General features: G+C 37.5%; 7 protein-coding genes and 5 long non-coding RNA genes across 12 annotated transcripts; 8 read left to right on the top strand and 4 right to left on the bottom strand.

The window, feature by feature from the left end:
- Positions 1 to 1,391: 1,391 nt before the first annotated feature.
- On the top strand, positions 1,392 to 6,758 carry LOC149596292 (uncharacterized). The gene has a single exon (XM_089861428.1). The coding sequence runs from the start codon at positions 1,392 to 1,394 to the stop codon at positions 6,756 to 6,758; it is 5,367 nt and encodes a 1,788-aa protein (XP_089717554.1).
- Positions 6,759 to 10,943: 4,185 nt separating this feature from the next.
- LOC149596291 (uncharacterized) lies at positions 10,944 to 12,312 on the top strand. The gene is made up of 2 exons (XR_016379328.1): positions 10,944 to 11,073; positions 12,162 to 12,312. It is a non-coding gene; the product is annotated as an uncharacterized LOC149596291 (long non-coding RNA).
- Positions 12,313 to 17,197: 4,885 nt separating this feature from the next.
- LOC149596290 (adenosine kinase-like) lies at positions 17,198 to 21,139 on the bottom strand. The gene is made up of 7 exons (XM_089861337.1): positions 20,997 to 21,139; positions 20,807 to 20,881; positions 20,321 to 20,735; positions 18,018 to 18,188; positions 17,866 to 17,901; positions 17,628 to 17,742; positions 17,198 to 17,499 (listed from the first exon to the last, which is right to left on the bottom strand). Exons 1-7 carry the CDS (start codon positions 21,011 to 21,013, stop codon positions 17,285 to 17,287), a joined length of 1,044 nt encoding a protein of 347 aa, XP_089717463.1. The 5' UTR covers positions 21,014 to 21,139; the 3' UTR covers positions 17,198 to 17,284.
- A 3,145-nt stretch (positions 21,140 to 24,284) lies between these two features.
- LOC149596289 (uncharacterized) lies at positions 24,285 to 26,040 on the bottom strand. The gene is made up of 2 exons (XM_089861388.1): positions 24,884 to 26,040; positions 24,285 to 24,665 (listed from the first exon to the last, which is right to left on the bottom strand). Exon 1 carries the CDS (start codon positions 25,933 to 25,935, stop codon positions 25,405 to 25,407), a length of 531 nt encoding a protein of 176 aa, XP_089717514.1. The 5' UTR covers positions 25,936 to 26,040; the 3' UTR covers positions 24,285 to 24,665; positions 24,884 to 25,404.
- Positions 26,041 to 42,745: 16,705 nt separating this feature from the next.
- LOC149596288 (uncharacterized) lies at positions 42,746 to 47,726 on the top strand. Its single transcript, XM_089861427.1, has 4 exons — positions 42,746 to 44,381; positions 44,457 to 44,523; positions 45,942 to 46,103; positions 47,550 to 47,726. The coding sequence occupies exons 1-4, from the start codon at positions 44,329 to 44,331 to the stop codon at positions 47,724 to 47,726; spliced, it is 459 nt and encodes a 152-aa protein (XP_089717553.1). The 5' UTR covers positions 42,746 to 44,328.
- Positions 47,727 to 50,098: 2,372 nt separating this feature from the next.
- On the top strand, positions 50,099 to 51,010 carry LOC149596287 (uncharacterized). The gene is made up of 2 exons (XR_016379361.1): positions 50,099 to 50,371; positions 50,446 to 51,010. It is a non-coding gene; the product is annotated as an uncharacterized LOC149596287 (long non-coding RNA).
- A 7,438-nt stretch (positions 51,011 to 58,448) lies between these two features.
- LOC149596286 (uncharacterized) lies at positions 58,449 to 60,559 on the top strand. Its single transcript, XM_089861486.1, has 4 exons — positions 58,449 to 58,578; positions 59,053 to 59,230; positions 60,211 to 60,349; positions 60,413 to 60,559. Exons 1-4 carry the CDS (start codon positions 58,453 to 58,455, stop codon positions 60,426 to 60,428), a joined length of 459 nt encoding a protein of 152 aa, XP_089717612.1. The 5' UTR covers positions 58,449 to 58,452; the 3' UTR covers positions 60,429 to 60,559.
- Positions 60,560 to 62,098: 1,539 nt separating this feature from the next.
- LOC149596285 (uncharacterized) lies at positions 62,099 to 62,982 on the top strand. Its single transcript, XR_016379336.1, has 2 exons — positions 62,099 to 62,331; positions 62,491 to 62,982. It is a non-coding gene; the product is annotated as an uncharacterized LOC149596285 (long non-coding RNA).
- Positions 62,983 to 73,671: 10,689 nt separating this feature from the next.
- Positions 73,672 to 112,812, bottom strand: LOC149596283 (ATP-binding cassette sub-family C member 1-like). The gene is made up of 21 exons (XM_089861426.1): positions 112,700 to 112,812; positions 112,429 to 112,605; positions 111,207 to 111,320; positions 111,008 to 111,145; positions 109,971 to 110,108; positions 109,138 to 109,196; positions 108,210 to 108,488; positions 99,115 to 99,289; positions 98,798 to 99,052; positions 97,206 to 97,409; positions 93,368 to 93,514; positions 92,694 to 92,784; positions 83,971 to 84,341; positions 82,520 to 82,687; positions 81,541 to 81,713; positions 80,929 to 81,034; positions 80,296 to 80,820; positions 78,126 to 78,325; positions 76,265 to 76,391; positions 74,295 to 75,064; positions 73,672 to 74,225 (listed from the first exon to the last, which is right to left on the bottom strand). The coding sequence occupies exons 1-21, from the start codon at positions 112,742 to 112,744 to the stop codon at positions 74,114 to 74,116; spliced, it is 4,374 nt and encodes a 1,457-aa protein (XP_089717552.1). The 5' UTR covers positions 112,745 to 112,812; the 3' UTR covers positions 73,672 to 74,113.
- LOC149596284 (uncharacterized) lies at positions 100,231 to 103,359 on the top strand. Its single transcript, XM_089861275.1, has 2 exons — positions 100,231 to 100,996; positions 101,032 to 103,359. The coding sequence occupies exon 2, from the start codon at positions 101,383 to 101,385 to the stop codon at positions 103,357 to 103,359; it is 1,977 nt and encodes a 658-aa protein (XP_089717401.1). The 5' UTR covers positions 100,231 to 100,996; positions 101,032 to 101,382.
- Positions 112,813 to 124,885: 12,073 nt separating the features above from the next.
- Positions 124,886 to 126,611, top strand: LOC149596282 (uncharacterized). Its single transcript, XR_016379370.1, has 2 exons — positions 124,886 to 125,368; positions 125,867 to 126,611. It is a non-coding gene; the product is annotated as an uncharacterized LOC149596282 (long non-coding RNA).
- Positions 126,041 to 127,066, bottom strand: LOC149596281 (uncharacterized). Its single transcript, XR_016379369.1, has 3 exons — positions 126,675 to 127,066; positions 126,526 to 126,610; positions 126,041 to 126,409 (listed from the first exon to the last, which is right to left on the bottom strand). It is a non-coding gene; the product is annotated as an uncharacterized LOC149596281 (long non-coding RNA).
- Between the last annotated feature and the right edge of the window lie 17,113 nt (positions 127,067 to 144,179).

Raw genomic sequence — 144,179 nt, 5'->3', positions numbered from 1 at the left:
GATTTTTCTTAAATAATTTAATAAATATAATTAATATAAAACATTTTCTTCGTTAGTTGTTCGCCTTATTGATCGTTACATCGTGTTGATAAAGAACAATTAAACATTCTTGAGAGACTTGACTAATATTGGCGTTTGAAATGAAGCATACGCCGGTTGCTTCGCCTCACTCAAATAGGTAGTATATAAGGGTGTCGAACTCCAGCTAAAAGCAAGAACAACCGCAATTGCGAAAACCTTTGGTGGTGATCCCACCTTAGGGAGGCTAGACGTTTCTCGTAACCCTAGCTGATCGCCGCGAAAGTCTTAAACCCAACGATGACGATGGAGTAGAAGCCAGGTGTGCAGACTGGTGTCCATGTGGAATGGACAAAAACAAAGACCAGAAGATGGTGGTGTTAGAAATCAGGTGTACAGACTGGTGTCCATGTGGGATGGACAAAAACAGAGACCAGAAGATGGTGGTGTTAGAAGCCAGGTGTACAGACTGGTGTCCATGTGGGATGGACAATAACAGAGACCAGAAGGTGGTGGTGTTAGAAGCCAGTAAGTACAGACTGGTGTCCATGTGGGATGGACAAAAACAGAGACCAGAAGATGGTGGTGTTAGAAGCCAGTAAGTACAGACTGGTGCCTATGTGGGATAGACAAAAACAACGCCCAAAAGATGGTGGTGTTAGAAGCCAATGAATACAGATTGGTGTTCATGTGGAATGGACAATTGACTAGTCAGATGAAGTAATAGTGGTCAGTTGAATTGTGGATAGCCTCAAGTTTTGAATTTTCCGGGAACTGTGAATGCGGTCCGGAAATAGCGAACACATTTGCTTCGATTCGGAAACTGCGAACGCGGTCCCCTGGGGTGTAAGTCAATAACAACAGCCAGACAGACAGACACACACGTCGAAATTAGAACCTCTCCGTGACACACGTCACTCGGAGAGGTAAAAATCCTTTATGTGAGACCCAAAGCGCGGGAACAAGTTAACAACAAAAGTTAGTTTTTTTGAAAGGCAAAGTGCGCCACTAAGAAATCTTTAAAACTTTATAGAAAAGAAACTCAATGTGCGAGTCAAATTTAGCAGTAATTTTTTAAGTGAAAATAAAGTAATTTTTTAAGTGAAAATAAAGTAATTTTTTTGGAGATTTTAATTAACAAAAAAAACCGCCTTTTCTTATTTGCGAGTAAAAAACGTGCCAACGCGTGAGTAATCTAAATTTCCATCATTAAATCGCCTTAGTGTTTTCAGTCCGCTAACGCGATCGACTACTCAAATAAACTCAGCTCTCCCAAAAGCTATTTTCGCGTCCGTATGCCACATTATTTTGGTGCACTCGAAACCCGGGAATTAACTCGCGATAAGACAATTAGATAAGAATTAAATGGAACAATGGCGGTAGATTTAAAATTATTAGAAAAACAGAGAACGGCTCTGCGCGCCGGTGTTACACGGGCATGTAACATTATTAAAGACGAATTAGAAAAAGCCGCGGTAACTTCAGAAGAAACTTTAAGTGACTGTATCAACCAGCTTGATGCAAAGGAACCAAAGCTAGAGACGATAAGTAATAAGGTCCTGGTTCTTCTAAAAGACGATGAGCAGGACAAAGAACTGGAAGAGATCGAGAAATACAACGAGCGCCTAGTACACTGGAGAGGACGCGCAAAAAGATGGCTATCGGGAAAAAATTCGCCGACATCGAGCGTCGGACACGGCCGCAACGAGGACGTGGATAACATAGAAGTAGCATCCAACCGATCATCCGCCATGGGACGAGAAACTACGGCAACAGTAAGCCTACCGAAGTTAGAAATCCGGAAGTACGACGGGAACCCGGACAAGTGGCAAGCCTTCTGGACCCAGTTTAAAGGAGCCATTCACGAAAACCCTAATCTGAGCAGCGCAGATAAGTTCAATTATTTAAAATCATATTTGGAGGGTGACGCTTGGACGTCCGTAGATGGTTTAACTTTTACTCAGGAAAATTATGAGAGCGCCATAGCAGATTTAATAAATAGATTTGGAAATAAAGGGATGCAAGTGAGCACTAGGCTTGGAAATTTTTTGCAAATGAGTCCCGTACTTAAATCCACAGACATTGCGGGTCTAAGAAAATTGCATGATTCTTGTGTAATTGAAGTTAGGAATTTAGCAGCGTTAGGACACCTAACAGATAGCTATGGGGAACTGTTGGCTCATATTGTTGGCGGACTTATACCGTTAGAATTGCTAGAACAGTACACTCGGGGTAGAGATGAAGAAACTCTCTGGAAAATTAAGGACTTATTGGGTTTCTTAAATGACGAAATACAGTGCAGAGAAAGGGCATTAGCCGTGCATAAATCCAGACAGCAGCAATTAAAAGCCAACAGCAACCATACTCAAAAACCAGTTGTAAAAAATTATCAAAACAATAAGAGTGAACCCCCCTTTAAGCCGTTTTCAGCGGCAGCTTTAAATACGGGTATAACCAATAACTATGTTAGTGATTTAAGAAAGTGTATTTTTTGTGAAAGTACGGAACACCCATATTATAACTGTTGTAAGGAAATTTCAATCCCTGAGCGCAGAGCTATAGTTAGCCAGAAAAAATTATGTTTCTTATGTTTTAAACCTGGGCACCCAGCTCATAAGTGTAGAGGTAGAATTCAAAATTGTAGAATTTGTCACCGTAAACATCACCAAATTATTTGTGAAAATACGATTAGTAAACCACCAGTACAAAGTGAACGGAGCAATGCGCGCTCTGAAGGTCAAAACTCAGTCACTCTAAACACAGGGTCAGATGAATCCAGCGTGATTCTATTACAAACCGCTAGGGCCGATATAAGAGATAGTTTTGGGCGAAATTTAAGAGTTAGGTGCGTACTAGATGGAGCTAGTCACAGGAGCTTTATAAAGGAAGACGTTTCCCGAAAGCTAAATCTGGAAGTTGTAGGCAATGAAGTTATGAGCCTTTTCCCTTTTGAGAGTCAAGTTCCCATCAGGTCAAATCGCAGGAAAGTCAAAGTTGGGTTAAGAAATATAAATACAGGGGAGGAAGTCACGATTATTGCGTTAGAAACACCCTCTATTAATGGGGCAGTATTTGCAGTTCCGGGGAAAAGTGTTAGAGAACAAATGAGGGAAAAGAATTTACAATTGTCAGATTTATTTGGGCAGGAAAACGAGGAAAATAGCTCCCCAATAGAGGTCCTAATTGGCGCTGATTATTTTTGGAGAGTGGCCAATGGGCAATTTGAACGTCTCTCTCCAGATTTAATGGCCATTAACACGGTATTGGGCTGGACAGTACAGGGTAGAACGGAAGGGGAAGAGTCTAATACTGAGGTGAAAACAATAGCGGTCAACCACGTGGCGATCGAAAGAGAGGAGACCTTAGTGTCAGACCAATTGCGCGCTTTTTGGAATTTAGAATCGTTGGGAATCCAAGATAAGGTAGAGGAAAGGTCAAACGAAAGAGAAACCATGTTAAGCAATTTTGAAGAGAATATAAGCTTTAAAGAAGGACGCTATCAGGTAGCGCTCCCTTGGAAACCCAACAAAGAGCTAATGGGGGATAATTTAGAAGTAGCCAAGAGAAGAACAATTAATTTAGTTAGTAAATTGGAATCAAAACCCGAAGAAATGAAAAAGTACAATGAGATAATAGAAGAGCAGCTAAAATCGGGAATAGTAGAAAGGGTTGATGACAGTAATGACAACCACGAGGTGAACACGTGCTACTATATCCCTCACCGTGGTGTTGTCAGAGAAAGTAGGGAAACTACAAAATTAAGAATAGTGTATGACGCGTCCTCCCATGCGAAAAATTCTCCCTCACTCAATGAGTGCGTTGAGGCAGGACCCAATTTGGTCCCAGAACTTTTCAAGATATTAATTGGATTTCGTAAACATAGAGTAGCCTTTACAGGAGACATCGAAAAAGCATTTCACCAAATCAGTATAGTTGAAAGAGATAGAGATGCTTTAAGGTTCTTTTGGGTTAAGGGTTTGGTGGGCGCTGCAAGGAGAGAACTAGTAACTTATAGAATAACTAGAGTTCCTTTTGGTTGTACGGCTAGCCCGTTTTTGTTAGCGGCTACCATAAAGTATCACGCAAAAAAGTACATGGAATCCCACCCTAGGGCTAGCGAAGTTTTGTCTAAGGACCTATATGTAGACGATTTGGTTTCAGGGGAAGGTAGTACTAGAAAAGCCAATCAAACCATCAAACAAGCATCCGAGATATTGGGAAAAGCGGGAATGAATTTAAGAAAATTCCATAGTAATTCTAGAGAAATTAGGAAAAAATGGGGTGACGTCACTCAAGTTGAAAGGGAAAGTGATATTAGTGCGGGAGAAACAGAAAAGGTGACGCAAGTTTTGGGAATGACATGGAATGAATTCAAGGATACTTTCCATTATGACGTTAGCGAGCGCCTAAAGTTTTTATTGACAAGGGAAAATACCAAACGTTGGGTTTTAAGGGCGGTAGCTAGAGTTTTTGACCCCCTAGGGTTGTTGTCCCCTTTCACAATACGTGCCAAACTGATTTTCCAAGAAATGTGGAAGAAAGGGCTAGATTGGGATACCCCATTGACAGGAGAAATAGCGGAAGAGTTTGACGCATGGTGCGCGGAACTCTCCCATTTAGTAACAATATCAATCCCACGGTACTATTTCTCGAATGAGCCGGGAAATGAAGAACCGGAAATAGAAATGCATGGTTTCGTTGACGCTAGCCAAAAAGCCTACGCGGCTGTTGTCTATCTTAGGGGTGTTTATGCTAATGGTGAAGTGCATACCTCTATGGTGGCAGCAAAAGCGAGAGTGGCACCCATACAAGCTTTATCATTACCTCGTTTAGAATTAATGGGTGGACTCTTAGGTGCAAGGTTAATGAAAAGTTTAGTTCAAACGTTAGGATATTCACCACGGTTAATTAGAATGTGGACTGATTCCACGATAGTATTGCACTGGATTAGGGATAATGCAGCTAGATGGAAACCCTTTGTTTCTAATCGGGTTAAGGAAATTCAAGGAATGATAGATCCCTCTTGTTGGAATCATGTAGCGGGAAGGGAAAACCCAGCTGACTTGCCCTCACGTGGTGGAAACATGGAAGAATTCGTTAAGTCGGATCTTTGGCTTCACGGCCCAACTTGGCTATCAAAAGACGAGCAAATGACAGATTTGGTAGAGGTTGACGAAGAAAGCCCAGCAATTAAAGTAGAAAAAAGGGGGAAAGGACAAGTAGTTTTAGCAATTCCAGTAAACACGTTACAACCAATAATTAAGCTAGAAAAGTATAGTTCAGCAATGAAAGTGTTTAGGGTGACTGCTTGGGTTTTGCGTTTTGTGGAGAATTTGAAAAGAAAACAAAGAAAAAGTACAGAAATTAGTGGTCCTTTATTAACAGATGAGATAAATAATGCTGAGAAATACTGGGTAAAATTAGCGCAAGAAGAACATTTCGCTGAGGAGATAAATAGCTTGAAAACAGGCGTTGGAATTTCCAAAAATTCAAAAATATTGTCATTGTCCCCTACTCTTGATAAGGATGGTTTGTTAAGGTTAGGCGGTCGTCTAGAAGCCGCAAACATTAGTTACGAAGAAAGACATCCTTGGATATTATCACACAAAAACTTGTTAACTGAATTGATTATTGTTGATTGTCATGTGAAACTTAAACACGCTGGTGTAGATGATATTTTAGTAGAAATTAGAGAAAAATTTTGGGTTAATAAGCTCAGACGTGCAATTAAGAGCAAAGTGCAAGGGTGCCCAAGGTGCAAAAGATTTCGGGCAAGAGCAACTATAACTGAAACGGCTCCCCTGCCAGAAGCGAGAATAAACCCATCACCTCCTTTTTCGGTTTGTGGTATCGACTTTGCCGGTCCACTTTTTACAAAGGATGGACAAAAGTGCTATATCGCGTTATACACCTGTGCGGTAACGCGTGCGGTTCATTTAGAAGTCGTTTCGGACCTGACTACCGAGAAGTTTTTATTATCGTTCCGAAGATTTATTGCGCGCCGCGGAATTACGAGAATCATATACAGTGATAATGCCAAAACATTTAAAAGAGCAGAAATCGACTTGAACGAGCTAATCCAGAATTTAAGACACCCCGAAGTCGCTAATTACTTTGGATCATTAAGAATACAATGGAGGTACATAGCGGACAGAGCGGCTTGGTGGGGAGGGTTTTGGGAGCGGATGGTCCGTTCGGTAAAATCCTCTCTCCGAAAAACCCTTGGAAAGGCCAGATTGACCTACGAAGAGCTAGAAACAATTCTAATTGAAATAGAGGCCACCGTAAATTCGCGCCCTATAAGTTACGTGTACGAAGGGGCAGGAGAACCGGCTCCTTTGATCCCCGCGCATTTTTTGACGGGAAAACGGTTGACGTCACTTCCTTCACGGGTATTCGCGAACGACGAAGTCATGAACGCAACGCGAGAAGCCTTGACGAAAAGGTTAAAATATCAACAGACTCTTTTGGACTCTTTCTGGAAAAGATGGAAAACTAATTACTTATTAGACCTGCGGTCCGCGCATCATAAACCCAGTTGCACCCCAAGTGAACCTCTAAAAGTGAATGACGTTGTATTGATAGAAGAAAACAAGACCCCGCGTTTGATGTGGAGAATAGCGGTTATAGAGGAAACAATGATGGGCAGGGATGGAGTCGTTAGGTCGTGCATGGTTCGCTTACCGAACGGTAACAGGTTAAGAAGACCTGTACAGTTGCTCTATCCCCTTGAAATTTAATTTTGAACACTGTTCAAGGTGGGGAGGGTATTAAAAATCAAATTTTTAAGTGTTAATTTTCAAGTGTTAATATTTAGTTTAATTCATAATCAATTAATTAATTAATCGAGTAATATTTTTTGTAAAATGTTCAATCTAAATATGTAAAACTGTTTTGTTAAATTTATTGCATATAGAACTTTAGGTAAACCCCCTTATTTTTTGAGTTCGACACCCTTTTTTTGTAAAGATATTTGTTTCGGTCAGTGACGCACTAGGTTTTTTTCCATTTACGTTGTTGACGAACTCCTCGCTTGGGTATTTTTTTGAATCTAACAAACAAGAAAGTGAGAGTATTTTTTGAAAGTAAAAGCGAACAAGAATGATCATTGGCTAAAAAGGTAGAAAGGTCATTGGACAGAATTTGAGCGTTTGAAGCACGCTATTTTCTATAAAAACCGGGGTTGACCAGGTCACAAAAAAGACTCCCTTCAGAACTTTTGAACGAGAAGGTCTATCAGTGCACATAGAGACCACCAGCGGGAGAAAAATACTCAAGGTGCGAGTTTAAACGAAAAAATCCTTTATGTGAGACCCAAAGCGCGGGAACAAGTTAACAACAAAAGTTAGTTTTTTTGAAAGGCAAAGTGCGCCACTAAGAAATCTTTAAAACTTTATAGAAAAGAAACTCAATGTGCGAGTCAAATTTAGCAGTAATTTTTTAAGTGAAAATAAAGTAATTTTTTTGGAGATTTTAATTAACAAAAAAAACCGCCTTTTCTTATTTGCGAGTAAAAAACGTGCCAACGCGTGAGTAATCTAAATTTCCATCATTAAATCGCCTTAGTGTTTTCAGTCCGCTAACGCGATCGACTACTCAAATAAACTCAGCTCTCCCAAAAGCTATTTTCGCGTCCGTATGCCACAGGAACTCCGTAATCTCTTGATTCACGTACTCTCCACCTCTGTCCGATCGGAAACATTTCGGCTTTCTTTGGTATTTAGTTTCACATAGCTTAACGAAATTTCTTATCTGTTCAGCGACTTCGTTTTTGTTTTTCAACAGCTTAACTGTCGTGTACCGACTGTAGTCGTCGATAAGCGTGAGGACATATTTTCTTCCTCCTGGCGTCACCGTCTGCATAGGCCCACAGAGATCGGTATGAATTAGATCCAACATTTTGCTTGATCTAGTTTCTGAAGTAGGAAATGGTTAACGTGCCATTTTTCCCTTCACACAGGTCTCACAAACCGTCTCTTTGCAGTTGCAGTTTGACATCTTGATTCCTGTTCCTAACTCTTTATTGACTAGCGTCTGAAGAGCTTTTGGGTCTCTATGTCCTAATCTACGGTACCAGACGTGAATACAGTCTTTCGCTACTCCATGGTTCGCCAACATAGCCGTTTCTGGTTGATCTAGTTGATATAGATCTCCAATGCAATTCGCAATTGCTGTAATCTGGTTATTCTCAGAAATCGTGCAACGTGTGCTTTCAAAATTCACACGTAAGCCATTCTCGGTCAGTTTTCGAACTGATATTAGACTTCCATTGAGATGTGGTACATACAAGACATCTGTAACTTTTATCTCAATGCTCTGCATGGTTGTTCATTTTACGGCACTGTAAAATACCAAAACCCTTTCCGGCTACTTCTAACGTTGAATCATCAGCCGTGTAAACTACGTCTTTAAAGGTTTCGTCCAGATGGGTGAAAAATCTTCTATCATTCGTCATATGGCATGTGGCCCCTGAATCTATGTACCAACCGTTTCTTGAGGGTTTCTTTGTGATTTTAAAAATAGCATAACTATTTTTGGGTGGATCCTGTGTGGCTAAGCTCGCGTGTTCTCTCGTGTTTCTTTGATTTTCATTCACGCGTCTTGCTTTATACAGTGTGCAATCCCGTTGGAAGTGGTTTGCCTTCCCGCACTCATAACAACCCGTTTTTCTTCTCGGCTGAGAGCCTTTAGCTCCACCGCCTTTTTTCTTGCCCGAACCAGCGTAAGCTTGTAGCGCTGTTTGCCGTTCGCCATTATGAGTCTGCTTCTCCATAGAGCCTTCCCGTCTTTTAAATTCTTCAATCAATTTCCCTTTGACTAGCTCTAACGTTAGATCGCTTGCTGGCCTGGTCTCTAATGCCATCACTAGCGTGTCGTAGCTTTCAGGTAAGCTACACAGCAGGAATGCCATCACTAGATTTTCTTGGATGTTTTGCCCTAATCCCCTTAATCTGTCTACGAGATCCAGTAGAGCATAAAATGTGCCTCCATATTTCCAGATTCGCTAAGCTGACTTCTACAAAGCCTCTTTAATAGAAATACCTTGGATGATAAGGTACTTTTCTGGTGGTAGTCCTTTAGAGCTGTCCAAACGGTTTTTGCTGTCGTTTTGTTTCGGATATGCTGCAGTTGATTGTCTTCGACGAGTAAACTAATTGATGCACTCGCCTTTCCATCTGCCTTTGTCCAAGCATCCGTAGCGGGCTCCGGTGCTGCGTCAGATACGACATGCCATAACTCGTCTTTAATAAGGCACATTTCCATTTTAAATTTCCACGTCTTATAATTGTTATTATTCAGTTTTGCGAACTGAACCTTCATTATCTCCGACGCCATTCTTTGTTCTTACTAACGACCCCGCCCTATTATACTGGGAACAGCTAACCTGATAATCCTTTGATTACTTAGTTTCTGTTTAATTCGTTCAGTACCTTTTACTTTCTTCCGCGTACGAGGCCCATAACCTATTGGAATTACTTCTAATACTTAGGTAATTCCTATTCTAGAAAGCAAAAATACTGGCACAACATGTTAGTGTACAAAAAAGACAAAGAATAAGTTTATTTCCGAAGGTTACAACATGTACTGAAATAGCAAGAGTAAACAAGATGGCCCCGGCCAGATTACACTTTTGCGCGCCCTCTAGTGACTAGAATTAGTATTACTATATTCATTGACCCCGACAAATTTATAATTTTCAGGTTTTTTTCCATTGTTTATAAAATAGCATTCCGATTATGAATAAAACCAATCTAGTAAGAATTTGGTTTACAGTTTAATTAAATAAGTAATTAACTGTAGTGTTCAAGTCTTGGTGGATTAATTAGGCTAGATATACTAATCAATATCCAAGATTTATTCTACCATATGATTATGGTCATTCGTTACATTGGGTGGCAAGGATGCCGCTTGAGTGCGGATAAAGAAGCGAGGAGTGTTCTCTCCTATACGCGATGTACGAGGTTACCTCCCATTTTTAAAATGTGAGTAGTTTTTGGTAATCGCCATCTAATGAGCGAATTCTGTACTTTGATTTTATTCCGTATTTTAAAAATGGCCGCGGACAACAACAATCTTTATGACACAGAGTTAACCCTTTGTCAGGTCCCGAATGAAGTTTGCAAACCCATGATCTCCACTCCCTTAAATCCCTATCACTACTTTTACAGCCAAGAACGGAACATGTTCTACCCCAGCTTGCCATTTTTACTTTTCAAAACTTACTAATTACCAATGAGAATTAAAAAATATGTTCAAATCATCGGATTCACCGAGCCAAAGGATTTCAGACGAAGGTTTTGAACTTCCTGCTTTTGAACGCTAGATGGCTTTAAACACCGACGTTTAAAGAGACAAAAATACCGAATTTTACGCTTTACTTCGACGCTAGATGGCGGTATCAAAAACTACTAAGACGCAATGGCAGCCCCCCCTTGAATTTGCCTGGTAAACAGACAATTAGAAAATGGGGGTTACAATCAATCGATATCTGAGGATGGGGCGCCATCTAGGTTGTGTTTGGAATAGGCGGGAATTACGAATATAGCAATACTCTCCCGTGAGATTAAAACCCAGTGACTGTATGAGTCTTAAGATAATGTGAGGGTTTAACAATAAAATTCGAAGATCATTGGCAACTTGTAATATTGCGCTATGCATTTGTAACAGTTTGGTTGAGCTTAATGAGGTAGATTGTAATTCAGATTTAACTTTGTTTAAGTCACTATTTTATACTGTCCTTTATGAGGTTATTGTTATTGTGGTGAAAAGTTTGTTTAAAGTCATTATTTATACTGTCCTTTATGAGGTTATTGTTATTATGGTGAAAAGTTTGTTTAAACTCATTATTTATACTGTCCTTCATGAGGTTATTGTTATTATGGTGAAAACTTGGTTTAGCTGCTGTCTCATAGGTTGAGCCTTTCAGGCGCTCGTCTGTTTCGGAGTGGGTTGCGGCGAATTGGTGTTGCGGATGTGGTGGTGGTCCTTGGGACCAGTGACCCTCGCATTAATTATTATTTTACCGGTCCCACTATAAATTAAATTTCTAAAATGGTGAGAATAAAAAGCACGTAAAGACACAAAAGTAAAGAAGCTGGAAATTCTAATTGAATTTGAATTTTTTACTGTAGGAAAAAGTAGCATATAACAATCCATAACAGTTAACTTTTATTTCTTATCACAATTTTTCAACTAGTTGCCACTAAATATCAATCAACATGTCTAATGATATTTGAAGTTCTTAATCCTTTTCTGAACTAGCCTTATTCCTTATTGCATTTTCCATAAATTCAGCGGCAATATCTTCTCTCGCTATCAGTAAGCCAGATCAAAATCTTGTAATGTGACCATGCACTACTGAGAAATACGATTACTGACAACTAGTACTGGCTATGGTCTAGACTGTCGACTACAAGAGACTCATTCTAGAGTATAGACGCTAGACAAGATCAATAGTCAATAGAATACAAAACTTTTGTAGGGAAGTTGTAGCCAAGGAGTACTAACTACCTAGGAGTAGAATTGGTAGAAAATGAGTTGAGATAGAAAAATTCTAAAAAGGAACCCCGAATTTATAAACTGGTCCCACCGTCTATTTTTTCCAAAAACCCTAATTAATAAAGTGCTCCCTGATACCACTGACCCCAACTTTTGGAATAAATAAACTGGTCCGAGCAATTAATAAACTGGTTTGGGACTTGTAAACCTGTCTTATTTCCTACCCTGTAGTGACGAGCCCATGATGTAAACAATAAAGATGGCCGCGAGCTACGAGGTTTAAGCCTCGGTCTTTAGTGTATCGGGACGGGGGGACGGGGAGTCGGGGACTCGGGGTCCGAGATATTGTCCATGCCCATGCCTTTTAATAATTATCTTAATGTTCTTTTTATTGATGATTGTTTATGCCTATTAATATTTATCTTAATGTTCTTTTTATTGATGATTGTTTATGCCTATTAATAATTATCTTAATGTTCTTTTTATTGATGAGCTTAAGTTGTAAATTTTTAATTTGATACTTTCAAAGTAACGTTAATTAAACCTTCAATACCTTGATTTAAATTTTCATTTATAATCCTTATTTAATTTAAGGATGATGTCAGTTTGTAAGTCTCGTTAATTTAATTCCCCCTTTCCCACAGAGAGGGTCTGAAAATTTAAATCACTTGGCAGAGACTGGAGATCTTCAACATTCAGTGACAGACTCTGAATCTCAATGGGCATTTAAAAAACTGTATAAATTTAAATTGAAATTCCAAATTATAATTAAATACTTTTTGTTTGATATGTTGATATTAACGTAATCAATCCTTGAATACTCTATTGGTACTATCAACACCATCGTTAAATTTATTACTTAAATAATATAATTTTTTTTAAATATAATAATCAAATTAGCGACTTATAATTAGTTAACTTTAAATGAGTATGTTTCACTGATTAAAATTACATTTCTAAAAATTTTTAGGTTGATAGCACTTTCATGTTTCATGTAGAAATTTCATATTTCCGTGGATGGAGAGATGAACACGTTGATTCCGTTTGTCGTTGATTGAAATTAGATTCATTTTGATCATAAATTTCATTTTATATTTTGAGTTGTTGATTTTATGAGATTGTTGATTTTATTTTTATAATTATCACTTACGTAACTGTTATTAGTAGATGAACCCAGCGAGAGCGGAAACTGCCAAAATGATTAGTTAATTTTGCAAAGAATCTGCAATTTAATTCTGCAAAAATCTACCTATTATTTTATGTCAGTTCCGTTAAGTGATCATTTAATTTTAAACTTGCCAAACAAATAGTGAGCAATGGTACCTCCGTCCCAAACTAGTTATAGTTTTAAAACGCTGACTCGAGTTTCATTTTGTTAATACATTTAATTTTATTAGTAAATCAACCTGCCTAACTTTTAAGCAGACGAGTCTTAAAAAACGATATCATTGGTGAAATTAGAAAACTCTCTCTGCTTAGCGCGCCTTCTGTTGGGGAGAACCTTAATTTCTTTTTTGATTAATATGATAATATTAATTGTAATGTTTAAGTTCCCAAGTAGAAATCTAATCTTGCCTAGGATTAAAAAGATATATAATAATTATAAATTGCAAAAAAAAAATTGCAAGCAACTGTCTCTCCTCCTCTAGCGCGATACAATATATATTCGACAGCATCCAGTGGCGGGCGTCGGGGAGGTGGGGGGTCCATACAGTTGCACAGTTCTCTCTCTCTCGTCTCCCGCTAAACCCACGCAGTAAGTGCGGGCGTCGGGGAGGTGGGGGGGGGGTCCATATCCTAACTCTCTCTTTCTTCTCTTCAGTATAATTTATCTCGCTTTATATTACAAGCAAGCGTGGCTTCGTGGTAGAGCGCGCGGCCGGGCGTCTTCACTGACGTCTCGTATGGATTGGGATATCGCGGGTTCGAGGCCCGGCGCCGACGGGAAAATAATTTCAATTGAAATTAAATACGTTACGCCACCTATGAGGTGTAACGTGAACTACGGATGAATTTCGAGTCGAAAATTCGCGGGAAATTTGAAATTCAAAAAGTTTATTTATGAAGAATCTTATTATGCGGTTACACCAAATCCAGCCAGCCGACCAGCCGTCCAGCCAACAGAGGTCGGAACAATACTTTCGAGCTCTAAAGAGCGCAAAAGTAAAAATCAATAACAAATATGGGATAAACTGGCGCCATCTATAACGGCTTGTTTGGGCGCGAACTTTAACTTTGTTTCTACACCAGCCCCATTGATGTCAAGTAAATTAAACTTAACTTGTTTGAGCGAGTTGCCGCCTCTGTTTCTATCAAGGTAATGTGCTGAAAAATATTTTTGTCTGCGATAAATGAGATGAACTTAAATTGGCATCATTTAATAATAGAGCTATTTCAATTCGGGGGTAAGGAGGGTTTTTGAGGCGGGGTTTCGTCAGTCCCCGCCCAGGTGCCTTATTGTGCGCGAAATTTAGCAAAGAGTTTTACAGTGGCCCACACGGAGGGAGGGTGACTATGACGATGAAACCGTATACATTGATTATCAGACTGATTCGGATGATGAACCAGATGACGTTTAAAATGTAACATTTTTGTATCTTTATTTGCATTAAATAATAATTTAACGTTAGAAGGTTTCATTGAATGAGTTTGAAATAAAATGTGCCTGCATAGAGCTATATCAGTTGAAGGGAGAAACGTCACAGTTGGGCCTGCCAATAAACGGAGTCGGTTTTCACCCTCCCTCCGTGCGGGCGACTGTAGAACTCTAAGCCAAATTTCGCGGACAATAAGGCACCTAGGCGGAGACTGGCGAAACCCCGCCTCAAAAACTCTCCTTACCCCCGAATTGAAAAAGCTCTATTATTAAATGATGCCAATTTAAGTTCATCTCATTTATCACAGTCAAAAATATTTCACCACATTACCTCGATAGAAACAGAGGCGGCAACTCGCTCAAACAAGTTAAGTTTAATGTACTTGACATCAGTGGGGCTGGTTTTACAATATCACCTGCTACATTTAAGATAGACTCGCACTCGACGGAAATCACGACAGAGACCCGGCAGAAAGGGGTTCGACCGAAAAATCTTTAGGCCTAGCCCGATGGAATTTCCGCTCGGCCGGGCGCAAGTTGTGTTCTGTTTTTCGGTGGTGTTCGGCGTTACGCTGGTGTCTCAGACAATGAAATTATCCCGCTGACTACGTCATAAATTTCCAGAGTGCACGCATACGCTAGATAGATTGATAGTCGCCATGTATTTTTTTTTGGTCGGAATCATGCCACGAAGAAAGAAAAATGTATCTAATGGAAGTATATAGAGGTAAGATGTTAATAAGGAAGTCTTTTTTGAGGAGGTTACAAAATACACTTTCTTGTACGATCTAAGCGGCAATGGGACAGAGATTTCATTTCAGATTACGTAATAAATGTTATGGAAACCACTCTAATCTGTCACGTGACCCAAAAATATTTACCGCCAAACTCAAAATTCAGTCGTAGTGTTAACAGTCTACAGCCGGACGACGGCATAAGGTAAAATTTCTACTGTATGCTGCGTGATTTGCGCCGGTTTTTTTCGGTCGAGTGGGAATTTAGCTTTATGAGGCACGAAGTTGTCATAGTCTGACGCAAGAATCAAATGAAAGTTTCTCCTCATGCTCTCTCAACACAGAAAACTCTAGATTAATCCTTAAAAATGTCTAGAATTGTTTTTGTAAAGTAAATGCTCTCTTAGACTGTTATTTATAGTTAAAATGTTTCTTATTTGTTTTGGTGCAACAAATACATGGGACAACTTAATGTAGAGAGTTTATTTAATTATAAGCACTTAAAACGTGCTGTAAACATTCACACTTTCGGCCTAAAAGGTCAGGGAAAACCTGGAAAAGTCAGGGAATTTGGTTCTGAAAATTCTGTGGCACCCCTGAAGGAGCTACCATTACGTAGGGCCTAAATTCATGCACCTAGATTAAAGTTTACGCAGATGTGATAAGTGATAATACGATAATAGGATAATATAGTTAAAACAATACCCGAGTCAAAATGTTCAATAATTTGTTGAGAAGTCCTATTTATTTCGATACCTCGCATACCAGCTGTCTCGTTTTCTCGCTTTCCCGCCCAATAAGTAGTGGTAGCTACCGCCCTCTTACCGCTAAATTGATAAACTTACTAATGGCGCGACATTTGAGTCTTTTTTGGTTCAATGATGTATTTTAAAGTTAATATTATCCGAACGTAGATTCCTTACACCACTTTTACTTTTTATTTTATAGTAAAATAGCTTAAAAAGGATTCTAATTAACCTTGAAACATTTGCAATTTTTACTTGGTTTTTTCCAACTCTATTTATAAAATCGAATTCCGAATCGAAACCACAGATATTAATATCAATTTTCTAGCGAAAAACGTGATCTATCTAACGATTAAAGGTTTGTTATCGTGGGATTATTGTAACTTTTGCCAAAGCTTATTCCCCGATGGTATTGTATAAAGCAACACCTAAAATTGGCATCAACTTAAGTTGATTAGTCCGAGTTGGTGTGTATATAAGTTCGTATCTTTCATCCACGTATTCCTACAATGTTCATACCATTTTTATCCTAATCCTCAATATTCAATCTACAAATAGAGCCCTTTTAAAAGGAATTTAAGCCGCCCAAAAATTAGCTACAAAATGTTAAAGAAAATATAGAATCGTTCACATTTACCAGTACCGACCCTAGTTTAATAAATATTATTCTGTAATTTAATTAAGATAAAGTTCAGTAGGTTAAGTTTAAAATGAACCTAATGAGTAAGTTACTGTAGTTTATTACTAGATTTATTTTATTCATAATAGGAATGCTATTTTATAAAAAATAAAAAAAAACCCGAAATTCTAAATTAGCTGGGGTCATCTTATAATGTATATAGTAATACTAATTCTTGTCACTAGAAGGCGGTAAAAAGAAATATGACTGAGTCATCTTGTTAACTCTGTTGCTATGACCCTTCCGCCTCTTCTTTCATACCCCCCACCACCCGTCCCGTTAAAAGGTTGATTCCGGGACTTTGACGTGCGCCCAGCCACAACACTCTGTTCTCCATTCCTACTTCTAAAATTAAATCTATTAATAATTCTTTATCGGAAGATCGAAGGGAGATTTTTTGAACGCGATATAAATTTTCACGAATAAAATGTTTAAATTCGCTATAATTCATAAAATTTGGAATTGCATATATTGAAAAAGGCAGTCTAGACCAGCTACGTTTCATTTCTTTGGGGGGGGGGGAGAGTAGCACGACCTGAATCTTAAGAAAGCATTTTAATGGGGGATGCAGTCACAAATCATCCTTAGAAAGGGAGGGGGTATTCAAAGAGGCAAAGATGAAACACAAATGACTCAGTTTTCGTAGAAGCTGTAAAAATGAACCCTACACCGACGCACACACCAACTACCAGTACCAAAACGAAATGCTAAGCCTTGGGAATTTTTTTCTTTTCTTACATAAAGATGAAATAAATCAAAGCTCCTTATTTATTTAGTAACTTGTAAAAAAAATTCAAAAAGTTCAAATTTAATTCTTATTCAAATTAAATCTATATAGGAACCCGTTGTTTGTTTTCAATGTTTTGCAATTTTCTGTCTATCAATTGCAGAGTTGATCGAGTTTTAAATTAAGACTTCATTAAAATAATTTGCGATTTTATTTTTTATTTTAATTGTTTTTAGGCCTAAATTTCAATAATTTTGTTATTATTTTTAAATTCTTTGTTTTTGGTTAAACTTTGAAGGAATATGAGCTAGGAAACGTCACCCCAGATCTTTGAATGACTTCAGTCGCAGCGAAAATTCCGCATTTTACGCAAATTTCTACGGGTTGATTTTGGGACAGTTGCGCTAAGAAACCTCCGACGAACGCGTCCCCGGCTCCGTTTGTATCAAAAACCAAGTTACTGTCTAGTTGAACCGCTTCGTACTCTGTTATTTCATTGTCTAAAATTAAAAGATTTAAAAGACACACGCTTCTATTTAATTATTTTATCAAAAAACAACTAATTTTTTTTTAATCTAGAAATTTAATTTTGAAATATTGCCAATTAAAAGAATGCGTAATTAAATACCTTTGGCTACAATTACCGGATCTTTTCCCTGAGTAATTATGGTAATCCTTGATCGTTTATCATTAATTTTTGGCATTTTACATATTTTCAGAGCAATCTCTTTCCTACACGTTACCTAAGATAAAAAGCTAATGAATACACTTTTGTTTTTAAAGGGAGGGTGATAAGCAAAATCGCTCGCTTGATTTTCCCTTTCAACCTTCCTTTAAAAACAAGAGTATTTTGAAATACGCTTTACCCCCAAATTTTGTTCTTTAGCGAAAGTATCGGCTTCCTAAATGTACCATACATAAAAAACAAAGCTGGAGTTAGAACTATTTGTTTATCAAAATTGCCAAGATAAATTATCTCTAAATTGAAGTTAATTAAGGAAAAGAAGATAAAATAAACCGTTTCATTGCCAAATAAGATATCAACGTAAGGTAACGCATTCATCAATGGCTCTTTATAAAAGGCACTGATGAAAGGGGCACTCAGGTTCATGCAAAATAAACGATTATGCGATGAAGCGTATTCTGCCACTAACATTTGCGATTCTGGACTGACCGTCAGAAAGAAACCCTTCGAAAGGAATTAAACGCATCAATTACCCAACTTGAATCTAAAATTCCTCAACTAAAGAGTCTCGAAAACAGCAAGTCACGAAAGTCAAGATTTTCCTATTAGCAAGGTGTGGTATGGATTGGGGGTAGGGAGGGATTGTTACGCTAACTGTGGAACGACTCAGGTCGGGTGGGACGCTAGAAATGGGGGAGGAATACTCGGAAAGATGGCGGGCGGTCTTCCTGATTCGTCTAACGTTACTAAAGTGGACCGCCAGCCATTTTTATCGAGTATTCCTCTCCATTTTCTAGCTTCCCACCGGACTTGTACCGTTCCACAGTTAACGGCCGATTTCTCATCCCCCCCAACATCCTCGCTATCGTAATATCAAGTACACGTGTTTTCTAACAAGCGAATGGTAATACAGATTGTGCGCGTGCGCTTAGGGGGGCTTAGAGAAACTAACCCCACCCCTCCCCGTTTCTTAACTTTAACCGCGTGTTGCCAGTAGTAATTCGTGTCTCTATCAGCATCTCTTCGGGTTTGAAACCGAATTGAAAATACTGAATTGAACAGAATACTACCAGCTTTTTCAGTATCTGTTGTAATAGATAGAGGTAGAATTGCACAAGTCACGTATGACTGGCAACACTTGTTTTACGCACTACCTATATATCCAAACTATACAGCTATTTCAATTCGGGGGGAGGAGAGATTTTGAGGCGGGGTTTCGCTAGTCCCCGCCTTGGCGCCATATTGTGCGGGGAATTTGGCATAGAGTTCTTCAGCGGCCCGCATAGAGGGAGGGTGAAAACCGGCTTCGTTTATTGGAAGGCCCAACTGTGACGTTTCCCCCCTTCAACTGATATAGCTCTATATACAAGTATAACTACACGCTCTATCAAAATTATTCATAAAATCTGTAAACCAATAAACCCAACCAACAAATCTTTTGAATTTTTATAACCGCTCAGATCTTGTTCTCGGGCTTAGAGGCGAGAAAAGGATTACCTGATTGGCTTGATTTTGCCACGCGCAGAACCTGTTTTACCCCAAGAGTCAGACTTTAGTCCAATCAGAAAAATAAGAGACATATTTTCGTCGCTCAACGACAGATGGTGGTACTACCGTCAACTTTGTTAGTCACGTGATCCTATCCCTCAGATGGAGACAAGACAAAGCCATATTTTTTATTTATTGGTTGGGTCTATAGGCCTATTTCAGATTCCCATAGAACCTAAGCGGTACCAAAATGGCAGCCCGCAGCCAAAACTAAGCCCTGATAGACACTGACGTCAGGCAGGAGAGACTTGAGAGGGAGTGTTGATTTAATGTAAAGGGGGAAAAAGTGAGGGTAGGAATTTCTATCTCCGTTCCACGATTTTAGCTAACGCGCAGGCACGACTGACGTCGTTTACTACCGCCAACAACCCTTCTTATAGTTCACCAGTCACCATGACGGATATTCAAAAACAACCTTCCCCTTCCAGTTCAAAGCCGGTTTTAAATTTGACGCGACGAGTGGCAGAGCCAGCGCCAGAGAAAAACTAGTTTAGCCACGAAGCGAACGAACCCACCTATTCACTTTATTACTCCCTCTCAAGTCTCTCCTCCCTGCTGACGTCACAACTGAGATAGTTCTATTGAAGTTACAAATGGCGTGTTGTAAAACTACTTTTCCCATTTTTATTCCCTTTTGGTTATAGAGCAAACAAACACTCCCCATCCTCGTGGGAATACAGAAATTTAAGTGGAACCAATTACCCCCTTTCACTTGACAGCGATTTTGTACAAGATAAAAGATAAAAATCAACCCCCTTTTACCATAAGCTTCTTGAAGTCTCTTACTCTATTTGAGCTGCCACTGGAGGAGATACCATTTGAAAAATTAAGGGATAATATAAAAAGGAGAGTGAACACAGAAATAATTCCAATTTCTCGCTTTCCCCATGCAAATTGGGGGCTCATTGTGGACCTCTTTTATTAACCATTGTGTACCCATACTTTACATGGCGTCCATAAACACACACACTCACGTACAAAAAACAGTATCACAAAAGATGTGCATATTACAAACACACACCTTGCTAAAAACCATAACTCATAGAAATGTTTCTACAAGACTCTTTTGTGTCTAAAACGATACATACTGAAACGTAGAAGATTTCAGCACTTTCAATCAACTTATAATTATCCGGTTTTTCCAAATGATCTTTGGTAAAATGATTAGCGGCTCCCAAATTAGCACATAACGATCTATTTGTTCCCTGTTTAGTTAAGACTACCGCGCAAGTGCCTGTGGGTTCAGACTGGTGAATTTGGTAACGAACGTTAACACCGGCTTCCATAGCCTTCTCCCCAAGTACTTTGCCATAATTATCATTCCCAACTGATCCCATAAATACGCAGGTATTGGGTTTGTTAAGAATCCATTGAACAGCTCTCATTGTGTTTTGTACAGCACCACCGGCGGTATATTCAACATTGTATTTTGATACCATTTCGTCGTACATAGGTTTATGCTTTTCCTCAGCCAAAATCGCGTCGTTTGGCTTCATACCATATCTATCGCGTTTTTTCAATCATTTACGCAATTAATTAAAAACAACACGTCACACCCTTAAAAACTCAAATACTTTTGTAAAAACTCGTCATCCGTGTTGGCAGTAATATCCAGTAAAGGATTTCCCATTCCAAATATTAAATTATCTCTGAAAAGTTAATTTTATTCTGTTTCAATCCTAAGCCTTGGCCATTGAGGCAGCGGGCCGCGTGGCTTCATTCAATGGACTGTTTTAAATAATCAGTGTTCAAACAAACACTCACCTTAATTTTGATGCCATTTTTATAACTATTTAAAGCGACAATTAACGTTAAATTTAGAGTCAAAATTAAATGCAACTTCTTAGAATTAAAAAAAAAAAGCTGGGCTAAACTAAACTTGTAGATACGACGGCGCCAGACAGACTGAGACATAGCATAGCCCACTCCATCACGCGCGTCACGACGCAAGCTGCTCGCCCCTTCAAAAGGCCAAAAAGTGCAACTTTTGGATTCTTGGCGGGAAATTCCAAGTCTGTGAAAATTAACATTACGTTCTATGGGAGGAGGTCGGTTTTTTGGCCAGATCCTCTGTCCTATTGATCGAAATGACCAGAAATTTTAATGAGACGTGTGTTTCGACGTGTTTTATTATTCTAAATAGGATTCAAGGTTCTAGAGTGGATAGTTTTTTTTTTATAAAAATTATTTTCAAAACCAAAATGATGGGCTCAGTGCTAAAACTGACTATATCTTCGGATCTACTGGTCCAAATGTCCTGAAATTTTAATGAGAGGTGTGTTACAATCTATTATATTATATTAAAAAGGATTCAAGCTTCTATATTTGTTAATTATTTTATTAAAACTTAATTTCCAATTTCATAATTGTAAATTAAGTACTTAATGCACAATATCTTTGTATCTAATGGCCCAAATGTCCAGAATATTTAATTAGAGGTGTGTTACAATCGATTTTATCTAAAACTGGTTAAAAATTCATAAGTAATTAGCTTTATAAAAAAAAAATACTTTCACTCCCTTTCCTAGATTAAACGTGTTTCTTAACATTACTCAAAAAATCTTATAATTAAACAAAATTATAGGCCCTAAAGCCTAAAACACACCTATTTTGGGAAAGTTCAGAAGAACCCTTGTGTTTCTGCCAAAAGAACTTTATTATGTAAACGCAATTTTAGTTCAAATGTATTGAAAATATCACACATTTTACAAAAACAAAGAATTAAACATAGAAAAATCATGATTAAGAAACTAACTGAAAAAGGTCGGGGAAAAGTATCATAATACCAGTTGCAGTTGGTAAAAAGAAATATTTAGTGGAGAGATAGTTTTAAATTATAATAGTCAAGGAGGCCCAATAAGCAAAAAGCTTCCTCACAGCGATCCTCTGCTTGTTCAATGACATTTTGAAGCTTCTTGCGTGGTGCTTGATCTTAGTTTTGAAGCTTTGTTTTAGGATTTGTCAACTTTTCTTGAAGATCCTATCATTTCTTATTTTGACGATAAACTTTATATTTTAATTGATTGATTTTTTAAATACCTCGCCCAACAAGTAAGTATAACTTTCAAAAATGTTTGTGTCAGCTAGGCATCACCACAAGGGTTTTCGTGACATCTGCCCCTCTGCACGTTTACAAATCTCAGAAAATTGGTGCAAGAGGTCTAGGTTTTATAAACTATTACTCCCTAAAGGCAAGTTTTGGATAAATATAATGGGGTTGGTTTTTTAATGTGGAAAACAATTGTAAGTACCAGAACGGAATGATTATACAGTATACTTCTGTAAGTACTGTAAGTACTGAATTTACAATTGTGACATGGGAAATTAATTTTAATTAAAAAATCTATCAACTTCAAAAGCTTGAACCCTTTTTAATATAATATAATCGATTGTAACACACCTCTAATTAAATTTTCTGGACATTTGGGCCATTAGATACAAAGATATTGTGCAATAAGTACTTAATTTACAATTATGACATTGGAAATCAAGTTTTATTAAAATAGTTATCCACTCTAGAAGCTTGAATCCTTATTAATATAATAGAATAGATTGTAACTAGGGATGAACCGGTACCGATACCATATCGGTATCGGCACCGATACTCAGGGTTTCCCGAGAGTATCGGATCGGTTGGTTCGATACCGATACTAAACCGATACTCTTTTAAAATGCGTTATATGGCGCTACATGACAATTTTAGGTCTTTTAGTAACGTAATGATGGTGATATTATCTCATTTCTATGAATTACAATCGTGACGAGTTCTCATTTATATAAAAAGTACCTGAATTCAGTTTATCTAACAACTAATAAGCGAAAATCTTTCTTAGTATGCGCCTGTACGGATGAACCGATACCATATCGTTATCGATCGGTATCGGTTCATGTTTGTACCGGTATCGATCGGTATCGGGTTAAGCCTGGTATCGGCCATCTCTAATTGTAACACACCTCTCATTAAAATTTCATGACATTTGGACCAGTAGATTAGTCAGGAAGCAGTTGTATTCTACTTCAGAGAATTTGCCAAGATTGATTTTTCAACTGAAACAGGTTTATCACATCTCAAACAAAATATTTAGCCTTGTCTTAAAAAAATCTTCCACAATTTCAATTAATTTTAGTTTATTTAAATAATGACGAATGTTTAAATAAATGTTGTCGAATTGGTGTTTATCTTACATTCGATAGCCTAGGCTTAAATACTCTTTAACAAAATGAATTAGCAATACACCACTTCAACAACTTATATATTCTTTATCCTTTATATTTTTTTTATTAATTTAAATCTACGGAATTTAAATACAATAACCGAAATAAAGAGCAACATCATTTTAATTTACAACACTTGCGAACTTAAAATCTTAAATCAAAAGCGCATAGATAACCAGAAAGTGAAGAACGAGAAGCCTAAACCGCAACGTGAAAAATGAGTTCCCCCATAGTCGATTCAAGATTTCCGTCCCCCTTACAGAGCGACGGGAAGAGTTGGTCTTATGCCGCGGCGGAGAGTTACTTTCGCGTAGTTTTACACAAGGTACATGCGTAAGTTGGCTTCAAAATATAGTTCACTTATTTCTTTATTTTCATGTCGTCTGCTATAGTTTAATTCCAAGGCTTAATATAATCTAGTCATTTAGGTAGTCGGGAATCGGCACATTTGTCAAAATGTCAGATTTGAATTTAGCAAACATTTTTGAAAGCTACGAAAAGGATGACTTTTTCCTGATTGAAAAAGACGGAAAACTTAAAGGTGCAATAGAATGCATGAAAAACAATATCAAAATTCAGCTTAACGAAACTTGGAAATTCCACGTCGATTGAACTGAAAGAGCGCTAAAGAACAACCGTTAAGCCTAGTTAGCAGCCGATTTCTCAATAGTATTCCCCACTATCCCCAGGAGCCGCTACCATCACGAACTACTTTCCGCTTGTCACGTGACATTAACGATGAGCTAAAATATCTCTGATCCCATTGGTAGTTGAAAACAAGGATCACCAACCACCCATTTGTGTCCCCCCCTTGCTTCTCATTTTACACGAATTTATTTATTTATTTATTTATTTATTGAATGTGTGTTGTTCACAAAGTCAACAGTGTGACGTATGTGTGAACATAGTAAATCGATACAATAGGCATGGTACGGAAAGACACTAAAAGAGTACAGTAGTATGAGAACAAAAAAAACGGATAATGATGTAATATTAGAAAAAAAAATAATAATTTTAACAATAAGTAATAATAATTAAACAAGTAAATACTAATAATTATAACAATTAAAAACAGTGTCAGATAATTTAGAATTCACTGCACAATAATGTAATGTTTAGATAATAATTAGGAGGTGGGTTGAAGAAGTAGAGTGCTTACAATTAGGACGTATGTGTGAACATAGTAAATCAATACAATAGGCATGTTACGGAAAGACACTAAAAGAGGACAGTAGTATGAGAACACAAAAAAAAGGATAATGATGTAATATTAGAAAAAAAAATAATAATTTTAACAATAAGTAATAATAATTAAACAAGTAAATACTAATAATTATAACAATTAAAAACAGTGTCAGATAATTTAGAATTCACGGCACAATAATGTAATGTTTAGATACTAATTAGGAGGTGGGTTGAAGAAGTAGAATGCTTACAATTAGTACGAAAAATGTCTAATAATTTACGACTATAATGTCAAAAACTAAACAAAGGTTATTAATTTTATGTCGGAGAGTGATTGAGACAATATTTAATAAGGAGAGACGTTGGGGAGGCGGAAGCTTATTAATTTTTGTGAGGGAGTTTCGAATACGCGTTTTGAGCCTTTTGCAAAGCCTGGAGAACAGTTAATAAATGGGGGGACCAAATTGGCGAACAGTAATCAATTATTGGGAGGACCGACGAGTTGTACAAGTACTAGGGGTATAGAATTAAAATTTAAACTGTGGTGAGTGGTGACTAGAGTAGTAAGTTCTTCCAGTTTATAACGATTATTAAGGCTAACGGACGTTGGTCAATAATGCGAGAGAATCACTAGAAGATAGTAGCGAGACACGGTTGGAGGCCGTCAAAGACTACGGGTTGAGGTTAAGATGAGGCGTAGCATTGTAGAAAAGTTTGCATGGATAGGCGAAAAACGGCGGCTTTAGAATTTAAGGTAGGTGATATAGGTACATTACGCGGAACGAAGGGCCGGCGGATGGTGGGGATGGTTAAATGGTGGCGGACAGGGGTAGAAGTTAAATGGCTGAGGACGAGTGCGATTAAGTAACGATGGAGGATACGAGTAGGGAGGCCACGAAATGGTATTAGGGGGCGAAGGAAGACCGACCGCACTAGGAGAAGATGGTGCACCAATAGGAAGAGAATTAGGGAAAGATAGTGGTGGACCAGGCGCGACCGGGGCTGAAGGTAGGTTTTGAGGCGCATTGAAGACACGTTTAGGCACGGTGTTTGAAGACGTAGAAGTAAGACCGCCCGGCTTAGCAACACTAGGAGAATGTCCGGTGTGAGAGACGCGACGCGGCTTTTTAACAACTTTACAGTTACGAATAGCAAGATCACTTTCACCGTTAGCAAGGCGTCGTGAAAGTTCATTTCTTGCGGCAGCTAGTTTTGAGCGTTGGGACGGAGTATAGTCAGGTCGTGCTTCAAGCGAAAAATTGGGATCTTCGGATTTACGCAAACGAAAGTAGTGATAAATCATGCCTTTATGTCCAGGCGAAAGAAGAACCACTTTAACAGGCCTAGGGCGTTCACCAGGGGAGGGGAGCACACGGCCAAGGCGAAAAAAACGCACAAAGGAGTTAATTTTGCAATTTGACATAAGGGATCGAATTTTATCCGAGTCTTCACTAAGTCCCACTTCAGGGAGTCCAAACCAAAGGATATTGCATTGGCGGTCAAACATAGAAGCAGTCTCTTCTTGAACTTGATTGACAATGTCAGAGAGTGGGGTTTGTGAACTCGTATTAGTCAAATCGGTGAGTCGATCGTCGAATTTAGTTGATAAGTCAGAAATAGCTTCTTTGTGGGAATTGAGATCAGAATGAATGGCATTAATAACAGGATGAGTAACTAAATCAGATTGCTTAACAACAGTACATGTGAGATTAGACAGCGAGGCGTCAACCGTCTTTAAGTCACCCGAGAGAGTCAATAAATCAATGCCATTTGAAGCGGTATTATCAGTAATTTGGGCCACAGTATCTTGAAGTAAGCGTACATCGGATTTGAGAGATTCCAGCGCTTGAACCACAACACAGTGAGGACAAACCAATGCGTTCGAGGTTAGAGGTAAAAGATAACTATTTTTGCAAGTAGAACAAGTTGATAAGCTGAAACGAGGCGGGCTAGGAGATGGAGATGACTGCACTGAGGCAGAAGAGGTACCAATAAGGGTTGTTGGAGTAGATGTAGGCTGGTGAGTAGACATCTTAGGTGGTATACGTAGTAAATTCGGCATTGCAATAGTAACAGGGCGACGGTAACACGTAACAGTAACTTATTGGCCTTGGCACTTGTTGCTTAAAAACAGACAATCCCGAGGCCCGTGAACAATCACAACGAAACCGAGGCTTAACGCGAAATGCAAACAATGAACTTAATTAATCGAGGAGACATAAGAACAAATTAAAACAAGAAACGGAATACACCAACTTGATATGTTTATTTCTCTTTGCAACATCTAAAGCGTGAAGGATTATTTGTTGGTCCGCTTCTTCTAAGTAATGCCGGCCATGTTGCATTTCTTCCGTTTTGAAGGCTTCATTAAATTCGCCGATAGAATATTTTGATATGAAATTATTAAAGTTTTCGTGCTCTCTTTAAAGTGACTCATTAGTTTTTTAGATAGATAAGTAGTTAGCTCTGATTTAGTTTTAGGATGCAAGAGAAACTTTTTTACGTTGACTATCTTGGTGTTATCGTTCACATGGTAATGTACGGCAATGTTTTTTCCGACTCTCTTAGTACGTGTTGCGGCTTTGAAAGACCCTTCTGTTGAAATTGGAGCTTTTTTGAAATATTTTTCTATCCTGGTATGAGTATTTTAAATGTTTCAGCGGGTGTTTAAAATTTCATAGCTATATTTCCGTCGCGAGTCCTTATTACTACGTTTACCCCCCGAGTAGTTTTTCAAGGTTGAGTGCAGAACGCGTTTAGGCGCGCAGTGGTCTTTATGACGGTAATTACACGCTATTTTGAAATTTTCAAAATAGTTTTGCGGCGGGTTTACAATTTTTTTCGAACTCTCCGTGGTGTAATTAGTCAGAAACCAGTGTTGGTTGGGTTAGTTAGATAAAGTAAAATCCTACCATTTTGGGTCTAGTATAATTTATCTTAGGTTTTATGTTTAAAATCATTCGTAAAATTGTGGTAGAAACTTAAAATATTTGTCTGCCAATGAAACAGGAGGTTTGTGGCTAGTAGTAGCGCTGACACTACTTTATACTTCATATATATAAACTTTTTGATGAATCATTGTAAATACTGTTTGTATAACTTCCAATTATTTCTTTGCAAATCCAGAGTCACGTGTTGCTTGTATGGTATTTGTTTCGAGACGTTTGATATATAAACAATAGCCTACCTCATGGATAATAAAAATGTAATGAACGTCATGTTGCTATACGTAAGTAAAGGATTTATTCAAGTTATTTAGTTCGTCTTTCCAGCATCATACTTAAAAGTTAGATTAGAATTTGTTAACAACTTAATAATAATTAAAGGCTTTTTTATTCGGGAGCTAACACATTCAGATAAATCTGATTTACAAAGCGGTCCCTATTTGTAATTAATAAATTAAACTAGTAAAATTATGTATTATGTTGAATAAGTTGTCAGAAATTTAAAATTTAAATCTCAGAACTTAGTTAAAATAATTATGACTAAAAGTGTTGTTACAATCTATCGACTTTCAAAAGTTCTTTTTTAAAAAGCGTACTAGATTCCAAGCGTTTGATATCTTTATTTAGTGAGTTCCATAGTGTAATGCCACAATGCTAAACACTATTTTTTGTAAGTGAGTTCTGAAGATTGTTTACCCAGAAATTCAAATGGTATAAATAAGTTTATTATCTAGCTTAATGAAGTGGTCCAGTAGGTACTCAGGGCAGTTTTCTTTTTTTTAGATTTAGCCAACCCAATTCTTTAAGAGTGTCAGTGGCCGAGGTGCGTTTTTTTTTTCGAGGTGAAACGGGCCACGTGATTATGGGCTACTTGAAGCTTGCTTAAGCAGGAACTATTAGCTAAGTTATAAAATAGGTCACCAAAATTAAGCATTGGTTGTATTAAAGCTTTGGAGAGGTGATTTTATATTTTTGGAGTTTAATGATTTATAGAGGGCTCGAAGAATTGCCATCATACATGTGCTTTTCTTCAAAACATAGTCAATGTGATCCTTCCAAGATAGGGAGTCATCGATTATTAACCCTAGATATTTTTAGGATGACACCCGTTTAGTTAAGCGAGCCAAGTCAGTGGGCAGCGATTTACTATTCGGCCATAATATCATATATTCAGTCTTAAATTCGTTCAAGATAAGATTTCGTGTTTCTAGTGCCTATTTCAAAATGGCCACTTCCGAGCTCATTTCTTTCATTAACTTTCCAAAGCACTCAGATGATTTTATAAGCGCGCTGTCGTCCGCGTATTTGTTGGAGATTCTCGATTTCAGTCGAAGTAAAACTTTGTGTGTACCTTGACGTTAACACAATCTATGCCAAAGTCATTAAGATGGTTTTCTAAGCCTGCTGTTGATTGAGTTTTGTGACATTTCGAGACCACGAACCTCGAGTTAGGCATGTAAGATAAGACCAAGGCCATTGGGTGTGCATTGAGTCGCCAGATTTTTACCGGGTGTTTTGATCCAAATTTAGAGCCGGTAACTCCAGCCGGCCAGAGGTTTGCTTCACATATAATTGGTGTCTCATTCGTGTACCTGACTATGAAGGATCTCCAGTCGGTGTTGTAACTGCGTGTCCTTCTGATAGGAAGCGGCGTTTTCTCGTGTTTCATGATAAATTTAGAGATGTTTTCCTCCTTGGCTTTGATTCAGAAATTCGAAATAATATACTCGAACCTTAATTCGTAGAAATTAGCCATTTCCTGTGGCATTTGGCCCATAATTTTCTCTTTCCCCTTCTTTGGTGGAACGAGTTCAGCTGGTTGCGGGGTAAATTCTGCTCGTAGTGCCTGGGAGAAGAGTCTTTTGGGGTTTGTGGTTGTAGTTGATATATTATCCTGGTTCCACTTCCACGATAGTATTACTACTTCTTTTTTGTCCATCTGTATCCTTCCCAGGACAACAGGGAGCCGTGGTCGGGATAAAATAGATATTCCAGCATCGATTGGGTTGTGGTTTTGTTGGGCCTCAAGGGTTGATATTCTGGCAGATAAACCCTGAAACCATGATGACGCTGGAGCGTCCGAGGTTTTACCATTTTTGTCGGTGTCGGATACTATCTTTTGGAAACTGGCAAAACTTAAGGAGATTTTTCTCAAATTGGGCTTCCATAACATTAATTCGGTCTCCGCATTGACATTTATTTTTGGCAAAACTTACATGTTCTGTTCTGAGTTTTTGTATTTCAATTTTAAGTGTTAATATCTGATCCGTTGTTTATTCCAATTCCTTGGTGGTTTTGAAAGCTTCTTTCATTCGGTTTCTACATATCGGGCAGCAGTAGAAGCGTTTTGCTTCAGATGCCTTGATACAAACACAAGCTATGTGCAAAAGCGCATAGATCAGAAAGTGAAGAACATTAAACCTTTCCAGCCTTTAGCAACGGTATTCGTGTAAAATGAGACGCAAGGGGGGACACAAATGGGTGGTTGGTGAGCCTCGTTTTCAACTACCAATCGAATCAGAGATATATTAGGTCATCGTTAATGTCACGTGACAAGAGGAAAGTTGTTCGCGATGGTAGCGGCTCCTGGGGATAGTGGGGAATACTATTGAGAAATCGGCTGCTTAACTAGGCTTAACTAGGCTTAACGGTTGTTATTTAGCGCTCTTTCGGTTCAATCGTCGTGGAATTTTCAATTTTCGTTAAGTTGAATTTTGATATTGTTTTTCATGCATTCTATTCTTTATCAATCAGGAAAAAGTCATCCTTTTCGTAGCTTTCTAAAATGTTTGCTAAATTCAAATCTGACATTTTGACAAATGTGCCGATTCCCGACTACCTAAATGACTAGATTATATTAAGCCTTGGAATTAAACTATAGCAGGCGACATGAAAATAAAGAAATAAGTGAACTATATTTTCGAGCCAACTTACACATGTACCTTGTGTAAAACTACGCGAAAGTAACTCTCCGCCGCGGCATAAGACCAACTCTTCCCGTCTCTCTGTAAGGGGGACGGAAATCTTGAATCGACTATGGGTGAACTCATTTTTCACGTTGCGGTTTAGGCTTCTCGTTCTTCACTTTCTGGTTATCTATGCGCTTTTGCTATGTGGTAGCACCCAAGGAATATATCGCCCATTTTCATCTTTCTGGGCAAAAATACAGTTTTTGAGGCAGTAATTGTCCATTTGAGTAGAATATTCAACCAATATTCAGTCAGTACAAGGTCTAATTTGGACTATGTTATAATTACTTCACTCTTATTGTAACTTTAGTGCTAACCCTAGGATTACGTGAGGTTTTCAGGAGCAAAAAACTTACGTGCGCACACTCGAAGGAGCCTTAGAAGATAATTGTTTGTACATAAATAAATAGTTATTTTTCTAATTTTGAGCTAGATATAGTAGTGCTCAATTAGGCGAGGTGATTTAAAGTAGTGATGCCACGAATATTCGGTTACTATTCGGTATTCGGCCTATTCGGCCATTTTTTTCGTATTCGGCCGAATATTTCGTAATATTCGGCCGAATACCGAATCTCCAATCATGAAGGGAAAAAACGGCAAAATGACTCAAAAACTATTTATTTCAATAACAATTTTTACTTTAATATTTATAATCTTATATTTATAATCACAATATTTCCAAACAGGTAATTTTTTGTTTGCAGATGACATTTTGTAAAGCATATAGTGACACGATCTACTCGCAAATGAACCAAAAACCTAAAGACGCTATAGACGGGTCCTATAGAGTAATGTCAGTTCTACTATGCAAACGTCATACCATAGAGTAGTGTCGGTAGAGGGGGGAGTAGACTGTGTATCCCTCCCTCTAGGCGCGCTTTTGTAAGAGGGGATACTGTAGGGCCTGGTAGGGGGGATGACACTTAGTTAAGAGATAGAAGGGTATGACGTTTGCATACGTAGAACTGACATCTAGCTCTAGCTCAATGTCATCCCCCTACCAGGCGCGTAAAGTATCCCCTCTTACAAAAGCGCGCCTAGAGGGAGGGATAAACAGTCTACTCCCCTCTCTACCGACACTATTCTATAGTGTTAAAGGGAGCGCGTTGAAAAATCGTAACTTCCCCCTTTTCATTCCCTCCTTCCCGAGTTTATCACCAACGTTGAAAGCTTCCGCGCAGGCGCGCTGTAGCAGAGGCGGTAGAGAGTGGATCTAAATCTAAACAGTGTATCCCTCTCTCTGCTTGCGCTCAAATATTGCGCAGAGCAGTAATCGCGTTACAGCTAGTGCCGAGAGGAGAGGAGAGTTTTCCCACGTGACCCTACATTTCGCGTAGCCGTCTGCCTATTCACCTCACCAATCCATACCCTTCTTCTTCCATGATGAGACCTGTCCCATTGCGGTCCGTGCGGGGGATGTGCGTATTTCGCGGAACGGGTTACAGCTCATAACCGGTTTCGCGCGAGTTGCACATATCTCACGCCCGAATATTCGGTGCTTCGGCCGAGAGCATGGCCGAATATTCGGTATTCGGTATTCGGCAAAATCAATATTCGCGGCATCACTAATTTAAAGGTTCAAGTTAAAGTTGGTCATTACTTCTGAGTGCATGTCTTCAATGGGTGTAAAACATAATGAATTACCGTATTTACGACTCCCAAGGGCGTGCAAACCTTTCTACAGGAGCGTGTGCAAAATCCCACACTGGTTGAGAAAGTTGTGTAAAATATTTTGCACTAGTGTATACAACTTCAAACTACCTTAACCTCCTTCCAAAATCATACTAGATCAAAAATCATTTTGAAGTACATACACCAATGTGCTAAGGTTGTTCAGTACCCAACAATAATCTAAGGCTGTACAGGGTCTCGCATACACTATAAAAATACGAAGAGGGCCGCATAAACTTGAGAGTTGATGCCTGATCAATTCAATACTCGTGGGATACAGTAGCCATGATATTATAAGGTGTCATTTCTAGTTTAGCATATATTTTTTCTCTTTTCGTAAATCGTAGGAAATAGTAAATATGTCTTTAGCCTACCTCTTCTTTCTCAAAGTTGATAGCTACAATAGTTTTAAGCGCTAGCAGCAACACCCTTTCTCTCAATCAACTTTATGATTAGCCACGGTTATATGTGAAAGAAATGCAACACTGTATACTGTACAGAAAACCGTGGTTGCCATAGCATTGTCTATAGATGTATATTGAAAGGAAAACTGGTGGAAGTCAGGGACGATATATTCACATACACGACTATCACACAATGAGAAATTCTTCATTTCCAGGACGAGTTTAAAAATGATTCTACACTCCCTTAACATGCGTTTCATAATTCGTTTTAGAACCTGAGCTTCACTTCAAAACCGTCCTCGCGCGACGATTTTTGAACCTTCAAAGGTGTCACTATTAAGAGTCCCCTTCACGATTGCAATATCTATGGAATCGCACTGCCTATTCGCGAGCATACCACTAAATAACTAGGCATCAGAACATAACTCCATTGGTTATTACATAACTACGTAGAGTAAAAATTGAAAAATACAAACATGTCAATGATTGAGACCGGTAATTTCTTAATCACTTCCAAAAACGGACTTTCTCTCACTTATACAACACACACTTATACTGGGTAATGAAAAATTTCTCTTTCAATGAAATATTGTACTAATTTGACTCGCCCTCGCTGCCCCCGTGGTTGGCATGCCCCTGTGGCGGCGACTCCGATATTTCACGGATAAAAACGTAGTGTTCTAAATGGGAAAGCGACAGAAAACCTATATAGTCCGTTCAACGAAAGATAGGAGTCAAACGACCTAAGAAATACTCCTAAATGCGTGTCGCCCACGTCAACCCTATAGTAATTTCTTACCTTGTTTTCTTACAATATACTTAATCACAAGAAATAAGCTATATTTCACAATATACTTAATCACAAGAAATAAGCTATATTTTACAAAATTCTATAATGCGTCTGTTTCCTTAGCACCAGTACAACTATATTACGAGAACGTACGAATTGAATCATTATCATCCAGGGAGCAAACTAATCATTGAGTTCCTCGTGTTTGCGGCAGGGAGGTAAGTTTTTCCAGCGTTTGCGTTAATAATTTTAACCAGAGGACATTTACTTTATTTCAGGGTAAATGTTACGTTCATTCCTGTGATGAATAAAAACTACCCGCAGGTATTTTTTTTCTTCATCACACACTAGCGGAACATTATATTAATTTTATGTTTCATTTAGTTCTTCGATCTTCAAATTGGCTATCATAGACTTGATGACACTAATTGCTTTGAAAAACATAAAGAAACATGCACGCACCCATTTTGGTACACAGAGAACAACATGCTGTCGTATTTCTGCGAAGCCGAATACCAAATATCATTGACCGGAGTCCTTCAAGTCTTTGATCCTAAGGCATGTTTGTTCTCCAATTTAATATTACTCTTCATCAGGTGGATGAAAATTACTAGAACTCTGTGTTCCAAAATTTCACATTTCATAGAAAAACAGTCGAAACATTTCACATTTCATTATTTCTTTACTTTTTAGGTGTGGGTTTTTATCAATCTTTTCCTCATCTTGTTTAACTTCTAACTTTGGAATGTCGTATTTGCGTACGGCAGTCGATTCGTGCCTGGTCTAAGACTGCTTTCTCTTATTTTGGCTAACAAATGCGAAACTACCAAGAAGTTTGTATTTGCGATCTATTTCGTCAGTTGTTTTTTTCTGCTAGAAAACTTAAAGGCCAACCTGTCGACAAAATTGACGATGCACATTGATCGCAACATAAATAACTTTGACGATATTTTGAAATACCCGGACTTGCGTCTCCTTTTACATGGTGACGTAGCCAGATATGTTGAGGTAGAAAGTGACTTCAAGTTTAGTGCCATGTTAAATTCTGTGTTTCTTGGAAGTGAGGGTATGAAGGAATCATGCCTGCTATCCTCATTTTTAAAATCCCCAATAGTAAGGCTTCAGTGGTAAAGGACAAACTCGTTTAATGAGGTTAGGGAGCATAGACCGAACCCATAAAACATTATCATGTCAACCTATCTTTAAATGAATTTGGAAAATTCAATGATGATAACAAAAAATCCCCATTAACAGGCTACTAGTCAGAATATCTTCAAAGAATACAGAAGAAGATTGAAGGAATTGGAGAAGGTGGAGAATAATAACTTTGATCCCTTCTTCAACAAGGGAAACGCAGTTTTAATGAGCACTCTAACTCACCTGGAATATTTTTGTCTTCATGGTTACAAACAGAAAAAGGCATTGCATTACGGGAAAGACCTTTTCTTATTGATCTTCGATAGTTTTATAATGTCAAATAACGCATCGGCCTTAATCAGAAACGTCATAAACACGAGGTAAAACTTTTTTCTCTAAAACTACAAAGCAGGAAGCCTAAACGTTAACTTGAAATTAGGCTTTTCAACCTAGATGTCAAACAGCATTCGCTACTATTCAACAGCGTTATATTAGACATAATATAAATCCGATCCAAAAAAGAAGGGCAAACAGAGCCTCTTGTTTGACCATCTTATTTTCTTCAGATCGGACATCCGGTATTTAGATGGTTTCAGCGTTTACGAATGGAACGTTACGCACATAATAAAACTGTCTTTCCCAAAAAAACATTATTCCCAGCAAAACATTCGTAATACTGGTGTGCTTAAACCAATAGTTTTAAACTGCAATGAATAAAATGGTTTTAAGACTTGCTCAAAGCTTCCCGAATACCATTTTCACCCAAAATCTTTATTGAAAATGTGAAAACGAATTTTGCTTATGAAACTGAGCATTACTGAAACGCAAAGAGCCATATTTGTTGTCATTAAGACACATATGACACATTTGCAGCTTAGCAAACTTGAACGAAATAGAGAAGACATTTTGCAGGCTAAAACCAAGGGGCAAAAACAAAAAATAAACTCAATTCAGCCTACAATTAAGGCCTATTTAGATTATTCTTCTTTTTGATTTATTAGATGATTCAACACAAATAAGCTTCGTAGACTAGTTAAGAGGTGTGTATAGAATTAAAAATGAATGCGCTGACTCCGCACCAAAGACATGGTGATAAAAACGTTGATCGGGGATCCATTTTTCTACTCATATAGTTAAGTCAAAAAGCAACGTCTGAAAGGGGCTGTAGTTAAAAAAGTACAGATTTTTCTAGAGCCTCGTAACTTTCACATAGTCACGAAAATAACGTACTGTACGCTTCTTTATTTATTCAAACCAATGTTTTTCAAGTAGAAAAGTCGTTTTATTAAATTAGCTTTAGCTGTTAGTTTCCAGGAACAATCCATTTACATACACTCGTATTTCAATGTTTACTCGCTTAGACATTTATTTCATCAGATACTGAATATTTTACTATATCGAATAGGTTTCAGATGTAGTCTTAGCACATTAAAAGGACAAAAATGGGAGACAGCTGATGGTTCGGTAGGTAACTTACCGTTCTTCTCGAAGTCACAATGATGTGTAGCGTCGTATGTACTGAAACGTTCATTTTATAAATCGTATTTTGTAGAGAAATTTTAATAAAGAGTTTTTGGTAGACGATATTTCCTAGAAAACCTCGCGATTCGGTAAAAGCGTGACTAATGCTGCCACGTTATGGAAATTTTCGGAATTGGTTTCTCATTTAATTTACTCGAGAAATAGCATAAATTTCGAATAAATCGGGGCGTTTGAATCGACCCTACCGAAAGTTTGAAGATGATGGAAATACTTCGGAGTCAAATATATAAGAATGGAGATTTTCTCTTCATATAACACTCTCCTACAAAATATAATTACAATTGATGGGTTTCTTTTGCTGAAAGCAGCCAGAAACGTCCTTCAAAATCCGTTTGAATCTTCAAACAACCGAGTCTGAGGCATCTGGTTTTTGTGTTTTGCAGTTTTCATATAAGAAAAAAATTTAAATTTCATACAAACTACAGTAATGTAATCCAAGGAAATATTTAACAACGAGAACTAAACTTTGTGTTTCGGTCGTGTTTAATAAAGGGTATATCAAAGTGCTAAGCAAGTATTAGATAAATAAGTAATGTGTGCCAATTTGGTAGCTATGCTTTGTATATGCTACAGCTTTTATTTCCCACAAACGTTATAAGTCGAAATGTGAATTTTGAGATTAAGAACATACGAGTGGTATTTGGCGAGCCACTTGCATGAGCAACAGGCCCGGAAATGGACGACGAGTACAGCGCAATTGATCTGAATATTTCTTACACAACGACACCCAGATCCAACTTCTATAAATGGAAGTAAGATAATTTCATTTAAAAAGGTCAAACATAACTATTATTATACACGGGTGTGAAGTAATTTAGAAAATTAAAGAAATTTACGGAGATAAACCACGTGTAATTAGAGTTAAATAATAATTTATTTAACTCTAATTACACGTGGTTTATCTCCGTAAATTTCTTTAATTTTCTAATTTCATTTCCTATATATATTATTGCTACATTTGCTAAGTGTTGGTTAAACATGAGACGTTGTGTCTTAAGAAAAGCTTCGAGCCTATTGGTCATTATCACACCTCGTATTTCATTAGTTACCATAGAGAAAAGATAAGTTAAGTTATCTTTCACGTCTTCGCCAAAATTATTAATTATAACAAACCTGAGTACTCAGGGTAGGGAGACCTGGCTTATTTCGGCACTACGCATGGATGTCGATTTTAAAAACCTGTAGCGATTTCTGTTAGTCTCCGTAAAACTAAAAGAAATAGACGTTGTGTTAACTAACAGCTACAAGTTAAATGCTCGGAATCTCGCGTCAATTTCACTATTGGGTTGAGCGAGAAAAATATTACAAAATGTTGTCTAGGGGTTTTGTGTGTAGGCTTAAACTAGTAAAAGGGTCCGAATTGAATTGCCAATGAACCATAATATTTACCGACAAATAATATAAAACAATGCAAGCACACAAATAATGTTAAGCGCGTAAAACTACCATCCAAATAAAGATTTTAAATATTTTGTTTAAATAAATTTACTTATTAGCCCCAATAAGGGTGTAACGGTTTAATTTTAGAACAAGGCCGTCCTTCAGATAGAGATAAATGTCGCTAAATGTGTATGGCGGCGATGAACTGTCCAGCAGTCCCCTCTCAGTACACAAGTAAAAGCTTAGTTACCGAGCATGGATCCAAGTACCCGAAAACTTGGCGACCCATATATCATGTTTGGCAGCTGAAGCCCGAATTTAAACTAAACGTGTGAGATTTGGAGCTATTTCAAAACTTAGAATTTCTTATATTTTCTCAAAATAATTATATACTCGACTATTTTAATATATTGTTACAAAAGAACGTTACAAACCTCTAACCTCTGAATTACCCGCGAAATTTTAAACCCAGCAAAAGAGATTGAGGGATTAGGTTATAAAATTGAAAATCAGGAATTTTTCGAATCTTAGAGAATCGTTTGAACTTCTAAATTTAAAATATGAAATAAACTTTTTTTAATCACATAGGAGTGTTACAACATGAAATATTTTATCACATAGGAATGTTACAACGTGAATTATTTTATCACATAGGAATTTATAATTGTAAATAAAATAGTGCCACATTTTAAAAATGGGAATATAATAGTGTTACATTTTAAATATATAAATAAATTAGTGTCATATTTTGAAAATATGGATAAATTAGTTTTAATGTGCACTATATTATTAATAGTTTTAAAATGTTATAAAACAACCTGAATCAGTTGTAACATTCTTTTTTGACATGTGATAAAAACCTAATAGAAAAATAAAAAAATGTCATTCATAAAATCGTCATTTTACATTTTAAATTTAGAAGTTCAAACAATTTCCCAATAAACTAATCATTCTTGATTTTCTATTATCTAAGTTCATCTCTCAGCCAATGTTACGAGAAACGCCCAACCTCCGCATGTAATGTAAACTCCAACAAAAACTTATGACGTTGGGCTTTTTCTTATCATTTAATGGGAGTCGACTGCCTTATACCCCGATAATTCCGGTGTCAAACATTAATAACAGCGAAGTTTAGAAATATAATATATTTGGACTATGATTTCTTGAAATAATTTAACTAGAATTTGTTTAAGTAATTTGGTAATGGGGAATAATTAATACCAACTATTTTTATTGAATTAAGTTTAACATCTGTTAATTGAAACTTCTTTAGTCAAAGATAATTTAGGATGAGTAATGAAGATTGCGTATGAAGTCATACCATATACTAGACGATATAACTCTTTGTGCATCAGCATTTTCACTCAGCACTGAAGGGAAAAGGGTATATGTGAAAATGTGAACTAAAACAGGGGAATGATTTTGGCGCGAAATAAATTTTTAGTGGGGCAAGCGAGCGGAAGCAGTTGTTAGCCAATGAGGGAAGGTTTGAGAGAGAAGAGCGTGAATGGAGACAAGTTGTCCCATACCTACTGTTGGATTGTGAGAGAGCTGTAATATGGTCATTACATATATTTCATAGTTGTGTTACAAATTATGGAAACTCTCCAAAGTTAATATAAGACAAGTAACAACATAGTTGAAATAAAACAGAAAAGATGTCGATTCAGGATAAACGGCAAATCAGTTTTCTCGCGTGACTCTGTCCATTGCGGTAGAGAACGTTGGTTTTTTTTCATAATATCAGAAATCAACAACGAAAACTACTGTGCGACACACTTAAATTTATACATCGAGCTGTTAAGATTAGTGATGCCACGAATATTCGGTTACTATTCGGTATTCGGCCTATTCGGCCATTTTTTTCGTATTCGGTATTCGGCCGAATATTTCGTAATATTCGGCCGAATACCGAATCTCCAGTCATGAAGGAAAAAAACGGAAAAATTACTAAAAAATTATTTATTTCAATAACAATTTTTACTTTAATATTTATAATCTACCAGTGGTAAGTTGTGATGAATAAAAGAAAGCATCTAGTGACACGATCTACTCGCAAATGAGCCAAAAACCTAAAAACGCTATAGACGGGTCCTATAGTGTTAAAGAGAGCGCGTTGAAAAATCGTTACTTCCCCCTTTTCATTCCCTCCTTCCCGAGTATATCACCAACGTTGAAAGCTTCCGCGCAGGCGCGCTGTAGCAGAGGCGGTAGAGAGCGGATCTAAACCATGGAAGAACTACGCGAGTTCTTCCATGTCTAAACAGTGTATCCCTCTTTCTGCTTGCGCGCCAATATTGCGCAGAGCAGTAATCGCGTTACAGCTAGTGCCGAGAGGAGAGGAGAGTTTTCCCACGTGACCCTACATTTCGCGTAGCCGTCTGCCTATTCACCTCACCATTCCACACCCTTCTTCTTCCATGATGAGACCTGTCCCATTGCGGTCCGTGCGGGGATGTACGTATTTCGCGGAACGGGTTACAGCTCATAACCGGTTTCGCGCGAGTTGCACATATCTCACGCCCGAATATTCGGTGATTCGGCCGAGAGCATGGCCGAATATTCGGTATTCGGTATTCGGCAAAATCAATATTCGCGGCATCACTAGTTAAGATAATCGAACGCCTATCATAATTCCTAGCAATTATAGAGATTCCACTGCTAATTATGCATTGTGTTCATATGTCAAGGAACCCTACAGAACCCTATTATTTTTAATTTTCCAACCCAAAGTTAAACAAACATTATAATGAATTATTTTAGGTTGTTTAAAGGGATAGAATCAATGTTTTCCGACTAGTACAAGATGAGGGCAGTTTTAGGTAAAAAAATGTGCCTAAAATTATGTGTGCCAAAAAATATATCGAAATAAAACGTTTAAAATTAAGAAAAGTACGTTAGATATTTTGAAATTCAAACTAGCCGCGAAATACCGCCCAACTTGTTTTTCACGCAGTGACGTTACTAATGTCTCTTGATTCATTGGTTGTTTGGAAATAGGAGAATGTAGGGAGCTCTAAACCACTGTATAGTAGTTTTTCACCTTCAATGGGGATTCGGGAAGTGGAGCATATTTGAGAAGACCTTTGTAAACATAATTCTGATTTTTCATGTTTATTATCCTTTGTTCTCTTAACTCTTGGTTACGTTGTAGAGTAAGGATGATAGAGATTTGTCAAAATTGTTACAGGTAATGTCCAAAACACCACACTTTTGCGCTATTTTGGCAAAGGCTTAGCTTCCAGGTATAATAATGGTATGGCTTTATTTTAGCCTAATGGCGCTAATCTAAGTTTTAACATATTTTTAATTGTAATTAAACATAGTAAAACTTTCACTTTTTTACCAAAATTACAGTGAAACTATTTACCTTCCATTATTACTTTCAAAGCATCCGTATCGAAATATTGTATATTAATTTGGCGAAAATGCAGAATAGTATGAAAACTACTTTTAGCAGTAAATCTACTGTACCTCCGAGCGAGAGGAGGGTCGCGGGAGTAATTTAGATTTTTCGCTCGTGTATTTGCAATCGACTGTAGAGGGGGCAGCGATCGGAGCGGTGCCGAAAACTAATACTTTTAATAGTTAAGTTATTAAAACTATCAATATCTATATATTTTTGAAAACGTAATTTTAGGTTCTATCTGATTTAAAAAAATGAAAGCTTTTCATTAGTAGTCAAAAGATTGATTCTATCCCTTTAATAGAACCACATGTCATGACATCAAGATCACGGAGCGTCTGATTGTAATTTCGTTAACAATTCTTTGTTTAAATTCTTCTAGTGCGGTTAGAGATAGATCACAGTAGTATTCACAGAAGTAGGGTGAGGACTAGAAGTTGCTGTAGCAATGGCAATATAACAATTAATACTCCTGTGCGAGTCCCGTTTTTTAGGGTTCTAGTCGGGTCTCGAGTCCTAAAAAAGCTCTTATAGAATCTTGAATCGAGCTTTCTAAATGCTATCGAGTCCTTGAGTCCTGATGTCAGCTTCAGAACTATGTTTTAGGGTCAGTGTCGAATCCTGGTAAATTGTTTCAAGTCCTAGTTGAGTTCTGATAAATTGTTTCAAGTCCTAGTTGAGTTCTGATAAATTGTTTCAAGTCCTAGTTGAGTTCTGATAAATTGTTTCAAGTCCTAGTTGAGTTCTGATAAATTATTTCTATTTATACTATTAATAAATTAATTTTACATAATTATATTTCAAAAAAAAAAATAATAATTTAAAATCTACTAAAAAGGACTTATAAAATAGTAAACATAACGAAAACGTAGGACTGTGCACGAGCTAGAGCCAGCTCGTTCTTGTGACGAGCGAGCCGACACTTTGGCAGCTCGAATAATTAACGAGCGAGCTTTTATAAGGTCGAGCCGAGACGATAGGTATCGAGCCACTAAAACTCGCGAGCCTGATAGCGAGCTTAGTCACTGAAATAGTGCTTTCCTTTCAGTCCTCTCCATCAATAGCGTTCCGTTGTATTTTTACATGAAATAAAGCATGAGAAAATTTGCTGTCTCTCGCCTCTAACCGTGAACATATAACGATTTCTTTACTTTTTACCGAGCGGGTTTTACTGAACCACCACATTCCTAAACATGGGATAGCTTTTCTTGTCGAACTCAAGTCTTAAGTTGGTAGTAGCAATTTCTGTAAAACATATTTGTTAACCAAGCCAGCTCGGCTCGTCTCGATCATTTTTGAGCCTAGCTTTTAAAAAGCTCGCTCAGCTCGGCTAGTGGGCAGTCCTACGAAAACAACGCGCAAAAACAGTAATTTTAACTTTCGGTTTGCTTAACAGCATTTCTGCGAACCAATATTTGTCCAATTACCTGTCTACTCTAAATTCTAAATCGATAAAACCTCACTAGATGCCGCGCTCTGCTTAAAATTCCGGGTCACCGAATTCAAGGTAAATACTTTTGGACTTGCTAAGTCACAAAGCCTCGGTTCGAGTCCTTCTTGAGTCCAATAGTATTAAGGATTTTTGAGGACTTGAAATATTTCTCAAGTCCTAAAATTTTGATTCTCAAGTCTCGATCCAGTAATTGCCTTTAATCGAGTACTCGCACAGGCCTAGGCAATAGATCCTGGCACTAGTGAACTAGTTTTGGAGTGTTTGGGGGCCTAGAGAATATTGATAGAGTTCCAAAATTTGTGACTTAGCCTAAAACTTTTATCTCGACCTTCTCTGTGCTGAGGACCAACCTCCATATTCCGCTTGGAGTGACCCATATTTTGGAGATAAAAATTCATGTCGAGCGAGGAATTGGGTTTCCCAAAACTTCTAGTCCTCATCCAACTTCTGGTATTCAAGCTGGCAAACTAACATTATTGTTGAGGTAAAACGAAAGGATAGTGTTTAGACGCCAACCTTGTTATGAATGAATGAATGAATAATTATAACTTCTGCAGTTTGCTTATCAATAAACAGCAATAACTACATATAGTTACAAAAGTTTGTAGGTAGTCCTCCACCCGCCTCGGAGAGATAATATTTTGGTTTTACAACTTGTTACCTCTCTGATCAAGTGACGTATGTTACATTTTCCACATCTAATACCTTTTCTTTAGTTTCCTGAACCTCAGGGAATTAAGACTTGGATATTTGGCAGTGAGTGTCGTCTTGAAATGAATAATACAACAAATCTGCATATAAGTATATTACGATAGTTAACGGAATTTCATGAAAAACGGAGTATTTAAAACCGCTCGCGAAGGTGTCATAAAAAGCGGGAAGGGTAAAAATCCATATTTGTTCTATTAAAATATTTCGGAAAATATTTGGTGTACCCTAAAAATTCGGAAATTGATTTCTTGCATCGTTGTAAAACTTATTCCCATTGAAGAGAGCGATAATCAGTGGTTGCATCTTGATACTCGCGGTTTTTAATAAATTAATTAAACTACTTCAACTAAAATGGATGGAATAAAAATAAATTAGGTTAAATTTTGGAAGAAAAATTTAAAGTTTTGAGCTACTGGACCAACCTTTAACTATACGTTACACCAGGAGTTCATATTAACCCCGTTTCGGGGGGAAGTACGAAACCGGTTAAAAAGCCCGTAACCTCAAAGTTTCGCCGTAAAGCTCAGCGGATTTATACACCGCTTAACTCCCAAAGAAATAGTTAATCCAATTTTTAGCACCCACGCGCATTAACTTCCACACTTCCGCTTAAGCACTATTTTTATCTTGTGATTTTGGGAGCGAAAATGGCTCGCGTCTGTCGGCGTGGTGGAAATTAAGCATTGGCTAAGAAGCTGGCTTTTCGATGGTTTCTAGTTTTCTACAAAAAATTAAACGATGATCATTAATGTTTTGTTGTGAAATGTGTGAGTGAGAATTCCGTGGTTAAATTAAAATGGTTTGGACAAATTCATTCCCAGAATCTTTAGCATAAGAATTACATCGTGTTTCTACGTCCACCATAGTCGCCATTTTTCTTAACGACGGAGATCCCAGCCAACGGAAGTTTTGGAACGAAAACAAGGAGCATAGATACCACTACAATCTACTGTAAAGTTGTATGCCCATCAACAGGCTAGTCCTTTCTATGTGCAACGACAAAATCTTGTTGTTCGCGATTTTTACCATTAGCTCTATGGTTAGTTTCGTACTTTTCCCCAAAGGGGGTTATTATGAACTCCAGGTTACACTTAAAAGACTAGGGTATCGGATGCTAGAAATGTGTGACATCACAGCCTCCTTATATTTAACCATGTTAAATTTATATTTTAACATCGTTTAAATTATTAAAGCTATCGTAATATACGTCATTTATAACACAATGTTGTAAAAAGCAATTTATTAACTAATGCCCATACATTAGGAGCAAGAAATAGTGGAATACGCGATGATCCTGTTAAGAGAAACTAAAAAATATTTAGCCATGATGTATAATACCAGGTTAGTTTGATTTTTAAGTTGTAGTATTTAGTGCAAGCAAAAATATCATATTCTAATTATAGATTTTTTGTACAGCATTCATCTTGAACCCGTTAACTACGAGTTTTTCCAGAACATGAACCCTAAAACTCCAAACTCACATGTAAGTTTTTCTACTATATTATAATACGGGACAGAGAACTTTATTTCCTATGACCAGTTTTCAAATTTCTCAAAGGGAGTATCTGTTTGCGTTCATTGCTTCTCCGAGTCCTAAAGCGTTGGTGTTGTGCAGGGATAATTTGTACGGGATTTACACACGCAAGTCGAGAGAGTGTAGTAAATACCTCTAAATGCTATTGGATCAGTTCAATTCTGTTCCATCACATATCGTAGTACAGGCTGAATAAAGTTCTTTAAACAACTCAAATGGTTGCTCTTGCTTGTTTTCTAGTTTACTCTTTATAATATAGGGAAATACGACTGAAACTAAGCTGTAAAATTAAGTTTGAATATGAACGGCATTAAGAAACAATTAATATAATGTGTTAAAAACGCATTATGTCCGGGTATAAATGTGTTTGTGTTGACGTTGATATATGATTGAGTTACGAGACTTGGGTTTAATTAACAAGAGGTTTTAATGAGAGAAAAGTAATACTGCTTACATACATTGTCGGAGTTGGTAGGGCATGACTATACCCGACCAATGCTGGATAAAAAGAGTAGGGAGCAAAGGTACTGTATAATGCTCCTTAGCTTAGGGTGCATGTGGTAGGATGCGCTAGTTAACATTTGGATCATGTGGTTTCTTCTATTAAAGACACTCGCTAAGCAACCAACCAGGAAGAATTTCCGGTTAATGTAAACAGTAAAAATTAAATAGTGTTTGCACCTATTGACGTTTTTTTTTATTTAGCAAGAACTTTTTTTTAAACTATGAAAATCTCTAAAACGATTTCTAATTTGAAATTAATCTTAAACCTAAACTTTTACTGGTCTAGGATATGACGTTTTGGCAGGCTTAATGACTAGGGGTTTGCCGAGCCAACGTTGAGAATAATCCAACAAAACGACTTGCATAACGGTCACTTAGTGTTACCATAGGTTTATAACGTGTATTCCATAAGTATGACACTACCTGTACTTTTTTGTGTTAGAGGCTTACTGAGAGCTAGTTCGAAAGCGGCGCGAGAACCGACTATACTTGGTTTTGCGGTCCATCTTTCTAACCGACATCACTTCATTACAAGCTCTCAGTTAGCAGTGACAAACGTATGGGACATATCTTATGATCTTATGGTATAACTGTTATCATTCAAATTCAGTAACGAAATGTGAGTGTGCATAAAGAATTAACATAAAAGCGATCGTACAAGCATCTATATATAAGATGTTTCTGCTATTCATCCATTACAAATTATCCCTCCATTACATCAAAAGCGTTAGGATAAGTATGGAGAGTGCGCTCGCCGGGTAAAATTTCCACATAGAAAAAATTTCTTATTTTGATGTTAAGGTCTTGAATAAATCAGTTATAGAATACTATCTCTTACAATTTAAAAAATATTTGAATTTCAGAAAGTGGACTTTTTTATAACGCCATTTGAATTGTCACTATTGCCTAAATTGTACCCTTGGTGTCCCAGTCACGTATATGGCAGTAGCGACACCTACTTCTTTTCCAGAACACCTGAGAAGATTGTGAAAACTACATCTGAAGTCATCACTTTCCAAACATCGGTAAAACACTTTATGCAGCATCTACCCTTACATAAAGTCGTTCAAAAAATTTATAACACTTCATCTAAGGCAAACAGAAATACCAGAAAGTGAGGCTGTAAGGAAAGGGTGGGCTACGTATGACTCTCGTTGTCCCTCAGCCAAAGAAAAAAATATTTCTGGCCCCTGTGGTATACTAGGTGAAAACTAGCGGATGAATACCGAGTAGACAGGCCAACCGAAATACCTTTCCAAGGTTGGGAACTTGGGACTACAAAAACTATCAGTACATACAATCAGAAATATTCTATCAACCAATATGCCTGAAAATTCCATCAGTTTTCATCGAAGAGTGGAAAATTATAACTTAATATCAAAGTAGAGGTCTGTTTGGTCGACCAAAAAAGACTGGAGTACGTCTTAAAGGGTGAACCATGTAACAGGAGTTTCCGAAATAACAACCGCGATTCCAAAAAAAAGAGCGGTTTTATGCAAAAATGCTAAATTGGAATAAGCGGCTGATGTTTGGGGAAACAGTAGTTGAAAAATTATTAGTCTTAACGTTTACCTCTATTTTGTGTAAAAAAACCATAACCTATCAAGTACAACCTTTACTGGCAAGTACAAACAAACCTACGCTTACCTATCAAGTACATCTAAAACTTACCTAATTAACCCAGGGAGCACATTATTTTTGTGCTCACTGATTAACCTTACCAGACTTAATATTCCTTTAGTTCAAATAACTCAAATTACACCATCATAAACGACTATTTCTTTTTAGCCACATCGTAGTATACGATAGGCTCTTAGTTTGGCCCGAGCCGTAGTAGTTATAGTAGTGGTCGGGGTTGGGGTTGTCGCTTTCGTTACCGTTAGATTTTAGCTTAAAAGGAATTCGATAGTACCCCACTCATAGGGGGAGCTGAGCTCGGTTAGAGATTTTATTTTAATTAAAATTCTTTTTGGTCGCAGCCGGGATTCGAACCTGCGTCGCTCACGCAGTAGTAACACACCACTGTACCACGATGGCTAGACAGAAGCGGCTAGTTTTATTCCTCTAATTTATCTCTAAAGGGTCGGGAATGAGGGAGGGCTCTATTTGTAAGTGGGGTCGCATACTTTTGAAATTGTGTGTTTTGGTCTTTATATTTCTTTTCTTTTTACTTATGTGCTTATTAAATAGATAAGGATGTGGCTACTATTAAGGCCCAGCCCTTGGGCCATCTTGTTAAATCCCGGTTTAGGGAACCACGGTAATGAGAACCACTATTATGGGGTTCGCTCATATGATTATTCCCCATCTTAAGTATTATGCTGCCCACCAGGGAAAGCCTTCATTCCCCTTAGTTCCCCACTTTCTTTATTTCAATTTCTCTTTCGCAAAGTACATTTTTAAAGTCAATAATTAGCGCATGTCGATAAGGTAATGGATTAAATAGCGCTACTTTCTCTGAACTTCTTAAGGTTTCAATAATGATCCCATCTGTTTTGATTGTAACATCGTTAATCTGGATGATACCGAGCTACATCTATGAACCGATGATGACTCATACCAATAATAGGAAGACATTCAAATCCTTCTCATACTCGATTTGCGACACTAGTTGGAGATTTTTGTGCTTCTTTTTCTCCGAACGTTAGTATTAGCTTCATGAGAGCCATAATCGCTAAAGCAAAGCATTTTGGAGTTTAAATTTTTTTTTTTTGCTTTTGCGATAATTAAAACCGTTTCTGAGAGAATATCCTATAAGCTATTTTGGGCGTAAAAGTTCTTGTCTTGTAAGACGCCCACGGATACTATAAACTCTCTAGGAAAATTGGACTCTTTGTCAATGTAAAGTCAACAGCACGAGCATTAAAATAATTCGTTACTTTCAAATTGTAAACGAAATAATAAACGAAATGCGTTTTTTTAACGAAAAAGCTGTTTAAAATTTTCAGTGAGTGGTTATGTGAAAAATAGAAACTGTTGACTTTATTTTAATGCTCGTCTTTCGTTGTAACTCCAACAAAATTATTTTATGAAAGAAGCAAATTTAAAATGGTGTTAATTAATTCATAAGTTTACCAGAATTTTTACCGACCCTCGTTCAATATTTTCAGCTATGCTTGGAAATTCTACAGGGCCGGTAGGCCCTTGTAGATATGACTTGACACCCATTTGTACCATTAAAGCAAAATTCACATGCTTTTACCATGGATGAAGAATGCGCGTGAGGAAATTTGTTTTCACGCTATAGGATAGGCAACTCCCTATCTCGAACGACAGAATATTCTGTATATACTCTGTTACAACATCGGCTGTCAGCACGCGCAAAGCGAGGTCTCTATGTAATCTAGCCTTGCGCGTGCTGACAAGAGACAAAAAACTTCAGGATCTTCAGGATTTAAAATCGTTTAAAATATTCTGGAGTTTTTTGTCTCTTGTCAGCACGCGCAAGGCTAGATTACATAGAGATCTAGCTTTGCGCGTGCTGACAACCGATGTTGTAACAGAGTATATACAGAATAAGCTGTCGCCCGAGATAGGGAGTTGCCTATCCTGTAGAGTGAAAACAAATTTCCTCACGCGCATTCTTTATCCATGCTTTTACTTAATTTCCTATGGAGATTAACATGGCGTTTTTCGTGATTTACCCCCACCGCGAACAGAAAAACTACAGCGAAGTTACTTTTCGGAATACTCTTGAATTAACAATTAAGTATTCAAGGTGTGCTATCGCCTAGTTTAATTTAAACCAATTAACTCTAAGTTTGTTAATTTTAGTTAATTCTGAAAGTACGTCAAAAATTACTTTTGGGTCAGACCATGGATGAAGGATGCGCGTGAGTAAATTTGTTTTCACTCTACAGGATAGGCAACTCCCTATCTCGAACGACAGAATATTCTGTATACACTCTGTTACAACGTCGGTTGTCAGCACGCGCAAAGCTATTTCTCTATGTAACGTAGCTTTGTACGTGCTGTCAAGAGACAAAAAACTTCAGGATCTTCAGGATTTAAAATATCCGCGAGTTTTTTAGCTCGAGTGCACGGACCTCTAGGCCTTAGTTTCAAATACGTGTAGTAGGCTGTAGGTAATTTCACACGTATTTGAAACTAAGGCCTAGAGGTCCGTGCACTCGAGCTAAAAAACTCGCGGATATTTTAAATCCTGAAGATCCTGAAGTTTTTTGTCTCTTGACAGCACGTACAAAGCTACGTTACATAGAGAAATAGCTTTGCGCGTGCTGACAACCGACGTTGTAACAGAGTATATACAGAATATTCTGTCGTTCGAGATAGGGAGTTGCCGATCCTATAGCGTGAAAACAAATTTCCTCACGCGCATCCTTCATCCATGGTCAGACTATCTAGCAGTAGACGCTGACAAATTACTTTGGTATTTCATCCGAGCTCGAGCACCTTTATATGTATTTTCTAATTAACTGTAGCACCCTTAATAAGAAATACGTCGTTATCAGGTCGAATTTTCGTCTAGAAAAGTAATTCAGGTAAATAATTACAGTTAACAGAGGTTTTTATATCATTTAAAGTAAGTTTTTGAACGTTCTTTACGGCCAAGGCTTAAGTTGTATTTTAGTTTGTCTATGTAATATAGTCTTTATAGTGTCTTTCCCCTTTAAAGATTAAAAAGCTAATTTCCAGCTCTGTATTATAAAAATACGCAGTCTGCTTCGTTTTCTGCTACCAACAAATATAGCAGGTATACAGGATTTCATTATTTGTTAATCTCACTAAAATGCTACTAATTGTGAAGATGTGTGATATATTTCCTTAAACGAAACCAATGTAGAGGAATTTCCATGTTTACATCTGCACAGATTCTCTCAACGTAACCACGTTGGAAACGGAGGGTTACGTATGTGGTATACAGGGTTTCATTATTTGTTAATCTCACTAAAATGGTACTAATTGTGAAGGTGTGTAATATATTTCCTTAAACTGAACCAATGTAGAGGAATTTCCATGTTTACATCAGCACAGATTCTCTCAACGTTGGAAACGATTCGTTAAAACAATTTTTTTCCTGGTGAAACAGTCCGTATATGATATTACGTTTTATAAATTATTTGTTACCAAGAGTGGATTGTTTAATTTAGAAATATAAGTACCAGTGGTGCTGGTTAATCCAGGAGAACATTGTCTTTACGTAATTAGTCAAATAAATTCCATGTGCAGATTTTTTCAACGTAAACACGTGGGAAACAGAGGGTTGCGTTCGCTATTTCCACAGTCCTTATTGCCGTTTGTTTATATGTCAGAATTGTTATGAATTGTTTAGGTATTTGATTTAATTACTGGTATTTAAGCGAAACTATGGAATCACATCGTTCATTAACATTGTAACCTTTGTAGTGATCCGTTGTAACGGGCTCCCCGGTACAACATATTTAATTGTTAATCTTCACGTTACCGCAAATTTAGCACGGGGCATGATAAAAATTGAACGCAATGTGTTGGAACTAATCAAAAACTCATCTAAACATTAAAATTAAGGTTAATAATTTTTTGAAGCTCAATTTATAAGCTAAATCAATACTGCCAAACCACAATCCTTCATTAATTTCAACATAATTAAGTATAATTAGGGTGAATTTAAACATAAAATATACATATTTTGGATAAAAACTCGAATAAATTTTAAATGGACTACTTAATATTTAAACTGTATAGCTGTTGATAAAGCCTCGTATTTCTATTTCACACTTAATCAAAATAAACCTTTAAATTATACTTAATCAAGATAAACCTTTAATTAACCTTAATTCGGATAAACCTTTAATTAAACTTAATCCAGATAAACCTTTAATTAAACTTAATCCAGATAAACCTTTAATTAAACTTATTCCGGATAAACCTTTAAATTTAACTTAATCCGGATAAACCTTTAAATTAAACTTAATCGAGATAAGCCTCTAAACCAAACTTAATCGAGATAAGCCTCTAAACCAAACTTAATCGAGATAAGCCTCTAAACTAAACTTAATCGAGATAAGCCTTTAAACCAAACTTAATCGAGATAAGCCTTTAAACTGAACTTAATCGAGATAAGCCTTTAAACTAAACTTAATCGAGATAAGCCTTTAAACTAAACTTAATCGAGATAAACTTTTAAACTAAACTTAATCGAGATTAGCCTTTAAACTAAACTTAATCGAGATAAGCCCTTAAACTAAACTTAATCGAGATAAACTTTTAAACTAAACTTAATCGAGATAAGCCTTTAAACTAAACTTAATCGAGATAAGCCTTTAAACTAAACTTAATCGAGATAAGCCTTTAAACTAAACTTAAACGAGATAAGCCTTTAAATTAGACTTAATCGAGATAAGCCTTTAAATTAGACTTAATCGAGATAAGCCTTTAAACTAAACTTAATCGAGATAAACCTTTAAACGTAACTTAATCGAGATAAACCTTTAAACGTAACTTAATCGAGATAAGCCTTTAAATTAGACTTAATCGAGATAAGCCTTTAAATTAGACTTAATCGAGATAAGCCTTTAAACTAAACTTAATCGAGATAAGCCTTTAAACTAAACTTAATCGAGATAAGCCTTTAAACTAAACTTAATCGAGATAAGCCTTTAAACTAAACTTAATCGAGATAAGCCTTTAAATGAGACTTAATCGAGATAAGCCTTTAAACTAAACTTAATCGAGATAAACTTTTAAACTAAACTTAATCGAGATTAGCCTTTAAACTAAACTTAATCGAGATAAGCCCTTAAACTAAACTTAATCGAGATAAACCTTTAAACGTAACTTAATCGACATAAGCCTTTAAACTAAACTTAATCGAGATAAGCCTTTAAACTAAACTTAATCGAGATAAACCTTTAAACGTAACTTAATCGAGATAAACCTTTAAACTAAACTTAATCGAGATAAGCCTTTAAACTAAACTTAATCGAGATAAGCCTTTAAACTAAACTTAATCGAGATAAGCCTTTAAATGAGACTTAATCGAGATAAGCCTTTAAACTAAACTTAATCGATATAAGCCTTTAAACTAAACTTAATCGAGATAAGCCTTTAAACTAAACTTAATCCAGATAAACCTTTAAACGTAACTTAATCGAGATAAGCCTTTAAACTAAACTTAATCGAGATAAACCTTTAAACGTAACTTAATCGAGATAAGCCTTTAAACTAAACTTAATCGAGATAAGCCTTTAAACTAAACTTAATCGAGATAAGCCTTTAAACTAAACTTAATCGAGATAAGCCTTTAAACTAAACTTAATCGAGATAAGCCTTTAAACTAAACTTAATCGAGATAAGCCTTTAAACTAAACTTAATCGTAAGTAAAATTAAGGTGAAATTAACGCAAAACACGATTTTTTTGGTTAAATTCATGGATACCTTATTTAATTGAAATTAAAACTACACTTATCTTTCACCCAGTCTCAATTTTCCTATTTAATCTTTACAATTAAATGAGCACTTAAGTCCATATTTATACCCATTTCAAGTCCATATTTAGACCCATTTCAAGTCCATATTTAGACCCATTTCAAGTCAATATTTAGACCCATTTCAAGTCGATATTTACCCCCATTTCAAGTCCATATTTAGACCCATTTCAAGTCCATATTTAGACCCATTTCAAGTCCATATTTAGACCCATTTCAAGTCCATATTTAGACCCATTTCAAGTCCATATTTAGACCCATTTCAAGTCCATATTTAGACCCATTTCAAGTCGATATTTAGACCCATTTCAAGTCGATATTTAGACCCATTTCAAGTCGATATTTAGACCCATTTCAAGTCGATATTTAGACCCATTTCAAGTCGATATTTAGACCCATTTCAAGTCGATATCTAGACCCATTTCAAGTCGATATTTAGACCCATTTCAAGTCGATATTTAGACCCATTTCAAGTCGATATTTAGACCCATTTCAAGTCGATATTTAGACCCATTTCAAGTCGATATTTACCCCCATTTCAAGTCGATATCTACCCCTATTTCAAGTCCATATTTAGACCCATTTCAAGTCCATATTTAGACCCATTTCAAGTCGATATTTAGACCCATTTCAAGTCCATATTTAGACCCATTTCAAGTCGATATTTAGACCCATTTCAAGTCCATATTTAGACCCATTTCAAGTCCATATTTAGACCCATTTCAAGTCCATATTTAGACCCATTTCAAGTCCATATTTAGACCCATTTCAAGTCCATATTTAGACCCATTTCAAGACCATATTTAGACCCATTTCAAGTCGATATTTAGACACATTTCAAGTCGATATTTAGACCCATTTCAAGTCGATATTTAGACCCATTTCAAGTCGATATTTAGACCCATTTCAAGTCGATATTTAGACCCATTTCAAGTCGATATTTAGACCCATTTCAAGTCGATATTCACCCCCATTTCAAGTCCATATTTACCCCCATTTCAAGTCCATATTTAGACCCATTTCAAGTCCATATTTAGACCCATTTCAAGTCGATATTTAGACCCATTTCAAGTCGATATTTAGACCCATTTCAAGTCGATATTTAGACCCATTTCAAGTCGATATTTAGACCCATTTCAAGTCGATATTTAGACCCATTTCAAGTCGATATTTAGACCCATTTCAAGTCGATATTTAGACCCATTTCAAGTCGATATTTACCCCCATTTCAAGTCGATATTTACCCCCATTTCAAGTCGATATTTAGACCCATTTCAAGTCCATATTTAGACCCATTTCAAGTCCATATTTACCCCCATTTCAAGTCCATATTTACCCCCATTTCAAGTCCATATTTACCCCCATTTCAAGTCCATATTTACCCCCATTTCAAGTCCATATTTACCCCCATTTCAAGTCCATATTTACCCCCTTTTCAAGTCCATATTTACCCCCATTTCATGTCCCAATTTACATACATTTCATGTCCCAATTTACCCCCATTTCATGTCCCAATTTAAAACCCCTATTAACCTCATATCAAACCCCTGTTCACCCCATTTCAGGACCATGCGCCTGATTTACAGGAATATTGTCTTGTTCAGTGGGACTTCACTACCTTTCCTATTGTGTTTGTACACGTTGAAGGCTCTCTTATTATATCAATCCTGACTGAACACGATTTTAAGTAAAAATGTTAATGCCGTTAAAATTATCCAAATGAACTCTTTTGGGCAACAACTAATGTAATAGAGTCAGATTGGTTTTAATTAGGGGTGTACGAATACCACTTTTTGGGTATCGAACCGGTTATCGAATACTAAAAAATTTTCCTTATCAAATACCGAATCGAATAGTTTATTTCAAATCGAATACCGAATAGTTAGGCCTTGGTAAATATTTTACTAACCGATTAATCGCGAATAGTTAAGCCTAGTATTCGCGAATAGTTAACCCTAATACTCGCGAATACTAGGCTTAACTATTCGCGATTAATCGGGTGGTAACCCTTATATTCGCAAATAAATAATACAAAGCAATGAGAAAAACATTTAGAAGCTCCTAAATTTCAAAATGCCTCTCCTCATTGGAGGCCAAGTATTGTTTAAACTTTTCCTAGGCACTTTATGGTAGTTTTTGATGGAGGACAAATAAAATCGGGATGATAATTTTTAAAATAAGGTGGGTCTCTCTACTGCCAAGGACCTAAATTTATGGTAGTCGAACTTTAACCGAATAGTCAGTTCGGTATTCGATATTCGTATCGAATAGTGAAAATGGGCTTATCGAATACCGAATCGAATAATTCGGTTCGGTATTTGATCGAATTATTCGATTGAAACGGTTAACCGCACACCTCTAGTTTTAATAATGAGCATGTTTTACTTTTTAAAACATCACTTAAAAACCTTTCTGAGGTCTGTATGCACAATTTTTTAAAAATACATGCTTATTGGAAAATATTTCATGGCATAAGCATTTTATTTTTATTTTAGAAACCGAGATTAATATTAGGTCATTACTAATCAACTCGGGCTTTTCCAAAAAATCGTTTATTTTTCAAGGTCCCTCAACAAAAAACGTTGAAAATATTGCTTGTTTTATAGGTCGGGTTAGGTAAGGCATATGTTAGTTAGGTTACGTGTCATTGAGACACAAATTTCAAGCATTGTACCTCTTAATACTAGACGTATTTATCCTATAAATGTTATAAATTTAATAAAAAAAAGTTCAATAATAACAAACGTTTTATCGTTGACAGCGTTTAAAAATAAAAATATTTTCTTTTAATAATATGTGGTTTTTCATAGGCACTATATTACGTTAGAAAATTATTTTTGGGAACTCATTCTATGTTCAAACTTCGTTTAAGTTCGTTACAGTGTTACGTAATTTGACTTAAAAATTAAAATAAGCGAATCGCTTTATAACGGTGCATTTCTGCTATTTAAAAATATTTCATTCTTCAAAACTATAAATTTTGCTTAATGTTTTACAAAATAGATGGGATTATTGCTCATTTTACATAACCACTCAAGTTAATCAGATGTTAACGGGCGTAGATAGAATTTTAATTTAAGCCAAGACGAGAATACCCACCGGACAAGGGGCCTTGGGAACAACTTTTACGTGGAAGACTTCGACTCCAGATTTAGAGCAATAAGTACTAAACACCAGGGTATAAAGTACTGGAACCGACTAAACAACAAAATTCAAAATTTAAAATCCATTAACGAATTTAAGGGGGCAATCCGCCTTTTTATACAGGACAACCTTATAAAATAATTCTTATGTACTAAATTTATAATTTATTTTTAATTTATATTAACTTAACTTTTAATACCTGAGACTAGCTGGACATCATTGTAAAAAAGTGAATTCTTAATGATTGATCCCAATAAAAGTTTATTATTATTATTATTATTATTATTATTGTTATTATTATTATTATGTTTGTCCCATTGACCAAATCCAAAACCGCCAAATTGCGGTAGTTTTCAGCCGAATTGGAATTCGGTCGTAAGGCGGGCAAGCGGTTAATTACCATAGTACAATTAACTTGAAATGGGTCAATAGGGCGTTAAAAGTTAAAACGGGGGAAATAGGGTCTTTAAATGGGTAAACAGGTGTTTAAATGGGTAAACAGGTCTTTAAATGGGTAAACAGGTCTTTAAATGGGTAAACAGGTCTTTAAATGGGTAAACAGGTCTTTAAATGGGTAAACAGGGACTTGAAATGGTGTATTGACCGATTTGTTTTACGCCATAAACGTGGTGCTAAATATGGAAAAAATAAATATTTTACAACTATTTCACTTCACTTGGTTTAATAATGTGACAGAGGTAGCGTACTTTTTCCATACTTTTAACACCACTAAACTAAGTAATATTAGAAGTTCAACAGATTGCCTAACAAAGATGTTAAAAACCACTGTAAATGGTGCATTAATGCCTAATATTTTCTTAATACTTGCAAATAATATTAGCAAATGGCGTGAATTGATCATAAAAATGGGATTAAAGTACACCCTAAATGATGTCTTTTTTGGCACCGGAAAAATTAGCATATATGGTGTTTGAATGCACCGTTATATTTTAGAGTGCAAATGTATGACGGTGAAGCAAACATGATTATTCAAAATTTAATTGCATTAAGACTGAAGTGACAGATATTATAAAAAACCGTCTTGGTTTGGACCAAGGCCGAAAAAACAAACGATATGTTTGAGGTTTATCAATTGACTGAAGTTTCAGATATTGAAATTTTTTTCTAGTTATTTTTATCCACTCAATCCTTAATCAATATTTAATTCAATCAACTGATCTTACTATTAATCGATCTAGTCCCTCTAAATTAATTGAAAAAATTACATATCTACGCTTTTTCAAGAACAATTACATTTTCCGAAAACATTTTATCATGAAATTAATTATTTTGAAGGGATTTCGTGTCGATGCTCACTAACTTGTAAGCACCTTGACCAACATAGTTTTAATTGTTGCTGGCTTGGCAAATTTTCAAGTTTGCACCAAAAGAAGTTTAAATCTGTTTTAAGTTGTTGATAAGACTGTCGTTTACAGTGAATGTCGTCTACTTAAGACAAAGCAACAAAGTTTATCCTGCGTGGTTAAGGGTAAAGATCACATAAACAGAAATACTTCTCAGTATCAATGACTTGTTATATTCATTTCCCGCGGAGATAATATGGTTAAACACATCATTCATTACTAGTTATGCCAAGAAGGTCACATTTAACTCCGACACCCCCTTCCTTCCTCTATTTTCCCAATATATTGCATTTTATAATCATCAGTGGTTCCAGTGTATGGGTCATCTGAGCCGTCGCAACACACTATATTATATTACCATATAGATCGAAACCTTTTCACATTAGTAAGCGGTACTGTACATGACACTCCGGACTTGCCCGCCAACCTTATTAACCTAACACTATAAAACATTCGTGTACATGAATGGTTATGGTTATGGTTATGGCTTGACACTCGCTAGCGCCCGAACGACCGATCACTCAGTGTAATCGGTGTACAGTACATTTGTAAGTGAGTTTGGAAATTACATACAGAGAAACTAAAACACAGGTGTGATCCCGCCATTGGGGTGTTTTCTCTCTTTCATTTTCTCGCTCGCTTAGAAGCACCGCTATAGGCAGTGCTAGTTGACTAGCCTCCTGCCCGTAGTGAACTCTGGCACCGTCTGGCGATGACCCTTGGTGCGAGGGAGAATACACCCCAATGGTGGCCTCGCCCCGGTGTTTTCCGAAATGATCTTTACGCTTGCTAAAATGATTACGCGTAATACGTAACCGGTGTAAAGTAGGGGTGACATTTCAAATGAAGACTGAGTTATGACCAAGAAATTCTAAAGTATGGAAATGGAAGTTCCAGTGCAACTTTACCTTCATAGAGGCGACAATAGAAATGTAGCATTTCGATATACGAAATTTAATGTATAAATTCGCGCAACACCCTGGTTTGGTATCAATTAAATATTTACATTTTCCATTCGAGTTATGCCAAAGTTCGCTTGCTCTTTTTAGACATCCAGTAGAACATTTCAAATATTCAATACTGATGCCTCAACACATACTCCCTTCAAAATAATTAATTTCATGATAAAATGTTTTCGGAAAATGTAATTGTTCTTGAAAAAGCGTAGATATGTAATTTTTTCAATTAATTTAGAGGGACTAGATCGATTAACAGTAAGATCAGTTGATTGAATTAAATATTGATTAAGGATAACTAGAAAAAAATTTCAATATCTGAAACTTCAGTCAATTGATAAACCTCAAACATATCGTTTGTTTTTTCGGCCTTGGTCCAAACCAAGACGGTTTTTTATAATCCGATTTTGATATCGAGGCGAATAATTCTCGGTTTCTGGTCTACCTTCATACTTTTCTTCGTTATTGTGCTAGGAAGTACCATGAAATCTGAATTTTCGTCAATCGAATACATTAAAGTGGATACTTTAGACGACTTAATCGAACAAAAGGATCTTCATGGGCTTTTCGTTGAGAACTCACAGGAGATTCGCTATTTGAAAACCCAGGTAATAATACATCTCCAAGGTACCAAATCTTTCATTTCTTAACAAACTCAAGTTTTGAAATTTCGATAGTAGATCCTAACCAAAGAAGCGCAAGAAATATAAGCTACCAAGATTTTACCCAAATCCTAACCATAAGTAAAATAAAGAACAATAAAAATGAAACTCGTTAATTGAGGTTAAGCCAAAGCCAATAGGTATAAACATAAAGCAGTAACATCTTGTAACCAATTGTACATGGCATCTTCACACCACTACCCTTGTTTACGAATTTTGCGCTGCGGAAATACTTATTATTTTTATGTCACTTATGACCGAACGAAAAAGCAAAAGATCAAATATACTATTATATATTGTTATGGAGTTAATATTTTCAGACAAATGAATTGCCATTAAGCACGTTTCCGACGTGGTTTAAGAAAATAGTTCTGAATATTTTTTACTTATTTTAAAACTATAATTCATATTGATTAATAGGAACCATTTGATTCCCGTATAACGGGTCTGATTGATCGAAGTGAAAAAAAGGGAGGCTTTATTGGTGTCCCTGATTTTCTCGGACAAGACCTTTACTTGAACACCATACTTGAAGAGAAAGGAGTCTTGGCTTCAATCTACCAGTTAATCATGCTTTCATTGGGATACATGGTCAAGGGTAAGGTTTGGAGAAATTCGAAAGTTAGAGGAATTTCAGTCTAATTTATTTTTTTGAAAGAAATGTTGAATAATGAATATTTTAAATAAGAACCATATGTATGTTTAAAAATTTAAAAATGGATTAAAAAAATATTCTACGATGACAACGACAGATGATCATAAACTACTAGTACCACCGGAAGTAAGATAAGGGACTAGGAGTAAAGTGCTCTAGCATAGACTAAACTAGTAGCGGTTGAGAGGGGCGTAGACTGTGTATCCATCCCTTCATCTGGGCGCGCTCTTATAAGAGGAGATACGGCACGCGTTCAGTAGGGGGGTGACACTGAGCAAAGAGATAGAAGGGTATGACGTTTGCATACGAAGTACTGCCATTACTCAATTGGTAATAGATCCTGGCACTAGGAAACAAATTTGAGGATTTTATGCCACTTACATTGCGCCTACACTAGAGAGAAAAAAATTGGTCGAGTTGCAAAAATATTTCCTACCCCCTTCCCCTGAACCTAAAGCCGCGGAACACGGACGCCGGTGCTTGAATCTAGTTCGGCCGTCTACCGCCGCGAGCGTCTCACGTTTTGAGGGGAAATTTCAGACACTGCTACCAGAGGGCCAACCTGTGGTGTGTTATCAAGAATATTTACTTTCGCCTAGTGAAGAATTTGTTTACCTCGATACTTCTAGTTCCTTATTCTACTTCTGGTACCACCTAACTGTTTAGAGTTGTCTCTTGTAATTGTTTTGGACACAGGTTTAACACGTAGGGTATTATAAGAGAATTTAATTGTTCGTATATTCGTAAATATTACAGATGATAATTTGACTTCAAATTTGAAATATAAATAAATCTTTTATCTTTTACATATAAATTTAAAATAGTCTTATTCGTGTGTCCAATAACGAAAAAGCTCTTCGATCCTCATTACCGACGTTAAATTAGTGAGTTTAAATTAACATGGAGTAAAATTATTTATAAAGATGGAGAGATAGATCAAAACAATTTTGGGAAGATCTACATGAGTGAAACCGCTTTAAACACAAATTCGTATGTGTTCGTTATGACCTATCCCTTCGCTGACGATCACGACTACAAACTTCGTGAAACGTTTAACATTATGTGAGTTGCAATATTTGTTTGCAATACCTGTTTTCCCACTTCATTATTAATTTTCAATATCAGAAGTCTGAAATCGTAACTCAATAGTCAAAACTCTTAGATAATGACAAAATCGTTAGCTCTAGAGTGATTCGGTATTTCAAGATAAAGGGCTACGTTCAACAACCCTCAACGGTAAAATACAGTTTCGTTCATTTTGGCAACACTACGTCATGAAGTTCTGCAATGCATTTTTGGTGCGTTCTTGAGTTTCGATTCAAATGGCGTCTGCTGCACCATTTTCAAACAGCTCGCAAAGAACCAATGTTTAACGAATTTCTTTAAAATTAAATTCGCTTTCGAAAGAATTTGGCGAAACATTTTTGAGAGCCAATTAGATTGATTTCTTTATTAAAAGCTCTTTCAAAATTTGGTAAATTTTGGAAATACTTCATGAATTATCATCCACAAAATTTTAGTCTCCATTGCAAATGACGTCATAAAACAGATGTGAAACAAAATAATGTAATCACAAAACCGTTTATGGCGTTGACGATCCGATTAGCACAGTGACGCCAAAATCGGAAATATAAATTATTTTTTTTTATAAAAAATACACCGTTACGCAGAGTGCTGCGTCCGTTGTGAGTTGTTGAACGCAATAAAATAGAAACCCGGTATTATATCGTTTTAAATTTAAGATTTGTTTATTTTATCAATATAATTTAGGAATAATGCATGCCACATGATAATAACACAACTTCAAACATACAACCTAATGTGTAAAGGCTGAAGGCATTGGGTCAGATCAGAGAGAATTTATAATAGGGAGTGGAAACAATATCTAGTATCTAGTTCAAATATCACGTAATCAACAAAACTGGCCAGGTCTATTTCCAGTATAATTGTTTGTGACCCCTTCCTATAGGGCGGTTCTAGAATGATGCGGGAGGGTCTCTAGGGGAGATGGACACAACTTTTTTAGGGAAAGGGAAACATCTGATTTAAAATAACTTCAAATGGCGCCAGTCACACTCGAAATCGCAAACCCTTATTAGGAAATTGTACAACCAACAGTGATTGAGGGCAAACTTAAAAATTAAAGGAGCGTCACGTGACCGGAAATTTACCTGGCCAGTTTTAGCGTCGCATCCTACTTGTTTGAGCAACATAGTATTTAGCACTGATAAGGACAAGAGCTTCTACTCCCTATTATAAATTCTCTCTGGTCGAATATTTCATCTCAAATGATAATAAAACATTAAGAGCCTAAGGCAAGGCCGAATTTATTCTCTGTAGAGTGAGCAGATTTGAACACCTCAAACCTCTAACTCTGGGCTACCCATATACAATTTCACCCCTATTTCTTACTTTTTATTTATTTTATGTTTCTGTTACACGAAGAAATTTTTGTAGTAATAAATATTAGATATGACCTAATTCGTACATGTCTCCATTTGCTGCTCTCCTGGGCTGAGTTAATTACATTTATTCTTCACCAAGATTATTGATAAAGCTGCGTTCTGGCTTGGAATTTTTTCTATTTATAATCTGTTGCGGATCTTCGCGATCTTTACGTTGCAGCTTTTTGAATTAGAGTTTATGACAAAAAGGTTGTATCGTCCCTTGGAGTTTATTATTACCTTGTGAAAATTCATAAAACGAAATCTCCTCCATGGAGTTGCAAGTGTTCCAACTTAAGAAAACACCAGTTATTATATTTTAAATAAATGTTTAACGTTTTATTAGGAGCGCTCACAACTTTGAAACTGTCCCACTCGGCTCCATGGATTTCGAATTCAATTACAAACTGCGACAGTTTTTCTGGAAAATGCCACCAGACGAAGTGAAAGGATTTAGCCTGAAAACCTTGGAGGCTGTATTCAAGATTCTGGTTTACGGAAATGCTTTGGCGTTTCTCGTATTGGTAGCGGAACTTTCATTTCAAGTTGCCACAGCCTCAAAAAAAACGGAAGCGACCATATCCACTATTTTAGAAAAGAGTACGCAACTTATGGCGTGTATCGTTTACTGGTCGCGATTTACTCTATTGAATAATCTAATCCACCAGTAATCGTTCACAGATTGCTCTGGAAATATAATTTGCATCATTTCCGGAGCTGCTTAAAAGTTTGTTATTTTTCACCTAAGCGTTTTTACAGATTTAGCGAGCGATCTGTCGCTCTATACAGACCAGTTGTGAGCGAATCTCGGGCCGAATGGACAGAAACTCGTTGATAGCTCACAAAAGATCACGATTAACCTACAGATCTTTTCGAACACTAATAACTATATCGCAGTAAAACGGCCTATTTAATTTTCCGCTTTGCGATATTTCCGATTTTAACTAATCAAGCTCAATTTTTTAGATATCCGAGTATTTGAACCCCCTAATAGCAAATGTTAGTCTAAAATAGTACCTAGTATCAAAAACGGATTTATGTACTAAGAACGTCGGATCATAGCTTTAGCCTCCGGTACCATCCTCGCATACTTTATTGAAAAAACTTCGTCTGCTTATATTTTGTCTCCACCTACAAATTTTGTATATAGCGACTTCTCGTCATTCTTATCTCTATTTTCGTGGTAAGATATTTTTTTCCGAAAGTGCGAAAGTGGTAAAAACGTTAAGTGGACAACAATGCGATATAACTCCCGATTTAGTGGAATTAAGTTTCAAAGTTAAGAATATATATAATTGATGTCTCTTTAAATATTTTCTTTGGGTACTGGTTTTTATTTCTTTGTATTATAATTATTATTGTAGGACAATTAAAAGTTATTATTATTATTTACTTGCCTTAAGCAGTATCTATATTTAAAGCCTGAAATATAAGAGGATAATGCCGATAGATGGCGAGCGCGAGTTTTGAAATTAAAAGTCTTTACAATCAAAACTTACAAAGTAGGCGAGGATGGGTAGGGAATTTGCTACGTTCAACGTTCTTGCATAAATCCGTTTTTGCTAGTATAAATCTTGTACTCCATAAAAATTCTTGAAAACGCCATTTTTTCTAGAACAACCATTCAGAGAAAAATACTTGTTGAAACAATGTTGAGGAAATGAAATTATGGTGAAAAAACTATGATAAGAATTTTTTCAAATACTTCACGGTTTATTATCATGTCTTCAAACGTGAAAATTTGATTATCTGTACTTGACATGACTATCAACGCCCAGTCAAACTCACATTGCTTTCTCGTAGTTTTCATATGCAAATTAGAAATATTTCAACTACTCGTTGAATTACCTTAACAGCGCCTGTAAATCCATTACCTTTAAACCTGCATTACACCTACGATGTAGGAGGTTGTTGGCCAAGCTTTTCACCCTGTATGTTATATTTCTCATAATAAACACACATGTAAATAATATTTTCAATTTATTTGTAGCTTAAATTTGTTTGTTCGTCTATATCGTTAATAATTTTATTGGACGCGATACGTAATTTCTTAATTAATAGATTAAATTACCATAAGTAAGGTAATAAAAATAAATCTGATACTACACGTTTTCATAAAGAATGTTTGTATCCATGTTTTAAGTATTGTTTTTTTCGAAACTGGATTTTACCTGGAAACGCATCAACCTTAGCAAATTTCATTAAGTGTCATACTTATTGTTTTATGTTAATTTTGACATTATTGAGTATATTTCAATGTTTTGAAAGAATAATTTATATATTTTTTTATTGCTAAACATTTTAACGGAAATTGATAAATAAATGTAAAATATAAGATTAGCATTCCTCCAATGACTTTATTACAACTTCCTTATTAGACGAACTGTACACCCAATAATTGATGTCCCATTACTAAATTTTACGCTATTTTCTGTAATTTCCATTGCCTATCCAGCTTGGGAGCAACATTGTTTCGATCAAATACAATTTGGGAGTTCGAGCTGCCTATTATGTTACTCGGAGGGTTATTAACGAATACTTTTATTAGCTGAACGTCCATAACATCAATCAACGGAACTGGATCAGGGTTTTTCAACGCTGGTCCACAAAAACCTTGGAAATGGTGACTACGTATTTGACTAGATTTTGAAAACGTTAGCTTTTGAAAAAAAGGAACGACCACAGGCGGCAACCCATCTTTCACATTTTCGCGTTCTTCTTTTGGTGATGGAAATCTTGGGGTGAACACGCATGGTTTGTTTTTTCACTTCTGTGACCTCTCCTTACACATGCTCCATAGCAACACTTATATCGTGAAGGTGCCATTTCAAATTATTGTTTAAATGCCTAGAATCAGAGAGAATTGCTAGAATGTATTTACAATAACCAATTGCTAACAGACCAGAGAAGATTAAGCCTTTGCTCAAGAGCTCAGTTCCTTCCTCAAATCATATAAATAAACAACAATATTTACCTTATTTGAGTTAAATTTGACATGTTTAGTGATCCAAATTATTATTTCCTTCATAATCGTCGATTAACATATACAAAACCAGAAGTGAGATGAGACTAGAAGTGAAGGGCTCTAGCATTGATAGTAGATCCTGGCATTAGTGAACAAATTTGAGGATTTTATGCCGCTTCCCACGCGCCTACACTACTGAGAAAAAAATTGGTCGAGTTCCAAAAACATTTCCTACCCCCTTTCCCTCAACCTAAAGCGGCCGAACACGGACGCGGCTCCTTGAATTTAGTTCGGCCGTCTACCACCGCGAGCGTCTCACGTATTGGAGGGAAAATTCAGAAACCGCTACTAGAGGGCCAACCGCTCTTGTGTTATCAAGAATATTCACCTTCGCCGAGTGAAGAATTTGGTTAGCTCAGTACTTCTGGTCTCATCTCACTTCTGACAAAACTTAGGTTTAGGTCTTGGCTACCGTTTTTAAAGGTTAGAGCGTTGTCAGAGTAAATTACTTCTGTTATTCCTCTCCTTCCCATCATTCTTTTAAAGGCCATTATGAAATCTTCAGTAGTTAATGTTTGAACTAGCTCAAGGTGCACTGCACGAGTTACAGCGCAAGTGAATAAGCAAATGTAGGTTTTCTCAGTGTTTTTATTTGTGTTATTTCTTATGTAAAGAGGACCGGCAAAATCCACGTCTATTACTGAAGAGCTTTGGGTTTGTTCAATCCTATCCGAGGGAAGAGGGGCAGTTGGGGCTTTCCCAGCCTTAGCTAGATCCCTTTTTCATATTACGCAGTTTTTGATGGTTGTTTTTGCTACCTGTCGCGCGGCTATTATCCAGTATTGTTGCCTAGCTTGAGTTACGGTACTTTGGACCCCACTATGCATTACTAAACAATGACATCTATCTATAATCAGTGATATAAATCGATTTTTGTTTAAGATTATAGGTGTTGTTCCCTATAGGTTAGAACTTTGATTCCGTTAGCCTGCCTCCCACACAAATTAGTCCGTCCCCATTGAGTATAGGGTTGAGAGAAACTAATTTTGATGATTCTTGGATAGGATTACCGTTTTTGATAGCAGCCCATTCTGTTCCAAATTCATATTTTTTGAAAAGTTTTATCCAGTTAATTTCCGCTCTAGCCATTTGTTATAGTTCCTGTAATCTTTATTTTGTTTTAGCGCGCTCTAATACCCTTAGAGGTAAGCGGTGACCCGTAATAACTTGCAAATGGTTCCATAATTATTTATGTTAATTAAGTTGTTTAGATTTCCTTTCTCCTGAGATATAATAGTCAAGTTAATAACTTTTCTTCTTTCTAGTTCTACGGACTCGGGGCTAAATTCCAATTCTATATTTTTATCTTTGATTTAGGTTCCTTTAACCATTGTAGCCCTTCCCACCAGACTCTACTTTGAGTCGATTTTTCCACTATGACTCCCCTATCCGCCGGGTTTTGCAGTCCGGGGCAATGTGACCAACTGTTTGGATTTGATAACTCTTGAATTTCTTTTACACGGTTTGACACAAAGGGTTTCCATGTGTCAGACTTTCCCTTTATCCAATGTAAAGCTATTGTGGAGTCTGTCCACATGAAAATCGATGTATTTTTATCGCTGAATTCCTCCTTGACGTAATTAACCAATCTAGCACCTAAAAGGCATCCCATTAATTCTAGCCTAGGTAGTGTTAGTGTTGATTCCTTTAGGGGGCTACCCTAGCCTTGGCAGTGATTCGTGCTGTACCAACTTGTTGTTGTTTGACGTAAAAATGACTCTGCGACTAACTGGTTACAAACTTTTTATTAATTTAATTTTAAAGTTAATTTCCGGGAACACTACTGACTGAACACTGACCGGCAACTGACATCTGACAGACGTTATCAGAATGTTATCCGGTTATATAGTTAAAGGCATCGCGATAAAAAATGAAAGGTTACAAGAATGACAGCGATGCATAAAAAACACAAGTAAAAAAAATTGCATCCCAGGATACTGCAGCGCCGGCTAGTTTGAAGACATATCCAGTATATGACTTTCTATCTTTCGGACAGCTTCCATAGTCTGCGTCAACGCACAGTGCCGTCGAGAGAGGGGGGCAATTCGGTCCATTTTCCCGGGGCCCGTACCTTTGTTAATTCTAGTGGATAATGGTTGTGAAAATATTAACTTAAAACTTAAAAAAATGCTCTCCTCAACTGAGTTTAAAGGGACTCTAAAGTGTTCGGCGGACCGTTGAATTTGTTTTGAAAAAGCACCCGACCCGCTTCCCCACAATCATTGACGTAAGCAACTGATATAAAACGCGTTAAAGAGGAATTATTTCGTGATTGTAAAGCGATTCCTCACATCAGGTTAATTTCTCTTGCTAATTTCTCACTTAGACTCCGAAACCACCCGCTGCGTTTGCTAGAACCAGCGATCGTACCAATAGAAAAGGAGCTGGGATTGGCCCAATTGTATCACCTGCAGGTGCAGGATAAGGATCAATGACACAAAAATAACTTAACACTGTTTTCTACGGGGGTTGTGAAGTTAATAACGACTTTTTCCAAATAGAAATTGAACAGTCCGTTTAAACAGAAAAAGGCAAAAAAGGGAATAAAGAGTGGTAGTTTTTCAACTTGATAGTTCTCTCAAATTCCTCTCAGTCCATTATTCTCCCCTTAAAGTAAAATATAAACGGAGGATAAAGTTTTGTTTCTCACGGGAATAACCCAAGGGCACAGAAAAACCTCAACATTTTTATTGTTGTTTCTTTGCTGTGGACAATCAGGCAGGCATAAATAATATTAAATATATCATAAGAAAATAAGTCATATACAAACAGCTTTCTGACTTCAAAGCTCATGGCTAGCGTCTCGCTGTCGCTCATAATAGGGTTTAATTGTAACTTGATGTTTTGTGAGTTAAAAAAAGCCAAAAGAGTATCATACATTAGCTTCTAAACTAATTATCCGTACAAAAACAATAACTCGCAAAATATGACCAGCTTCGCTTTGCACCTGCTACACGTAAAATGTTCTTAGATCCCATTCACAGCCAAGGTTTAATTAAATTTTGTAATTTCCTTCGTCTAGTGCAATTTCTGTACTTGGTTATAATATTTGTAGTACTGTTATTATTATCTCATTTTTGATGTGCTATAGCCAAGTGACAAAAATTTAAAAATTATTTATATGTAACTTAGTCGTACATGGGATCTCAGGACTTCTACAGTGTAGTATTTCCAAACAAAGCACTGTATATTTTTGCAGGTTCATGTTTTTCTTAGGATCTCACTTCTTTTCATAGGTATAGTTTTTAAAGTGAGAACTAGGAAAACCATTTAAAGAAATTTCACTATTTTTAAATTTGTCCTTACTTTATATATTAAATACTAAATAAATCCCAATTTTAGGTTTTTACCTCTTCTAGAAGTACCTTAGCATTTTCATGATCAGTCTGAGTGAAAAATTGAAAATTTGACATACGTTATTTCGTTAAATATACTACGCACAATAAGTTCTACAAGTTAGTGGAGACCTGTACGGGCCGAAATTTTCAGGCCTGATCCGAGCCCGGCCCGGGATTTAGCATTTTGATAAAGTCCGAAACCCGGCCCGGGTCCGAGTATATAGTTGGTTTTCCGGCCCGTTATATGCATTAACCAAGCCCGGCCCGGCTCGACACATTGCATGAAATGAACAGGCCTGGCCCGGCCCGATACTTTGCATGAATTGAACAGGCCTGGCCCGGCCCGGCCCGATACTTTGCATGAATTGAACAGGCCTGGCCCGGCCCGATACTTTGCATGAATTGAACAGGCCTGGCCCGGCCCGATACATTGCAGGAATTGAACAGGCCTGGCCCGGCCCAATACATTGCATGAATTGAACAGGCCTGACCCGGCCCGATATATTGCATGAATTGAACAGGCCTGGCCCGGCCCGATACATTGCATGAATTGAACAGGCCTGACCCGGCCCGATACATTGCATGAATTGAACAGGTCTGGCCGGTTACACGTAGTGCAATTATAGTTTTTATATCTTTTTACATAACATCAATGAATTGATTTCATATTTGCTTTAGCGTCGTGTATTATTCTTTTGTTTTCATAATTGTTCGTGAAAACTTCACTTTGTTCTTAGAAACTTTTATTCGTGTAAATAATCTTTTCTTTGAATTGTGGATTAAAGGAGAATCAAGTTCGGCCCGGCCCGAATTTTTAAAAATGAACAAAAGCCCGGCCCCTTATTTTCCAAAATTTGAAAAGCCCAGCCCGGTCCGGCCCGATCAAATTTTCTAATGTGGAAAGCCCACCTCGGCCCGACCTGATCGGGCCAGACCGGGCTTAAGCCAGGCCTGCGTAGGACTCTGAGTTAGTGAACTTTCAGAATTTTACATTTAATTAGAAGGAAAATTACAGGGCTTTAAATTTCCTAAGTTGCTACGAGTGCAGAGAGTGCTTAATTTGGCGAACCCGCAGCTGTTCACCCAGATATTTTCAATCTCAGTAAGTAGGGGCCCGACTCATAATCATTCCCGGGGCCCGCAAAGTCTCTCGACGGCCCTGGCAGAACCATGGGTCGCAAGTTCGACTCCAGACAAGAAAATATTTTTTTTTTAGTTTTATTTTAATTAAAGATGTTTCGGGACGAAATTCATCTTAAGATAATGAGGAAAATTATAACAAAAGCAAAATTATTGAATGATTGCGTTGTTTAAGAATTCGCAACGAGAGGCTACTCACTCACGTTTATTTTTGTGTTGAACTATTAGAATAATAATAGAAGTAAATAAATTGACGTTAGAATTACGGGTAATCCTTTTAGCGTAGTTAGGGCTATTCACATAAATTTTCTGTACGCCTTTTTAGTTTGGTACGATGTGGCTACTATTATGAGCCCATCCCTTGGAGCATTTTTACCTCTCCGAGTGACGTATGTCACGGAGAGGTTCTAATTTCAACGTGTCTGTGTGTCTGTGTGTCTGTCTGTTGTTACACCCACGTGACCGCGTTCGCAGTTTGCAAATCGGAGCAAACGTGTTCTCAATTTCCGGAAATTTCGAAAATTGTATTACACTTACAGGTTATTACTCCATTGCCGGTCTAACATCACCAGCCTCTGGTCTTTGTCCATCCCACATGTCTGTACACACTGGCTTCTAATCACAATCATCTGCTGCTCTTTGTCCATCCCACATGGACACCAGTCTGTACACACTGGCTTCTAATCCCCACCCTCTTGTGGTCTTTGCCCATCCCACATGGACACCAGTCTGTACACACTGGCTTCTAATCACCAACGTCATCTGCTCTTTGTCCATCCCACATGGACACCAGTCTGTACACCTGGCTTCTACTCCATCATCATCGTTAAGGTTAAGACATACGCGGCGATCGGCCAGGGTTACAAGAAACGTCTGGCCTTCCAATGGCGGGGCTTCCACCAAAGGTTCACGCAATTGCGCTGTTCTTATCCATAGCTGCGATTCGACACCCTTATATACTACATATTTGAGTAAGGCGACGCAACCGGCGTATGCTTCATTTCAAACGCCAATATTAGTCAAGTCTCTCAAGAATGTTTAATTATTCTTTTTCAAAACGATGTAACGCTCAATAAGGCGAACAACTATCGAAGAAAATATTTAATATTAATTATATTTGTTTTAATACTTAAGATAATCATGTCTCTAAACTCAAAATTAATACGGAAAGGGTAAAACAGCAGTCTATGTGTTTGTCTATATGTGTCCGTCCGTTGTTACACTAGTGCGCTGCGTTAGAAGTTCGTTTTTGTTTTGATGTGTAAAGAAATCCTTCAGAACCTTAATATTCCCGTTTTCCATAATATAAAATGAATATGTGGAAATATTTTTCGTAATTATGATGCATTTAGTACTTTTGTAGCTTTAAAGCTCTATTTCATTTTGATATTCCAAAGATTTTTTTAATATTATTATTTAAAATGGATGATTATATATTACTTAAGCTATACTACATCTGTTTATAGCATAATCCTTCCCAAAGTGAATACAAGCGCAACGCTACAATGTTGGTCAAATAAACTGTTATTTGTCAATAGGCCTAGTGAACCAAAAAGTAAACGCTTGGGTTTGGTTTTCGTTTCTGTAATGCAGAGACATTAACGGTTCAGAGTGAGCCGAAAGTTAAATACACTATCAAATAATTAGGCTTAGATTTTATAATCATGGTGGAAATCTGGGCCGCGTTCAGCAGAGCCCAGCGCTGTTAGCAGTGTCCTACATAACGGGATTATGTTTTTGAATTTTGACGTCACGGTGCTTAACGCTGAGCTAGCGCGGTCTTCAAAGAAAATAGTCGGCTTTTTGGATAACGTGACGTAAAACGTGTAGTTCTCAGCTTGGCGAAAAAACCATGGATGAATTAATACAAATAGCTCTATGGGACTATAGCTATTTAATTAGCGTGAAACCAGTTGATCACGCGAGAATTTTAAGAGATATGTTAGTTTCAAATTTTAATTATAAAAGTTGTTATCTATCTCTATAAATATGTTATCATACAATTTTTGTTAAGCCTTGGTACCTTGCACGCTTTATTGCGCTAGCGTCATTTATAAAACGCCGATGACCGGAGAAAAGCTATGACGACAGAGCTCACCGGTAAACATTTCCAAAATCCGCTGTCTTTTTTGGTGAGCTCTGCTGAACGCAGCCCAGACCAGTGAAAGGTCTGATCGTAATCGGATAATAGCTTCGTGTTTTCATGCTTTTTATGGTACGCATTTACTTTCAGTGTGTGTAGCCACAAATAAGCTTTGGTGTTATGTAACGTTAACAGTCATGTTGACAAACTAAGAAAATCGTTGAGGTGAAACGAGAGGATAGTGTTTATATGGCAACCCTGTTGTGAATATGGCTTTGAACATAGAGGGCATACAGTTGAGGAGTAGAAAATTGGGCCTTTACAAACACGTAAAGGTAGTATCCCTCCAAAGTTTTATCTCTTCATTTCCCGTTTCTCCCCCATCGGATGATTTTAATGTGTACAAGTATAACATTATTGAATGTAAAATGTCGTCTGATTTACAGTATATTTGCTATGCTTTGTATACTGCTTTAATATTTCATAAATTTTAACTTAAGAAACATTTCCATATCTGGGTAAATAAGTTTGTAAGTAGTCGTCTTGACTCGGAGAGGTAATATTTTGGTTTTCCCAACTGGTTTAATTGTAATTAGAACGGTGCCGTCCAAAAGTATAACCTGTGCCCTGTCAGGTACATCTTGTTCTATTTCGTTTCGCAATTTAAATTGCCGAATTCTCTCACCCAAGAGCGCTGCGAGCAGTGGCGTCGCTAGGCCTTATTGGGGGGGGGGGCTATAGCCCCCCAAATTCCAAACTTAGCCCCCCCCCCAAAATAATCCGTAAACCCTACCAAAAAATTTCTTTTAGCAACCTAAAATTCTGTAGCAATATATAAAAAAATTTCAATATCAAACAGTAAAATTTTGAAGAAAAAAACAGATGGAGACAAGTAAAATTTTTCATGTTCTTTCGAAGGGAGTCCCAATAGTGTGAACTAAAAGCTAACAAAAACTAAAAATAAACTTAAAACGAGTGAAAATCCTTCGTAATAGGTTCCGTACTCTTTATCAATAATAGGTTGTACATCTTTAAAATACGAATAATTTCACGTTGACACAAATTTACGGATAGTTTTAAAGGTCTACACATTTTCCAAAGAACCCATTATGGAATTTTTAGCCACATCGTAGTATACGATAGGCTCTTAGTTTGAAGTTTGATCCGAGCCGTAGTAGTACTGGCCGGGGTTTTCGCTTTCGTTATCGTCAGATTTTAGCTTAAATGGAACCAATAGTGGTAGCTGAGCTCAGTTAGAGATTTTATTTTAACTAAAACATTTTTCACATCGCACCCGGGAATTGAACCCGGCTGGCTGGCGCAGCAGTAAGACACGCTACCACTGTGGGGTCGGACACTTCTGATTTTTTGGTTAGGGTCTTTGAATTTTTTTTATTTATGTGCTAATTAAATAGATAACGATGTGGCATACTATTAAGTCCCAGCCCTTGGGTCATCTTGTTTATATTAAGTTCTTATAATAACTTTAAAATAGTTTGCCCAGATTTAGCCCCCCCCCCAATTTCAAACCCTAGCGACGCTACTGGCTGCGAGCGGGACTTAAGGAATTTGAAATGTTCATCTTTGCGCGTGTTTCAAAAGGAATTTTTTCAGAACTTTGAGAGAGAGGGCCTTGGTAGAGCGGCAGCAAATATCGGCTTGATAATTAATAAGTAAGCTATAAATTTAAATCCCAATATGATAATTTTTAGAAATAAACAAAATAGAACCGCATTTTTATGTTTTGAGAATTCGTTATAAAGATAATAAAATTGGAATTTTTATGGTTTTAAATACTTTTATCATTGAAAAATTAAAATCAGCTAGTTTTAGGAATTATTATATTTATGGGTGCCCCATTCCAAATTATTTCCCTATTATTTTCAAACTTATAAATGTTCCCTTACTTCGGTCCAGCTCGTAATGCCACCTCACGCTAAAATAGAGAGAAAATAAGAAGTCCCGTTTCTTAAAAGTCACCCCCTTAGAAATTACCGCGCACAGGCCTTGATTAACGTAGGCAGCGGTTTATTGGACTGAAATCCACATATATAAATGGTGTTTTGGTTAATCTGCCCTAAATTGGGGTCAAACTGAGTGGAAAGTGTCAAATAACATGGGATCTGAGTGGTCGTCTTACAAGGATAGATAATCCGTGGATATGTATAAATACTGACGTGTTATGAACTCCCATCTCTTACGTTCCACAATCCATTTCGCTTAGACATCTGTTCAGCTGAGAGCAAACTTGTAACCCCCACCCCCAAAAGAAAGTAAGAAAAACAAAGTGAGTCTTTCATAATATTTAAAACGATTCCTTTTAATTAACATGGAACTTTATGGAGTGTTTAATAATAACAAAGTAGGATAAGGGACTAGAAGTATCGCGGTAACCAAATTCTTCACTTGGCAAGTTAGCGAAAGTGAATATTCTTGATAAAACACCAACGGCTGTCCCTCTGGTAGCGGTTTTTGAATTTTCCCTCCAAAAACGTGAGACGCTCGCGGCGGTAGACGGCCGAACTAGATTCAAGCACCCGCGTCTGTGTTCCGCGACTTTAGGTTGAGGGGAAGGGGGTAGGAAAATGATTTTGGAACTCGACCAATTTTTTTCTCTCTAGTGTAGGTGCGATGGAGGCGGCATAAAATCCTCAAATTTGTTCACCAGTGGTAGTGCCAGGATATATTACCAATGCAAGTGCTATTTACTTCTAGTCCCTTATCCTACTTCTGGTAATAATAATATAGAATAAGAGACTAGTAGTTTATAAAACATTAAGTTTAAAAAAAGGTGATCTAGAGTATATTGGCATCTTTGGCCAAATCGTAGAACATTGATCGCTCATTCTCCAAGAGCGCATGTGGAGAGTCGAATTCCGTAATTCGGCCCTGATCAATAACCATCACCCTATGAAGAGTTAAATGACAACAAATTAGCGAATCTTTTCAAGCCGGTTTTATAGGTAGGTAAACTAACTTGTCGTAGTCCAAGATCGTGTTTATTCTGTGTGCGATGGTGATGATGGTAGAGTTGGCGAATTCCTTCTTGATGGTTTCTTGAATGAGATCGTCCGTGTCCATGTCAACAGACGCCGTCGCTTCGTCCAAGATCAAAATTTTGGTGTTCCTCAACAAGGCACGAGTCAAGCAGACCAACTGACGCTGACCAACGCTCAGATTCTGCCCCCCTTCGGTCACTGGGTGATCCAGTCCCTGCTCGAGTGACGCCACAAAGGGCTTCAGGTGCGAGTGTTCCAGGGCAGCCCACAGTCGCTGGTCATCTTTTTGTCCAAAAGGATCCAGGTTGAGTCTGAGCGTGCCCGAGAAGAGGACGGGCTCTTGGGGGATGATGGTCAGCCGTGATCTCAAATCAGACAAGCCCAATTCCTTCACTTTCACTCCGTCTATGATGATCTGACCACACACCCCCTCGATGAGACGGAAAAGTGCCAGCGTCAGCGACGACTTTCCCGCGCCTGTCCGCCCCACCACGCCCACTTTCTCTCCGGCTTCGATCCTCACATCTATGTCCTTCAAGACCAAATCCAATTCTTCTCGATACCTAGTGCTGTAGTCCTGGAATATGATTTGTCCTCGTTGAGGCCAGTCAGCTGGTGGTTGAGATTCTGGTTTCTCCCACTCGGCCTCGGATTCCAAACGACAGTATTCGTCAACTCTTTCAACGGAGACGACATTTGATTCCAAACCCGTTATGCCAGCGATAAACCCTTTGATCACCTGTAGAAGCTGTGAGATCGATATATAAAATTAGTAATTTATTTGTAGAAAATAAATAATTGTTCCACGTGACAGAAAAGTATGCGCAGTTACTTTTAAACACACAGTGGAAATTCTTATTGAAGAATATAATATCTTTCATACATAAGACCTTGATAACGACTTGAATATAAGAACTAATGGTTTATCACCAAAATTATATATATTAAAACAAAATCTGTCGAAACAAGTAGGGGATAGGGTGCCAGGTCATACCCGTTTCCCAAATTTCTTAAACCCCTTCCCGCAAGTATTACACGTGAGTTTATAATACCATTACATGACGTCATTGTCTCCTGGACAAGTAAAAATGGTTGTCAATCACACGTCATAAAATGACAAGTAAATGTTTTCTTGGACACGTAGCAGAATGGCGCTTAAAGGGAGTTTGAAGTACAAAATCAAACGATTTTTATCGATTCTTCTTCTAATTACAAGACCAGTCTGCATTGTAAAACATTCAGGAAACACTTCCGAATGATTTTAAAATTCAAATTAAATTCAAATTTTAAGGATAATTTAAAATAAGAACCTCTGACCAATCGCGTAACGCCCCGCCTTTTTATTAACAAAATTCTCGTGGCACGTTCCGTGTCGAATGAAATATATCCTGAGATTTGATAAAATCTGCGCGCGACGTGACAATCGTGGCGCGAGACAATTGAGAATGCTACGAGAATTTTGTTAACAAGAAGGCAGGGCGTTACGTGATTGGTCGGAGGTCCTTATTTAAAATTATCCTTACATATGAACCTAATTTGAATTTTAAAATCATTCGGAAGTATTAACTGAATGTTTCACTATGCTGACTGGTCTTATAATTAGCAGAAGAACAGATGAAAAATCACTTGATTTTCTACTTCACCCTCCCTTTAACCATCTTCTATTCTTTACGAAAATAAACACAAGAACGGTAATATTAGGTGTAACTAACCTAATCTAAACTGATATCGTCGCTAAACTAGATACACTGATATTTTGTTTCTCTTCGCTATATCAACCTCCAATTCAAACCCTCGCATACAATTCCATTTCGATACGCTCTTTGTTATTTTAGTAAATAGATGTCCAGCTTCAGCGACGTTTCACTATCAAGCTAGTATCAAGAGTTAATCGAAAAACCAGAAGACATGTTTGCTTATGGAAAAGCTTTTCATTGACGGCGCTTACCCGATCGGCATTAGCTAAGACCAATCCTACAAAATCAGCTGACAGAGTCCCTTTGCTCAAAATTACGAAAATTGCGGTACAAAACATCAAGAAATTGCCCAAGATATTGTAGCGTACTGTCAACCATCTGGAAAGAAATTGAATTTTATTGAGAAATGAGTAGCGACTTGGAATTCTCGCATTGTTTTGCATAAACAGCTCTTTCAACCCAAAGCTTAAAATTAAACCCGAAATCAATAACGAAATCACAAAATCAGTCAAAAAAAATCGCGAAATCCATAACCAATTTCGAGAAATCCAAAATAAAAAAATCACAAAATTCGACGAAATCACGAGTAAAATCTCAAAATCCGTGGAAATCAAGGGAAATAGACCAATTCGAATATGAAGAGAAAGAAATTTCCATGGGTAAGCCGCCATTCTGAATAATTTCCACACCACTAGAGGCAGCCCAAGCTCACTGCATGTGAGCAGGGCCGGAATAAGCACAGAACACTGGACATTGTCCAATAAAACTTGAAAATGTTCCATAATTTTTAAAAAGCTAAGGGGGTCACTGGACAGTTTGACCAATAAATTTTCCGAAGTTTTTATAGCTTCACTGCGAGGGGTTAGTCATTCTCCAAAATTTTGTACACCCGATTTCTGATTTCTGAATTTTTATGTGAATTCCGTTGATTACTGAATGAATTTCTTGATTTCCGTGATTACGATTATTTTAGGTGATTTCCATAATCTTTACAATGATTTCCCGTTATTGCCGCAGATTACTCGAGATTACTACTTGAATTCCACTAATTACTCGTGATTACTATTTGAATTCCACTAATTACTCGTGATTACTATTTGAATTCCACTGATTACTCGTGATTACTATTTGAATTCCACTGATTACTCGTGATTACTATTTGAATTCCACTGATTACTCGTGATTACTATTTGAATTCCACTGATTACTCGTGATTACTATTTGAATTCCACTGATTACTCGTGATTACTATTTGAATTCCACTGATTACTCGTGATTACTATTTGAATTCCACTGATTACTCGTGATTACTATTTGAATTCCACTGATTACTCCATTTCAACTGATTACGATTTTTATTTTGGATTTTCGAATTCCTCGATTGATTATGCGTGATTATTTGACGAAATATGTGATTACCGAGATGATTACAAAAGATTACTAGGAAATCATGTGATTATTTCTGATTCTCTCAATATTCCATGTGATTTCCAGTGATTATCGGAGATTTCTGATTACTCACAAAATTGATTATGATTACTTATGATTTTCTTAGAATTCTAGAAATCAAGTAATCGATTTCGGCGGTTTTGTACACCTGATTACTCAAGTGACTAGCCCCTCGCTTCACTGCACATGGAGAAGCGACACTATTTTTGCACACACCAATGTATGATGTCCTATAAATGTTCCAGTTAAACAGGGGGTCACTGGACTCACGTCCTATAAGAAATTTTTCTTATTTTCGGCCCTGCATGTGAGAGGCTAGCAAAGCCGGTCATGCCTCTAGCGATGTCTCCTGGCGTGAGCGAAATTATTCAGAATGGCGACTTGCCAGGGCTGGAAGAATGATTCTCTGAATGTAATTTTCGAATTGGTCTATACCTCAAAATCCAACGAAATCAAGGGAAATATCGCAAAATCCGTCGAAATCACGGGAAAAAATAGCAAAATCCGACGCAATCACGAGTAAAACGTCAAAATCCGACGCAATCACGAGAAAAACGTCAAAATTCGACGAAATTATTTGGATATTATAGAATTTTGAAATCAAATTGGATTTCGAAATCCCGTACACTTTTTATAAAAACGTCCGATCCCTCGCAATATTACCTTTGCGCCATGTTCATCATGTAGTTAGCGGAAGTGCATTCGTCGATCAGTTTGAGGAAGTGTCCTTCAAAGTTCTCCTCGGCGTCACATGCTCTGATGACAGTGCTGCCAGCCACAGATCCACCCACGTGCGAAAACAAGAATGAATTTCTCAAGCTTGTTATCCGTTTGAATTGACGATTGCTCGACATCAAGAAACGCTGCCAAAGATATAGGAAAATCTTCCGTTTGAAAAGTTGGGAGTTTGCGCAAGCATGCCGCTGGTAAGACGTGCGCGATTTCTACACTATTGCAATAAATCATATCAGTGCAGAACACTTTGAGCGGTTCAAAATTTCAATTAGTACAGTCGTGGCGCCAAGGCCATTTTCCCGTCGCTTAATAAAGCTGACTAAAAATGATTAATGTTATCTCTTTAAAAATGATTAATGTTATCTCTTTTTCAATAGTCTCATTTGCGGGGCCCCAGCCGAATTTTGAAAATATTTATAGGAATTATAGGTATTTTTTTCATAAAAATATAGGATTTTATAGGACTTTTTTTTCAGAATTATAGGATTATATAGGACACTTAAATATTAATTTCGTTCTTTTTAAAGATGCATGAAGCGAAATAAAACTTTTATTTCAACTTGAAAATAGCAAATAATGTAATAATGGCAACCTACATAATAACTACCCCAATTTTACATCCAATCTGGCAACAGCAGCTAAATCAAAAGCTTTCAGCGCTTAAATGCAAAGTAAACGTTTGAAATTTATACTGAAATAGTACGGATTAAGGCACAAAAATTCAGGTTTACTGGTTCGGTGGGTTTATATCGATAAAATACTTAAAAATATTGGACCAAGAAGCGATATCTAGTTTACTAGAGAGAAGGTCTAAATTCCCTACATTTCTAGCTTTATCTCTAGTCCAAACGTAGGTCCGGGGTTAATCCTGGCCTCTAAATTACAAACTGCATCTCATTGGTTCTTGAAAACTCACATCAGCTCGACGCGAATAACGAAAGTTACGTATTTTCCGACTGAGGAGAGGCGAAATACCAGGCCTCCTTTTACGTCCCCCCTGTATTTTGAAAGGGGGATTGGGACTATGGCGCGCGAATACTTAGGCACCTTATACCTTCTCCCTAGTAAACTAGATATCGCTTCTTGATAGGACTTTATAGGACGTTTTTCCAAAAATATATTCTTTTATAGGACATTTTAAAAATTACAGGATTTTATAAGTATTATTTAAGACCATTAAACAGAGATGGACTGGAATGGAGATAGGGTGGGTGGTTCCTTGTGGGAAGCGTCTCTCTAGCGCCACGCCGCGACCAATATTGAAACTATTTCTAATCAAACAAACAGGCGCGTGAAATAGCAGACGACATTAGGCCCGTTGAAGCTCGAAAGTCTATGCTAGGTTCAATTTTAGAAAGTTGATATTTGGGGTTTGGTATTTTGTAGAAATTAATGCCTAACGTTGATCATTTTTACAAACTCCGAAAGCGCACCTTTTGCTTGGCATCTGAAATACCCAAACTAATCCTTTAAATTACTTATACGAAAACGAACATAAAAGGCTTAGAAACAGAGAGGAAAAACCCGAGGGGGTAGACGCTCTAGATCTCTGTGTACACCTGAGTTCAAAAGAGTTCAGCTTTGACAGTGCATTGAGTTCAAATCCTTCGGAACTCAGAGTTCAGCTTTGACAGTGCATCGAGTTCAAATCCTTCGGAACTCAAGAGTTCAGCTTTGACATTGCATTGAGTTCAAGTCATATTGTACACCTGAGTTCTCAAGTGTCTTCCCCCTCGGAAAAACCTAACCGTACCTAGACCGTACAATCATAAAAATTCAACAGAGCAGGCGACATAATAAAGGTCACATGATCAATGCTTTGGAAAGTTTCGGGACTCTTCCGCTAAGGGCGACGATACGCGCTGAAGTTTGAAGATAGGCGTTTTAGCCAATCATTCTAGTCCATCTGAGTTTAATGTTCTTAGGTATTATAGGACCTCTAGGGGCCTGCATTTGAAGAAGTTTGACCGGCAATCAATAATTAAAGTTGAAAAATGGCTATCCCTGACCCGATACGAATTGCGTGTTTCAACACGACAATTAACAATTAAGAGTGACACTTAATAATTACTTACCGAGCCTGAAATAAAGCTCCTACCTGAAGTAAAAGGTATCCAACGACAACTACAATGCAGGGAATTATGAATAATGGTAAAAATATTGCAATTCCTAACGGATAAACAACTAAAAATATCAAGCTCCAAGTGCTTAGTTTTAAGATTCCATGTAACTGTAGGTCGAGGGCGTCGATATCTTGGGAGAAACGATTGAGTATCCTTCCAACGGGGGTCGTGTCGAAGAAAGACATGGGTGAACGAGATACGCTGTCGAGCATTTTGCCATGTAGATATTTTGCCGCTCGTAGACAGCCAAAGATGATGACGAGTACGTGCAGAAATGTTGAAAAGGCTTGGGTTACACCAAGAAAGACAGAGATCGCTATACGGGTTGCCTTTAATTGTGGGTTTGCTTTATAATCTTCCTTGGAGTCCGCGCACCACAAAGACTGCCAGTACACTGACGCGAAATTATGGACTACAACACTGATGACTATTACTTGCAGGATCGCACACCATGTTATACCAAACGCTTTAAAATATTGTTTGTATTGCGATAAGGATATCTGAAAATGCGCAAAAACATTATCACGATATAAATGTGTGTTGAGAGTTTTAGTTCTCAATAAGCCAAGAAAAGTCCAAACTCTCGTCGTATATTGAAGAGCACATACGTTTCCTTCTTTGAGCGTCTCTTTAATCACGAGTTTCGCCTCATCTTCATCCGAGACGTTCCCATGTGATGCAAGAGGAAATTTCTCACCTTTGATAGTTAACGTACTAAAAAAATGGCATAACTAAAATTTATAAATTAGACTAGCGTGTTCAACCATGGAGCAACAGGATCAGTAAGCGAGCCAGTTTTTAGCCGATCACAATCTTAGAGGTAATTCAAGGTCAATTCCCTGTCGGTGGTCGTGCTCCATAGCATTGCCAGAGCCACTTTCCAAAAAGGGGTCCGTAACCTTGTATAGCATCTCCAATTTGAAATTATGTGGTCCTGACCCTGTGATACTCCTACCTAGTCGGTCAAGCCACGTTGCTAGAACTTACTGCTCTTCTTACAATACAGCCTCCATGGTTAAACTTGAAAGCATCAATTCAGAAAATTTTAAATAAGAGCTATCTCTATAGAGAGTACACGCCTCACATTGAGGTTTTCCACAAAGAAACTCGCTCTGTTATTTTGAAAAGTTAACCATGAAAACATGGCTAATTTCTATAACAGTTTTTACGCTTTATGTACTGGCTGCAGAAAGTGTAGATATAAGTCTAAATTTACTCACGACGGTTCTTTATTCTCGTCGCTCATGTGTTGCGCGAAATAATCTCTGGCCATTCCCTGACGACTCATGATTTCGTCATAGTTTCCCCTCTCGATGATTTGTCCGTTGTTCATGAAGAAGATTTCGTCAACTTCTCGGATGAAGCTCAAGTTGTGCGTCACCAAAATTCTCGTCTGTAACAAATTGGTAGTCGCCCGTTTCCACATAGTTCGATTTTTCACACCTTAAGAGCCTAAGCCATTTCCCGCACAATTTTTCATAACTCATCTCCACACAGTTTGCAAATAAAACTGTTGATTACATTTTAAAACCCTGAAAATTATGCTGCTGGCCCATTGGACCGAGTATAGCCAAATTATGATTTTTTATGATGATGACTTTTTCGATGCTATTTAGCCATAGAGATATTTTTAATGCAGTTTTTACAAACGGAATTAGGTCTACTTTTACTTTTATTTTTTAACAAAAACACTTCTATTTAATTCGTATGTCTATCAATACACTTTTCTATATCGATATTGCAATGGTCATATCACAAGTTTAATAGCAAGCCTCTATTGTAGCATAGACTTACCCAAACTAACCTAACCCTAATCGAACCAAACCTAACCCTATCCGAACCTAACCAAACCTAACCCTAACCGAACCTAACCAAACCTAACCCTAACCGAACCTAACCTAATCAACAAGAAAATAAAAATGTTTTATGGCAAACTGTGCGGAAATGGGTCATGGTAAAAAATGGTGAACTAAATTTTTGATGTAAAAACTGTGCGCAAATGGGTCATAAAAAGTGTGCGTAAATGGGCTATGATTCTCGAAAATTGTGCGATCAAATTGTAATAGTAATTGAGTTGCTATTGTCAAGAGAGCAAGGAGCTACCAAACTACTATTGGGATTTAAATGAAGCGACATGTTGAAACCTCAATAATGATCTGTTAGCGCTTTCAGAGCAAATATAGGTGTTGCGTTATTTACTTTATTTCGAAGAAATCCCTTTGGTCCGATGACTTCGTTGAAGAGATGTTTAGCCACGTGCGAGTCAACCGCGCCCAAGGGGTCATCGAAGAGATAAACATCGTCATCGCGATAAATGGCTCTGGCCACGTTGACCCTTTGCTTCTGACCGCCACTCAAGTTGATACCCTACCATGTAGAATTAGTAAACGTCAAACTACTAACTAAAGCAGCCATATATGGAAATATGAATAAAACGTCGCTACGCCATGTTTTTCGAGTAAAACTCATTATAACATTCAGTCTATTTCCAGAGCATCCGGTGAAAGATACCTTATATGGAAGGAGCACATCGGGAATGTTCACGATAACATCCACTGTTCTAAGTTAAGTAAGCGAGATCGCGAAACCTTTCATGATTATTATCGTATCTAAGGACTTGATAGCGCAATCATGTTAAGCTGCACTGAATGGAAACACTGCTATGGCGTTGCTTCCAATGAATCGCGTACGTTTTATCCTTATTTTCAAACGTCTTTTAGAAGCCATTGATCATAACAATTTTTTTTGAAACGTAAAATCATTAGTCGCGTAAGGAATGAAAAGGTACCGCGCAAGCCGTGTGAAAAACGCAGATTTGAGATAGCGGGAGACATACCCCACTCTAGAAAGAGAGATTTATACTCAAAATTCCACCCAAGATAGTCAGACTGACCACCCTTAATCTGTTCGTGGCTTGGCGGCGCCATTAGGGAAATTAAAATCTCTTAGATTGTATTTTTCGCGCCTGATTTCTCTTAAGCTAGATTCCCACTCGACGGAAAAAACGACGGAAACCCGGCAGAAAGGGGTTCGACCGAAAAATCTTTACGCCGAGCCCCACGGAATTTCCGTCCGGTCGGGCGTAAATTGTTTTCATTTTATTCGGTCGTCTTCGGCGTTACGCCAGCGTCTCAGACAATGAAATTATCCCACTGACAACGTCATAAATTTCAAGAGCGCACCCACATTCGAGATCGATTGATAGTTGCCATTTTTTTGTGGTTGACCAAGGCTTATCGGAAACATGCCACCAAGATAAAAAAATTCAACTGACGGAAGTAAAAAGAGATAAGATATTAAGAAGGAAGACTTTACTGAGAAGGTTAGAAAATATCCCTTCTTGTACGATCTAAGCGACAAGGGGACAAAGATACCAATTTGAAAGACATATTGTGGAAAAAACTAAAATCTGTCACGTGACCCAAAAATATCAAGCGCCAAACTCAAAATTCAGTCGTAGTGTGAACGGTCTTCCGCCGGACGCAGGCGTATGTTAAAATTTCTACCGTTGGCTGTGTGATTTCCGCCGGTTTTTTTCGGTCGAGTGGGAATCTAGGTTTAGGCACTAACGTAAAGGCAGGAGACATTCCACCAAAGACCTAATTATGGACACTTAAAGAGGAAGACAATCTCCTTGTGATAAAGCGTACTCTTTCTCCGATCTCCGTTTCGTCGTCAGCAGGTAACTGGTCGAGATCCGGTTTTAGGGCGCAAGCCCGTATGACGCTGTTGTATTTTTCTTGGTCCATGTCGTCGACGAAGAGAATATTTTGTCTGAGTGAGGTGTTTTGTATCCAGGGTTGTTGAGTGACGTATCCCACTCTCCCGGCCACTCTCACCTCCCCCTCCACCTTCAGCATCTCGGAAACCAGAGCGGACAAGAGGGAAGACTTGCCACAACCCACCGGACCCACCACGGCCACCAACGAGCCGCGGGACACTTTCAAATTGATGTCCCTAAGAGACGCCGATGCCGGGTCTTCCAGATTCCAATGAAACGTTCCCTTCTGGATCTCAATTGCTGAAATTTTCATGGAAATAAAATTTATTGTTAACATTCGTCAAAAATGACCATTTGTGGGTTCAAAATATATCTGAATTCTGAAAACAATCTAAAAGCGACTTTAAGAACGAAAGATTGATTGGCTTATTTTCCAAATAAGGAGGTAGTTGAGAGTTTGCGCTTGAAGGGGAGAGGAATGGATTGGAAACCCCCATACGTATAGCATTGCCTCTGTACCCCCACCTACGGCACCGTAGTCCTCCCAGCATCCTCACTGGTTAGGTAGGGTCGTACCGGACGAAATTGTGATGGATGGTCTTTTTACCTTAAATATACACTGAAAAAAATGAGCGTGCTTTTGGCATTCAAAAATGATGGCGACCGTTCAATTCTGAACAAACTTCTATTGACGAATTCAGATTTAACCAGAAAAATTCAATTTTGAACAAGGACTGTTTTAAGCGTTCAAAACTAACCACTAGCATTCATTTTTGAACAGCTTATATATTACCACTCAAAAAAGAATCTTTATTCCATTCAATTTTGAATAACTGCCTTGCGCTAATGAAACGTTCAGACATGGTCGTTTAGGCGTTCTAATAGGATTGTATTAGTATTCAAACTAGAGCGTTTTAGGCGTTCAAATAAGAAAATTTTGGCGTTCAAATGAGATTGTTTTTCATGTTCTAACAAGAGTGTTTTTGGCTTTAAAACAAGAGCATTATGGGCGTTCAAAGGTGACTGTTTTTAGTTTTTAGCGCCATCTATTGATGGCTAAAAACTAATGCATTTATACCGAAGATTTACTACCCCCACTTTTACCCCTTTCACCCCCCCTTTTTCCCCCTTTCCCCCCTCTTTTCCCCCCATTTCCCTCTTTTTTTAGTGCCTTTCCCCCCTATATTACCCCCTTTTTCCCCCCATTATATCCTATGTTACGGCTGGTTGGGCGTCTTAACCCCGCCTTTTCGCGTTAATTTATTCAAATTTATTCATAATTCATAAATAATGCTCTAAAACGCTAACAGATGGACCTAGGGTAGCTAAGCTTCATATTATTTTATTTCGTAAATTTCCAAATCCCCAACGGGACTCGAACGCTCCAACGTCAACGCTACGGTTCGGAAACCCGGTACGCTAGAACTGCGCCACAGAATGCTTATATAAACCTTTGCTTTCATGAGATATAAGCTGGGATAGAAATCCATCTCGAGTCTAGGCGCGTTTGCGGCGTTTCGCGCTAAGAGAGAGAAATTAAATAATCGCCCACTACCACGTTAATATGACGTTAAGTCGGCCTCAAAGTCACGTCTGAAGCTTAGAGTTCTTTTCCTAAAACCTTATCAGTCTTGAATGTAGAGAGAAACGAATTAGCAGGCAAAGTTCACCATGAGTTAACCAATGATATCGTCTCTTGAAAACTCGTCTGCTACTCTACTTAGTTAAGCGAGCAGTCCACGTTTACAAGTGAGATTAATGATAACTTTATAAATAATGATGTTTAAAATTAACCGATTGAGGAAGTTACAATAGTTCAATATATATTATTCTGTAATTTAATTAAGATTAAAATAAATATATATTCACGAGTGAGATTAATGATCATAATGGTAGATAATGATGTTTCAAGTAAGTTAATTGAGGAATTCACTGTAGATTAATTAATATTATACTTTAATTTAATAAATATTATACTTTAATTTAATTAATATTATACTTTAATTTAATTAAAATTGAGGAAGTTACAATAGTTCAATATATATTATTCTGTAATTTAATTAAGATTAAAATAAATATAAATTCACGAGTGAGATTAATGATAATTATAAATAATGATGTTTCAAGTAAGTTAATTGAGGAATTTACTTTAATTTAATTAATATTATACTTTAATTTAATTAATATTATACTTTAATTTAATTAATATTATCATGATACTATAGTTTATGATAACTTTACAAATAATGATGTAGTTTAGTTAAGTTTAAAACTAACCGATTGAGGAAGTTACTATAGGGTTGGTACTGGTAATTATGGACACTTTTTGCAAATCTTTGAATAACTTCCGTGGAGCTAACGTTAGACACCAGAAACTTTCAGGATATGAAATATGATTCTTTATACACAATTCGCTGTTTTCAGCTTTTTAACTCTCTTAAATTTTGCACAATATCCTATTTCCCAATCCCCTCGGAGGACCCCAATTGTGAACAATCGCTGGTAAATGTAAACACCCTGACCCTAAATACTGAAGGAGGTAGTGAATGAACACTGGACCCAAATGTGAACAACAATGATAATCAAATGGGAGGAATAAAAAAGGCCCTAGGAAAGGACAGGGTTGCCACAGTACCTGGAAATCCTGGAAAATCTGGAAAAGTCAGGGAATTTAAAAATGGCCCGAAAAGGTCAGGGAAAAGTCAGGGAATTTGATTTTAGTGGGTAAAACTTCTGGGAATAAGTCTTTATTGAAAGAGTAATGAAAGTTTCTCCTCATCCTCTCTTAACACAGAAAACTCTAGATTAATCCTTAAAAATGTCTAGAATTGTTTTTGTAAAGTAAATGCTCTCTTAGACTGTTATTTATAGTTAAAATGTTTCTTAATCATTTTGGTGCAACAAATACATGGGAAAATTTAATGTTGAGAGTTTATTTAATTATAACCACTTGAAACGTGCAGTAAACATTCACTTTTTCGGCCTAAAAGGTCAGGGAAAATCTGAGAAAAAGGTCAGGGAATTTGGTTCTGAAAATTCTGTGGCAACACTGAAGGAGCTACCATTACGTAGGGCCTAAATCCATGCACCTAGATTAAAGTTTACGCAGATGTGATAAGTGATAATAGGATAATATAGTTAAATCAATACCCGAGTCAAAATGTTCAATAATTTGTTGAGAAGTCCTATTTATTTCGATACCTCGCATAACAGCTGTCTCATTTTCTCGCTTTCCCGCCCAATAAGTAGTCGTAGCTACCGCCCTCTTACCGCTAAATTGATAAACTTACTAATGGCGCGAAATTTGAGTCTTTTTTGGGTCAATGATGTATTTTAAAGTTAATATTATAACTTTTACTTTTATTTTTTAGTAAAATAGCTTAAAAAGGATTCTAATTAACCTTGAAACAATTGAATTTTTACCTGGTTTTTTCCAACTCTAAAATCGAATTCCGAATCGAAACCAGAGATTTTAATATCAATTTTATAGTGAAAAACGTGATCTATCTAACGATTAAAGGTTTGTTATCGTGGGATTATTTTAACTCTTCCTAGAGCTTATTCCCCGATGGTATTGTATTAAGAAACACCTAAAATTGGCATCAACTTAAGTTGATTAGTCCGAGTTGGTGTGTATATAGGTTCGTATCTTTCATCCACGTATTCCTACAATGTTCATACCATTTTTATCGTAATCCTCAATATTCAATCTACAAATAGAGCCCTTTTAAAAGGAATTTAAGCCGCCCAAAAATTAGCTACAAAATGTTAAAGAAAAAATAGAATCGTTCACATTTACCAGTACCGACCCTAGTTTAAAAAATATTATTCTGTAATTTAATTAAGATAAAGTTCTGTAGGTTAAGTTTAAAATGAACCTAATAAGTAAGTTACTGTAGTTTATTACTAGATTGATTTTATTCATAATAGGAATGCTATTTTACAAACAATGAAAAAAAAACCCGAAATGCTAAATTAGCTGGGGTCATCTTATAATGCATATAGTAATACTAATTCTTGTCACTAGAAGGCGGTAAAAACTATATGACTGGGTCATCTTGTTGATATTCAAATGAGACCGTTTTTTGCTTTTTAACGAGAGCGTTATAAGTGTTCACACGGGAGCTTTTTTCTGTTCAAAGGAGAGCTTTTCGGGCGTTCACGGGAGCAATTCTTGGCGAGTTTTTTGGGTGTAATATTTACAATGGTAAAAATCCAGGTTCATTTTATCAAATTTTAATATTATAACTCAACAAATCATTTTTATTATATTTTGATGTTCAAGAACATAATAATTTGCCAATTATTCATTACCATTATATTATTTTCTTGGCTCAGACTATTGATTTTTCAGGAACACAAGCACACACAGAGTCAAATTACGAAATATTATTAGAAAATGGAGGTTAAACCTAAACTAAATTACTTGCTTAACTGGGTGATTAATTACATAACTAAGTTTGATAGGCGATCGTCCTCTCTAAATAATCGTGAAAACTGCTAGCTAAGTTTATATACAATAAACACCTGCCTTTTTCAAAATTTGTCTTGTTTTGTAGGTCAGGCCAGGTTGGGTTAGAAAAGGCTTAGGTTAGGTTTGGTAAGTGTTAGGTAAGACTTAGTTTAGGTTAGGTGTCTTTAATACCTACGGTTCCAAATTTAAGCATTGATTCTCTTAATACTAGACGTGTGCATATGCACACATCCTATAAATGCTATAAATTGAATTTTTACCTCTCCGGGTGACGTATGTCACGGAGAAGTTCAAATTTCGACGTGTCTGTCTGTCACACCCCAGGGGACCGCGTTCGCGGTTGGAAAATCGGGGTAAATGTGTTCTCAATTTCCAAGCCTGAAATTTGGAAAATTGTATTCCACTTATAATGGCTATTACTCCATTGTCTGTCTAACACCATTATTCTCTTGTCTTTTGTCCATCCTACATGGACACCAGTTTGTACTCACTGTCTTCCAAACACCACCATCATCCGGTCTTTTGTCCATCCCACATGGACACCAGTCTGTACTCACTGGCTTCTAAATACCACCATCAACCGGTCTTTTGCCCATCCCATATGGACACCAGTCTGTATATACTTTCTTCTATCTCCATCATCATCGTTAACGTTAAGACATAAGCGGCGATCGGCTATGGTTACGAGAAACGTCTAGCCTCCCAATGGCGAGGTCTTCCTCCAAAGGTTCACGCAATTGCGATGTTCTTATCAACAGCTGCGATTCGAGTCCTTTATATACTGCCTATTTGAGTAAGGCAAAGCAGCAGTCGTATGCTTCATTTCAAACGTCAATATTAGTCAAGTCTCTCAAGAATGATTAATTGTTCTTTTTAAAAACGATGTAACGCTCAATAAGGCGAACAACTAACGAAGAAAATGTTTAATACTAAGTGTATTTATTTTAGTATTTAAGATAATCTTGTTTCTCAAATTAAAGTTAATACGAAAATGGTTAAAAAGCAGTCTATGTCAATGTCTGTGTGTGTCCGTCCGTTGTTACACTAGTGCGCCGCTTTAGCAGTTTGTTTTGTGTTGATGTGTAAAGAAATCCTACAGAACCTTAACATTAAATTTTTTCATAATATAAAGTGAATATGTGGAAATATTTTTCGTAATTACGATGCCTTTAGTAGTTTTGTAGCTTTAAAGCTCTGTTTCATTTTGATATTCCAAGGATATTTTCTATTATTATTATTTGAAATGGCTGTTTATATATTACTTAAGTTATACTACATATACAATAATCCTTGCTATAGTGATCACAAAAAGAAAGCTAAGGCCTAGAATCAGTCGGGTAATTCAAGGATTATCAGTAATTAGCTTAGTGAACCAAAGAGGAAGTAATTGAGACCCGAGATTTAGTAAATTATGGGTTCTGATTTTCATGTCTGTATTGAAGAGACATTAACGGTTCAGAGTGAACCGAAAGTTAAGTACACGTTAAAATAAGGTCTAGATTTTAAAATAGATGTAAGCACCATGGTGGCAATTAGATCATTGAAAGGGCTTATCCTAATCGGGTTGTAGCTTCGGAGTTTTCATTCTTATTGTGGTGCATATTGACTTTCATTGCGTCTAACCACAAATCAGCTTTGGTGATAATTAACGTTAAAACCCCCGTTGGCAAACTAAGAATATATATGAGGTGAAACGAGACAATAGTGTTTATACTGCAAAACCAGTTGTGAATGTAGTTATGAGAATACAGGGTTAACAGTTGAGGCGTAGACAACTGGGCCTTTTAAAACACATAAAGACTATATTTCTCCCAAAAGTTATGCACTTAAATTCCTGTTTTTTCCCCATTGACTGATTTCATGTGTCCAAGGCACATTCTTAATGGATGTAAAATGTCATCTGCTTTACTATATATCCTCTATGCTTGGAATACTGCTTTAAGCTTAGTTCCCACTTGACCGAAAACACGACGGAAACACTGCGTAAGTACCTCTTCGGTAAAACATCTTCCGCCTAACGTGTCCGAAACAGCTTTCGGTCGAACAGAATTGGTGTTCTATTTTTGAAGCAGAGGCCGACGTAAAATTATTTTCATAGCCAATCAAAATTCGTTTCGGGTTAAAGCTTCTGCTGGCGTAATAATAGGGGAGTTTTTTATCGCCGCTTCGAGTTTTTTTTCACCTCGCCAGTCGCCATTGCCACCTTTGCATGTTATGAACTTTTGAGTTTGAATTCTCTAATCGGATTTGATCGCTAGTCGGTATTGCCGTGTTTGTATGTAATAAACCTTTGATTTGAATCTCTGACCTTAATTTGGTAGAAGTAAGCTCCCTAATTAAGATACCATCAAGGGAAAATCAAAGGCCAAGGCTTAAGTTCTTCCAACTCGTACCACGTGATCCTGCCGACCGTACCTTTTGGTCTGAATTCGGTCGTATGTGTGAACCGAACTAAAATCTTGCCGTCGAAGGCCGGCGTAAAACTCAATTTTTTGACGCAGCGCTAAAGTTTTCGGTCGTCATTTTCGGTCAAGAGGGAACCTAGCTTTTATAATTCGTAAATTTTTACATCAAAAAAAGAGAGATATAATTCTATATATAGGTAAATAAGTTTGTAAGTAGTCCTCTTGACTCAGAGAGGTAATATCTTGGTTTTTCCAACTTGGTTTTTTAATAATAAGAAATTTTTATCGTCGGCAGCGTTTAAAAATAAAATATTTGCTGATGTCTTTTTTATGGGCAGTGTATTACGTACTCGTTTTATGTTCAAAATTCTTTGCAGTGTTAAGTGATGCATATGATTTAAAAATGAAAATAAATATCAAGAAATGTTTTTATAAAGGTGCATTGCTTTAATTTAAAATTATTTTGTTCTTGTGAACTATCAATTTTGCTAAATATTTTACAAAATAATTGGGTTTAGTGCTCATTTTATCTAGCCACTCAATCGTTATAAGTTAAGTAGATTTTTGCAGGACAAGATAGAATCTTTCCGTTCCCGGGAATTAGTAATTTAATTTCACTGGGAACATTTAACCCAAGATGTTTGTCCCATTTGATGAATCCGACAATTTGCGGCGTCGGTCGTCAGAATGGGAGGAAAGTGGTTAACTACTATAGTCAAATCAACTTGAAATGCTGTAAATAGGGTACTAAAATGAGGTAAATTAGGTGAATAGAGGCTTAGATTAGGGTATTAATACGGGCAAATAATATTTGACCATGGCGTGAATGGATCACACCAAAATCATTCTCGTTAAATTGTTAGTGCAATCGTATTATAACGCGAAACAGTTACGTATGAATGCCAATTCGTTCTCGTTTGAACGCCAAAAGCGCTTACATGAGAACGCCAAAATCGCTTACCTTTGAACGCCAAACACGATCTCGTTTGAACGCCAAACACGATCTCGTTTGAACGCCAAACACGATCTCGTTTGAACGCCAAACACGATCTCGTTTGAACGCCAAACACGACCTCGTTTGAACGCCAAACACGATCTCGTTTGAACGCCAAACACGACCTCGTTTGAACGCCAAAACGCTCTCGTTTAAATGCTAGTGCAAACATATTTGAATGCCAAAATGGCCTAATCTGAATGCTTCGTTAGCGTGAATTTTTGAATATCAATATTAGCGTTCAAATATGAACATTTCGTTAACGTGTACAATTCAATACCACTTTATGCGTTAAAATTTGATTGCTAAGGCGTACCACCACAGTGGCAAGGTATTGAACGCTGAAACATTCAATTTCCAATGTTCTTTTTTTACTGTGTAGAAGCGAGTTCTCATACAAACACAATGGCGCTACGCGGAAGCACTTAGCAATTGCCTACTAAAGGTAGAGGCGTGCGCCAGGTGCACTGGGAGAGTTACGATGGCGCAGGTCACCCATCATTATTTCCAATCCACCTCACCTCCCTTATCCCTGGTTTGCGAGGTTTCCTTCAAAGATTAATTATTGCGGTATAAAGCGGGTCAAAATGGGAATAAGCCTGATTATAATTGGAGGATATTTTCTGTTTATACCGGAATGGTGGGTTAAGTTCCGAGGAAGTTCATTCAATTGTGTCTTTCTCCACACTCAAGTTCGCGCCACTACCTTCTAACCACAATTAATTTTGAGCTTAAAGTTATCCACTTCGTTTTTGCGAGGCGCTAATTAATTGACATACCAAATTGGGCGTCGCTAGCCATATGCTGCACGTAATATTTGGTTTCTCCACGACTCAACAAGTTTGCGATTCTTCTCACCGAGACGTGTGTCTGAAAAGAATAACTTTGCGGATTTGTGTCATTTTGAGATGTTCTAAGTAAAGGGAAGGTCAACAGGAAAAACCTCGACGATTCATTGTTGGGAAAATGTTTTGTAATACAACATGAAACTAATCCCGTTATTTAATGACGCCAACCATAACTTATAAAACATTTTTTCACAGTAGGACGATGACAATCGAATAATACATAATATCAAAAGTATATATATTAAAATTAAAAGTCTCCATCACGCAGGCGAAAGGGTGCCATGTCACACCCGTGTCTAATCCTATTAACTGTACCTACGGTTTCTTGTATTTTGGGCGTATCAAATGACGCATCTAAAACTGTTTGTGATTGGCTGAGAGCTCTTCTTACATTAATGGCAACGATAACAAGGTGGCAAACTGGCAACCACAAAAAAGGTTATATCGTATATACTTTTGATAATATTGAAAATTATGTCTCAAAAACACACCAAATAGTTATATTTTTTTAAAAAAAAAACCTGAAACTTTAAAATTTTTGATTAATAGAAACTAAGAAGATAAAAGTAGATTTATCTTTTAACCTTCCCTCGTACAGTTCTTACCAAAACTAGGGTATTTACTAAATCCGGAAACGTAAGCATTGACGACGCTAATAGTCGTACCAACTGAATGGACACGAAGGCTTTCCTCGAGGTGAGAACGTTAGCTTCGTCAATTAACACGTACATGGCGAAACACGGTGTAGTAATCTGAATATTAAATAACAATATCTGTAGGACCTTAAAATCAATATGGAGATAAAGAATGTGTATGCTCTGAAGATGAATCTTTAACAAAAAGTGCTGGCAGTAAAACCAACTCCATCCCGCGCGTTCTTATTTTACCGCTGAAATCAGTGAGCACAAATAAGATGGAGAGTCAAAAGCTCAGACCATCTAACCCATGGACAGGCAAAGCCATGTAAATCCGCGGTAACAAGTGGCAATGCGTAGCACGCGCCCTCACGCGTCTACCGACCGCCGAAATTTATCGCCAAATGTCACGTGACCTGAAAGAAAAATTCGCCTGTAATGGTTCGGGATATTTTTGAGCCGGGGCTCATAGTCTTGTCGATTGTTGACTTTGTGTTAGCTCAGACGTGTTAGGGACAACTCAAACAACCTAACCGAAACTTTAATTACATTTAATTTAAAATTGCCAATAATAAGATGTAGTTACTGGTGACTGGAGGCCTCTATTCCTCAAAAAACCAAATGGTGCTAGTTTTACTAGGGTTTGGTGAAAAACTTCCAACATCCGCCGCCACAGCGCTAATGTCAGGCGTTGCTCTAGGTAAGCAAACCTAGCTCCCTATTCAGATGCCTGTCCATAGGTTAGGTGGTCTGAGGTCAAAGATAGAAGGGAGGTAACTATAACGGCCGGCCAACATAGCTCTCACGCGCACCTATCTCGGCGCACAGCCGAGGAGTAAGACGTCACGTGATCCGTTGAGAAGGTAATTCAAAAAGGGTAGACAAGAAAATATGGCTAGAGGCTCACGCCTCAGCCGTAATAGACCCAACCAACAAAAAAACAAGTTGGCTTGCTTTCGTCTCCATCTAAGGGATAGGATCACGTGATTAACAAAGTTGACTGTAGTACCATCTGTCGTTGAGCGACGAAAATAAATCTTTATTTTGCTGATTGGATTAGAGTCTGACTATTGGAGTAAAATATGTTCTGAGCACGGCAAAATCAAGCCAATCAGGTTATCCCTTTCTCGCCTCAAAATCCGAGAACGAGATCTGAGCCGTTATAAAATTTCAAAAGATTTTTTGGCGGAAACGTAAGCAAACTGATTTTTTTCCTCTCCGTTGCACCGACTGCGCATGTGGCGCACTCTCTTAGACAGCCACTGGCACTGGTAACGTTTTTGAAGGGGGGGGGGTGACGAAGAATTTGGTCTCTCCGACCAGGGTTGGCAAAAATCCGGATAATTTGAATAAAATCCAGACCAGTGGTTTTTATTGGATTAAACCGTATTTTATTGGATTTATCCGGATTGTTTAAAAACACGAGTCATTTTAGGTTTTTTTGAAGGCAAAGTACTTCTGTTTAGCTCTTATTTAAGCTTTGGGGCACTGAGTCCCCAACCGCTAGCCCTGGTTCCAATATAAAATCGTCTGCAAGTTTAACTGCTAAAATGTTTTCATGAAATATATTTCTTTCCTAAGTGCACGAGCCTAACATTAGCGCGGCTCCAGTGGAGCCCTTAAAAGGGGACTTTCCTTCTAAACTCCGGGTTTGGCTTGGTAAAGGCTAGTGGGCGGGATTTATACATGCACGTATAAATCTCGCCCACAAATGCCTCTAGCTTTCCCAAGCCAAAACTGAACTGCTGGAGTTCGTAAGGAAAGTCAACTTGTAGGGGATCCACAGGAACCACACTCTGTTTTAAGTTCGAGTAATACTGGTAAAATATTGTAAGCTGTAACTAGACAGTAACTGGTAATATAACTATTAGTTTTATCATTTATAATAAATAATCTTTAGTTGTCGCTTCCTATACTTTTGCCTTGTTTCTGGTTGTATTTTGATTATTTTTATGGCACAAAATTGATTTTTTCCCCATTCATAATTAAGCCGGATATTTTAGGTGGATTTTTTTAAGTGGATTAATCCGGATTAAACCAGGTGGTTTAAACCGGACTGGATAGGTAGTTGCCAACCCTGTCTCCGACTCTCCTTTCTATTTGCTCTCACCCCTGAAATGTGGCACACCTCTACGTGCCCCCAATACTCCGTTCCATTTTTTCCATAAATTGCTTTCCCCCACTCTATTCGGGAAAGTAGGGCTTTCATACAACCGGGCTGCCAGGCCTTTAGTGCGGTTTCTGATAGGAAACCGATCTCCATGATTATAAGCACTGAGCGCATTTAGTCTTTGAGCTCGGCATTATCTATCCATTATCCACGTTATTTTATCTTTATCCATACTCGAAAATTATCCACAGATCTTACATGTTAAATCGTATTACAATCCACAACTTTGTTTATAAATAATCGGTTATCCACCAATTTGTGGATAATGGATAGAAAATGCCGAGCTCTGTTTAGTCTTGGCTTTATAAGTTGCGAAACGGCAAGCTGAAACTTCACTTAAGCGATTAACCCTTTTCTAAATTTTTCCAAACAAAACCGTCTGCTACTGCCGATAGCCGAAACGCGGTGCACGTTACAAGGCTGCCGGACTAACAAAATGTAAAATCCACAAAATAGCGGAAGATTGACTAGTCCATTTATATACTTTTATTTGGTCTTTGTCGACTATTACGGTTTTCCTACCCCCATTAATGGAACGGTGTATTATCGATAATAATACCAGAATCCATTAAATTAGCCTAGGAAATAATCAAATACAATAGCTGGTATAGGATACGTCTATGCTGGGTTAAGAGATGCTTTTAACTCCGTGGATGAGGGGTTCGTTTTTCCACTTTCCCAATCCTGTCAGCAATCTTTCTTCACGTGATCGGGGCATGACTTCTTCAGCCCATGAACGCTGTATCTCGAACTCTATATTACCACAACCCACCCATAAAGGTAACTGGGCTCGTTTAGAGATTTAATTTTAATTAAACATTTTTCAGATCGCAGCCGGGATTCGAACCCGGGTCGCTCACGCAGTAGTAAGACATTCTACCACTGAGCCATAGAGACTTGATAGAAAATCCGTGATTTTATCCTTAAGCTTTATCTCTAAAATGTCGGGGCGATGTGGGGTGAGGTACCTCTTAATCTGCGGGGTCGGATACTTTGAATTTTTATCTGTGGGGTCGGATTTTTTTAAGGGTCTTTGAATTTTTTTTCTCTTTTTAGCCACATCGTAGTATACGATAGCCTCTTAGTTTGACCCGAGCCGAAATAGTAGTAGTAGTTGTTGTGACCGGAGGTTTCGCCTGCGCTTTCGTTATCGTTAGTTTTTAGCTTAAAAGGAACTCCATTCTCTCATTAGGGTAAGGTAGAGAGGGGTTATCCACTCATTAGGGTAGGGTATAGAGGGGCTATTCACTCGTACGATGTAGCTACTATTACGAGCCCTTGGGCCGTCTTGTTTTCATTAATAGGTTTATGAAGAGTCATAAAAGACCGAAAGGCACCCTATCCCCCTGCTATGCTAGAAAGGGCTCGGTTTGTACAGTGGGAGGGGGGAGGGCGTTTTCCGGTCCCTTTAGAGATCAAGCGTTCATTTTCAGCCAATAGCTATTTCTCTCCCAATGGGGCAAATTTTGGCGTACGAGTCGCAAATAAACCGGAGACCTGAGAAACGTTATCGCGAGGTGGCGAATGTGTTGCCCCTTCAAGAGAGGGGAGTCTCTAACCTCGCTTTTAGTTACTTTCTAGGCTAATTTAATGGACTTCTGACAATACCCACTTCTTGTAAATGTTTTACGTTCTTACCAAAACCGGTATGATTGCAGTTATAAACATATTTATTGCTGTAAAGATTCCTTGTTTCTTCATGAGTGCAATTTCTTTCTTCCTGATTTCAAGAATGATTCTGTGGAATGATCTCTCCCAGGCGTACAGCTTCAAGACGCGGATTCCGGTCAAGATTTCGCTCATCATTTTCATTCTGTTGTCCTTCAGCTTCATCAGCTCAATCTAAGAAAGAAGATATATGAAAGAAACCAGTTAACAGAAACTTCTCCCGTTGGAGAAGGAACGGCCACGGTCGTTTAATTGGGTTTTTTAGCCACATCGTAGCCAATAGCGGTTTCTCTCCCGAAAGGGCAAATTTTGGCGTTAGTCGGCCGACTGGGTGTTTGGTTGTGTGGGAGCAGTGGGAGGCAAGGGGTGAAATACCATAGTCAAATCAACTTGGAATGCTGTAAATGAGGTACTGAAATGAGGTAAATTTGGTGAATAGAGGATTAAATTAAGGTTTTTATATGGGCAAATAATATTTGTAAATGGCGTGAATAGATCACACAAAAATCGTTCTCGTTTGAATTTTAATCCAATCCTATTACAACGCGAAACAGTTAAGCATGAACGGCAATTTTTTCTCGTTTGAACGCCAAACACGCTCTTGATTGAACACCAAAAAGCTCTCGTTTAAATGCTAGTGCAATCATATTTGAATGCTAAAATGACCTAATCTGAATGCTTCACAAGCGTGTACTTTTTAATATCAATATTAGCGTTCAAATATGAAAATTTCGTTAACGTGAACAATTGAATACCACTTTATGCGTTCATATTTGATTGCTAATGCGTACCACCACAGTGGCCAGGTATTGAACGCTGAAATATTCGATTTCGAATGTTCTTTTATACTGTGTATATTATAACGCGAAACGGTTACGTATGAACGCCGAAAACTCTTACATTTGAGCGCCAACTACGCTCTCGTTTAAATGCTGGTGCAATCATATTTGAATGCAAAATGCCCTAATCTGAATGCTTCATTATCGTGAATTTTTGAATATCAATATTAGCGTTCAAATATGAACATTTCGTAAACGTGTAGAATTGAATACCACTTTACTCGTTCAAATTTTATTGTTAATGCGTACCACCACAGTGGCAAGGTATTGAACGCTAAAACATTCAATTTCGAATGTTCTCTTTATACTGCGGACACCAGCTATTGCAATTGATTACTTCCTAGGCTAATTTAATGGACTTCTGGCTCTCTAATAGAAAAATCTAGATTCTCTCATTATGGTCCACTCTTTTTAAATATATCAGTTCATCATTAATGATTTTAACAGTTTTGTTCTTGACACAGATACCAACACTTTTAGACCTAGGAGACTCCACTTTCCGTCACTGTCGGAACACGGAAACGCGAAATAAATGAATGATTATCTAGACTATAGAGGGCGCTAGAATATTCCCAAAAATATAAGCCCCTCCCTCATATTTTGAAAAGTATGACTTCATGGCGCCAGCATTTCCACATTGTAGAAGAATCGATAAAAAATCACTTGATTTTTCACTTCACCCTCCCTTTAAAGTCAGTGGTGTTTTGGTTGGATAACAGTTACCTGCAAATCTTTGGTTTTCTTGGTACTGAGATAGTTTAGCGGTAGAAGAACGATAATAGGTACGATGCCAGCAAAGGCTGAATAGCCCAGTTCTCGAAACATGAAGGTGAAGCACAGCACTGTTTGTACCGGTACCGACCACAAGAGGCCCAGTTGCGGCGACAGAATTTGGAATCTGTTCGTGTCGACGTACATCGTGTTCAGTATTTCGCCCATTGTCAAGTCGCGTCGATCACAGCTCGTCAAGCGAAATGTCTGCTTCGACGAATATTATTAATGAACTAGCGTCTAACTAAACCACGATAACTCTAACTTACTTTTTTGTACAACACGTGCATGGTGGCGGATTTAAGTCTCAGTCCTAGTTTGGTATGGAAAATGGCGCTGCCCTCTTGTAACAAGGATTGCGCAAGACCGGCCAAACCGTAAAGGAAAGCGTAGAAAGTCCCCTTCCACAAAGGATCTTCGCGATTTGAGTAATCAATAATGGTACTGAAAACAAAAGTCAATTAACTTGGTCAAAGATTTACTGCAGCATGTCTAACCATTTGAAATCTCAACATCTTTTAGAATAAGTTTTAAAGAATATTCTGAGGAATGCAAGTATTTAGCTAAACAGAACTGACCCACATAAACAGAAAATGTTACTGATCATGTGATTGGACCTTTCTCCGCGCTTCAGTACAAGCAACGAAAAAAATGAAAGCATCGAAGGAACTTAATTTCACGCTTTAAGTGTGTACCCGTAATTCCAACACTCGAACCCTGTCCCGTGATCCTGTTGTTATTACCAATAAGTCCCGATTTCGACGTAAATTGTCTGATTATTTTAAACTCTATACCTTAGCTTAGTTTTTAGATCGTTTGTTCACCTTACTTGCCTCCCCCCATAGCAGGCCCCTCCATTACAATTGTAAGCCATTCAGATGCATGGCTCTGTGGGCAATTGTATATAAATAAATGACTGTTGTTGTTATTTGAATTTAATCTTATATTCCAGATTGTGACGTCTCTTATTAGGGATGCACCGATATGTGTACAGCCGATATATCGAAAATTCGTAGCCGATATATCGAAAATTCGTAGCCGATATATCGGCCGATATTATCGGTCCATAAAAAAATATTATTTTTCCATGAATATCGTTTCCAAGGGTAGAATCAGCATTATTTTGGACCATTTACCTTTTTACTTTGTTTTATTACAGGCATTGCCACATGTCTTTCGTTTAATGTGGTACCGTACCGTTACATATTTTAGCCTTAACCCTTTCCCTTAAAAATGGTATGGTCAAAGTTAAATCCTTGCTTGGTTTTAAGTAAAAATGCAGCTCCTTTTCTTGTTCAACATGAAGTAGCGTTATAAGCAAACTTAGGGACCACAAGTGAAAAGTTCAAAGTGTAAATTAGTGACACCAAGAGAGCGTCTGTTGAAAATAAGTGTATGAAATTTGAATTGATGTGCATTTTTTTTGAATGTTTTAAAGAATTAGGCCTAATTCACGCGCGCGCAAAAATATTCATGTTTATTGAGTTTGTATTCATTTGTGTTTATATTCATTTGTGTTTTATATTTTTTGTAAACCTTGGAATATTATCGTTCCTTGCAAAAACAGTATAGAAAGCTTTAGTCGGATATTTGTGTAAGAAAAATAAGTATAACTGCTTTAAACAGAATCTTTGACCGAAGGGATCGGTTCGCTTGAAAAACAAAGTAATAAAACTTGTTAGCTTGGATAGGACAGATCAAAGATTCAGGGTATTATATGACATGCACGTGCATTAGTGAAAAGTGAAAGTTAAGATAAATAAAAGAGAAAATGAGGGGATAGAATAATAAGGGTAAAGGCCGATGCTCTGGCCAAAATTGCAAATTGGTAAAAACATAAACTGAACTTTGAATATGGGGGTTGAAAATTGAAATGGGAAATGGAACTTTGAAACCTAGCTAGGAGTCCTGACTTGGACGTAAAAGAATAATCACTTTGGAATGGGCTAGCGAAGAAGCTAGACGCCCTTAGTAGGACAAAAAAAATGAAGCTCAGACCTAGGCAAGGAGCTATAGTCTTCGGACATAATAATTAAAAAATGGAACTTAGAAAAATTGAAAGGAAATAATAATGGAAATAAGGTAAAGGTTTAGATACCACGGAAATAAGGAAAAGGTTTAGATACCACGAAAATAAAAGAAATGGAAAAGGTTTAGATACCACGAAAATAAAAGAAATGGAAAAGGTTTAGATACCACGGAAAAAATAATACAAAAGAAAAGTTAAAGTAAAGGAACAGTTTGAAATAAAAGAATTTGAGTTGATTGGAATTGAATAAAGCGTTGAATTCGTCTAAAGCAAAAAACTGAGTGACTTTGTTATTGATTGGAGTGATTCTTATAAGTTACGCGACGAACGGGGACTTAAGGTTTCGATTTTTCAGTCGGTCGGAACACTTATAAAAATTTGAGCTCTCCCAAAAATTAAAAGTTAACGGATTAAGCGAATAAAGCTATGAAAGCGAAACATGGTGCCGAAACCCGGGATTGAGTGTACGTAAGAACCTTTAGATTAATAACAAACATTAGCAAAAAAAATGGCAACGGACTTAGAAAGAAATAAAATAAAACGGGACGCCGTAAGACGGTCTATGAAAAAAGCCTTAGACGCTATAAAAACTGAACTGGGAAACGAAGAAGTGGATGAAGAAGTAATTGCGAACAACTTAGCTCAAGTGTCGGCAAGGGAAGGTAAAATTACAAAACTGAACGAAACAATCTCGAAATTAATTACGGACGGTGATAAACTTACTGCGGAAGTGAAAGACGAGGAAGACTGGATAGAGTTTTTAACGTACTGGACAGAGCGTGCAAAAAGATGGCTCGCGAGTAACAAAGAAGACCAGACGACGACGGAAAACAACAGCGCGAGCGTCCAGCCAACAGTATTCGGGAATCAAACTCCAGCAACTGTGAAATTGCCTCAAATCAGTATCAGGAGATTCAGCGGTGGACTAGAAAACTGGCAACGATTCTGGCCTCAGTTCAACGTAGCAGTCAACCAACAACAACTGGATGCAGCGGCTAAGTTGATATATTTACGTTCTTATTTAGAAGGTCAAGCCGAAAAGGCTATTGACGGTATAGAACATTTTAAAATAGCGGCAGATATTTTAGAAGAAAGATATGGTAGAAAAGAAATGATAACTAGTGCACGAATTAATAATTTGTTAAAATTAAAACCAGTTCATGATTCAACTAATGTCGAAGCATTGAGGCACTTGCACGATTCTTGCCAAATAGAAGTTAGAAGTTTCGAGGCGTTAGGACAACTCACAGTTCAAAATATGGAATTATACGCGCATATTTTAGGGGGATTAATTCCATTGGATTTGTTAGAAGATTTTGGGAAAGAGGATAAAGAAAGGGGATCTTGGACAGTAGATAATGTGTTGAATTTTTTAAGGAAAACAATAGAAAGAAAAGAACAGGCTATGGCTATACATAGAACAGGGAGAATGCAAATAAAGCAGAGTCAACCCCAAAAGGATAAACCCAAGCCCTCACAAAATACCCACCTAAAATCACTGGCGTCAGCCACGGCTCTAAGTATTCCCAGTACAAATACCAGATATCCTTACAATTGTGTGTTTTGTAATGAATCGCATCCCTATTATACCTGTATGAAAGTTCCCGCAAAAGAAAAAAGGGAAATAGCAATACGCCGAAGGCTGTGTTTTTTGTGTTTGAGAAGTGGTCATAAAGCGAGTCATTGCAAAACAAAGTTTAGACAATGTCAACATTGTGGGAGATCACACAACAAAATTCTTTGCATGGATATGGATAGATATATTTACAATCAAAACAGGCAGGGGTTTAATAGGCCTAATGGAAGACAGGACAGACAAATTCCTGAAAGTAACGATGCAAATCAGGATAATCAAAAACAAAATAGTGCAGGTGAATCAAACCCATCTACAAGTCAAAGTAATAATGAAAATGTTGGAACGTACAGTGCATTAGCACATGATGAAGAAACAGGGGGTGGTGAAATTTACTTGCAAACCTTGAGAGCGGTTATGATAGGCCCAAATGGGGAGGAAGCTAATGTGCGGTGTTTATTCGATGGGGGAAGCCACAGATGCTTTGTAAGAGAAGAAATCGCAAATCAGTTAAAGTTAGAAGAAATAGGCGACGAGACCCTGAATGTATTTCCTTTCGAACGAGAAACACCCATAGTTTCCAACAGACGTAGATTTAAGCTTATCATGAAAAATAGTGAAACTGAAGAACTTGTTGAGATAACGGCGCTTGAAACCCCGTCCATATCAGGTACAATTTTGGCGGTGCCATCAGGTCATATAGTGGAAGAATTAAAAGAAAGAGGTTATCAATTGTCTGACACTCGAGAAAAGAAGAGAAGAGAAAAGGATGATAAAATAGATGTTTTAATTGGAGCTGATTATTTTTGGAAAATAGCGCAGGGGAAGGTGGAGAGAATTAATGAATCTTTAGTTGCGATAGATACGAAACTGGGATGGACCCTGCATGGGGGGGGAAGACACAAAAAATAGAGTGGGAGCTCATGCTATAGCTGTTATGAAAGTATCGGTGGATTCGGTTAGTGAAGAAGACTTGTTGTCGAAACAAATGAAAGCCTTTTGGGATAATGAGTCGATTGGCATTTTGGATAATGCTCATTCGGCAAAAGGAATTGAAGAAAATGAAGTATTGAAAGAGTTTAATGAAAAAATTGAATATAAAAATGGACAATATGAAGTAGCTTTACCCTGGAAAAAGGAAGTACAATTGCTAGGTGATAATCATGAGGTAGCAAAAAGGCGAACTTGGAATTTGATCAAAAAATTGGAAACGAATCCAATTAAGTTAAAAGCGTATGATGAGGTTATTCATGAGCAACTAGAATCAGGAATAATTGAAAGAGTCCCAAGTAAGTTTGAGTACCCCCACCAAAGGGACCATTATACTATTTACCACATCAGGGAGTGTTTAGGGAGGAAAGAGATACAACAAAGTTAAGAATTGTTCAGGACGCGTCTTCTCACGCAAAAGGCATGCCCTCGCTAAATGATTGTTTGGAGGCAGGACCAAATTTACTGCCGGACCTTTTTCGCATATTGGTGCGCTTTAGGGAGAAAAAAGTAGGAATAACGGGGGACATAGCCAAAGCCTTTCACACTATAGGGATCGCGGAGAAAGACAGGAACGCCTTGCGTTTTCTTTGGATTGAGGGGTTAGATCACCCACAAAAACAAAATTTAGTAGAGTATCGAATGACTAAAGTCCCCTTTGGGGTAACCACTTCGCCTTTCCTATTGAATGCGACCATTTTACACCACTTAGAGAAAACAAAAGAAAAATACCCCGCGGCAAGTGAAAGTTTAGAAAAAGATAGATATGTTGATGATTTAGTTACGACAAAGGATAACCCCGATGAGGCAGACCAATTAATCAATGATGCAACCAAGATATTGTCAGAAGCGGGAATGAATTTGAGAAAAATAAGAAGTAATTCGAAAGAAATAAGAACCAAGTGGGGGTCACATGATAAAAGTCAGGAACAGAAAGGTCTACCTAATCCTACAAATACCAAGGTTTTGGGGATGTTATGGGATGAAATGACAGACAATTTGTCTTATGAAGTTACGTCACTTTTGGAATTTATGATAAATAAAGAAAATACTAAAAGTGGAGTACTGAGAGCTGTAGCACGTATCTTTGACCCTATGGGTTTATTGGCCCCGTTCACAATCCGGGCAAAATTCATATTTCAAGAACTGTGGGTTAGAAAAATAGACTGGGATGAGGATTTACCTAAAGACTTAGAAACAAAATCTAATGATTGGTGTAATGAACTATCAAAATTGATAGAATTTGAAATACCCAGGTTTTTCTATAAAAATCAATTAGATTTGAAACCAGAAGCAATAGAATTACATGGTTTCGTAGACGCAAGCGAAAGTGCATATGCGACAGTGTTCTATTTAAAATGTATGTATCCTAATGGTGAAATTAATTCAATACTGATCGCGTCAAAAGTAAGAGTAACCCCGTTGGGGAATCAAAAATTAACAATACCACGGCTAGAACTGATGGGTGCATTAATAGGCGCTCGATTGAACAATACATTAATGGACACGTTGACAATTAAGCCACAAAAAGTAATAATGTGGTCAGATTCGGAAATAGTATTAGCATGGATCCGCGGATCTCCTGGCCGATGGAAACAGTTTGTCCAAAACAGAGTGCGCGAAATACATACGCGAACGGAACCAGAAATATGGCATCATTGTCCGGGCAAAGAAAACCCCGCTGACCTTCCAACTCGAGGGAAGTCTTTAGAAGAAATCGCCTCAAGCGATCTTTGGTTACATGGACCAACTTGGCTTAGAGAACATATAGATCTAGTAAATGAAGAGGATAATTTTGGAGAAAACCAAGAATTGCCGGTTGAAATACAGGATGAGTTAGAAAAGAAAGAAGTAGTCGCTTATATGAATCCGGTACAGAAATATGAAGGGTTATTGAATTTGAAAAAGTATAGCAGTTTGAACCAAGTCCTAAACATAACGGCGTGGATTATGCGTTTCATCCATAACACAAGAAATAAGGTACAAGAAAGAAAAAAGGGTCCGATGACAGGGGAAGAAGTAATGAATGCTGAAGTGTTTTGGGTGAAGAAAGCGCAAAAAGAAGATTTTTTTGATGAAGTAAAAAGTTTGGAAAATGGACAAGAAATATCGAGAAAATCAAGTATCACATCACTGAACCCGTTTTTGGATAAACAGGGGGTCATGTGTGTGGGAGGGCGCTTAGACGCGGCCAAAATCACTTACCGGGAGCGACACCCATGGATATTGTCAGGAACTCATCAACTATCATAATTAATTGGATGGCAAACACACGTAAGATTGAAACATGCAGGTAAAAGCGAAGTATTGACGGAAATTAGGGAACACTATTGGATACCAAAGATTAGGCAATTAGTGAATAAAGTCATTTATTCATGCCCAAGATGCAAGCGATATAAAGCCAAGCCTATGAAAGCAGAAATGGCGCCACTTCCGGACGCAAGGATCAACCCAGCTCCACCCTTCGAAATTTGCGGCATAGACCACGGTGGTCCTATATATGCAAAACCAGATAAAAAATGTTACTTCGTAGTTTTCACCTGCGCAGTAACACGTGCTGTCCACCTAGAATTAGTTACGGACCTCACAACAGAAGCCTTTCTTATGGCATTTCGACGGTTTATTGCGCGAAGAGGAGTGGTCAAAATAATTTACAGCGATAACGCGGCAAATTTTAAACGCGCAGACGCGGATCTAAAAATCTTGCAAGAAAAAATGAGAAGTCCAGAAGCAATGGAGTATTATGGAAGTTTAAAAATAAAGTAGAGATACATAGCAGACAGGGCCCCCTGGTGGGGGGGATTTTGGGAAAGGATGGTGCGTTCCGTTAAGGAACCCCTCCGCAAGATACTAGGAAGAGCCCACCTAACATACGAAGAAATAGAGACTCTTCTCATTGAAATTGAAGCGACAATAAACTCCCGCCCTATCACATACATTTATGAAGACCCAGGAGAGCCAAGGCCATTAACGCCAGCTCATTTTCTAGTGGGGAAACGACTGACAACTCTACCATCACAAACGTTTACAAATGAAGATGTGCCAACGGTAACAAAACGCGAAATTATTAAACGCTTGAAATACAGACAAACTGTTTTGGATCGGTTTTGGATCCGTTGGAAAACCAATTATTTGCTAGAGTTGAGATCGGCTCATCACCGAACACAATTGAAAGGTGAACCAAGTAAAGAATTAAAATTAAATGATGTTGTTTTGGTAGAAGACGCTATGAAACCACGAGCAATGTGGAAATTAGCTGTAATAGAACAAGTAATGAGAGGTAGGGACGAAATCATACGTTCATGTATGATAAGACTGCCGAACGGTAATCGACTACGTCGACCCGTTCAACTTTTATATCATTTGGAAATTTAAAGTTTGATGAAAGACAACTCTCTTTCTTGAACTACTTAAAACGTAGTTCAAGGGGGGAGTGTTGAAAATAAGTGTATGAAATTTGAATTGATGTGCATTTTTTTTGAATGTTTTAAAGAATTAGGCCTAATTCACGCGCGCGCAAAAATATTCATGTTTATTGAGTTTGTATTCATTTGTGTTTATATTCATTTGTGTTTTATATTTTTTGTAAACCTTGGAATATTATCGTTCCTTGCAAAAACAGTATAGAAAGCTTTAGTCGGATATTTGTGTAAGAAAAATAAGTATAACTGCTTTAAACAGAATCTTTGACCGAAGGGATCGGTTCGCTTGAAAAACAAAGTAATAAAACTTGTTAGCTTGGATAGGACAGATCAAAGATTCAGGGTATTATATGACATGCACGTGCATTAGTGAAAAGTGAAAGTTAAGATAAATAAAAGAGAAAATGAGGGGATAGAATAATAAGGGTAAAGGCCGATGCTCTGGCCAAAATTGCAAATTGGTAAAAACATAAACTGAACTTTGAATATGGAGGTTGAAAATTGAAATGGGAAATGGAACTTTGAAACCTAGCTAGGAGTCCTGACTTGGACGTAAAAGAATAATCACTTTGGAATGGGCTAGCGAAGAAGCTAGACGCCCTTAGTAGGACAAAAAAATGAAGCTCAGACCTAGGCAAGGAGCTATAGTCTTGGTTTAGATACCACGGAAATAAGGAAAAGGTTTAGATACCACGAAAATAAAAGAAATGGAAAAGGTTTAGATTCCACGAAAATAAAAGAAATGGAAAAGGTTTAGATACCACGGAAAAAATAATACAAAAGAAAAGTTAAAGTAAAGGAACAGTTTGAAATAAAAGAATTTGAGTTGATTGGAATTGAATAAAGCGTTGAATTCGTCTAAAGCAAAAAACTGAGTGACTTTGTTATTGATTGGAGTGATTCTTATAAGTTACGCGACGAACGGGGACTTAAGGTTTCGATTTTTCAGTCGGTCGGAACACTTATAAAAATTTGAGCTCTCTCAAAAATTAAAAGTTAACGGATTAAGCGAATAAAGCTATGAAAGCGAAACAGCGTCAGTGTCGACTTCGATTGTTTGCGGGAGGTATGGGAAACTAGGGAAATTACGTTCTCATAGTCGTGAACAACGGCATTAAACTGAGATTGTGGAAAACCATGCATTTTTAAAGGGAAATGTTAAATTGAGGAAATAAATTTCTGTGATGTGTTTCAATTAGTATTCATTGAGTACCTTATAACTTGCCAAATTTTTCCCGGAAATATCGGTTTACATGAAGCCGATATTGGCCGATACCAATAAGAAAAAGATAGGCCGATATATCGTTGCATCCCTATCTCTTATATGACTGAAAAGGTGAATTTGTTTACCCTGTTAAAAGGGCAGGACAGATAGACACCACGTCGGACAGAAACTGAAAGACTATTCCAGCCATCAAGCAAAGCCCAACTGTCCTCAACAAGGGCCAAGCGATGGATTGTTCTTCCGAAAGGCTTTTCATTTCCATTTCATTGATAGCACTACTTGTCTTAGTCTGGGTCTTCCAGTGTTTTTCGAAAATGCGCGATACAGTCAGCGCTCGCTCCGCGTCATTCAACTCGTACACATCCGATGGCTCAAGGTTTTTCTTCCAACCTTTCCACAGGGCACTACAATACGTTTCAATTTTAAATGAAAAACTTGAAAGTTAGAATTAAATGAAAATTAACTAAGCTGTAATAACTTGTTCAAGTAAGGGGAATTTATGAGAAAGCTAGAAAGGGACCAGATTTAGGGCTGCGCGAATGGTCGAATTTTCGAATAGTATTAGTTTAAGTCGAATCGAGTATTCGATTCGACGAATCGAATTTGGCATTTGGAGAAAACTGGTATTCGAACCATATAAATGATAAAACCGATTATTCGTAAAGAAACTTGAATAACCGTTTTAAATACGAATACAGTTCCCTAAACCCAGTCATCGTTTTCAAGGGGTTAAATTCGAATAATCGAATTAAAAACCGAGTAATAAAATTTTCGAGCACTCGTTTTGAAAAAAAAAAAATAGTATTGCTAGACATATTTAGAAAAAGATTAATCGTTTTAAAACGAATATTCGTCTGGTAAAACCAAGTAATCGAATTTTCGAGTACTCGTTTCTTTTTTTCAAAACGAGTGCAAGAACTAGATTTTTGAATAACGAGTAATATTCGTTTGATCGAGTATAGTCGATTCAGATTTCTAATAGGAGATTTACTATTCGATTCGGTTTGAATTTGAAAAGCCACTATTGGCACAGCCCTGAGCCCTAAGACTTACCTGGTAAGCCATGAGTGAACCACGCGTGAACAAAACGACGCATCTTCTTCCCTTGATTTCTTAATGTTTGAAAATAAGCATTAAAAAAATAAGGCATTGAATTAGAAAACTGAAGTGCATCAGTTCCAGGGTTCGAATTAAAAAACCCCAGGCCAGGCCAGAAAAAACCCAATTAACAAAACCCATCACTAAGACGTTCAATTTTGATAAATTTGAATGCTAGAATAATTTCATTTCAAAGATTTTTGTTGTTTCAACTTTAAAAGTACTATTTTTATATTTATTATTTTTAATGAAACATTTTAAGACTTTTCTATTAAGCAGTTACTTTTGAATGACAATCTAACATGCACGCAACTGCTAAAGATACCCCCCCCCAATTAAACCCGGTTTTTTTAACCCTGATCTGTTCAATAATATACATCGTATTGAAATCATGGTGTAGTAATATTCTCATAGTATCTAGGCAGATTATGTGGGAATAACTAAATTATTATTAAGCATTACGAATTTCACCTGATTGCACATTGAACCCTGCGCGCACCTGACCTGACGTTACTAATAACCAAGAAAGTTGCAAAGTTAGAAAGACGTCAGAATTATGAGATGTGACGCATAGCACTTGAGACCCGCCCACAAGACATGCGTAGACATTAACATGAAATATTTGGGGGTACAAAGATTCCTATTAGCGCTATGCATTTCTGTCCACAAGTATGACACTAAAACCTAACTAATAGCTAAATCGAGTACGACAAGCGATAAGGCTATAGAGCTCCAGTCTCGAAATCGGAAATTACATTACTCAAACAACAAAATTCATGGAGTATTACCATTTTGACCTCGATTACATAAGTATGTTTTTCGTAGTTCGGAGAGGCGTCACTCATTGTGTGTAATACGAAGGTAACCACTACTAAAGGGTAAATTACTGACTCAATTACCAACCCGAAAAAGTCGTCTTTTTCATTCTGAAATATTTCACATTTTCATTTTTCAGTAATATTATCAAAAGAATATAGATATGGAAAGTACACTTCGTTGAAATTTGGTCGCGCCGTGTAATATGAGAAGCCCTCCTTTATCCTTGAATAGTGTCAACCCCCATCTGCGTATCGTTACCTTTCCGAATGTGGCACAAGGAACGAGTTGTGAATTGGCTCATAAAGTAGAAAATCCAAGCTCTAGTTCCAAAATTAACAGTTGGATGGCCAGCATAATGTACTATTTTCTATAACCCATGAGACCTCAGATTAACAAGCCCTGGATATGAAAGGGAATAGGGGGGTATGTTTGAATCGGGCATCGGCATCTCTAGCGTCCCTATTGTCGAAACTTGGAATTAAGTCATCCCAAATAGTAAGCGCGTCTGCTACTCTGTTTTATATAAGCCTTGGTTACTTTATATCAGCCGATTCTCATCCGGTACTTGGGACGCTGGACCCGAGGTTTTTATCACTAATAAAAGTAGGTTTTTCGAGGTTTTTAGTTACTTACGTAAAAATTTTCAAAGATGCGAAAAAACCCGTTTACGTTTCGTAGGCCTTGCCTTGCCGGTACAATTCAAACCGCGTTGTCTACATGGGGTGACAAAGTTCTATGTCTGTGGACGCCACATGGCGATACTATTTGAAAACGACCGGTTTTGCTTGCCTTTCACATCCGTGGTTATTAATCTGAGATGACACCGAGAAGCTCTTCCCCTATTGGTTAGTTCCTGTAGCTGTAGGCGGTTAATCGGAGAATAATTTGCTTCTCAGTTTACATTTCGACTACAGCCAAAGGCAATGAATTCTTAATGAAGTGTTCTTTTTAAAATCTATATACTTTTGATATTATTATAAAACGTTAAAGAAACCATGGCTTATACCTGGAAATAGTATTTCATGATGGTGGATCTCAGTGTGATAGTGTGCGTTAGTGTTAAGAGGAACCAAAACATTGTCAGGATTCCAGACAACACCGTGCCACCCCCTCTGCCGTAAATTATGAGGAATAATGCCAAGATCTGCAGCGTGGGAGTTTATTTTATTTAATCAAAACGTTTTAGACTTTTAAAATTGTCTTACGTAAGTTCCAAATTGAAGGACAACAGCCAAATTATCAACGACTTCCAAATCGCCGTAGTGTATTTGTTTAGCAAATTTTAAGACGCTAATTGCGGCCAGTAACAAAACCAATATCTGAAAACAAAAATCAAAACCAGCACCTACTTAATACCTCTCCGAGAGACGATGACGTCACGGAGAGGTATTATACTGGACGTGTCTGTGAATGAAGGGGGGGGTCTGTCACCGCGTTCGCAGATGGCAAATCGGAGCAAACTTGTTCGCAGAAAGCAATGTTATCGTTAAGGTTAAGATGTACGCGGCGATCTGCTAGGTTTACGAGAAACGTCTAACCCCTCAATGGCAGGGCTTCCACGAAAGGTTCACGCAATTGCGGGTTTTCTTACCATTTATTGTGAATCAATCGCCTTATATACCCTAAATTTCCAAAAATTTCCAAAAATTGCTAAAGAGGTATACGCTTGTATTCAAACGTCAACAATAGCCATGTTTAAAATGAATTTAGGAATGAAGTTTCTTAAAAATTGACGATAAAAAACGTTTCGACTCGGAGAGGTTAATTTTGGTTTCCCAAGTTTTTAGCTAGGTGTGGTTATGTTCTTGCCCTGATGGTTTGTGTGTGTATGCATGTTCGTGCCCACTGCCCGGGGTACGCCATTAACAAGTGTGGCTAGAAACCGATTGAGACAAGATCCGCTACCACACTGGAGCTCGTTATGTGAAATAATTGCATTAAAAAGTACATTAAATCCATTGTATTCGTTAACAGCAATTTTCCGATTTCGGACGGACGTAAAACAAATTGGATTGGACCCTTGTTAATAAGAGATCCTCTTCCGGCTCTTGGAAGTATTGGGAAAAAAACAACATTGGTATCGTTGAAAACATCTCTTGACCCTTCAATGTGTGTGTATATGTCTATATATGTTTGTGGATTGTCTGTGGAGCCTGGATAGACGAAAACACCTTTTTTATAGCTAGATGTGGTAAGAACTTAATTTACCCCAACCTTTCGGCCATATCGAATATTACCTTATCGAGTTAGTAAACATGAATACTGTACTCCATTCGCACATACGAAACTAGGAAGCCCTCCCCACCCCAACCACACCTAGCTAATACGTAAAATGTTTTACGTGACTTGTTAAGTATAAAAGTGGCAAGAAAGCGCGCATCCCGTCACGGCCCATGTCGAATGCGTATTGGGGGTAAAAGGACTTACACATTTCGTAATGAAAAGATGAGAACAGCGAAAGTTTCGCCGCTCCGACTTGGCAATCAACGCGACTTCCAACGGAAGGAACAACCAGAGTATCGCGCATGGCACCCAGACCAGGATGGTCTTTTGAAAACAAGGAGTGAAGTCTGGATCATCCGTGTACCATGTCAAATTGCTGTCCTATTGAATGTAATTACAGAGTTCATAATTAAAACGCAAAAGCCATCTATTAATATATTCAGAACCTTGGTAAAATAAGAAACACGTAACATACCCAAAATGGAGATTTACAAAAGTCATCTAATATGATGGAACCCATTTGAAGATGAATAACACTAACTTTGAGCAATTTCTTAACAGGCTAGTCGCTGTGATGTTATCCGGCGTCTATCTAATCCTCGCGACGATTCCTAGTAAACCGTTATGGTAAGTTTTTTAAACAGTACATTAAAAGACCTTGAACGAGTCTCACTCGCAAAACACAACTGGATTTCAGAACGAACTCGTCTACATTGGAGCTGAATAACAAAAAACGTCTGCTTCATGAGATAAAATCGTTCTTTTTTGAACTGTACATTTTGTCCTTATATTTAATAGGGAAGATTAATAATCTTTGGATAACTGATTACAGACTATATTTGTAGAACTTATAGTAAAATTTATTTTAACAATTTATCCTTTAATTCGTTTCAATTTAACGAAAGATACGACAGGCTTAAATCTCAAATTAGCAAGAATAAAACCTTGTAAAGGACAGATTGTAAAGAATACATAGCTCTTCTCAAAACAAATCCAAGACGTTGGCCTCAAAAGGGAAGATAATCAGTCCAGGATTTAACGATTGGGCTTATCGGAGATGAATATTTCTTGCCCCTTTTGAGCCTTTGGGGACCCCATATCTACGTTAATCCACCGGGGACCCTTGTCACATGCCTAATGGTATTCAGATAGCCTTTCTCCCCACTAAATAGCCCAGAGGCATCAAAAATGATTGGTTCACTTTTAACGTTAAATCAATCGAAAATATTTCATTCGGCTTATAAGATTCTCCGTTTTCGAAGCAGTTGCTGATGTTTTCACATATTTTGTGTTATGAATATTGAGTGTGCGTAGAGGAAGCAAGTACAATCTTCTGTACCGCAGACCTTGGTAAATACGAGTGTTCTACCTCAAAAACAAAATTCCAGGCTTCTAGCTTTGAACGTTTTTATTCCTCCTTTCAGAAAGCCTTAATACTCGCGATGAAATATTTTTGCTTAAGATAATAATTCTACGAGGTTATATCAGGGGTTATATCAGGAGCACATACAACTAATATGTAAAATATCTGTTTACGTTATATAAATAAAATCTGATAATACGCTATCGCTGATTATTTCAAAATAAATCTAGAACAAGTCACGTATAAACTTTACGTATTATCTAGGGGTGGGTTGAGGGTAGGGAGGCGTGTTAGTTTCGTTTGTGCTAATATAGTACCAGGGCCGTATTAACAATTTTTTGGGCCCTAGGCAAGGCCTTAGTTCCGGGCCCCCAGCCTCCCACCAGACCACAATTTAAGTGAATCTAAGAGACATACTATTTTTTAAATATTTAATTGACTTAACATTTAACACCATATTTAAATTTCTTTTTTAACTCTATTATAGTACTGTAGTCATATTTTCTAACTCGCTAAGGTAATATTCGAGATGACCCAACGGTTTGGGTACATTAAGTTTTAAAGGTCTTTTCGTCTATCCAGCCTCCACAGACAATCCACAAACATACACACTCACAGATCATAATCGTAACGCCTGTAATTCTTTCATAACGTAGATAAAAACCTATAACAACTAGATATTGAAGGGTGAGGAGATGTTTTCAACGAGAACTATAAATAGTTAGCCTTTACACATGGTGCTCTTTCCGTATGAAAATGAATCTCTCATTCTAGCTACCCTGCCCGTATTTCCCCAAGGCGGGCGTATTCGGTGTTGGGATTTTAAGGATTACCGTTAACACGTGAGCGCCAAAGAATACGTGAGCTGTCTTATATGATATATAAAGTTTTCATGTCTGGGAAAAGGAGAACGACGTTAAAGACCTTTGTATACGTGTAAAGAATAAGCGAAGGCCTTTTTGCTTTCAAAATTGCTATATTTAATAATGGTCACCGTTATTTGGGATAATTATAATGTACCCATAATAAACCTACATTTAAAACAAAAAGACCACGTATTTTGTAACAAATTTTATATCAAGTAGTAACATTTTTCACTTTCATTCCATCATTGTCAGCTTTGGTTTGTTTTGAAAGCTGATGGCAATAATTGATTCTTATTATAGTTCCTAGATTTGTAAAGCCTTACATTAAATTAAAAGTTCATGACGTAAATAATATTTACCTTTCAGAAAATAATTAGGCGAAGCGCAACGCGCCGTTACCGCCTAATTTCTATCGGTTGATCGGCCTCGCCCTAAACCGTTGAAAGTTAGGTAGGGGTGAAGAAGAAAAGGGGTATACAATTTTCAAAGTAGAGAGACGTTTTCTCTCTGGACGCAGTTACCGCGGATACTTGTTTCTCGCCCACGTAAGACGTCATAGTAAGGGAAAAAATATGTAGAGCCCCTCTACTACAAAAAGGAGAATCCCCTGCTTACCACCACCGAAGGATGCTCCGAGTCGGAGCATCACCAGAGGGGGATCCAGGTGGGCCCGTCCCACTTTGCAGTTGGTTTGGCCCTCCCTGTGAAAATCATTGGGGAAAATATTGAATAGCTGACCCTAAATATACTTCTGGTAGAAGACAGAACTAATTTCAGCTATAAAATGTTAAATTTGATGTGACTGATGTGTCGTCTTGGAATTTTTAAAAGTTATTGCAATTCTACTATAGAAGCTTAGAAGATTCCTACAAAAATACCATTTTCACTAGGAGAATGAGCTATTACCTGGAGGGTGGAGGGCACAAAAAATCTACCTTTTGTCCTCCAGGCAGCTTTTCTTCCTTGTGTGAATGGTATGAATCCTCCATGTGTTAAAAGCAGCTATATATAAGCAATTTTTTAAACTGGAGCGGTGGTCAGTAGAGCCATGGTATTTAAAAGCTGGTCACTTACCATCTTTAACCTTCAAAATCAGGCTTTTATATTTAATGGTCAAATTATATTTTCTTGACAATATGTGCTTAGCTGATCCATATGCACTTTGAAAGGTTAAAATATCAAAACAGACAGAGTTGGATGTAATTTTTAACCAAGTCTCTAAGTCTACAAATCAGAATCGTATTATCGTCGTCATCATCCCTTCGAAAAAGACATATTCCGAATCCAAAATTCGGCGGATGCAGCTGTTAGTGAATCGTGGCAGCGAGTAAATATCGTGCGGCTGGATAGTGCGGTCGAATTGAATAGTTGCGTGGATTGCCGTCAATTTTAGACATCAGTCTTAATAGTTGTAAAACCCAATTTAAACCGAAACCAGACTAAAGATCTAAACAGAAAGCAGAATAGTCTTGACAAACTTCTTTCCGCCTAAACCTAAACCCAAAAAGGGATTGAGCCATGGTCATGATGGTGAATCCCATATTTCTAGCTCGATATGCAGTATAAATGAAGGTAAACAGGGTTCGAACACGAACTGGAAATCCTGGAAAAGTCAGGGAAATTGAAAATGGGCCTAAAAGTCAGGGAAATGTCAGGGAAAATATATTGGAGGGAAATTGAAAGTCTGGAAAAGACCAGAAAAATTATTGAGTGAGATTTAACTAAATTCGCGGAGCTCGGTTCCCTCGCTCCGGTTATGTATGCTTTTCTTAGGTAAAGTTAAATTTAAAGAAATAGTTGCCTTATTTTTATAACAATAGCAACTCGTGCAAAAATTATTCGAATGAATTCAAATTGGTTTTCATATGTTTACGCCATATAAGTTATTGCAAATGGTTAGGGAAAGTTGTGGAATTTAGTCAGGGAAAACCTTGAAAAGTCAGGGAATTTCATTCCAAAAATATTGTACGAACCCTTTTGTAATGAAATCACGGAAAAAGTAACCTGTACGGTAGGATTTCACTTTGCGATACCCAATAAACTAACAATTGTTTCTGACTAAATAGATCACGGGAAGTTCATAAAAAATACTGAAAAATTCCTAGCACGTGCAAGTATTTTTGAAAAAATTTGAAAATTTGAAATTTTATGTACTTACCACTATTGAGACTAAAGGCATTCTGCACCCAATAGACCTTTTCACACTTTGGCCGCGCATGAGCAGTTGCAAGTTTGTTGCCATGAGTTTTACGCTTCTATGGAGTTAACGTGTAAAATAAACTACGATGGACGAGTTTTAGAACGTTATGTAATTTAATATTGAAATAAAATGTCTAGCATTTAAACCGAGAGAGTAAAATTAAAACCATGTTAAGAAACAAAAAGTTTTTAAGTTCTAACGGAAACGGTGATATGATAATAGTTGGTTAAAACTCACTAAGCCTCGGCGACCGCTTGGGATCAACGCTTCATCGGCGGAGATCGCCGATGCCGTGCCGTGCCCGGCGCCGAAAGCGCCGCGTATAACAAGCTCGTAAGCTTTGGTGCCCAATTTGGTCTGTAGAATATTATAAACTACCCCAATTTTACGCCTATCAATTGAATTCGATAAAATTTCACCTAGGAAGTTCAATTTATACGTTTACAACCATTAATACAACACTGTTTTATAAAAATAAACTCGAATGCCTAACTAGTAAGGTAAAAGCAATGGTTACATAAATACGACTGGCAACAAGCATTCTTTCTGCGCATGCTCACCTCTCGAGAATTTTCGCCCCTTTTCACCCTCGCTCTAAGTGTGAAAAGGTCTATATTGAAATAAAAGTAGGGGGGACATAACAAATTGAAGGACTCGCGACGGTAGTTTAAATATGAAATATTAAAGACCTACTTAAACAATAGAAATGATATTTTGAAAAAGGGGTCAAATTCTTCGGTGAAGTAACAAAATGTAAGCGCTAATATTTTGGAAAAGGTGTCAACCTAACCTAACCTAACTTATTTCTGCTTACATATCGTTACTTAAACAAATAATTTGACATCTTTTCCAAACTATATTTAAGAAAAAATATTTTGGAAAAGGTCTCAAACTATCGGTTTAAGTAACGATATGTAAGCAAAAATAAGTTAGGTTAGGTTGACGCATTTTCCAAAATATTGCTTACATATCGTTACTTTAAGCAATAAATGGCATCTTTCCAAAATATTAATGCTTTCATTTTGATTCTTCCACCAAGAATTTGACCCCTCTTTCAAAATATTTTTTCTAATTGTCTTTCAGAAATTATTTGTTTAAGTAGGTCTTTAATATCTCATAGTTATGATACCGTCGCGAGTCCTTCAATTTGTTAAGTCCCCCCCTACTTTTATCGCAATGTTGAGTGCAGTATGCCTTTAGTCTCAATAGTCGTTAGTGCATGAAATTTAAAATTTTCAAAAATTTATTAAAAGTACTTGCTAGTATTTTTTATGAATTCCCCATGGTCTAATTAGTCAGAAACCAGTGTTTGTTGATGGGTATCTTAAAGTTAAATACTACCATCTGGACTCTGTAGTCCGAGGGGTCGGACAATATGCCAAAATCCCGTACACAGAGAGCAGAATCGTTTCGAAATCACTTTTTGACTTCGAAAATCTCCTGTAAAAGCTTGAAATCATGAAGTCATTTTAAAATCGTAAAATCAATCCGAAAAATTCAAGATGATTTTTAAAAATGTAAAATCATCCCACATATATGAAATCAACCCTGAAATCTCGAGTAAAACTTTAGAATCACTCCAAGAAAATTTGAAATCACTCCATTTTTCTTGAAATCATTTTGAAAATCACAAAATCTTTCCCGAAATCTAGGAATCATTGGTAAAAATCAACCCCACATTTGGTCATGACTCAAAAGTTTATATTTTTGTTTCTAACCGTGGGAAAAAGTTTTTATAGCTCTCTCGCTAAAATTCTTTCTATAGAGGACCCAATCCGAAGTTAGCATTTTGCCCAGTAACAAAAATTCCCCTCTAGATTCTTTTAGTTCCGCTTTGTTGTGAACCCTTGTGAGCATACGTACACTCTTAGAAAAAAGGGTTCACAATAGCCGGAAAAGGAGTTCTTAGCTCTTGTCCCTTATTTTAAACCCCAATTTGTTTTTCGTGGAACCCTTCGTGGACGGTTTTCTGTGGCACCATAAGGGAGTAGTTCTGTAACCCTTTTTTGTTCTTTGTAGCATCGTCAAGAGTTCATTACAGAGCCCTGCATGGTTTGATATCAAACACAATACGGTATAATTAGCACCCTCACGGGTGTGTTAGCATATCCTTCACGGTTCCGCTTAGTGCCCCAACAGGTTCGTTAACAAACCCTTCAGGGTTCTGCTCAGTTGCCTAACGGGTTCGTTAGCAAACCCATCAGGGTTCTGCTCAGTTCCCTAACGGGTTCGTTAGCAAACCCTTCTGGGTTCTGCTCAGTTCCCCATCGGGTTCGTTAGCATACCCTTCACGGTTCCGCTTAGTGCCCCAACAGGTTCGTTAGCAAACCCTTCAGGGTTCTGCTCAGTTCCCTAACGGGTTCATTAGCAAACCCTTCAGGGTTCTGCACAGTTCCCTAACGGGTTCGTTAGCAAACCCCTCTGGGTTCTGCACAGTTCTCTAACGGGTTCGTTAGCAAACCCTTCTGGGTTCCGCTTAGTGCCCCAACAGGTTCGTTAGCAAACCCTTCAGGGTTCTGCTCAGTTCCCTAACGGGTTCGTTAGCAAACCCTTCTGGGTTCTGCTCAGTTCCCTAACGGGTTCGTTAGCAAACCCATCAGGGTTCTGCTCAGTTCCCTAACGGGTTCGTTAGCAAACCCATCAGGGTTTAGCTCAGTTCCCCATCGGGTTCGTTAGCATACCCTTCACGGTTCTGCTCAGTTCCTTAACGGGTTCGTTAGCAAACCCTTCACGGTGCAGCTTAGTGCCTTAACGGGTTCGTTATCAACCCTTCACGGTTCTGCTTAGTTTTTTAACGAGTTCGTCATCAAAACCATCCTGGTTCTTATTAACGCCCTATTGAGTTCGTCATCAAACCCATCACGGTTCTGAGTAGGGTCCCAACGGGTTCATTATCAAACCAATAATAGTGCTATGTAGCGTCCTTAACTGTTCATAATGATAACCTGCACGGTTCTGTTTAGGACCCTAAAGGGTTCGCTTTATCACCCTACACGTCTCTGATTAGCGCCCTAACAGGTTCGTTATCATACACATAACGATTTTTATTAGCACCCTGAAGGATTCGTAAACCATCTCATAACGGTTCTAGTTAGAACCGCAAAGGGTACATTTGCAGGGTAATGACGATTCTAGTTAGAATAAAATACTAGGATAGAACTAAATCAAGACATATTAATGACAGTTTGAAACAGGTTTTTATTATTCAAATTGAGAGCTTGCTCACGACGTTACAAACAGAAATAGACATTTTTTGTGCCTCCAAACAAAAATGACTTTTTGAAAATACTCGAGAGTTTTTCTCAACTTTTTTGGATACTCCAAATGGAAAACATAATATGACGCAAAAACACAAAGCGTGCCTTTTCTAATATTTGTCATGTAGAAAGAGTTATTCTCAATGTTTAAAGTCACATCCGAGGAGAATGTGTCCTCTTGCGAAAAATAAAGCTGCGGTGTTGCGTACCGTTGATCAGTCTTAATAATAAAAAAAAACAGACTATTTGTAGATGTATATAGTCTACATAATTGAATAGTTAACAACACTCAAAATCAAGAATATCACCAACCCCATTGAATTTTCAACAATAAAGCTATTTAAAATACATTTACCAAATGTGTATAAAGCAAACTTGAATCTTCTGAGAACAGAGTACAAAAAAGCAATATTGCGGCATCCACTTGAAGTTCTGTAAAATAAAACAACTGTGCAGTAACCATCACAAATGTTTAGCACATACACTTCAATTTAGTGTAAGTGCCCAACCCTCAAATTCTGTTTCCGTAACTATTTCTTTTTTCTTGTCTAAGAGTTCAATAAGTTTCTTGGAAGATCGTTGTTTCCGCGCTAAAGATATAATTTTGTTTTTCTTCTGAGCCATATAATTTACAAAGGTATGCTGGATTTCAGAGCCGCATGGCTTCCCGCAAATTCGAGCCAATTCCTCAATTAACTGTAAAGAACATTACTTGTATATGCAAATTATTTAAAGTGAGGGTGAAGAGCAAAATAGTTTTTTTTTCGATCTTCTACTAATTATAAGGCTTGCGTGCAAAGTGAAACAGCAGGAATTATATCCGACTGATTTAAATTTCAATATAGATTCAGATTCCATGGACTAATTAAATGCCATAACTGCGAGGGAACCTTCAGCGTGAAATATGATACAAAATTCACGCGACGTGATAACCGTGGCACGCGAGAATAATTTGTTAACTGCAAGGCATGGGAGTCACACGGTTTGTTGGAGGTGCGGAGTTTAAATATATCGATGAAGCCTGAATCTTTTTTATTTTTAAAATCGTTTGGATATATCTCAGTGATGTTTCACTATGCATATAGATCTAATAGTTATGCCTATATTAGAAGAATCAATAAAATAGCACTGATAGTCCACTTCAACTTCCATTGAAGAAACAACAAATAATCTCACTTCATTTTCTTTTTGCAAAGCTGGAAATGTTTTCAGGATAGTGGCGATATCTTTTTGAAAAGACATTTTTCGACGGAAGTTGAAGGTTTTCATAATTTTCTCATTAATTATATTCTGGTCACATTTGCCGCGTTTCAGCTCAGTGTTTAATACTTCTATGTGGGCTTGAATGCTGGTATCATCTTCAGCTTCTGAAGGGTCTTGTAACTAAACGAAAGGATAAAAGTTCCAATCATTTTATATTCACCCGTACCCATCATACTGACAAACTTAATATACCTGCGTTCCTCTTGGTTTACTAGTTTTTCCATCTGCAGTCTTCTCACTCCAATTTTGTAAAGCTTTTCGGGATGAGCGGAATTTATTTTTCATCTCTAATACTTTCTTGTGGGTTGTGAGTGGCAAACGCTCGTGTCTAAATTTTTGTCTTAGAGACAATACCCAATTAGCCTAAATATTAAAAAAAGGTCATATAAGTTCAAAAAAAGGTCATATAAGTTCAAAAAAAGGTCATATAAGTTCAAAAAAAGGTCATATAAGTTCAAAAAAAGGTCATATAAGTTCAAAAAAGGTTTTGTTCTGTACCTAAATTTCGGATTCTTATACAGTAACTTACGTGTTTTGGACGAATTTTTCTATCCGCGAGGAAAGCATGTTTCGCCACTAATAACATCGCTACCTTTTGGTATTCGTCTTTAGTGGGATACCTTTAACAATTGCTTACTTATTATAGTCCGTAATTAAGAAAATAAAACTCGGTTACTTACAATACACGAGTCCTCATATCCTCGTAAATGGTTGAAAGAATTTTGCCCCGATACTTCCTTCCAAAAAGTCTGCTGTCTCTGTTTTTAATCATGCTTTCTACTTCGTTAGAAAACTTTGGAATGTTATATTTAAGGGGTAATTTTCCTTCTTCTCGGTCTCTTAAACTGAATTCCTCGTCTTCTTCGTTTTCTTCGGTATTTCTTTGTTGTGATGTTTCCGCTTCCATATCAATCGGAGTTTCCATGGGTGCTAGTTTGTCACCTTCTAACCTTTGAATTTGAATATCTTATTCATTAACAGGCCAGAGGAAAAATTGAAAAGGCAGCGCTTACTGTGCTTTGTTTTGTAACACATTTTCCATTGCTACGAGAACTCTTATCTTAGATTTATTTGCTGGTAGACTATCCGTTAGTTCCAAATCGATCCAGTCTCCCCAAGCTTCTTCATAAACTTGCAACAACCTTATTTCTTTTTGAAACAAAGTTCCTATATCGTCCATCACATTTTTTACCGAGGCCGCACTATTAACATTCACAATTTTCTTTCTTTCTTCGCAAGTTACATGATAGGTTACAGTGCTATCAGCTTCAGCCATGCTGTACAAAATGAAAAGTCAATTGCGCAAATCTTGAACACATCATTTGCAAAGCCAATGCTGCAGTTTAACATATTCCTCCCCACAAGACTTAAAAGAATGCAAAGGGGGGTGATAAAGTTTAGCTGAATTAGGTGTCAAAAGCTCCCACATATTTATGTCTTTCACCGAATATGCTGCCATATGCCGATTGTACCTCAAAGTTTGATATACTCTTGCACATAATACCCACTCTGTTTTTACTTTTAAAACGAATAAAACTTGGTAGAATACCGGAATTTCCTCAGCTTGGATGAGATCAAGAATAAAAAAGAAAGTTTTCGCGTACTTGACACTATTTCTAGTTAAGAATTTGGTTTCCACTATTAAGTCTGTTTCCACTAAATTGAAACGAATCGCTAAGCAGTGTCGTAAACCACCAGGTAACACCTTCAGATTTATATCCTTACATTTTCCCTCTTCGTTATCATTTTCAAAACCATTGCTACCGCTTTGTAACCAACAAAGTAAATTTTGGTGTCTACTGGAAATTGTTCTAGCTATGTTTTTAAAATTCCTTGATTTGGAAGCCATAGATTTAAAATATTGGTGTTTGGCTTCGTAGCGCATTAGAGGGATGAAAACTGAAACAGATGGCCCCGGCCAGATTACACTTTTCGCGCCCTCTAGTGACAAGAATTAGTATTACTAAATTCATTGACCCCGACAAATTTAAAATTTTCAGGTTTTTTTCCATTGTTTATAAAATAGCATTCCGATTATGAATAAAACCAATCTAGTAAGAATTTGGTTTACAGTTTAATTAAAGAAGTAATAAACTGTAGTGTTCAAGTCTTGGCGGATTAATTAGGCGAGATATACTAATCAGTATCCAAGATTTATTCTACCATATGATTATGGTCATTCGTTACATTGGGTGGCAAGGATGCCGCTGGAGTGCGGATAAAGAAGTGAGGAATGTTCTCTCCTATATCTCATGCTTAGAAAATGGGGGTTACAATCAATCGATATCTGAGGATGGGGCGCCATCTAGGTTGTGTTTGGAATAGGCGGGAATTACCAATATAGCAATACTCTCCCGTGAGATTAAAACCCAGTGACTGTATGAGTCTTAAGATAATGTGAGGGTTTAACAATAAAATTCGAAGATCATTGGCAACTTGTAATATTGCGCTATGCATTTGTAACAGTTTGGTTGAGCTTAATGAGGTAGATTGTAATTCAGATTTAACTTCGTTTAACTCACTATTTTATACTGTCCTTTATGAGGTTATTGTTATTGTGGTGAAAAGTTTGTTTAAAGTCATTATTTATACTGTCCTTTATGAGGTTATTGTTATTATGGTGAAAAGTTTGTTTAAACTTATTATTTATACTGTCCTTCATGAGGTTATTGTTATTATGGTGAAAACTTGGTTTAGCTGCTGTCTCATAGGTTGAGCCTTTCAGGAGCTCGTCTGTTTCGGAGTGGGCGGCGGCATGGATTAAATATACCTTACAGGGGTAAAATATTTGTTCCAGGCGCCCCTGTCGGTCACTATTGTCAAAGACCGAAGTTTCAAAAATACTGATGCACGGGGTTATATAATACAAATATGTGAAAAGGTTACTTACTGTATTTAGTTCAAGTAGTAATGCTACAATCCCTAAAATTAACATGAATTAAATCATCTAATTGACAAATTCTTTGCAACATGTTTGAAAACGCCCGATTTTTTCGAAAACACGCGATTTAACGGTTTTATCATCTCACGCGGTCGACGCGAGATTGCGACATATCAAGAATCTACTTCCGGATGAATCAGTAAATTTGGGGAACGGCGGAAATATCTGGCTGCCTTGTTTGAAACAAACGTGTTCAACTCGTGATATACTAAAATGTTGGGGGACATAACTATCCCTGTAAGGTATATTTAATCCATGGCGGCGGCGAATTGGTGTCGCGGATGTGGTGGTGGTCCTTGGGACCAGTGACCCTCGCATTAATTATTATTTTACCGGTCCCACTATAAATTAAATTTCTAAAATGGTGAGAATAAAAAGCACGCAAAGACACAAAAGTAAAGAAGCTGAAAATTCTAATTGAATTTGAATTTTTTACTGTAGGAAAAAGTAGCATATAACAATCCATAACAGTTAACTTTTATTTCTTATCACAATTTTTCAACTAGTTGCCACTAAATATCAATCAACATGTCTAATGATATTTGAAGTTCTTAATCCTTTTCTGAACTATCCTTATTCCTTATTGCATTTTACATAAATTCGGTGGCAATATCTTCTCTCGCTATCAGTAAGCCAAATCAAAATCTAGTAATGTGACCATACACTACTGAGAAATACGACTACTGACAACTACTACTGGCTATGGTCTAGACTGTCGACTACAAGAGACTCATTCTAGAGTATAGACGCTAGACAAGATCAATAGTCAATAGAATACAAAACTTTTGTAGGGAAGTTGTAGCCAAGGAGTACTAACTACCTATGAGTAGAATTGGTAGAAAATGTGTTGAGCTATAAAAATTCTAATAAGGAACCCCGAATTTATAAACTGGTCCCACCGTCTATTTTTTCCAAAAACCATAATTAATAAAGTGCTCCCTGATACCACTGACCCCAACTTTTGGAATAAATAAACTGGTCCGAGCAATTAATAAACTGGTTTGGGACTTGTAAACCTGTCTTATTTCCTACCCTGTAGTGACGAGCCCATGATGTAAACAATAAAGATGGCCGCGAGCTACGAGGTTTAAGCCTCGGTCTTTAGTGTATCGGGGAGACGGGGACTCGGGGTCCGAGAAACGGGAGTTTCTGAAGCGTTTGCAAATCTTATTTAAATTTATATTTTTATTATTATGTAACCGATTTATATTACTGAACGAATTGTACCTTATACTGTAGCAGACCACCCTAAAAGTTAGGCCAAGGTTTTTCAACTGTTGCTGATATTTATCTAGTTATGCCACCGCATGGATATTTTAAAATCCTTTCCTAACATTAGAATAAGGTACACACTTCGGAGTATGAGCCTGAGGTTAGGAAAAAACATTGCTTTGGTGACGATGGCCTAGGTTGCCAAACAAACAAAAAACTCTTGGCAACAGAGCTGCCAAAATACAAAGTTTAAGGAAGACAAAATAGGAAATTATTGCTAGTCCATTCTTAAACAAAATTATATGTTCCTTCTGGACTGGTACAGTTTTACTACCCCCATAATAGGAAAGGCCTATTAATAATTATCTTAATGTTCTTTTTATTGATGAGCTTAAATTGTAAATTTTTAATTTGATACTTTCAAAGTAACGTTAATTAAACCTTCAATACCTTGATTAACTTATCATTTATAATCCTTATTTAATTTAAGGATGATGTCAGTTTGTAAGTCTCGTTAATTTAATTCCCCCTTTCCCAAAGAGAGGGTCTGAAAATTTAAATCACTTGGCAGAGACTGGAGATCTTCAACATTCAGTGACAGACTCTGAATCTCAATGGGCATTTAAAAAACTGTATAAATTTAAATTGAAATTCCAAATTATAATTAAATACTTTTTGTTTGATACGTTGATAGTAACGTAATCAATCCTTGAATACTCTATTGGTACTATCAACACCATCGTTAAATTTATTACTTAAATAATATAATTTTTTAAATATAATAATCAAATTAGCGACTTATAATTAGTTAACTTTAAATGAGTATGTTTCATTGATTAAAATTACATTTCTAAAAATTGTTAGGTTGATAGCACTTTCATGTTTCATGTAGAAATTTCATATTTCCGTGGATGGAGAGATGAACACGTTGATTCCGTTTGTCGTTGATTGAAATTAGATTCATTTTGATCATAAATATCATTTTATATTTTGAGTTGTTGATTTTATGAGATTGTTGATTTTATTTTTATAATTATCACTTACGTAACTGTTATTAGTAGATGAACCCAGCGAGAGTGGAAACTGCCAAAATGATTAGTTGATTCCGTTTGTTGTTGATTGAAATTAGTTTCAATTTGATCATAAATTTCATTTTATATCTTTGAGTTGTTGATTTTATTTTTATAATTATCACTTACGTAACTATTATTAGTAGATGAACCCAGCGAGAGCGGAAACTGCCAAAATGATTAGTTAATTTTGCAAAGAATCTGCAATTTAATTCTGCAAAAATCTACCTATTATTTTATGTCAGTTCCGTTAAGTGATCATTTAATTTTAAACTTGCCAAACAAATAGTGAGCAATGGTACCTCCGTCCCAAACTAGTTATAGTTTTAAAACGCTGACTCGAGTTTCATTTTGTTAATACATTTAATTTTATTAGTAAATCAACCTCCCTAACTTTTAAGCAGACGAGTCTTCAAAAAAATTAGAAAACTATCTCTGCTTAGCGCGCCTTCTGTCGGGGAGAACTTTAATTTCTTTTTTGATTAATATAATAATATTAATTGTAATGTTTAAGTTCCCAAGTAGAAATCTAATCTTGCCTAGGATTAAAAAGATATATAATAATTATAAATTGCAAAAAAAAATTGCAAGCAACTGTCTCTCCTCCTCTAGCGCGATACAATATATATTCGACAGCATCCAGTGGCGCGAGTCGGGGAGGTGGGGGGGGGGTCCATATCCAAAGCCAGACAGCTCTCTCTCGTCTCGTGGCGGGCGTCGGGGAGGTCGGGGGGGTCCATATCGTTCTAGCTTGCTCTTCTCTTGACTATAATTTATCTCGCTCTATATTACAAGCAAGCGTGGCTTCGTGGTAGAGCGCGCGGCCGGGCGTCTTCACTGACGTCTCGTATGGATTGGGACATTGCAGGTTCGAGGCCCGGCACCGACAGAAAAATAATTTCAATTGAAATTAAATACGTTACGCCACCTATGAGGTGAAACGTGAACTACGGTTGAATTTCGAATCGAAAATTCGCGGGAAATTTGAAATTCGAAATGTTCATTTATGACAAAATTCATCAGGTCACAACATTTCCAGCCAGCCGACCAGCAGAGGTCGGAACAATACTTTTCAGCTCTAAAGAGCGCGAAAAGTAAAAAGTCATTCCCAAAGCCTGCCAACTCCAATGGTAAAATTTTCACAAACGCCACTGCCACCCTAACGCCATTGTTATATTTTCAACTCCTCCCTAACGCCACACTAAAGTTCATTTCATTTTTGAATCCCTGCCAAAGCCAATTGTGAAGTTTCACACGAATTCCAATCCCTACCAAAGCCAATTGATAAATTCAGTAATATTTCCAATCCCTGCCGAAGCCAATGTGAAATTTGACAATTTTTCCAATCCCAGCCAAAACCAATGAGAAATCCAACAAGTTTTCTACTAATCCCCGCCAAAGCCAATGAGATATGCGACAAGTTTTCTAATCCTTGACCAAACTAATGAGATATCCGACAAGTTTTCCCATCTCTGCCAAAGCCAATGAGAGCTTCAACAAACTTTCTTATTCCAAACACAAAAGCATTTAACCTAACCAATTTTCATTTATATTTACCCCAACGTTTTCCAGCCGGCCGTGTGGTATATTATGAACTTATATATTATGAAGGTTTTCCAACGTTATCCCACTGCATTTTTTCAATTATTTTTATTATAAACTCGAACATTGTTTATAATTGTAGTTTTCCTTTTTACGTTTAATCTAAGGCGACGGAAAAATTTATGACTCTCTAACTTAAAAAGAACAAATAGTTCTAGTTTCGTTTTCTCTCGCACAGCAATGAATTTGACTTTTTTTGCGGAGGGACGGCTGTACTAGCCGCGACCGTCATGTGCCGTCTGTGTGGGGTTGAACTTCATGCATCCCGCTTGCGCCAAAACAACCGCGTGGGAAATTCAAAGAGGAAAAATTGACTAATATCACTAATGCCACCCAACTCCGGTTGAATAAAATAAGGCTGGCTCTCAATGCCACCAACTCCAATTGGATACTATAAATGCCAACGCCAGCCAAAGCCACCTGAATCCAACAATAATCCAGTCCCGACCGACTCCCGTATAAGTTTTCGAAATATTTCCACTCCCTTCCGACTCCGTTCCATTTTAGAGATAATATTCCCAAAGCCACCCAAAGCCAAATTATTTATTTTACCCAACTCCAACTCCGACAAAAAATGAGGGAGTCCCTTGGCTTTCTATGGAGTTGGAGTTTTCCCAAAGCCTTTGCAGTCCTCTAATGTTCTTCAACCGTTCTGTCTTCATCACTTTCGCCACCTTCAACAACACTATGTCCAGTTGTTTTCTTTTGCGGAACTTTCCCTTTCAAACTGCTGTTTTGATTTCCTTTACGCTTTTGATGGCTTAAAAGGCTCCTTTCTGGACCTTTTTCGCAATTGACAATTGTACTTTTAGCTTCTTCGCCGAAAGCTTGCAATGTATGTATGTGTCCTGGTAGAAATTCAAACGTTTCCGGGTGGTTAAAAATATTCCAAACATGCCCTCTTTTCCTAGGTTCTTTTCTTCACTATATAGTTTCCAGTGGTCTCTTATGAATTTTTGTAGTTTTTCAATTTCTGTTAGATCTGTTAGTTTTGCGATTGAGTTAATTGTTCTGTAGCCAGTGTTCTCAAGACAACGGTGAAGGTCGTCCGGTAAACAGTCCTTTAACTTAGCCAAAAACCTTGCCTCTGACTTTGACTTCGCCATTTTTAATATCAGTAAAAAGTTAATACATAAACAGTACTTTCCACGCGAGAAACAAGCATACACTCTTAGAAATAAGGGTTCGTCTGGGGTTTTTGCTTAAACGCTACCGTTCAAAATAGAACAAATGTGGTTCTTGTGACATGGAAGGGTTCTACTTAGAATATAAGGGTCCAGCATAAAACATCTAAGATCGTTGTAGAACCCATGGTTATTACAATGAACGACAGTGATTTTCATGGAACCTCTGGGTTTAGAGTGAAACGTCGAACAGTTCGACCCAGAACCTTGGGTGTTTGGAATGAACGCCAGTGATTTTCATGGACTCTCTGGGTTTAGAGTGGAACGTCGAAGAGTTCGTCCTAGAACCATGGGTGTTTGGAATGAACGCCAGTGATGTTCATGGAACCCCTGGGTTTAGAGTGAAACGTCGAACACTTCAACCCAGAACCTTGGGTGTTTGGAATGAACGCCAGTGATTTTCATGGAACCCCTGGGTTTAGAGTGGAACGTTGAAGAGTTCGTCCTAGAACCTTGGGTGTTTTGAATGAACACCCGTGATTTTCATGGAACCTCTGGGTTTAGAGTGAAACGTCGAACAGTTCGACCCAGAACCTTGGGTGTTTGGAATGAACATCAGTGATTTTCATGGAACCCCTGGGTTTAGAGTGGAACGTCGAAGAGGTCGACCCAGAACCTTGGGTGTTTGGAATGAACGCCAGTGATTTTCATGGACTCTCTCGGTTTAGAGTGGAACGTCGAAGAGTTCGTCCCAGAACCTTGGGTGTTTGGAATGAACGCCAGTGATTTTCATGGACTCTCTCGGTTTAGAGTGGAACGTCGAAGAGTTCGTCCCAGAACCTTGGGTGTTTGGAATGAACGCCAGTGATTTTCATGGAACCCCTGGGTTTAGAGTGAAACGTCGAACACTTCAACCCAGAACCTTGGGTGTTTGGAATGAACGCCAGTGATTTTCATGGAACCCCTGGGTTTAGAGTGGAACGTCGAAGAGTTCGTCCTAGAACCTTGGGGGTTTGGAATGAACACTAGTGAATTTCGTGGCTCCCATGGGTGTAGTATAGAACGTCGAAGAGAACGTAATGGAATCGTTGGGTTTTTTTAGAACAGCAGTGATGTGTATAAAAGGCCAGTTCAGTTCAAAATTCATCACACAAAATTAAAAAAGTATCACAGACATTACACTGAAGATAAATATTTAAATGGGGAGCGTCTATTTTTAAATAACGAGACTTAAATCGTATCTAAGAGATACGTGATCTAACTTAATAAATATCAACTTCTGAAGTGATAAGCAGTAAGGAGTGAATGAAATGGTCAAGCAAATATGTTCAATCGATTTATATTGATATAAAACAACATGAAAACGTTTAGAGAAAAGTGTTGCGAGGCGTGTTTAGTTACTTATAATTAATTGCACACAATAAATTCACGTATGCAGTTTCTACACCCAAAAAACCTACAATTTCACAAATTGTCATGCTTTTATCACAAAAACGCACGGCTATATCATTATATTGATTGAATGACACTTAATGTATGCAATTATATTGCGTTAGCCATTACTTCAACCCAATTTGACTATCATTGTGAGGAATAAAATAAACTCGGTATCTTAATTTGTTTCCCTAAATATTGTACATTTTACAAACTTATATTAGGCTACTACGTAGTAGCCAATTCACTTTTGATATTATTACTATTATCTTTAAGAGTATAAAAACTTCGTGATATCTAAAAAAAACAATGAAAAGGCACGTCGCCAAATTCAAAAAACCAACCAGTCTTATACCACAATCTTTCGAATTACATAAAAACGTTGATGTTTTTTAACGTAATCTCGTTGTCCAAAGAAAATGGAAAATTTAATTAGACATAATCTTTGAAACGTTTGTAAAAATAGCTGAATGGGAGGGGCTTTGTTGCTTAAAAAGGTCATTCTACGCTTCAGTCAGTTACGTTCAAGGGATCAAGGAAAATATTTTAATGCTAAAAAGAGAAAACGAAGCAGTCTTTCTTCTTTTGAGAGAATCTGTGTCAATTCAATCTTGGAAGCAACGTGGTTAGGGCCATTTTTGAGAAATAAATACGTTTCGGGTTGCTAAGACATTTTTGATTCGGATTTGGTGCTACTGCAAGTGATAGAGCGAATCACATCCTTTTGGAAACGTAAGTAATGAAAATTTTATTGTATTGTTCAGCTTAAATATTTAAACGGGGGGAGGGGACTTGTTACTCTTAGAATTCCTGTACACTGATTACTCATAAGGGTAGGCAATTTAACGATTTAGCGTAATCCTTTTACCCAAGTCAAAGGCTCATCGTGCACACCGATTAAGCTGAGATTTATTTCCTCTTACCTAAGATAAGCTAAGCCTCAACGTCAAGTTTTATTTAAAATATTACAAATGAAATGGTTCATAATTCTAGCGTACTATTCGGACTTATCTTAAACACATCCGTAAATTATGGTTGTAAGATGTAACTGAATTTAAATTATTTCAATCTAGTATCGTTTATGTTCGCTAATGTATAATTAATTAATAGTAATAATCGTCATTAGGTTAAGTGTTAATCAAATTGAAACATTAAACTCTAAATAAAATTATGAGTTGGCTAGCCTCGCATATGTAGTGTTGGGCTGCCTCTAACGGTGTCTCCTGGCGGAACGGGAATTTTCCAGTATGGGGGCGTCCCCCAGAGTACTTTTTTCACTATATGTATTTAAATAGATCATTCCATTAAATACTTACAAAGGGGCTGAGTTGCCATCGGATGTGATTTCCCTCTGTGCTTCTTGGCGCGTGGTAAATAACCTAAGAAGGCCATCCCGCTCCGAAGGGGTTTGCTTCTCTTATGACATAAATGGAATAGTCTATTGGTCTAAACTTGGTACAGCATGTGCCCTAAATGTCGTAGTTTCCCGTACTAGCAACGCGTTCTTTTAGCGAAATAACAATTGTGTAGGGTCAGCTTTAGAAAATGACCACTCTTGAGACACCCTGGAAGGATTTAGAATAAGGAAGAAGCTTATATAGTTAATAGTTTTACACCTACAGCATGTTTCTCGCTAATTACGTTACTTTAGAGGTTTCAGTTATTAAGCTAGAAAGATTATTGGAACCTTCTAAATACGTTAGTTTTATTAAACCTTTCCCCTAGAGGGCCTTTTCAATGGGTTTTAGCTTTCGTATTCGATATGATTCTGAAATAATCATTAAAGGGAGGGTTAAAAATAGAGCTATAGCTGTTTATTAAAACGCAGTATTCGATAACAGGTCAAGGAAATGGACATGCCACCCATACAATACACTTGTTCTCTGTGTGGAACGACTAGAACTAGTTTGCTCAAACTTCTCTCTCATCTAAATATTTTACATTGGCCACATCCAGGATTTCATGTCACCTGTGCAGTTCAACAATGTGCTAGCACGTTTAAAAATATCGAGTCCTTCAAAAAGCATATTTTTAGAAAACATAAATTACTCTTGCGTAATAATAGCAGAATCAAATGCGTTAATAAGGAGACAGTTCCAGCCCATGAGCTAAATGATATACCTGATGACATTGACAATGGTAGTTTACTAAATGACGAGATAAAGCAAGAAGATGAAGACTCAGTCAAAGTTGAAAATCTTAAAAGAAACTTCGCATTATTGATATTGAAACTTAGGGAACAGCATCAGCTTCCATCATCTGTTGCCCAAAATATAGCCAACGACATAAGCGGCATTTTAGAAAGTTGTTTAGAGCTACCCAGGGAAGCCATTATGGAAAATGCTGACCTTGCAGCTTCAGTTACTAAATTAGTTAAAAGTGAACACACACTTAACGCTTTTTGTAAGAAATCACTGAATCTCGTTGAGCCTGAAGAGTTTGTTCTAGGGGTAAGACAGGTTAAAAATAGAGAAATAAAAGATAAAATGGTAGTAGTACCAATAGATAAGGTTCTAATAATGGTATTAAACCATGATGATATTTGGGAAGAAATCATGGAGGATAATTCGAAGCAAGATCTAAAACAACTTCACAATTCATATAACGAAGTCCTGCTTGATTTTAGTGATGGGGAAGTTTACAAGCGCAACCAATTTTTTAATAACCAAACGAAAGATGTTATTTTAAGGATTCAATTGTATTTGGACGAAGTAGAAATATGTAATCCTTTAGGAGGGAAAAGAGGTCTAAACAAGATTACACTATTTTATTTTACAATTGGAAACATCAAAGCCCATCGTCGAAGTAAATTAAGCCAAATCTTTCTGCTTAGTGCATTTAAATACACACACGTATCAAAGTACGGCTACAGCCATGTATTAGAACCAGTTATAAGTGCGCTGAAAAGGATGCAAGTTGAGGGAATTTTCATGGAGAAACATAAAATACTTGTGCGGGGTTCCGTAGCAACTATATGTGCTGATAACCTTTCAGCTCACGCATTAGGCGGATTCTCACAAAACTTTTCTCAAGGTCGAATATGCCGGGTGTGTATGGCTACTAAGGAACAAATTTCTACCGAATTTAGTGAGGAGAGTTTTATTTTAAGAAGCGAAGCAGTTCACAAATACCATATAACGGAAGTTCAAAGAAACGCAGGAAACGCGAAAATATATGGTGTGGATAACGAATGTCCATTTAGTTCATTACAAAACTTTAGAATAACGGAGTCGTTTCCCCCTGATTTAATGCACGATCTATTTGAGGGTGTAATTCCGATGATACTTAAATTAGTTATTACCAAGTTTGTCAAGGATGGAAGCTTTTCTTTGGATTATCTTAATAATAAAATAGAGACTTTCCCTTATGGAGAACTTGAGAGGCGAAATAAACCCATTTTAATACACCAAAGGGTTCTAACAGGTTCAGGCAAAATATGTGGAAGTGCATCTCAAAAGAAATGTCTCTTTTATATTTTGCCATTAATTTTAGGTCACGTTATTGATTTAAAAGATAAGCATTGGGAGCTTTTAGTGATATTGACTGAAATAGTTCAAATCGTAACCGCGCCCGTTATATCAAAACAATGGCTTACTTTTTTGACATATCAAATATCAGATTTCTGTGAAGTTCTTAAAGAACTATCTCCCGCATCATTTATAACGAAGGTTCACTATCTCATCCATTATCCGCGATTGATAGAAGAATACGGCCCCCTAATTCACCACTGGTGCATGCGCTTGCCGCAAGAAGTATGACACCGAATTTTTCTACTATTACAAACTTCACTTTACACGAGTTTTTGAGGAGAACACATCGGTTAGACGTATAAATACAACTAGCAAGAGAAGAAGGTTTTATCCATCCTAGTCAAAAAAAAAGATGGAAAACGGTTTGAAAACGAAGATTTTCAAACATTGAATGTACCCGATTGGGGAAAGATTGTAGAGATAGTAGATAAAACTAAAATTCAAGCTAAAAAACTTGCTGAAAATCTAGGAATGGCATCGGTTGTAGGCGCGACGGATGAAGAACTTTTAGAAGGTGCCTTTCCTTTGTACAATGAACCCATAGGCAAGACGGCGCGTGTAAATGTAACCAGCGATTCCGAAGAGGATGTAGATTGTATAGAGTTACGTGTACCTCAGAGCAGCACCCAAGGCAGTGCCGAGATCCCTGTGGACGAGAATATGGACGAAAACAATCTAATTGAAGATATTATTGCTATCAATCTTTGTGAAACACCTGCTGATAAATTTCGAATAAAATTTAGACGCCAAGCTGATAGTCAAGGGTCACTGCCAGTATACGAAACGGAAGGAGAAATCCAATTGGATGTAAAATCTCCATTTACAACCCATGCGAAACAAAACGGAAGGAAAGTTTTTATTCGTAAGACAACGGCTTTATGGCTACTTAACGGAAACGAAAAGTTATCAAATGACCGACTAATAAGAGTTCAAGAACAAACAACAACTTTAAAACAAGTAACAAAACTATCGAAAGATGCCGTTACCCCCTTCAAATCGCAAAGCTTGAATATTGGAGATTTATGCGCATTTAGGTATCTAAAAACCTACATAATTGGACGAATTTTACAGTTCATCTACTCAGAAGGAAAATCTCAAAGAGAAAGAAGCTTCCAGGGAAATTACGTAAATCTTCCTCCAAAGAAGTCTATAGGAGTTTTGTGCAACTGGTACGAAATTACCAAGGAGTTGATTGATGATAGATTGGTGCTTAAGAGATCTGATACAATTAGTCACGGATACTGTGACATTAAAAAATATTTGTGTACCATTCCGGATATTTCAGTCTCAATTGTTAACCTCCAAATATGCCTAGACCAAAAAATAATCTCTAAAATTAAAAATCTTAAATAAACTTTTGGATAGGCTTTTACTGAATATGCCAGCTTGCATTATTATTAGAAATATATTTTTGACGTGTGTAAAACGGTGTAAAATAATTACAGCATACAATAAAAGAAATATTCCATGCAAATTTAAATCATTTAATCACAGCCCTCCCCCCACAAAAGAGGAATTGTACGACGAAGATATCTTACATTAATGAACTTTTTCAGAGAATCTCTTCTCAAGATATAAATTTGCAGTTCCTCTTTCAAAATGACTTACCAAGTTATAATCTCTCTAGACCTTTTTAAGCTCCAAACTCTTAAATAGCTTATAACTATAAAATAAATAAGAAATCCACAAATCATCTTGAAATTTTGAAAATCACTCTATAAACAGCGAAGTCATTCACAAAATCACTTCAAAATCAAAAAATCAATCCCGAAAACTGAAATTCAAATTGAGATTTCTGAAATCACTCCTAAGAATAGCAAAATTCACTCATAATTTTCAAAATCACTCTTAAAATCATGAACTCGCTCTTAAAATCATGAAATCACTCTCGAAATCATGAAATCAGTTCTTAGAATTCCAAATCAATGCAAGATTTTGAAATCCCGTACAAAATTTCCCATACGGCCGACCCCTCGATTGAAGCCCTAACTAACGACAGTGTTACAACTACTTCCGGATCAACGTACTACATTCCGCACTTCGAGATAGAACGAGGGGACAAAACGACCACAAAGACGCGTATAGTCTTTGACGCCTCCTCAAAGGAAAAGGGATCTAAATCACTAAATGACTGTTTCACCTGGTCCCAATCTCAACCCTAACCTCTTGGAAATATTACTTCGATTCAGAATGCATCGAATTGGAATATGGCCGACGTAGAAAAAGCCTTTCTACAGATTTCACTGGATCCTAAAGACCGAGATTATGTACGATTCCTTTGGATTGGGGATTTCCCTGGCCAAGAGAAGCCAACGTTCATCCATATGCGTATGAAGAGGGTACTCTTTGGAGTAACATCCAGTCCGTTCCTGTTGTCAGCTACGCTACAATTCCACTTCGATAAACTTCAAGACGAGTATCCTGAGATTTGCGACATTCTTCGTAAAAACATATATGTCGACGACTATGTTGGAGGCACCTTCTCTGTGGAAGAAGCCTTACAAATTCGGAGGCAATCCTGTGAAGTTATGAATCAAGCACGAATGAACCTTCACAAATGGGTATCCAGTTCAAAAGAAGTCATGGCCGTTTGGAGCAGAGAAGATGGTTCGGATCACATTACCGCCAAACAACTAAGTTCACCACTGAAAGTTCTTGGAATTACGTGGCACCCGGCTTCTGAGTTCTGACACCTTTTCATTCGATATATCATCATTAATGGAATTCCTGACGCAAAAGAAGGATACCAAACGAAGTCTCTTACAAGCCGCAGCAAGACTTTTCGACCCTATCGGACTCCTAACACCATTTGTCATAGTTGTAAAATGTCTCTTTCAAGAACTCTGGAAACAAGGCGTAGACTGGGATGACTATTATTTATTAAAATAATATAGCAAACACTGCAGGGTAATATACACGATATGATCTTCGGAATGTTGCTTTTATATAAACATGGCATACCAGATCCAAAGATGCGACAAAATTAGTAGATTTAAATAATTTAAGCAAATCAAGTTGCATAATGTTTTGGTTTTCAAAAAACGCCATACCCTTCCTTTATCAATACAAATCAATCTTCGGAAACTCTTGGAAGTACCTTTTATAAGCACTCTATACGTGATTTGAAATATCAACAACCAAAACTTGGTATCACGAGTTGATCTTTAAGGAATGTACCGCAACCCCAGGACGAGTGGTAGCTAATATTCTCCTTCTCAGATGACACAGTCCTTATAGTATAGGTCCTTAAAGTAACTGGCTTCTCCATTATATTATGACCCCTAGCAGGCTGGCTAATCTTCTGGATACGAATTTTACCTTACCAAAGGCAGGAACAACTCAGACCTAATGCACTAGATCCCATTGGTTCCTGCCTTTGGCTTCATTAGTCCTTATAGTATAGGTCTAAATCTTCGGGTCCTTAAAGTAACAAGTGCTCCATTATCACACCTAGCATGCTGGCTAATCTTCTGGACACGAATTTTACCTTGCCAAAAGCAGGGACAAATCCGAACTAATTCTCTAGGTCCCATTGGTTCCTGCCTTTGGCTTAACTAGCCTTTACCAAGCTTTGCCACTGTGTAGTGGAAAAGGGCCGCCCTTTGCTTTAAGAGGTTTTAGTTTAACAATCTCAAACAGTAATTCGTACTACTACCCATCTTGCGATTGCGATACATTTTATAATATTTATGATATACACCGTGTTGAATGACCAAGAGTGATTAGTTGCTTTGGTCCCATTAAACCGAATTCCCATTCGACAGAACGGCCTTTTTGTGGTGTCCCATTTGACCGAACGTAGCCAAAAGGTGCTATTTTATTATAGGTCCATTGGACCGAAATTCTATTGAACTGGAAGAAGACATACTGTGTGGTTTTGCATTAAATGTATTTTTAATTTCACAACTTATTATTGTTAAAATAAATGTGAGTTGAAAATGTATTACTGCACTTATTTTAACTACGTTTTAATTACGGCGAACCTAACCTAACCTAACCTAACCTAACCTCACCTAACCTAACCCAACCAAACCTTGTTTGGAGGTAAAAAGATTATTTATATGAGTATTAAAAGCCCGCCTCTTACCACGAACAATTTATTAGCAATAATAGAAATATTTTGGAAAAGATGTAAGATAATTAATTGGAGAATATTTTGGAAAAGGTGGCAGCTAATTAATAGGAGAATATTTTGGAAAAGGTGGCAGCTAATTAATAGGAGAATATTTTAGAAAAGGTGGTAGCTAATTAAAAGGAGAATATTTTGGAAATATGGCAGCTAATTAGTAGGAGAATGTTTTGGAAAAGGTTGCAGCTAATTAATAGGAGAATATTTTGGAAAAGGTGGCAGCTAATTAATAGGAGAATATTTTGGAAAAGGTGGTAGCTAATTAAAAGGAGCATATTTTGGAAAAGGTGTCAACGAATTATTGGAACCAAACCAAACCAAACCTAACCTAACCTAACCTAACCCACCCAAAACCAAAATATTAAAGTTTTAACTTAAAGACATTGATGGAACTACCATTAAGACTGTACTTCATTTTAAGCACAATTTGTTTATTAATTCTATATATCTCTTGCCTTGAAAGGAATGAAAGTGAGCGATTTAATTAGTATCACGAAACATTTACTTTTAATATTATTAACATACCTTTCGGAGAATCGAAACAACAACCTATGGCTTCGCAGTCCAACATCGTATCCACTACACGACCGAATCGCTGACGGCTACAGTGTTTCAAGTTATATTCATGTATTTTTTAGGGGCATATTCGGACGATTGGGATTTCGGTCCATCGGGAATATAGCCATTGGGCTGGAAATCTAAAATCATTGCGGGATATTCGGTCGAATGGGATTTCGGTACATTGGGAATTCGGTTGAAAGGGACGATACCGATTAGTTTTACGTACAGGCAACGATAACTATATTTACTTGGATACGTTATTACATTAAAAATGCATTAATTTTAGCTAATTTATAAGGATCAATATAGATTATGGGACAAAACAGGATGAATAAATATCTTGTTTTAATCAAGCATTATTGGAGTAAGTATCTAAGGATATATTTTTTTATTAACAAGTTTTATTACCAAGAATCGCGGCTTTATTTTGCAAGGTTACGACAATAAATGCTTTATTATTAAAATAGTTATGTAGGCATAGTTCTTGAACTTGAAAGGGAGATATTTCAATCGGAAATTATCCGTTATTTACCAAATATGGCACTAAATTACCGATTTATAGCATGATGTGATTTTACCCGCGTTGTAGCTTACAATGAACACTTCTGTGGTAAATATAGAAGAGATCCATTGTAAACGGATGGTAGGATTGAAGTACAGTGGATTCTATGGTTAATTTTGAGTCGGAAATCTAACTTCTATGACATTTTACCACAAGGAAATAAGTTTTCATTAGAGTGTCTACGTATGACCCCTTAATTAAAGTAAAAGTTCAGATAACATCACATTATTAATTTACCATAAAAGCGTTCTTTTATGGTAAATATAAAGGAAAAAATATTAAAAAAGAAAAGGATCTCTTATTACAAAACAATTTGCATTTAATTAATCTTAAACACGAGAACTACTGTGCCGCCACCACCCAACCTCTTACCCCTTACCCGCAGCCTGTCATCCCCACAACACTCTTATAATAACTTATTTAGAGTGGTCCTTAGGGCAAAATAGAACAGAACCCACTGTATTTTAGCCCTACCACCGTTTTTGAAACATCCTGTTATTATTCTAATATGGAGAATATAATAATGAATGAGGCATCAATACTTAGTCCTTAATTTGATTACTTGTATAGAATTTCGCGAACGAAATAGTTAAAAACTATTCAACAGGATGATGAGGCTGTACCGTCACTGTTTCCATTCAAAATATCACTCGAATTAAATTCCTGCGTTATAACGATGATATATGTTGCCATAGACATTATTGAAGCCCTAACTAACGACAGTGTTACAACTACTTCCGGATCAACGTACTACATTCCGCACTTCGAGATAGAACGAGGGGACAAAACGACCACAAAGACGCGTATAGTCTTTGACGCCTCCTCAAAGGAAAAGGGATCTAAATCACTAAAACCCTAACCTCTTGGAAATATTACTTCGATTCAGAATGCATCGAATTGGAATAATGGCCGACGTAGAAAAAGCCTTTCTACAGATTTCACTGGATCCTAAAGACCGAGATTATGTACGATTCCTTTGGATTGGGGATTTCCCTGGCCAAGAGAAGCCAACGTTCATCCATATGCGTATGAAGAGGGTACTCTTTGGAGTAACATCCAGTCCGTTCCTGTTGTCAGCTACGCTACAATTCCACTTCGATAAACTTCAAGACGAGTATCCTGAGATTTGCGACATTCTTCGTAAAAACATATATGTCGACGACTATGTTGGAGGCACCTTCTCTGTGGAAGAAGCCTTACAAATTCGGAGGCAATCCTGTGAAGTTATGAATCAAGCACGAATGAACCTTCACAAATGGGTATCCAGTTCAAAAGAAGTCATGGCCGTTTGGAGCAGAGAAGATGGTTCGGATCACATTACCGCCAAACAACTAAGTTCACCACTGAAAGTTCTTGGAATTACGTGGCACCCGGCTTCTGACACCTTTTCATTCGATATATCATCATTACTGGAATTCCTGACGCAAAAGAAGGATACCAAACTGTTGTATAACTGGCATTGCGCCTCCAATATTATATCTCTTATTGTAAAGTTGAACTGAACTGGATTGAACCCAGTCTTATTATATAAACGGATCGTCGCCTTTATTCGCGACAGTTGTTACCCAGGACGCGTGCTAATGTGCATTAAATAAACTGACGTTTTAGTAACTTTAAATGTGTTCTTATTAAGCAGTTAATTAAGAAACACAACATGGTGTCAGAAGTTGCTTCGCTTTTTCGCCCGTTCCCCGGTTTCTCGTGCGTCGCGCCGTTTTTTTCTCCTCGTGCCGAGGCTTACGGTTTACGTCGCGTTTCACGCGTTTCCCGCTACAGTTCGGTTTTTCTTCCGTGATTTCCGTAACCCTCATGGCGTCAACAGCGTTTCAAGTGTCTACCCCTGAGCCATTCACCTTTTCCTGTCCCAGTGATAGGCCTAAATGGCTGCGCCGTTTTGAACGTTTTCGCCTTGCATCAGGCCTCAATACTAAGGGAGCAGAAGAACAAGTTAATGCGTTGATATATCTCATGGGAGAACAAGCCGAGGACATTTTCAATTCTTTTGGCCTCACCCCTGCGCACCAAAAAGAATATAAGACTGTAAGTGACAAATTCACCAGTCATTTCATCATCCGGCGAAATACCATCTACGATCGAGCAAAATTCAACTCTCGTGCCCAACGAGAAGCGGAAAGTGCCGACGACTTCATTACGCAATTATATGCCTTGGCCGAGCACTGTCAGTATGGAAACCAGAGGGACGAATTAATCCGGGACCGTATAGTCGTTGGAATTCGAGATAAAGCGTTGTCCGAACGCCTTCAAGATGATCCTGCCCTCACTTTGGAGCAAGCCATCCAACGCGTACGCAGCATGGAAGACAGACAACGTGAACAGAGAGACTTGATCAGCCTCAACACGCTTCCACAAGTCGACAGCATCGGAACCTCCAACCATAGGCCTCAAAGGCCTAAACGTTTTAACGGAAGAATTCCTGCGTCAGACCTCCAGTATAAGGAACCTTCTCAAGAGTTCCGCTCTCAAAATACCAATCGCTGTCTTCGTTGCGGAGCCATTCCCGACCACCCACGGGAGAAATGCCCAGCCAAAAATGTACGATGCTTCGAATGCGGGAAAATGGGCCACTACGCACAAATTTGCCAAAGGCGCAACATAAAACAAGTTGAGAGAATCGAAGATGCAGAAGTCACCCACATTCAGACAGCAGATGGTATATCCAATGATTTCTTTATCGGATCTGTTGCCGATCCGATCCTTCAAGAGACTCAGACCATACCAAGACAACATCGATGGATGATCACTGTCCATATCAACGACCTCCCTGTCAGATTTAAAATCGACACGGGAGCAGATGTCAATGTCATCCCCACGATCCTATATCATTCTATATTCAAGCACCTCACGTTACTGGATTCCGAGAAACGCCTCTATGGACCTGGTAAAACTCTCCTAAGAACCGCCGGAAAAATACGAGCGTCCTTCCGCTATGGGTGTTCCACCATCCAGGATGACCTTTACGTCGTACACGATTTGCAAGTCCCGCTCCTCGGTCTCAGGGCTAGCGAGGACCTTTCATTGATAACTATGGTTCGAGACATTGAAACTTCAATAAAAGCACCGTTCGATCCACTAAAGGAGTTCCCGACCCTCTTCAATGGATTGGGCAAAATGAAGACACCGTACAAGATATCGCTCGTACCAGACGCCAGGCCTTTCTCGCTCACAACACCTCGAAGAGTCCCAATTCCATTGATGGATGCAGTAAAACACGAGCTAGAACATATGGTTCAGAAAGGTGTGATATCAAAAATTGACGAACCAACTGATTGGTGTGCTCCCATGGTCGTCGTCAAGAAGAAAGAAGAGAAATTGCTGGCCAAAATGACGAAGGATATAATTACCGAACGCCCGAATCTGAGGATATGCGTCGATTTAACCCACCTGAACAAATTCATCAGGCGAGAACGGTTCCAGCTGCCTTCTGTTGATCACCTACTCGGACAGTTAGCCGGTGCGAAAATATTTTCTAAGCTCGACGCCAATAGCGGTTATTGGCAAGTCCCACTGGAGGAAGAGTCCGCCTTATTAACCACGTTCATCACGCCATTCGGACGCTTCTATTTTAATCGGTTACCATTTGGACTAAGCTCCGCTTCAGAACATTTCCAAAGGCAGATCTGCATTGCCTTGGAAGGGCTCCAAGGTAACGTAAATTTACAAGACGACATACTAGTATATGGGAGTACACAGGCCGAACATGACGAAAACCTACGAAGAATCCTATGCCAACTCGAGAAAGCTGCTATAACCCTCAATCTCGCAAAATGTGAATTCTCGGTCTCCAAAGTCAAATTTGTTGGGCATATAATCGACTCCAATGGCATACACCCCGACGAGGACAAGATCAAGGCTATTATCCACATCAAAACACCACAGGATGTAACAGATCTAAGAAGATTTTTGGGTATGACGAATTACGTGAGCAAGTTTATTCCATCAATGGCAGAGATAGCACGGCCGTTGACGTCTCTATTGAGCACAAAAACCACGTGGACCTGGGACATACCTCAGCAACAAGCGTTTGAAGACATCAAACAAATTCTGTCCCGACATCCTGTTTTGGCAACATATGACCCAAAAAAGAAGACCATCGTTTCCGCCGACGCCTCGTCCTATGGCCTTGGAGCAGTTTTACAGCAAGTACAGGACGATGGCCAACTAAGAGTTATAGCATACGCCTCTAAGACCATGACCCCAACTGAACAATGTTATGCCCAAATCGAGAAAGAGGCCTTGGCGATAACCTGGGCCTGTACCAGGTTCGAAGATTTCATCCTGGGCATTAAGATTTATATTGAAACGGACCACAAGCCGCTCGTTCCTATTATGCAAACTAAATCCTTAGAGGATTTGTCTCCACGGCTCCAACGCATGCGAATCCGTTTAATGCGATATAATTACGAGATCTATTACACTCCTGGAAGGGACCTCATTATCGCAGATACATTGTCGCGGGGACCAATAATGAGCGACGAGGGCGGCGACCTGGAAGATGAAATAACAGCTCACATACAACTAATAACATCGCATGTACCTATCTCGGACGAAAGGCTGAGGGGCCTCCGAATAGCGCAAAACGAAGATCAGGCTTGCAAGACATTAGCTCACTACATAGAACATGGATGGCCAAAATCCCGATCACATGTCCATGACCTCGATGAATACTTTCCCCACCGTCATGATCTTTCAATTCACCGAGGATTACTACTAAAAGGGTCACGCCTCATTATTCCACCGTCGCTACGTCAAGACATCCTAGCAAAAATCCATGAAGGACACCAAGGCATCACAAAAAGCAGAGCCAGGGCAAGCACGGCGGT

The sequence above is a fragment of the Phalangium opilio genome, unplaced genomic scaffold (genome assembly GCF_054372755.1).
Source record: "Phalangium opilio isolate 3A_F unplaced genomic scaffold, DU_Popi_V2 ptg000390l_1, whole genome shotgun sequence".
Taxonomy (NCBI): domain Eukaryota; kingdom Metazoa; phylum Arthropoda; class Arachnida; order Opiliones; family Phalangiidae; genus Phalangium; species Phalangium opilio.
Note: the sequence above shows the minus strand (reverse complement) of the source record. Positions and strands in the feature narration are given on the sequence as shown.

What these genes read in the sequence shown, in the direction of transcription:
- LOC149596292 (XM_089861428.1), top strand. Translation starts at nt 1,392, where the DNA reads ATGGCGGTAGATTTAAAATTATTAGAAAAACAGAGAACGGCTCTGCGC.
- LOC149596290 (XM_089861337.1), bottom strand. An exon ending in CTGAAATCTTCTACGTTTCA is followed by an intron (nt 18,189 to 20,320) that starts GTATGTATCGTT and finishes TTCCTTTCGAAG; the next exon opens with GGTTTCTTTCTGACGGTCAG. An exon ending in TCCGGTAATTGTAGCCAAAG is followed by an intron (nt 17,500 to 17,627) that starts GTATTTAATTAC and finishes TTTTAATTTTAG; the next exon opens with ACAATGAAATAACAGAGTAC.
- LOC149596289 (XM_089861388.1), bottom strand. Translation starts at nt 25,935, where the DNA reads ATGATTTATCACTACTTTCGTTTGCGTAAATCCGAAGATCCCAATTTT.
- LOC149596288 (XM_089861427.1), top strand. Translation starts at nt 44,329, where the DNA reads ATGATCCTGTTAAGAGAAACTAAAAAATATTTAGCCATGATGTATAAT. An exon ending in GCCATGATGTATAATACCAG is followed by an intron (nt 44,382 to 44,456) that starts GTTAGTTTGATT and finishes TTTTTTGTACAG; the next exon opens with CATTCATCTTGAACCCGTTA. An exon ending in TCATCACTTTCCAAACATCG is followed by an intron (nt 46,104 to 47,549) that starts GTAAAACACTTT and finishes GAACTTCTTAAG; the next exon opens with GTTTCAATAATGATCCCATC.
- LOC149596286 (XM_089861486.1), top strand. Translation starts at nt 58,453, where the DNA reads ATGAAATCTGAATTTTCGTCAATCGAATACATTAAAGTGGATACTTTA. An exon ending in TTCGCTATTTGAAAACCCAG is followed by an intron (nt 58,579 to 59,052) that starts GTAATAATACAT and finishes ATTGATTAATAG; the next exon opens with GAACCATTTGATTCCCGTAT. An exon ending in ATTGGGATACATGGTCAAGG is followed by an intron (nt 59,231 to 60,210) that starts GTAAGGTTTGGA and finishes TTATTTATAAAG; the next exon opens with ATGGAGAGATAGATCAAAAC.
- LOC149596284 (XM_089861275.1), top strand. Translation starts at nt 101,383, where the DNA reads ATGGCAACGGACTTAGAAAGAAATAAAATAAAACGGGACGCCGTAAGA.
- LOC149596283 (XM_089861426.1), bottom strand. Translation starts at nt 112,744, where the DNA reads ATGGGTTCCATCATATTAGATGACTTTTGTAAATCTCCATTTTGG. An exon ending in GACGAGAATAAAGAACCGTC is followed by an intron (nt 81,035 to 81,540) that starts GTGAGTAAATTT and finishes CCATTTTTTTAG; the next exon opens with TACGTTAACTATCAAAGGTG. An exon ending in ATGATGAACATGGCGCAAAG is followed by an intron (nt 76,392 to 78,125) that starts GTAATATTGCGA and finishes ATTTCTTTCCAG; the next exon opens with ATGGTTGACAGTACGCTACA.